Below are 144,179 nucleotides of genomic sequence, written 5' to 3'. Positions count from 1 at the left end.
TTCCCGCTTGAGCTACTTGGACACCTTTAGCATTATTCGCATGTTTTGTACTTTCCCTAGACCCAGAGTTACAACGTGCACCTATCCCGGACTCCCCAGACCCAGAACTACAGTGTGTTCCTATCCCAGACTCAGAAATGTGTGTACCCTGCTTTTCCTGTGCTAAGGTTTCGTGCTTCTCTGGCAGTTTTCAACTTGGTTTGTCAATTTATTCATGTTATTTGCAAAAGGTTGTGTATTGTCACATCCCACGAGCTCCTGATCACTGCAGCGAGCTGTGTTCCAAGTGACCTTGACTGCTCCCAGCGTGTACCCTTTAACCGGGGAATCCTTCAGGCCTTCTTAGGCAACCACCTAAGGTAAAACAGTAGGTTCAATGTTCTCAGGTAAATCAGGAAAAGGGAAAAATAAAACCACACACTTCAAAAGAACGTCAGAAAAATAAAGTTGTATTTTATTTTTATACTTCTGTTTACTTTGTCCAGGTATTGATAGCCAATAGCAGTAGTTTCAATACATGTTGTAGAAAACATAGAGCACCCGGCCAACCTGGCCACTCTGGCTTTACACACACCAGCCTGGCTCTAATTCCAAAATAATAAATCAAATAAACATTTTTTGACTGAACTCTAGTCTTTATATCACAGTCCTCTTCACCAGCCTTCTATGGTTTTAGGGTAGCCACAGCAAACTTCCCTCATCAAGAAAGGACAGAAGAGAGAAGCAAAGGGAAGGGGTTAAACGCGGACCTCATGGACCTCGCGGATCTAAACCCGTACGGCCTTAAAAATCTGAGGTCCGTGTCGGTCCGTGTCTCTGCCGCTTCTAGTTTCTGTCGCTGACAGACCTTGATTGAGATTTGAGCGCTGACGGATCCGTCTCAGCATAGGGAGGGAAAAGTGTTAGGATCCGTCAGCGCTAAAAATCTCTTCGAGGTCTGTCAGAGCCAGAGACTTGTGCTGGAGTTTGGAGACTTCTTTTCCATAACGCACGTCCAAAACCTATGTCCTCGCACTCTTGGCTTCTGCTCTGCAGCTCCAGCTCACATAGTTCAGCATATAAGCCACTTTAGACTCAAAACTATTAAGCAAGGAAAAATAAGGTAAGCAACAAAAATATCCATACACTTCCCACCTTTGCTCAGTTTGTGTCCATTGCCTCAAAACCCTCGCTAGGCAGAGTAGATACACCAATGTCCATTGGTTCACAGCTTTGTAGCTGTCTCTCAACTTCAGTCTCCAGCCCCTCTGACATGTCCACCATGTCCCAATCGTGGCTTAATTCTTCAGGCTTTAGTTGAGGAGGAGGGTGCTGCCTCTCGAGCTCACCCTGAAGCCTCCTCGGCTCCTCCCCTTTGTGACTCAGCTGCCCTGCTTTTACAGTCTTCAACTTGCCCCTCCCTGCTCTGAAGAGGGGGAAGGGAGAAAACTCTTCCTGCAGCTGTGTCTGCTTCTGTGACCACTTCCTGTTCTGACCCGGGCCTTCTGGGAGTTGAAATTTCTTAACTCCCGGGTTCCTTTGAGCCCTAACTGCAGGCTTTGGAGAGTAGCCTGACACCGGCCTGACCTCCCCTTGGAAGTCACTGTCTGGCTCCTCAAGGTTAGTCCCAGGGAAATCAGCGATTACATAATCCTACGGGCCAACCTGGTCAGCTCTCCTACATAGGGGTTTATTGATCTTCTTCACTAGCCCTTTGCCAAAGCTAGGAAGAGAGCTAGCTTTGCCACAGTATTCAATATCTTGGATTCCTGAGGAAGGCGTGTTTTCCCGAATCACGGCCCGTGTCTGATCCTCTTATGACAAATGTGGACATTGTAAAGTATTAAACCGAATAAAAGTGTCAATAACATTGGATTTACACATTTTCGTTTGTTTGGGCTTGATAAGCCAGGAACCCTGAAGAATACAGACTTGATCCATTTAGAAATGTTATTACCAGGGACTAATATATATCATATTGTGAACTAGGTTAACTTTTTTAAAATTAGCTAAAGACCTCAGAGCATAGACCAGAAAACAGAAGTCACTCTAATCTTTTAATATTTTTTTCCATGAAATTTCAGTTTGTACTTTGTATATCATACCTGTGGAGGGGCATAATCGAAATAAATGTCTAAGTCAGTTTTGGTCCTAAGTTGCTAGTCGCCCAAAGTTGGCAGTGTCTAAAGTCCATTCTTGAAAAATAGTCCAAAATATTTTGTTTTTTTCAAGAGTTGTCTAACTGTGCATCCAGCTGTTTGAACACCCAGACCGCTAAGTCATCTATCTTTATACCCCATTTTCATCTAAAAATTTGTCCAAGTCAAAAACGCCTAGAAAAGGATCTTTTGGACGTGGGAGAGGCCAGCAAAGTAATGGACTGGGCACCTAGACATGGCAACCAGAGTAGTGGGGCACCTTACAGGGTACTGATGCAAACTTCACAAAAAGGGTGCCACATAAATATCATCAATATCAGCATAACAAAGTATAACCCTATGGACACAACAGTTGCCAATACGTCCAATGTACAAAGCAATCTATAATTGGCTAGACTGGATAAATTCTCAGGGGGACTGTTTAGCCTTGAAAAAATAGAAATGTAAGCCTATGAAAAAATATATTAATGGACATCAGCATGAGTTCTTGAACTGTAAACGAAGGGTTTTCTGAGCTCAGGCAGCAACTCAAGGGTGACCAGCACCAAACCAAAGTCTAAATGAGCACTGCCTCATACATCATCTTGTCGAAGTGTGCAAACCACACAATAAATAAAGTGCTAGAAGAATCAAAGTTAAACAGTCACACCTGAGAAATTTTAAGTTTAAGACTATATAAACTATATAAACTCCCAAAAATCTACCTTGTGAATATAATAAAGTGCAAAATGTGATAAAGTGCAAGATACTATAAATAATCCGAATTGGAAAAATTGATAATAAATACACTCTAAAATAAAAGAACCCCTCGAAATCTTTTAATCTCTTAATGTGTTAATAGCAAGTTAATAATATCATATAAACAGTCTGTAAATCTTAATAAATAAGTTAATGATATCATGCAAACAAATAATACATGAACATTCATATATATTATACAAATTCATGAATTGCTCAAATTCATAACAATTCATCTATCTACAAGCAGTTCATGATGTCACTTCATTCGTGAAACATTCTAATCAAAAGTCACAAATCCCTATCTTGTTTGAGACTGCTGTATTGTTTCAAAACTACTGCCACTCGACGAGTACTTAGCTAGTCCGTTTTGAAAGATACTACCACTCGACAGAACTCCGTTTCGTCTTCTTCGTCAGGAGCAGGAAGTACTTAAATTCCATTTGACAGAATGCTATTCAAAATTGTCGACTCTTAATTCCAGAGCGGGAAAAAATTAGAGCAATCGCAGCGGAAGAGTTAAAGATGTTTGTAATGGCATCTCAGGAGTTTAAGAACGCCATTACAAACATCTTTAACTCTTCCGCTGCGATTGCTCTAATATTTTCACGCTCCGGAATTTAGAGTCGACAGTTTTGAATAGCATTCTTTCAAATGGAATTTAAGAATCTGCATCATAAAGGATATAAAGTTTTTGACTAAGATCTGCCATTATTTAGAGAAAGTTTGCTAACTGACATCATGATGGATTTGGAACCAAGGAAGCAAACATAACATTTTGAACAGCTGTTCACCGAAAAAGAAATATAGTTCAGACTAGATTATTATGCTCATAGAAAGTATGTGTGCAAAAGCCAGGAAATGTCATGATTATAAAACCATTGGTTGCTAGACTTTAACTATGGCAGGAAACAGATTCCTATAAAGATTTGAAAAACTATGGTTTGTATAAATCAGTGGTCTCAAACTCAAACCCTTTGCAGGGCCACATTTTAGATTTGTAGGTACTTGGAGGGCCTCAGAAAAAGAGTTAGGCCCTGATTCTCCAAAAGTGCGTCCCGATTTTAGGCAGCTGTAGGCGTCCTACAGCTGTCTAATCAGCCAATCGGGATGCACGTTTTTTTTTTTTTTAAATGCTCCCCAGGCAGGCCTGAAGATGCCTCCGGGAGCCTAGGGAGACCCGCAAGATGCCTAAGCTCGTCTAAGGGCCTTAGGCGGGCCTTAGGCTGAACCTAGGCGGCCCTACGCGTCTCCCTAGTAGAGGAGAAGCTTAAAATGTAGGCCAGCAAAATGCTGGTCTACATTGTAAGTAGACGCAGTCGCTATACTTATCGCGGCAAGGGATCTCTCTGCCGCTATAAGTATGGCGGGCCACGGCCTGTCCGATCGCTGGCAGGAGGGTGCCCAATCCCTCCTGCCCGAAGATGCACCCCCCCGCGCTAACAACCCCCAAACCTCCACTCCACCAAACCTATTCTTCCGGCGAGATGGGTCTTGCACGTCCAGCCAGCAGGCAAGCCTCGTCGAAATGAGGCGGGTCCGCCCCTTCCCGGCCCATCCCTCCGAAGCCTAAGGCCTGATTGGCCCAGGCTCTAGAAGCCTGGACCAATCAGGCCTTAGGCATAGCGGATCCGCCCATCCCCACTAAGTCTAAGGTCTGATTGGCCAATCAGGCCTTAGACTTAGTGGGGATGGGCGGATCCGCTATGCCTAAGGCCTGATTGGTCCAGGCTTCTAGAGCCTGGGCCAATCAGGCCTTAGGCTTCGGAGGGATGGGCCGGGAAGGGGCGGACCCGCCTCATTTCGACGAGGCTTGCCTGCTGGCTGGACGTGCAAGACCCATCTCGCCGAAAGAATAGGTTTGGTGGAGTGGAGGTTTGGGGGTTGTTAGCGCCAGGGAGGGTGCGTCTTCAGGCAGGAGGGATTGGGCACCCTCCTGCCAGCGATCGATATTGTCCGGGGGGGGGGAGATCGGTAATGTCAGGGGGGGGGCGATCGGTAGTGTCGGGGGGGCGGTCGGTAGTGTCGGGGGGGGGGTGCGTCTTTGGGCAGGAGGATTTGGGCACCCTCCAGCGATCGGTCATGGGGCCACGGCCCGCTATACTTATAGCGGCAGAGAGATCCCTTGCCACGATAAGTGTAGCGGGCCGTGTCTAATCTAACACGATTCTCTAACCCGCGTCTGTAACATGGACACCGGTTTACAGAATCGGGGTTTAGTTTAGGCCGATTCTGAATAAGACGCCTCTCCTTGGCATCCTATACAGAATCAGGGCCTAGGTGTCTTGCGGGCCTCGCCTTCAATATAGGCGGCCTGCCTGGGGAGCATTTTTTTAAAAAAACGTACATCCCGATTGGCTGATTAGACAGCTGTAGGACGCCTACAGCTGCCTAAAATCGGGACGCACTTTTGGAGAATCAGGGCCTTAATGTCTTATTAAAGAAATGACAATTTTGCATGAGGTAAAACCCTTTATAGTTTATAAATTTTTCCTTTTGGCTAAATCTTAATAATAATTTTGTAATTTCTAGCTAAAGAGACATATGATCAAGAAACTGTTTTGTTTTACTTTTGTGATTATGATAAACATACCGAGGGCCTCAAAAAAGTACTTGGCGGGCCGAATGTGGCCCCCGGGCCGCGAGTTTGAGACCACTGGTATAAATGCTTCTTTTTGAAATCATAGTATCTCATTAAAGGGATCATTTTCAAAAAAAGACTTCCAACAAGTAGCATAAAGGGGCAGGTGAGAGGACATTCAGCTCACCAAACCCTTTGGATGTGCTTTTTTCAAAACCCATGTATTATATGTATTTCTATGCTGTTTGTCTGAAGTGTGCCTAAATCTCAAGGGAGCATGTTAGAGACATGATCTGAGTGAGATTTGGGTGGGCTTATGATTTGGATATTTTTATGCAATAATTGAACATTGTAGAATACGTCCAGGGCACAGTTTGGATGTTTGTGGCTAGACCTCTTTTCACAATTAATAAGTACCAAAAATGAATCCAAACTGGACAAATGACCACAGGAGGAATATAATCATGATCCTAATGCCTTTAAACATGATATATGGAATCAAAACGGAAAAATCCACAGGAAAAACAGAGTCCCGTAAATTGAAGTATAGAATGTTAAGAAAGAGTGGTTAAGAATCTCAGAAACCAGCTTGGACAAATAGAATAAAGGTTCTCAGCCAAGACTTATACTGTAATTTTCGTTCCATAAGACACACTTTTTCCACCCCCCCCCCCCGTTTTCTGCTGCTGCTCATGCCTTTCCCCCCCCCCCCGCTCCCTTCCCGCTGCTGGTGCTGCTCGCCGCCCTCTTACCCGCTGGCCACCGCAGGAAAGGAAGAGAAGGGCCGGAGGCGTGCAATCTGGCCCACAAGTCTTTCCCCAATGTCAATTCTGACATCGGAGAGAAGGTCCGCCCAGCCATTCGCTGGCTCGAACCTTATCTCTGACATCAGAATTGACGTCAGGGGAAGGCTTGTGGGCCTGATTGAATGCAATTTATCAAATATTAATAAAAACTTGAAACTTGAAACTTATAGATATAAGACCTTCTTAGAAAGGACCCTAGCATTTCAGGCTGGTAGGTAACAATCTTGGTTACGTAAATGTATTCAGCAAGCTATGTTATCCTATCGCAGTTTTCGGAAATTAATTAAGGCCCCTTTGTTTGATAAGTTTATTACTTAGTGAGTTTTATTACTGAAATTCTATTTTACAAATATTTGTATTTTTTACTGTATTATTGTATTCCACTGATTGTCCAGCTCTTTTTAGTATAACCACCTAGAACTTTTGGTTATGGCGGTATAAAAGAATAAAGTTATTATTATTAGACAGTTATTTTAGCTTATGAGTTGTTCATTTTACTTGTATGAATTTTCTGAGCTTTTATCTTTCTATTTTGGCATTCCTTTCTTTTAGTTTTTGTTTTATTTGTAAGCCACTATCCCCCTCTTTTACTAAGGTGTGTTAACCGATTAGCACGCTAATCGAATTAGCACATGCTAAATGCTAACGCATCCATAGACTAACATGCACGCATTAGCGTTTAGCATGCACTAAATCGATTAGGGTGCACTAATCGGTTAGCACACCTTAGTAAAAGAGGGCTTATGACTTTTAACAATCAATGGGGTATCAAGTGTATAATAAACATAAACATAATCATAGGGTGCAGCCTCTATCCATTTACAATTCTTTATTTACCCCTCCCACACTCAATTCCACATTAGAAATTAGGGGCACATTTACTAAGGTCCTCTTTTACTAAGTACGCTAATCGATTAGTGCGCGCTAATCGATTTAGCACGCGCTAAACGCTAATATATGCATGTTAGTCTATGGATGCATTAGCGTTTAGCGCGCGCTAATTGGTTAGCACACCTTAGTAAAAGAGAGGGTAAGTTGCATCAGTAAAGGGGTTCAGCACATTCTTATGTGGGCTTTTCCCATTTGCTAATTCCATTTCTAGAGCGGCTGTTTCTATTTATTGCACTTCTAGCTATGCTCTAATATTAGCATTAGCAAATGCCATTAAAAAAAAAAAAAAACCCAAACATTAATACAGGAGCACATAGCGTCTCAGAAACTGCCCCCCAAACTGACTGCAGCCAAAACTTATCAACTGGTAGCACACACAAAAGATTACACTGGTGTTGGACAAAACCAAAAACGAAAACTAATATTGGGTTATGTGAATTCAAAGCAATGAGACCTACTAAGGACTGTCAGAGCTTGCAGTAGAGAATGATATTGAGAAAAAATGTGTCCCCGTCCCCACCAGTTCAGTCCCCATCCCCCCATTCCCACAAGTTCGGGCCCCATCCCTGTAAACCATCTGATCCCATCCGCACAAGCCTTGAATAGTTATGATTTTATACTGAAATTATTTTATTAAAGAAACACTATTCTGTACAAATTGTAATTTTATAAATCACAAATAATACAGAGCAAGGATCAACAAAATCCCTGTTTTCCCACTCCCTCATAAATATCCGCTCCACTTCCCTCCCCTCTGCTCCCCCACCAAATATCCCCACTGAGAAAACTGAAGTCAAATTACTACAGAATGCTACTTAGAAAAATCAAGCCAACAGAATACTTCAGTCACACAAAGCAGGAATAGTGTTTGGGGAGTGCAACTAGGGCAACCACCCCCTGGTCAGAGAGAGCACTAAGCCAGCTGGAAGCTAAAGAAGCACAGCCTTTGCTTTGCAGTCCCCAGTTATGTCTAACACCAGCTCTAGAAGGATACATATTTCAAATCTGATATATTTTAATCACAAGATAGAAAATACAATTATTTTTCTCTACTTTTTATTGTCTCATCATTTTATTCTTCAAATCATGTTGGTCTCTGGTGCTGGTCTCTGTTCTCTTTTATCTAAACACCAGAAAATAAATTTACTACTTAAAATTCAGAAGAAAACTGAAAACACTTCTATAGAATAAACTTTCAAGTCTGATCCTGTAACATTAGCCTTGGAGGATAGTTGTGGTTTAGTGGTTAGAGCTACAGCCTCAGGTCCCTGAGGTTATGGGTTCAAACTCCATGATGCTCCCTGTGACTCTAGGCAAGACACTTAGGCCCAGATTCACTAAAGATAGCGATTCAATTGTTGTTGGCCGATTCCTGGCCAATTTTAAAACAGCGATTGATTCACTATCTTTTTTGCATACAAACTCCTGACTCAGTCGTTCCCAACTTTAGAGGTACATGGAGTGGGGGTCCGCGTCCGGTGACAGGAAGGAGTGGGCATCCCTCCTGCCATTTGTTTTTTGGGGGAAAGCGCTGATGGCAGGAGGGAGTTGGCATCCTTCCTGCCATTTGTGGGTCATGGGGGGAGGCGGCATTTCTTTGATAGGTCAGCCTGACTTTTATTCATTTTTTTTATGGGGCAGATATTTTGCATGTGTAACACATGCAGAATATCTGTGCCATGGAAAAAAAATGAATAAAAAAAAGACAGGGAGGTCTGAAGAAGTCGGGTTTTAGGATAGTAAAACCTGATTCAAAATAGCCAAGCAATTGTTAGTGAATCAATCGCTTGGCTATTTTGCATGGGGTTTCACTCATTTGCATGGGTGGATTGGATTGAATGGAAGATTGATCGGGCAACAGTTTAGTGAATCAGGTCAGGGAACAGAAACAATTGCAAAACCAGTAAAACTGGTTTTGCGATCGTTGTTTCAGGATCAGTAAGTTTAGTGGATCTAGGCCTTTATCCTCCACTGCCCAAAGTACATTAGATAGATTATGAGCCCACCAGGCTTTGAGTGTGGTTGTATAACTACAAAAGGGCAGTATGGAAGACCCAATCCATTTCCCTTAAAACATCTGACTACACATAGAAACATGACAGCAGATCAAAGCCAAATGGCCCATCCAGTCTGCCCATCCAAAGCATCCACTATCTCCTCCTCTCCCTAAGAGATCCCACATGCCTGTCCCACACTTTCTTGAATTCAGACACAGTCTTTGTCTCTACTGGGAAACTATTCCACACATCTACCACCTATTCTGAAAACCCATTTGTTCGATACTTAATCTCCTTTACCCTCTCCTCTCTCCCTTGCCCTTTCCTCCTCTCTCCCCTCTTTTTCTCTCCCCTCCCTATCCCTCTTATCTATCCACCTCCCCTCTTACCTCTTTTTACAGTCGCCTTGAGCCTGTATAAGTATGAACAAAGCACAAATGGATTAGATTCTGTAAAAAAGTGTTCCCTTAGATTACTCCACTCTCTAAGCTTTTGCATACCAAATAATTGACTATACTATATATTAGATAATGGTTTTACATTACATTGTAACTACCACCACTTATAGAATCTGCTATGCACCATGTTCCTAACTGTAAATTAGCTCTTGTTCTATTGTTCTAGAACCTATTATGCTTCTTGTTAAAAATTGTAAGTCAGCTCCTGTTCCAATATTCTTGTAAGCTCCCCATGACCTCCATAAGCTCTTAACATTGTAAATTGTCTTGATTCTTCTCAGGCACAGAGTGATCCACAAATTTTAGATTAGATTAACACTATAAACTTGATCATTACTTGTGCTTGAAAAAAAAAAATCACTGCATGTTCCTTCCTTAAAGAATCTAGCTTCTGCAGCTGCATCGTAATGTTATCCAACAGAGTCTGGAAATTCTTTAGAATCGCCCAAATAGCATTTAAGCCAGAATATATAAAATAATTTAAATAATGAAAGACCATATTTTATCTCCAAGCAAAATAGTGTCTGCATCCATGGACCTCAGCTAAGAAGTGGCTAAAGTATTCAATAGTGTCATAATGATGTATTTCTCTTTTATTTGTACCTTGGCAGAACAAAAGTTGTTTTTTTATTTTTTCTGATGATTCTAATGATTAAGGCATGTCAATTTTAGGGATAGATTTTGATTTTTTTTTTTGAAATTTTGCAAACTTCTAGTGACCAAATTATGTAGTTTTGCATTCTAAATCTAAGGCTATCTTCAGAAACTGCTTAAAGAACATACAAATAGTCTGAACTACATCTGTAGCCACATACATTGTCTTTAAAATATCATTTATGCAGTTAATTTAATGTTATTTAACAAAATCCAGCAAAGAGGCCATAGATTGTTTGCTTCTGTTTTAACTCATGAGCAAACAAGATATGACCAGAAATGAACACAATATTTATGGTGAGGTCATACCATGGAACAATAAACAAGCTTTATAATATTATTAGTCTTATTTACCATTCCTTTCCTAATAATTCCTAGCATTCTCTTTGGCCACCACCACATAGTGGGCAGAAAATGTCAGCGTGGAGGGGCATAATAAAAAAAAAAAAACGTCTAAGTCCCCTTTTGGCCTAAGGCCTTAAACGTTGAAAGTAGAAGCAGGGAAAATGTCCATTATAAAAAAACACATCCCAAAGGAGGTTTTTTTGATAATGGCCTGCCTCTATGTTCAGCTGTTTAAACGCTCAGACCACCACTACGTCTACACTTACACCATATCATCAAACTAAAAAAAGCCTAAGTTCAAAACACCTAAAACAAGGGCTTTTAGGTGAAGGAGGAGCCAGTCCTTCGCCTAAAAGCTGGATTCGGTAACCTGTGTCTGTAAAAACAACACCGGTTACAGAATCCACCTCCCCCCCTACAACGATCCAGGCAGGAGGGAGCCCAAGCCCTCTTGCCCCGACAACTCAACAACCCCCCCGCCAATTATGATGGGGCCAAGAAGGAGGCCATGCGACACCCCCCTACAAGATCAGGCAAGAGGGAGCCCAACCCCTACTGCCCAGGTGAACCCCCTACCCCCACTAAAATAATGGGCAGGCGGGATCCCAGGCCCTCCTGCCCTCGATATACCCCCTCCCATAATCGCCCCCATGAACCCCTGATCGGTCCCCCCCACCGACCCGCGAGACCCCCGACGCCTCGATCCTCCCCACGCCCACGCCCAATCCCCCCGTACCTTAAAATCATTGGCCGGACGGATGGGTGCCAAGCCCCTCCCACAGCTGAGGCCTGATGTGCCTGGGGCAACCAGAATAGACCCAGTAGCCTTAGACCCAATGATTATAAGGTACGGGGGGATTGGAGGGGATCGAGGGATCGGCGGGGGGTCTCGTGAGTCAGTGGGGGGCGATCGGGGGTTCGGGTGGGGTGATCGCGGGAGGGGGGTGCGTCGAGGACAGGAAGGCCTGGGATCCCTCCTGCCCATATTTTAGTGGGGGTGGGAGATGCCCTGCCGCGATGCTCACCCCGAAGTGCCGCAATTCGGAGGGGTGGTGGGCGATCACCATCACGGAAGGAGAGATGAGCCATATTACATTTTTACAAAATTTACACTGATGTTCCCAGTTCAGCTCCCACTGAAACTAATATATTATAAATATCCTTTTAAACATGGTATACTAAGTTTTTATTATCCTTTTAATGATGGTATACTTTGGGTTTATTATGTTAAAGCTTATAATTCTGAAATAATGATAACAAATTAGTAAAAAAACACCTTTTTATATATAACTAACATCGTAGGGACGGCTATCTGGTGTCTACATCAGTAAAAGTGTGATTTATGGGAACGGGTATCAGATGCCTACCCGATGCCTAGGTAACGCACATTGCACTTTGCACCAGATGAACGTCTAAAGCATGCCTAAAACTAGATGCAGTTTACAGAATCGGGGCCAGAGTGCCAGTGGTACATGCAAGCTAATGGAAGATAAAATATATTTACTAGGGATGTAGGTTACACTTGTATGTTGCACATGTAAGCTGCAGATGTAGGTTACACATGTAGGTTACATGTATAGGGTACACATGTAGGTTACATGTGAAGGTTACATGTGTAGGGTACACATGTAGGTTGCACATGTAAGTTACATGTGTAGAGTACACGTGTAGGTTACACATGTATGGTACATGTGTAAGTTGCATGTTTAGGTGACATATGTAGGTTACACATGTAGCCTACACATCTACAATACACATGTAACCTATACATGTACCATACACATGTAACCTACATGTGTACCCTACACCTGTAACCTACATGTGCAATTACACATGCAACTTACACGTGTAAACTACATCTTTAGTAAACATATTTTATCTTCCATTAGCTTGCATGTACCACTTGCACTCTGGCCCCAATTCTGTAAACTGCATCTAGTTTTAGGCGTGCTTTAGACATTTGTGTGGTGCAAAGTGCAATGAGCATTACCTAGGCATCGGGTAGGCATCCGATACCCGTTCCCAGAAATCTCACTTTTTCTGATATAGAATCGGGGCCTAAGTGCTATTCTATAAACAGCACATAACTTTTAGTTATTTCTTGTCTCTTTATTTTGGATTTCCTGAAGCAGCAGGGTTGTCCGTGAAACAGGTGGCCCTAGTTGAGACTATGGGGGTCTTTTACTAAGGCACGCTAGCTGATTTAATGCAAGCTAAATGCTAACAGGTCCATAGAATATAATAGGTGCTCAGCAGCTAGCCTTTCTCTTAAGTGTAAAGTGTACAGAAATAATGGCAAATGATGCAAAATGTTTCCAAAAAAGATTATTGATTTTATTAATTTCCATAACAACTATCAAAAGATTATTTGCATCTTTGGGGGTCTTTACAGAAACCAAACTCTGGCATTTCTAGCAAATAATCCCACTCTATACTTCATTGTTCACCAATATATATCTTCTATTCATAAGAACATAAGAACATAAGAACATAAGAACTGCCTTCTCCGGATCAGACCTTCGGTCCATCAAGTCCGGCGATCCGCACACGCGGAGGCCCTGCCAGGTGTACACCTGGCGTAATTTATATTCCACCATATCCTTATATGCCTCTCTTAAGGAGATATGCATCTAGTTTGCTCTTGAAGCCTAGGACGGTAGATTCCGCAATAATCTCCTCTGGGAGAGCATTCCAGGTGTCAACCACTCTCTGAGTGAAGCAGAACTTCCTGACATTAGTCCTGAACCTGTCCCCCCTTAGCTTCATTACATGTCCTCTAGTCCGTGTCAAATTGGACAATGTAAATAATCTTCTCTGCTCTATTTTGTCGATTCCTTTCAGTATTTTGAAGGTCTCGATCATATCCCCACGCAGTCTCCTTTTCTCAAGGGAGAACAATCCTAGTGTTATAAGTCTGTCCTCGTATTCCAGTTTCTCCATACCCTTCACCAGTTTTGTTGCTCGTCTCTGCACCCTCTCCAGCAGTTTTATATCCTTCTTTAGGTAGGGAGACCAATGTTGGACGCAGTATTCCAAGTGTGGACCAATTAGCTAACAGAGGCTGTCCTTAGGTTTGAACAAAGAAAATTCCTTTTGACATAGAAAAAAGTTTCACAAATCATATTTTTGTTTATATTAATTTTTAAATATGCATAAAATATTATTACATACCCAATACACTTTGTCATTCTCAAAACTTAAATCAAACAGCTTGTCTGTTAAAGCCAGCCTGTATTTCTGTTTTTAGCATCTGCTGATAAGTTTGTGTCCCTGTCAGCACAGAAGAAGGAGGAAAAACCTACTCCCCCTCCTTCCCCTGCTGGAGGTCAAACTAGTTGACATAAGAACATAAGAACATAAGCAGTGCCTCCGCCGGATCAGACCATAGGTCCATCCTGCCCAGCAGTCCGCTCCCGCGGTGGCCCAACAGGTCACGACCTGTCTGAATCACCAGAAGGGGCCCCCTTGCCACCTTGGTTTCTCATTTGAAGTCCTATTATCCCATCGAAGTCCTAACCCCCCGGTCTTGCACATGCACGAACTGGTTGGCTTTTTATACTTATTACCTGGTTAGCCTTCTATACTTGTATTACATCCCAGCACCTCTCTCAGTATCCCACGATCCCTTTATCCCTCAGGAATCCGTCCAAACTCTGTTTGAATCCCTGTACCGTACTCTGCCTGATCACTTCCTCCGGTAGTGCATTCCAAGTGTCAACGACCTTTTGGATGAAGAAAAACTTCCTTGCATTTGTTTTGAACCTATCTACCTTCAGTTTCTCCGAATGCCCCCTCGTACTTGTTGTCCCCTTCAGTCTGAAGAATCTGTCCCTATCCACCCTCTCTATGCCCCTCATGATCTTGAAGGTCTCTATCATATCTCCCCTGAGCCTCCTTTTTTCCAGAGAGAAGAGCCCCAGCCTATCCAACCTCTCGGCGTATGGGCAGTGTTCCAGCCCTCTTACCAGTTTCGTTGCTCTCCTTTGGATTCTCTCAAGTACCGCCATGTCCTTCTTGAGGTGCGGCGACCAATACTGAACGCAGTATTCCAGATGTGGACGCACCATCGCTCGATATAATGGCATGATGACTTCCCGCGTCCTGGTTGTTATGCCCCTCTTTATGATGCCCAGCATCCTGTTGGCTTTTTTCGAGGCTGCTGCGCACTGTGCAGATGGCTTCAGTGATGCATCCACCAGTACACCCAAGTCTCTCTCAAGTCTGCTGTCTCCCAACAATGCCCCCCCCCCCCAATTTGTAGTTGAACAACGGGTTCTTTTTCCCTATATGCATGACCTTGCATTTTTCCACGTTAAAGCGCATTTGCCATTTGTTTGCCCAGTCTTCCAGCTTGTCCAGGTCCCTTTGCAGGTCCTCACACTCCTCCCTGGACCTAACTCTGCCGCACATTTTGGTATCGTCTGCAAATTTTATAATCTCGCACTTTGCCTCCTTTTCCAGGTCATTGATAAATATGTTGAAGAGTAACGGCCCCAGCACCGATCCCTGTGGCACACCGCTCGTGACTCCCCGCCAGTCAGAATATTGGTCCTTTACTCCGACCCTCTGCAGTCTATCCGACAACCAGTGCTTGATCCATCTGTGCACATCCCCACCCACCCCGTGGTTCCACAGCTTCCTAAGCAGCCTTTCATGTGGTACCTTGTCGAAAGCCTTTTGAAAATTGAGGTAAATGATGTCTATGGGTTCACCATTGTCCACCCGACTGCTTATTCCCTCAAAGAAATACAGAAACATAGAAACATAGAAATAGACGGCAGATAAGGGCCACGGCCCATCTAGTCTGCCCACCCTAATGACCCTCCCCTACTTTTCTCTGTGAATAGATTCCACGTGTCTATCCCATTTGGCCTTAAAATCAGGCACACTGCTGGCTTCAATCACCTGTAGTGGAAGACTGTTCCAGCGATCAACCACTCTTTCAGTGAAAAAGAATTTCCTGGTGTCACCTCGCAGTTTCCCGCCCCTGATTTTCCACGGATGCCCTCTTGTTGTCGTGAGATCCTTGAAAAAGAAGATATCTTCCTCCGCCTCGATGCGGCCCGTAAGATACTTGAACGTCTCGATCATGTCTCCCCTCACCCTGCGCTCCTCGAGCGAGTATAGCTGTAATTTGTCAAGCCGTTCTTCATATGGAAGATCCTTGAGTCCCGAGACCATCCAGGTGGCCATTCTCTGCACCGACTCCAGTCTCAGCACATCCTTGTGATAATGTGGCCTCCAAAATTGCACACAGTATTCCAGGTGGGGCCTCACCATGAATCTATACAATGGCATAATGACTTCCTCCTTACGGCTGACGAAACCCCTTCGTATGCAACCCATTATTTGTCTTGCCTTAGATGAAGCCTGCTCCACTTGATTGGAAGACTTCATGTCCTCACTGACGATTACCCCCAAGTCTCGTTCTGCATGACCTTCCCTTACAGAATCCGTGCTGGCTTGTTCTCAGTAGGCCATTTCTCTCGATGTGCTCGCAAATGCCGTCCTTGATCATAGCTTCCACCATCTTCCCTATAATTGAAGTCAGGCTCACTGGCCTGTAGTTCTTGGGGTCACCCCTCAATCCCTTCTTGAAGATAGGCGTGACATTCGCCAATTTCCAGTCCTCTGGTACCTCTCCAGTTTTCAAGGATAGGTTGCAAACATGCTGGATTGCGCCCGCTATTTCTTGTCTTAGTTCCTTCAGAACCCTTGGGTGGACTTTTCCTGCTCTGGACCTCTCAAAGACTGGTACAGTGTCTCTGGCTCTAACTATTTCCAGATGTTGCCTCTCAGGATTTCTCCTTAAAGTGTCTTGAATCTTATCTTATATATATATAAAACTTTTGAAATTAAGTACAATCATTCTCTCACACATCATTCAAAGGGATCCCTCACTCATACATCCACAGCAATACTCATATTTCATTCCTAATCAATACTGTATTCAAATCTACTCAAGATTATTCTATACCCAACATTGGGATGTGTAATTAAATATCCTCCAAACTAATCAGCTCAAGCACATCTGTTATCAATTAGGCCATGAGGCTCAAGGCGGGAAACTGCAGTATGTTTTACCCCAAGAAGAAAGGGACTCACAGAAAGACAGAAAACCAAGATGGAGTCATTAATACAAGATGGAGTTCTTAATACCTCTATGTATTATGTATATCTATTAAGTAATTCAGAGAGAAACCAGGGGTCTCAAGTGCTCACAGCCAGAAGCCCGATGTTTATTTCAAAGCTGGTGGCTTATTCGATGAGCTATCATCGGTCCCGTATGCTCTCTATAACATTAATTTATAGTTATTTTTATATTTTTATTTTTTTATATATTTTTTTTAATGCTTTTTTTTCTTTATTTAGCAAAGCTAAAATACTAATGCATTACTCTTCCATTTTAATTGAAATTACTTAGCTTTCATATTCTTTGGCTGAAAATACTTTATTTCAATTTTCTTCTCAACGACGGAAGATCTCCGTTTCGCTCCTATTCATTAAACAGGAGCTTCATCAGGACAAGCGCCAAAGGCAGCACTACGAATAAAGCATAAAAACTTTTATTTTAAAAAGATACTAGCGTACTCAGTCAAACTAGAAAGCACTAAATACTTGTGCTAAACAGGGCTCCAAGATACTACTAATGGATAAACTTTTCAGTATTCTAGAATCTTATAACTCTAAATATTTCCAAAACCTTCCTGTTAAGGATTTTTTGTAACCTACATACCATAACTAGTTACACGGCTCTAAACCTGAACTGGATATGGACCTTGCCAATATGGGCAGCAAGAAAAGAAAGGAACTAATTCACTCGGCGTACCTGTTAACACCACCGGCGCTGCAAAGATATATTAGCTGATGTAATGAAAAGTCTGCTCCTTAAAAGGACCCAAACAGCTTAAAGAGTCAAGGAACAACTCAAAGCCATATTGCGTGGCTTTAAACTATTGAAGAGCGCCTGACGTCACTTCCGGATAGCAACTAACCGGCATCAATCATACCGACACTCACACACGCACACGTATCCTCGTATTACATTAATTAGCAATCCTGAATGTAGACACTACCGAAAGAACATGCATTAAGCACAGCCTCATGGTGAGAAATTTACTAAATAAATTACATATTTCCTAAACTGAACCAAGCCCTATAAAATTGTAACCAGATCAAAAAAAGACCTGCCAATTAATAGCCACATTCAGACCCTGAGGTTGTAAGCTATGCAAGCGGTCAATCCACCTCTGTTCAGTTTGTAACAACTTTTTCCCTCTATCCCCTCCCCTTACAGATGCCATAACTTTGTCAATAACCATACATTTAAGTTGGTCAAATGAGTGTTTATATTCCATACAATGCGCTACTAGCGGGTCTTTGTAAGGAGCAGACTCTTCATTACATCAGCTAATATATCTTTGCAGCGCTGGTGGTGTTAACAGGTACGCCGGGTGAATTAGTTCCTTTCTTTTCTTGCTGCCCGTATTGGCAAGGTCCATATCCAGTTCAGGTTTAGAGCCGTGTAACTAGTTATGGTATGTAGGTTACAAAAAATCCTTAACAGGAAGGTTTTGGAAATATTTAGAGTTATAAGATTCTAGAATACTGAAAAGTTTATCCATTAGTAGTGTCTTGGAGCCCTGTTTAGCACAAGTATTTAGTGCTTTCTAGTTTGACTGAGTACGCTAGTATCTTTTTAAAATAAAAGTTTTTATGCTTTATTCGTAGTGCTGCCTTTGGCGCTTGTCCTGATGAAGCTCCTGTTAATGAATAGGAGCGAAACGGAGATCTTCCGTCGTTGAGAAGAAAATTGAAATAAAGTATTTTCAGCAAAAGAATATGAAAGCTAAGTAATTTCAGTTAAAATGGAAGAGTAATGCATTAGTATTTTAGCTTTGCTAAATATAGAAAAAAAAGCATTAAAAAAATATATAAAAAAATAAAAATAACTATAAATTAATGTTATAGAGAGCATACGGGACCGATGATAGCTCACCGAATAAGCCACCAGCTTTGAAATAAACATCGGGCTTCTGGCTGTGAGCACTTGAGACCCCTGGTTTCTCTCTGAATTACTTATTTAAGTGATTATAGACTTGTGTGATAGCCTAGTCTTAAAGATTTTAGTGAGATTCACAAAAATTTTGGAAAGTGGGTTTATGTATATCTATACCTGATTTCCTCTATGGTCTGGCTTAATAGCAAAATATATAAAAGGTAATATTATTATACTTTTCCTTAATATTAATCTGTAGTGTGTTTTTCTGGCCTTGGCTACATCCATATTCAGATTTTTATTCACCAACTTTTTGTACACTTCTATTGGGCGTGGCCTTAACTAACACCTATGTTTATATCTAACTAGAGTTACCCAGAACCATACGAAAAGCAGTCATTATATGTAGAAAAACTCCACAAAATACTGCACCATGTCCTGCACACTGTCCATTCCATTAACACATTAGCGACCCTTACAGCCCACGAGCGAGTGCCACTCCTCAGCGCATTAGCATTTAGTGTGCACTAAATTGGCTAACGCGCCTTAGTAAAAGACCTCCTATATAATTTGAAATAACAAAAGGACTTTATGAGAAACTGTATGATTGGAGATGGTATGGTTATAGCAAACAGAAGGATTTTTTTTTTTTAAAGTAGATTGAAAGCAAGTTCAACTGAGAGCCGAGAGACAAGAGTGAAATGCTGAAGTCTGGAATCGGTTGCCTAAGTGCTGGACATGGAGAGTCAGGAACAAAAGACTCCCTACATGAACTAAAGATAAGTCTCCTGTTTTGTCTGTTTTCTTTCTTATTTAGTTTTTTGAAAAACTTCATGGGAAACTGTATAATTGGAGACTATAAATGAAAGTAAGTCTAGCTGGGAGTGAAATGTTGAAGTATGGAAGGATTTTAGTGTGGTGCATCTTGCTTCAATGCTCGGTGGAAGAGACTTTCTGAAGCAGGAAGGATTTCAGCATGGAACATTTTGTTTCAGTGCTCAGCATGAAGAGACTCTGTGGAGCAGGAACAGAGAGACTCCCTATGTATATTTAAGATAAGCTCTACTCTTTTGTTTAGTTTTGGTTTTTCTATAAAAACAGGTCTCTATTTTTTTTTTTTTTTAATATCCCTGCATTTTCTAGTTTAGAGAACCCTTTCTTGCATATAATTTTTCTTTCCTGGCTGGGGGGGCGGGGTTGAATTTTTGATAAACTACTTAAATAGTGCTGTTAATTTTTTTTAGACAAAACACACTCCAAAGAAACTGCCACAACCTAAACTAGATACTACAAAAAAGGCAGAATAGTCAAAGTTCCAGAAAGGGGTCGCTTAGAGGAAATGAAACACCCAATAACACTAAGCAACAAAGTATTTTGTGTATATATGGGGAGCCCTCAGTGTGTCCGAGCAGCAACGGGAGACAAGCTCCAACGCTTCACAAACCAGGCAAAGGTAGACAACCCCCACCCGCACACCATCACTGGGCCCCCCAATGAATACAGTAATCAAATAAAGTGAAATCACTCTCAACTTAAAGCAACTATAAATATAAATTGAGAGCAAAACAAACCTCTAAGTGGCCCCTCACAGAACCAATGCAGGATAAAATACATAATCTTGGAGTCATTCTAGGTTCCAGCCTCTCCATGAAGCACCATATTTCGAGAGTGGTCTCTGTGATTTTCTATACATTAAGAATTATGAGACATTTACTTGAGGTCCTATCCTTTTCTAACTTTTGCTCAATATATCAGGCCTAAATTATTCCCTGCTTTGACTACTTTAATAGTCTTTTAGTGGGAACCTCAAAGAAACATCTGAGAGCCCTTCAAGTTGCTCAAAATGCCACAGCTAGATTCATTACTAGTAATGGGAAATTTGACCATATAGCTCTGATTTTAATCTCATTTCACTGACTTCCAATTGAACAATCATCTTTAAGTGCCCCTTCCCTTCCCTCATACTTGCTGCCCGCATCAGTGTTGGCTCTCTCTCTGATGTCACTTCCGGGTCCCACACCTAGGAAGTGACATCATAGGGATAGCCAACACCGATGTGGGCAGCAGGTTCATGGGAAAATTAAAGAGGTATGGGGGAAGGGAAGGGGTATGCACAGTGGGTGGGGGGTTCTTGAAGGAGTGGGGAGATGGAAAAGAGAGCAGGGGAGAGGCGCCACCACCCTTGATACCACTCATCCTCACTATGCCAGTAAGTACCAGGTCTAAATAATGATGTCCATCTTTATAGAAACAGACATCCCTCCCCCCTCTGTGATTGTACCATGCTTCTCCAAAAATAAGACACTGTCATATTAATTTTGGGCCCAAAAAAACCACTAGGTCTTATTTTCGGTGAAACAATGCCCAATCACAAACCCACAGCATCTTTCTATCCACCTCCCCCTCCACTGCACAGCTATACCCCCGCCATCCCTTCAATCTCTCCCTCCCCTTCCATCTCTCCCTCCCCACACAAACTGTGAGGCCGACATACCATTACCTTCTTCCAAATGGTTGCATTGCAGCAGCAATCTAAACATACTGCTTTGAGCCTTCTACTGCTGGGGTGTTGCATGTGCTGTATTGCTGATGACTTCATCAGTGATGCGGCAGAAAAATGCCCCAGCGGGAGAAGGCACGAAGCAACGCGTTTAGATTTCTGTCGCAACGCTACTGTTTAGAAGGTAAAGGTATGTCGGTCTCGTGGTTGGCATGGAGAGGGAGAGATGGAAGAGTCGGCGGGAGGAGGGTGTGCAGGGGGTGGGGCTGGGGAGCGCTGCTGCCTGTGAATCCAGCAAGCGCTTCAACTAGGGCTTATTTTGGGGCTAGGGCTTATATTAAGACCTACCCTGAAAATCATGCTAGGGCTTATTTTTGGAGTAGGTCTTATTTTCGGGGAAACACAGTAGTTTGATGCCAATATTTTTGCCCCTCGTGGTATCATCCAAAACATGCCTAAACCATGTCCCTTGCCATATAGATGCACTGCATAGTTAGACTTCCATATCTTGCATTATATGTTATGTGTGAATTATTCTTGCTGTATACTGCCTTGAGTGAATTTCTTCAAAAAGATGGTAAATAAATCCTAATACTGTACGGTAAATAAATAAAATTATGTGTTTTTAGCTTCTGTTTTACATAACGCTATTCAACAGCTCTGCTAGAAAACTGGTATTTTCTCAACTTAGGGCTCCTTTTACAAAGCTGTGGTAGTGATTCTTCTGCGGCAACTGAACTAAAGCCCTTTCAATTCCTATGGACTTTGGTGCATTCGCTGCATAAGAATAACTATTGCAGCTTTATAAAAAGGGCCCTCAGTTATAAAATATATTTTCTGTGGGTTTTATGCAGATTTAACTCGCAAAACTGCATTCTAATTTTCTTATTTCATCATAATCACATTTTTAAGTTAAATGCTACTGTAGTAATTTTATTATCCCTCCAGAAATTATATTGAAATGGATGGTTTTATAATCAATATTATAATGACTAATGTCATGCAATTTTGCAAACTATTACCCATTGCAGCTGATCCTGTGAAAATAAATATATAAATAAATGTGTGCAGTCTGATTATCAAAAGCATTTGTACTGAAATTGAGAGATTCTTAGGATCTGATTCCATAAATAGTGCTAACCTCTAGGCGCCACTGAATTCATAAGAACATAAGAATAGCCTTACTGAGTCAGACCAATGGTCCCTCTAGCCCAAAAGCCCGTCATCATGGTGGCCAATCTAGGTCACTGGCAAAACACCAAATAATAGCAACATTCCATGCTACCGATTCAGGGCAAGCAGTGGCTTCCCCCATGTCTGTCTCAATAATAGTCTAGACTTTTCCTCCAATAATTTGTCCATACCTTTCCTAAAACCAGCTTCATTAACTGCCCATACCACAACCTCTGGCAACATGTTCCAGAGCTTAACTATTCTCTGAGTGGAAAAATATTTCCTCCTATTGGTTTTAAAAATATTTCCCTGTAACTTCATCAAGTGCCCCCTAGTCTTTATAAATTTTTTACAGAGTAAAAAAAATTGATCCACTTGTACCCACCCTATACCACTCAGGATTTTGTAGACTTTAATCGTATCTCCCCCTCAGCCATCAATTTTCCTCAAATGAGAGGAGTTCCATACCATTTATCATCTTGGTTGCTCTTCCTTGAACCTTTTTTAGTTCTGCTATAAATTTATTGAGATAAGGTGACCTGAATTGAATGAAATACGCCAAGTGAGGTTGCACCATGGAGCAACACAGAGGCATTATAACATTCTTAGTCTTGTTAACCATCCCTTTTTTAATAATTCCTAGCATCTTGTTTACTTTTTTGGCTGCCGCTGCACATTGGGTGGAAAGTTTCATTGTATTGTCTACAATGACACCCAGATCTCTTTCTTGGGCACTAACCCCCAAGGTGGACCCTAGCATCTGGTAACTATGATTTGGGGTATTCTTCCCAATGTGCATCACTTTGCAGTTTTCCACATTAAGGTCCAAATTCTGTAACCAGCGCCTAATGGTTAGGCACTTATTTATAAATCAATTGGGCGTGGCTTCATGTTAGGCACCTTGTTACAGAATCGCTGCTCTTAAGCGTGTTTAAGCACTCACATGGCCGCCTAAGTTTTAGTTGTGTTTAGAGCTGGCCTATTTATTGGGTGCCTCCAAAATAGGTGCCGCTCAGCATGATTCACTAAATAGCACCCAATTTTACTTGAATTGTGCTGAACGGTGCCTATTTTGGTACCTAACTTTTGGCACTTCTTATAGAATTTGCCCCTAAATTTCATTTCAATTGTCAATCATCCACTATGTCCCATTTATGTTTATGTTTATTGAAATCTTCTTTACCACTATTAATGACTGGGGAGTACATTTACTCATTTAGTAGGTGGTAAGGTCTCATATGATTTTTGTGCACTAAGCAATTACCCTTGAATTCTATAAAAAGTTCTAAAAACTGTGCATGCAAATTTGGGCTTGTGCCCAAATTGCACACCCAATTTAATTGAATTACATGTCACTGGATGCAGGCAGGCATACATACATTAGACCAGGGGTGTCAAAGTCCCTCCTCGAGGGCCGTAATCCAGTAGGGTTTTCAGGATTTCCCCAATGAATATGCATTGAAAGCAGTGCATGCACATAGATCTCATGCATATTCATTGGGGAAATCCTGAAAACCCGACTGGATTCTGGCCCTCGAGGACCGACTTTGACACCTGTGCATTAGACGATCCCACCAGCCCTGTCTTAGAACCAAGAGAAGTGCAATTTAGCCCCATTAAGAACACCAGAGTTAAAACTGTCAAACTTCCTGAGGCTAGGAAACATCCTGCAAGCAGCCCTAGCCAAGCTACTTTGCTTTTAAGAAGCACAAAAGCTCAGCCATACATACTATAGTGGTGCTGAGCCCTTTAAGAGGAGAGGAGAGAGGAGTTTCACTCCTAGCACTCCTTCTCAAGAGCCTTCTTCATCAGGACAGCAGGGTGCATGGCTGGAACCCAAAGCCATGCCATGGCAAAGGAAGAAGCTAGCCTCTCCTTTGGAACAAAGTCCAGAGAGAAGCAAGCCACACACAGAGGTGCCTGACTGGGAAATGGAGGAGAGAGAAGCCACTGAGCCTGGCCCTGGACCAGAGCAGACAGATGAAGAGAGTCTCATGGAATGAACACTGTCTACAAAGCCGTGAAATTTTATTTTTGGTTTTTGTTTCTGTGTCACAGTTTGTGCCTGAAGATTACAGAGTGGGGAGGACAGCCTCAGCATTTTGAACTGTGTTTGGGAACAGTGTTTTACCTTCTTTTTACCTCTGGAAGTTTGTACTGTTTTCTTTTCTTTGGACCTGTTGAAGCTGGGGTTTCTTTTTACCCAAAGCTGACCCTGTGCTGGGGAAGTGTGGTCAGACTGTTATTTTTGGATGGGTGGCCAACCTTCCTGCCTGCTTGGGAGTTCTGGTCTGTCCAAGACAAGGCACTAGCCAGGACCAGAGATTTTGGCCCAGAAGTTGGGAAAAGAAGGGACTTATGTTTGGGAATCTTGCCATTGGAAGAGAGTGTTTATTTACAGGCAGGGTGCAGCACAAAGAGGAACATTTGTTGGTTCCTGAAAGTTTCCTTTTGAAAGCTTCTTCTTTTTTGTAAGACTATTTTGAGCTAAAAAAAAAAAGGGCCTATAAATTATGTGAATCCTTGGACTCTCTTCTCTCTTATGCTGTGCTGAAAGAGGGACTGTGCTATTTAAGTTTCCTGAGGACTATATTATAAAAGTGAGGAGGGATTTGTACCCTGAACCAGGCTCTGGAATGAGGAATCTGACCTTTTGGGGTTTTGTTTTGAATCAGAGCATTTTTGTACCTTGATTATTGCACCGTTCATGCCATTACCAATATCCTGACAGTGAGAGGTGTGTTCACCAATAAAACTTTATTTGTTTTTTTTTTGGACCAAAAGTCTCTTGGCGTGTTTGGGAGGCACTGAGAGATTTACCTACTGTGTGCCACTTGGTCAGCCTGGCAAGTATTTCACCCAGGTAGCTTCGGCCTGGGCAAGATATTGTCACTGTACATACATTTTTTTTTTTTTTTTAATCCATGATATTTTATTAGAGAATATAATTTGAAAAACAGTAGATGCTCAACAATCTTAACAACATAGTTGAACTAAATATATAAAGAGAATAAGAAAGCAAATTGTTACATTACATATTACAAAATACAAAAGTTGGAAGCACAGTGCATTAAAAAAAAAAGGGGGGGAGGGGAAAAACTAATTATACCATAATTTTAGCGGTTAGAACGGCTTATGGGCCTGGGTCCTCCTCTCTGTGGCTCACTACTAAACCACTCCCAGGCTACTTAGGACACCTCAGTAATACTCTATTAGGATTTTCCATAATAGGTGCTGCTGTTCTAGAGACAGGTATGCACTGTTTTATTCTGATTTTGGAGTGAGGTAGGGGGGTGTCAATGATAGGGGGGTCATAACTTAAACCCCCCAGTGGTCATCTGGTCAGTTTGGGTACATTTTAGGTACTTAGATGCTTAGGGGGAGAGTGTGGCACAGTGGTTAAAGCTACAACCTCAGCACCCTAGGGGTGTGGGTTCAAACCCACACTGCTCCTTGTGACCCTGGGCAAGTCATTTAATCCCCCCATTGCCCCAGGTACATTAGATAGATTGTGAGCCCACCAAGACAGACAGGGAAAAATGCTTGAGTACCTGAATAAACTTATGTAAACCATTCTGAGCTATCCTGGGAGAACAGTCTAAACTAAACTAAGCCTTAGGTTTATATACCGCATCTTCTCCACTGAAGTGGAGCTCGACACGGTTTACAGAGTTTAAAAAATATGGGAAGAGAGAAGAGAAAGAGTTTACAAAGCATAAAAAGAGGGGATGTAATCAGGAGAAGAGATTATTATATGCTAGAGAAAAGCCAGGTTTTCAGTTGTTTTCGGAATAGTTGGAGGGAGTCCAGGTTCCGCAGCGGGACAGTGAGGTCGTTCCAGAGGCCGGTGATTTTGGAGAGGAGGGATCTACCCAGTTTACCTGCGTGGAGAATGCCATGTAGAGAGGGGAAGGATAGTTTATGTCTGTGGGCAGATCTGGTGGTAGTTGGTGTCGGGGCGAGGAAGGATAGAGGGATTAGGGGCGGAAGGATGCCTAGATACATTGAATAAATAAATAAAACAGGTTTAGCTCCAAACATCTAACTTCTGTCCAGGACATCTTAGGGAAGATTTGTTTATTACCGCAAGATGTCCAAGTCTAAGCCCACCCAAAACCAGACTAGAACATGCCTCCAACATGCCCCCTTTAGTTTTGGATGCACAGTGGCTAGGGCACCTCACAAGACATCCATAAAGACAGTTTTGAAAATCAGCACTTGGATGTTTTGGTGAGAAAAAAATGTTCAAGTGCCATTTGGGGGATGTATTATTGTTTTGTAAAAGGCCCCTAAAATATTTTATTTGGAACACACTGAAGCAAATCAGAAACTAAAAATAGAAGAGAGAATAATGATCTTTAAGCAGTAACTTTAAATGAAAAGAAGTAATCAAACAAAATCCCTCCTCCATCGTAAAAAACAAAAGTATTGATATACATTTTAATATGACCCACCTAATTCCAATATAACTAGCATATTTATAAATAAATGACTTTTCTAGGACAAGGATATATCCCTGGACTGTCCACATATGGAGAGCTAAGAGAGAATTTTAATGAAAGTATGAGATCTCAGCAGGGAGAGAAGGAAGAAAGAGGATTTACTTGCTGTAACTGAGAAACAAGTTTATACAGTATGTAATATCTTATCTAAAAATTATATTGGTATCTACAGCAATCAAGAATTTGAAGCCTACTGTCTGTCAAGTTTTAGTCATTTAGTTAAATCAAAATTTGCATTGATTGTTCTTCCAATGTGGAAATTGCTAAGTAGACAATCAAGGGTCTTAAAATGGTATTTGGAAGGAGGTCAGAGGTGCTTCTCCGCTCATGAGCAGAATAAATGTGAAGCAAAAAGATTTGCTGGGTACATCAAGAAACCTTTGGCTTTTTAATTGAATGACAAACGTGTTTCTATCTTACTAATCAAATTAAATAAGTTAAAACAAAAATTAAAGAGCAGGTTATAATGAATTGAGGTTAACATTTAAAGTATCTTGTTAAGTCTTCACACCTTTTTTCTTCTTTTACTTTCTGCTGTCTAAAAAATATAGCTCATAGCACATTAACCCCATCTTTTACTAAGGCACGCTAGCCGATTTAACGCACGCTAATGATTAGCATGCGCTACATGCTAACACGCCCATTATATTTTATGGACGCATTAGCATTTAGCGTGCACTAATCATTCGCACACGCAAAATCGGTTAGCGCGCCTTGGTAAAAGGACCCCTAAATTAGGGACTTGTTTCACTGATCTATAGGATTCATCCAAACAGGAGATTCTACCTCACCACGGTAGAGACAGGAAGAAAACAGAGAAGGCGATCTGTGGTGCTCAATTTCTTTATTGTGGTCAAGACTCGACATGCACGTGTTTCAGCCAAACGCCCTGCCTCTGGAGTTTGAGCCTCAATCCACAGTGGTGTGTCGCAATATATTCACTCTTATAAAAACATAGAAACATAGAAAGATGATGGCAGAAAAGGGCTATAGCCCATCAAGTCTGCCCACTCTACTGACCCACCCCATTAAGTCTGAGTGCTAATGTCCTAGTTCCTTATCTCGACCCTCGTAAGGATCCCACGTGGATGTCCCATTTATTCTTAAAGTCAAGCATGCTGGTGGCCTTGATCACCTGCACTGGAAGCTTGTTCCAGTGATCTACTACTCTTTCTGTGAAGAAATACTTCCTGGTGTCACCATTAAATTTCCCTCCTCTGAGTTTGAGCGGGTGTCCCCTTGTGACCGAGGGTCCTTTGAGAAAGAAGATGTTGTCTTCCCCTTCGACACATCCTGTGATGTATTTAAATGTCTCAATCATGTCCCCCCTTTCCCTGCGTTCCTCTAGAGTGTAGAGCTGCAATTTGTTTAGTCTTTCTTCATACGAGAGACCCTTGAGCCCAGAGATCATCCTAGTGGCCATCCGCTGAACCGACTCAACTCTAAGCACGTCTTTACGGTAATGTGGCCTCCAGAATTGCACACAGTATTCCAGATGAGGTCTCACCATGGTTCTGTACAGTGGCATTATGACTTCAGGTTTGCGGCTGACGAAGCTTCTATTGATACATCCCATCATTTGCCTTGCCTTGGATGAGGCCTTCTCTACTTGTTTGGCAGCCTTCATGTCTGCACTGATGATTACTCCCAAGTCTCGTTCTTCTGAAGTCGTAGCTAGTGTTTCTCCATTTAGGGTATAAGTTTTGCATGGATTACTGCTGCCGAGATGCATGACCTTACATTTCTTAGCGTTGAAGCCCAGCTGCCATGTCGAGGACCAGGCTTCCAACGTAAGCAGATCCTGCATCATACTATCCTGCAGATTGCTTTCACTTACTATATTACATAGTTTGGCGTTATCGGCGAATAGTGTTACTTTACCCTGAAGCCCTCGGGTCAAGTCCCTTATGAATATGTTAAAAAGGAACGGGCCCAGGACTGAGCCCTGTGGCACTCCGCTAGTCATCTCCAATGTCTCAGAGAGGGTGCCGTTGACCACCACCCTCTGAAGTCTTCCACTCAGCCAATCATTGACCCATGCAGTTAGTGTCTCACCTAACCCCATCGATTTCATCTTGCTTAATAGTCTACAGTGTGGGACGCTGTCAAAAGCCTTACTGAAATCCAAGTACACTATGTCCAGAGACTCTCCTGAGTCTAGCTTTCCTGTTACCCAATCAAAGAAGCTGATAAGGTTGGATTGGCATGACCTACCCTTAGTGAATCCATGTTGACTGGGATCCCTTAGATTCCCCTCATCCAAAATCGTGTCTAATTTACCTTTAAGTAGTGTTTCCATGAGTTTACACACTATTGATGTGAGACTCACTGGTCTGTAATTCGCAGCCTCTGCTCTGCAACCCTGAGTCGAATAATCAAATTGGAACAAATAAACAATGAAAGGCATATCCGCTGGACTGAACAATGTATCCATCTTTACAATATTCAGAACTAAGTTTTCCTCCAGACCACTACATGGAGTGGGAAGGTTCTTTTAATCCCGAGCGGCTGGTTGAGGACACTATGGATATCAGCTGACTGCCCTAATACAAGGTTAGAATATTCTGAACTATAAAACGTTGTTTGAATGCTTTTTCTTTTTCTCTGAGGCTGCACGCTGTGAGGTGTGGCTGCTAGTAGTGCTGGCTGGGCGTGGCATCAGCACAGCCATCTGAAATGTTGAAATCTTGTTACCTAAAGGAACTGTTTGAGAAAGTTGGTTGTGTTTTTTTTTTCTTTTTTGACTGTGATTTTATTTGGTTGCTGGACTTTATAGAGCATTAAGGTACTCGGCTGCATCTTAGATGACACTCTGACAATGGAAACACAAATCTCTAACCTTCGGAAAAGACCATCTACACTAAGCGTCAACTACGTCTCACCCACATCACTTTGCTCTGATTGTTCAGAGGATGGTCTCATCTCAACTGGACTATTGCAACTCCGCCTACCTTGGCATCAACACCACTCTTATCCACAAACTGCAGCTCATCCAGAACACAGCTGTTAGACTAATCTACAAATTAAAGAAATATGATTCAATCACACCCTTCATCAGGAAACTACACAGGCTCCCAATATCATCCCGAATAATTTTCAAAACTTCATGTATCCTACACCAGATTCTGTACGGAAACTCAGCAGCCCCTCTCATCCAACTATTCTCTACTGTTTGGTCGACATCAAGAAGAATCCTTAACAGAATTCAACTAAACCTGCCATCCATAAAATACCTCCACTACAAGTGAATTTTCCACTCTATGCTAACTTATCTGGGTGTATAAACCTGGAATGACCTCCCAGAAGCAATCAGGAAAGAGACAAACTACACCGCATTCAGGAAAACCTAAAGACCCACCTCTTTGACATTTAACTGTTTCAGCTTCTGTTTTGCACCCTCTACTTCTAGGCCTTTCCCCTTGCTTCTCCATGTCCCCCATCTAATTTCCCACGTCCCCTTTGATCTGTCGCCTTGAGCTTGTATAGGTTTGTGCGACTTACAAATGGAAGATTAGATTAGATTAGATTAAAGCTAATACTAATACTGGGGATTTGTGGGCAGTTGCTGCAATCATCTCACAGAGAGTACAGTGCTGTGTTTGAGTATTTGGACAGGGAGGTTACAGCTGAGGGCACAGCTCTCCCTAAATCCCATCTGACTGGTTAGGTGGGCTCGATACCAGATCAGTGACAGTATTAGTGTATAGGCAATTTAAGTCCTGGTTGTTTGCCTTTTCCGCTGGTTTTCCTCATGGTTTGGCGCCCCTGCCAACCTCCTCATGGGTTGCCAGCCCCCGAGCTTTGTTGTGTTCATCCCCATCCAGCGGTGTGTCTATGTTGTCCTCAGCCTGTTCCCCCATGTTTGGATGACCCTCTGGCTCCTGTTCCTCTCTCTTAGTTCTGCTTGCTAGGTTCATTTGTGCATTGGCTCCCTGCATTGCGTCCTTGTGTCCTTTTCCCAAAAGTTCCCTCTCAGTCCCGAGCCCTCTTTTACAAATTTCTGGTTCAGTATCCATGTTTGATACTTTGGTCCGATGTGTCGAGGTCAGGTCGACTGTCGGCTTTCCCCTTCTCCTCAGTTTAAAGCCAAGTCTATGCTGCTCTGGACGTTGCGTGCCAGCAACCTCGTCCCAGCCGTGCTCAGGTGCAGTCCGTCCCTCCTGTAGAGCTTGTTCTTCCCCAAAAAAGTTGTCCAGTTCCGTACAAAGTGGAAACCCTCCTCTTCGCACCATCTCCTCAGCCAACCGTTTACTGCTTGCAGCTCGGTCTAAACGGTTGGCTGAGGAGATGGTGCGAAGAGGAGGGTTTCCATTTTGTACAGAACTGGACAACTTTTTTGGGGAAGAACAAGCTCTACAGGAGGGACGGACTGCACCTGAGCACGGCTGGGACGAGGTTGCTGGCACGCAACGTCCAGAGCAGCATAGACTTGGCTTTAAACTGAGGAGAAGGGGAAAGCCGACAGTCGACCTGACCTCGACACATCGGACCAAAGTATCAAACATGGATACTGAACCAGAAATTTGTAAAAGAGGGCTCGGGACTGAGAGGGAACTTTTGGGAAAAGGACACAAGGACGCAATGCAGGGAGCCAATGCACAAACGAACCTAGCAAGCAGAACTAAGAGAGAGCAACAGGAGCCAGAGGGTCATCCAAACATGGGGGAGCAGGCTGAGGACAACATAGACACACCGCAGGATGGGGATGAACACAACAAAGCTCGGGGGCTGGCAACCCATGAGGAGGTTGGCAGGGGCGCCAAACCACGAGGAAAACCAGCGGAAAAGGCAAACAACCAGGACTTAAATTGCCTATACACTAATGCTAGGAGCCTAAGAGCCAAAATGGGAGAATTAGAAGTCATAGCCAGTACAAAGGACCTGGACATAATAGGAGTCACAGAAACGTGGTGGACTGACGACAACAAATGGGATGTGGCCATACCAGGGTACAAACTCTACAGGAGGGACAGGACACACAAGAAGGGTGGAGGAATAGCGCTTTATATAAAGGACTCCATACCTTCAACCAGGATAGAAACAACAGTAAGGGCGGACGATTTGGAATCACTATGGATTAAGCTACCTGGAGGAGCTGGAGCAGACATAAAATTGGGCCTGTACTATCGCCCACCTGGACAACCGGAAGCACTCGACCAGGACCTGGAGGCTGAGCTGAGACAGATATGCAAAAGCGGAAGCGTGATGGTGATGGGAGACTTCAACTACCCTGGGATAGACTGGAGTATTGGACACTCAAACTGCACAAAGGAGACCAAATTCCTGGAAACCACGAGGGACTGTTTCATGGAACAGCTGGTCATGGAACCAACACGGGGGGATGCAACTCTCGACCTAATCCTCAATGGGCTAGGGGGACCTGCAAAGGAGGTGGCGGTGCTAGAACCCCTAGGAAACAGCGATCACAACATGATCCAGTGCAAGCTGGAAATTGGACCATCAAAGGTGAAAAGATCCACAGCGACAGCACTCAACTTCAAAAAAGGGAATTATGATGGCATGAGGAAATTGGTGGGAAAGAAACTCAACGGTAACGCAAGGAAGATGGAGTCTGTAGAAAAAGCCTGGTCCCTACTCAAGGGCACGGTGCAAGAGGCACAGAACCTGTACATCCCCAGATTCAGGAAGGGGTGCAAAAAAAAACAAACAAAAAACCCAGCGTGGATAACAACTGCAGTGAAAAAGGTGATAAGTGACAAGAAAGCATCGTTCAAAAAATGGAAAAAGGACCAAACAAAGGACAACCAAAAGGAGCACAAAGAACACCAAAGGGAGTGTCACCGTGTGGTTAGAAAAGCTAAAAGAGAATATGAGGAGAGACTGGCGGGGGAAGCAAGAAACTTCAAATCGTTCTTCAGATATGTGAAGGGGAAGCAATCGGCAAGGGAAGAAGTGGGGCCATTGGATGATGGAGACAAAAAAGGAGTGGTAAAGGAGGAAAAAGAGATAGCAGACAGGTTAAATAAGTTCTTCACGTCAGTCTTCACGAGGGAGGACACATCCAATATTCCGGAACCGGAGGACATCGTAAATGGGGATCGGGATGAAAAGCTGGTCAAACTAGAGGTAAGCCAAGAGGATGTCCTCAGGCAGATAGACAGACTAAAGAGCGACAAATCGCCAGGTCCGGACGGCATTCACCCAAGGGTACTCAAGGAACTAAGGAACGTAATAGCAGAGCCACTTCGCCAAATATGTAACCTATCCTTAAAAACTGGAGAGATCCCGGAGGATTGGAAAATTACAAATGTCACACCCATCTTCAAGAAGGGTTCTAGGGGGGACCCGGGGAACTACAGGCCGGTGAGCTTGACCTCGGTCCCGGGAAAAATGATGGAAGCATTGATTAAGGACAGTATCTGTGAACACATAGAAAACAATGGACAGCTAAAGTCGAGCCAGCACGGCTTCTGCAAGGGTAGGTCATGCCTCACAAACTTATTGTACTTCTTTGAGGGGGTAAACAGACAGGTGGATAAAGGGGAATCCATTGACATCATTTACCTTGACTTTCAAAAAGCCTTTGACAAGGTACCGCATGAAAGACTGCTTAAAAAGCTATGGAGACATGGGGTGCAAGGGGAGGTCCACCGATGGATCAAAAACTGGCTGGCAGACAGAAAACAGAGGGTTGGAGTGAAGGGCCATTACTCAGACTGGCATGGGGTCACGAGCGGAGTTCCGCAGGGGTCGGTGCTGGGACCGCTCCTGTTTAATATATTTATTAATGACCTGGAGGCGGGAACAAATTGCGAAGTTATTAAATTTGCGGATGACACCAAACTCTACCGCAGGGTTGAAACCATGGAAGACTGCGAAGATCTGCAAAGGGACCTAACGACGCTAGAAGAATGGGTCAAAAAATGGCAAATGAACTTTAACGTAGGGAAATGCAAGGTCATGCATGTAGGGAAAAAGAACCCGATGTTCAGCTACAAAATGGGAGGATCACTGCTAGGGGTAAGTAACCTTGAAAGAGACCTGGGAGTGATGGTGGACACGTCTTTGAAGGCGTCGGCACAATGCGCCACAGCCTCAAGAAAAGCAAACAAGATGTTGGGTATCATTAAGAAGGGTATCACGACCAGGACAAAGGAGGTCATCCTGCCACTGTATCGTGCAATGGTGTGACCGCATCTGGAGTACTGTGTCCAGTATTGGTCGCCGTACCTCAAAAAGGACATGGCGGTACTTGAGGGAGTCCAGAGAAGAGCAACTAAACTGATAAGAGGTATGGAAAACCTCTCATATACTGACAGACTGAAAAAGCTGGGGCTGTTCTCCCTGGAAAAGCGGAGACTTAGAGGAGACATGATAGAAACCTTCAAGATCCTGAAGGGTATAGAAAAAGTAGACAGGGACAGATTTTTCTGATTATGGGGAACCACAAGTACAAGGGGGCACTCGGAAAAATTAAAAGGAGACAGGTTTAAAACAAATGCCAGAAAGTTCTTTTTCACCCAGAGGGTGGTGGACACATGGAACGCGCTTCCGGAGGCTGTGATAGGCCGGAGCACGTTACAAGGCTTCAAAGAAGGTTTGGATAGGTTCCTAGAGGATAAAGGAATTGAGGGGTACAGATAAGAGTAGCGGTAGGTTATAGGGATAGTCTGGGACCATTGCTCAGGAAATGGGCCTGATGGGCCACCGCGGGAGCGGACCGCTGGGCGAGATGGACCTCTGGTCTGCCTCAGCGGAGGCAACTTCTTATGTTCTTATGAGCTTGGTTAATACTACACAGCATAAAAGGAAGAAAAAGGTGTTTTGTTTTGGGATTGTTGTTTTTTTCCCTCTTTTGGGGTTTCAGAAGACAACCCTGTGTGACTGACATGCTAATAAGGACATGTGAATAAAAAATTTTGTTGGCCTGTTTGAAAAGTCAAACTTGAAAAACTGAAATACACCTGCTGTTAAGTGGATTACAAATTGGGCTAGTGCATGAGGTATCATGATGTGAATAAAAGAATGCACTGTGAAGCCTGAACAAAGAAAAGTGTTTTTTTCCAATGGACATTGTTTTGCTGTTTCCTTTTACTGAGGATTAAAGTAATACTTGGACTGTTACAAAGCAGAACTTAGAACCCCCAGAGATTGCACAGTCATGGGCCTGGGAGCCACGGTATCTTAATATGCAGGTCACAACCAACCTTCTCTTTGTGGCAGGGTTCCCGGGGCGGGATTACCAAGCGATATGCTAGGCACCCTTGTCACTCTCTTACATAGATAGATAAACTTTTTCCACAGAAATTCATGGAAAACCTCATAAAAACAATACACAAGTCCAAATCAGATACAGATTAAACTCTTTGTGGTCCTTTCGCTGAATTGCATTAAGCACTAACATGTGCTTTCTGCAAACAAAAATAATTTACTACAGGACACGTTCGGGCATCCCTTGGTAATTTTTGCATGTTTTTAGCACTGGAGGTGGAGAGTAGGTGTGTTCTGTGCTAGTCAGTGCAGTTCCTTTCAGATTGATCACATTCATTAATTCAAGAGGTTCACAGGCAACTGACCTACTATTAAACTTTGGGCGCCTTTTACTAAGCTGAAATAGCGGTTTTAGCGTGCGCTAGATGCTAACATCAGCATTGATCTGGCGTTAGTTCTAGCCGCATAGCGCGCTAAAAACGCTTTCGCAGCTTAGTAAAAGGAGCCCTTTATTTTATTGTGTAGATGGACTTGAATATATATATCTTAGAAATGAATGATGAGAAAAGGTCTTTTCTTTATATTATGGAGTTATTTTCAAGTTTTTTAAAAATGTAATCCTCTGAGAACTTTTGCAAGAGTTGGCTGTATATCAAATTTTAATAAACATAAGCATACATTGTTGCATGCTACTCTTCTAGCATGTGGTTAGCCCAAGCCTTTACCATCTATAAAATAAGTGGTGGTACGGGCTCACGTGCTAATGGGAAAGTTAGCATGTGGCCATCAATACTGAAAATAGAAAAAGCTGCCATTTTGCCCATGCAGAAAATATAGCCTAGCGTGCAGGAATGACTTACTAAGGCCCTCATATAAAGGCGCGCTAAGCGTTTTAGTGTGGATAACATGCATGCGCTAGCGTTTAGTGGGTGTTTAGCGCGTGCTAAAAAGCTTAACGCACCTTTGTAAAAGAGGGGCTAAGGCCCCTTTTTACCACAGTTTGTAAAAAGGCATCATAGTAATTTTCCACATGTTTTAATGTTAACACATTTTTCTCATCAAAATAATATTTTTGCTTCAAACCCCTTATCATCATCCTCAGAAATTATAAGTCTAATTTTTAGCATTACCAACCAACAGAACACGGTATCATGCATTTTTAAACATAGGGAGTGTGTGGTGCAGTGGTTAGAGCCACAGCCTCAGCACCCTGAGGTTGTGAGTTCAAATCCCACACTGCTCCTTGTGACTCTGGGCAAGTCACTTTATCCCCCATTGCCCCAGGTATATTAGAAAGAGTGTGAGTGTGCCGGAACAGATAGGAAAAAATGCTTGAGTACCTGAATGTAAATCACTTAGACCAGGGATCTCAAAGTCCCTCTTTGAGGGCCGCAATCCAGTTGGGTTTTCAGGATTTCCCCAATGAATATGCATTGAAAGCAGTGCATGCACATAGATGTCATGCATATTCATTGGGGAAATCATAAAAACCCGACTGGATTGCGGCCCTCAAGGAGGGACTTTGAGACCCCTGACTTAGACTGTAAGTGATATATAAATGCTTAAATAAATCAATCCAGTTTTCAGTCTGCAGCAAAAATTACAAGGATCCTTTTACTAAGCTATGCTAAAAAAAACTAGCACTGGTCCGTCTCGCATGCTGAGGCCCCTTTTAGTGTGGCAGTAAAATTGCCCCATTTTCCTGTATTCCTATTAATGCAATGTGATAATTTCCCCATTAGCATGTGGTCATTAGCGCTTCAACACTTATTGATACCTATTTTCTAGGCAGTAAGGACTCACATGCTAACCACATGCTAATATGATAGTGTCTAGCAATGTAGCAATGCTGTTAGCAGAGAACACACCTACTCTCTATCCCCAGCATATCCCCTAGTGCTAAAAATCAAATTCTATTTTTTAGAATGTGGGAAGCATGCATTAGTGCTTGCCCCACAATTTTGACTTGTGAATATTTGTTTTCCAAAATCCAAAACACCTCAGCCCTTCTTTATAGGATTTCCTTGTCCCCTGAGAATCAAAAAGAAAATGTTTAAAACACTGCCTGAAACCTGAGCCTCAAAGGCTCATAAATAAATAGCAAACCCAAAGGACTTCTTACCTTCATCCTAAGAGGCTCCTTAGGTGACCCCCCTCTTCCAAGTCAGTCTGGATGGACTACAGATACCACCATTGGAGGCCTGCCATACCCAATAATAAATTTAGGCTCCAGCTTTGGTTTTGGTCTACTGGAGCTCCAGATACATTTCCTCACATGCACAAATGTCAACGCATGTGCTGCAACTCCAGCAACTAGGCCCAAACTGGCTATTTTTTTGAAATTCAACGGCAATGCAACAATACAGTTAGTCATGCCTGCCAAGATTCTTTGCCCAGCAATTCCTGGATCTGCTCTGGACCGAGAATGGGACCAAACAAAGGGTCAGAATGCCCATGCCAGCCCTGAAGCAATCTGGAAATGTCCCAAACAGACTGGGGTCCAATCCAACACCATCCAACTTCCTCAAAGACCTTCAGATCCCAGCCAGGCATATTTTTCTTTTTCGAATATATAACCATTGGTTACACTTTTCTACTCAGAGATTATCATCCCAAGGTCCCTTTCCTGGCCCATGCAGATCAGTCTCTTATCCTCTAATTAATTTATCTCTTTTGGATTTCTTTAGATGATTTGCTTATATTTTGTAGTTCTTATGTTGATTTTGATCATTCCCTTTCCTTACTGAATCCTTGTTTCTTCCTTTATGTGCTAGTCTAATATTTATGCTGGGTGTAGCTTCCTGAAATTATTTACAATCCCTTTTACAAAACCATAGTGCAGTTTTTAGCGCTGGACGCGGCAGTAATAGCTCTGATGCTTATAGAATTCCTATGAGCGTCGGAGCTGATACCACTGTGGCCGGCGCTATAAACCATGCTACGTTTTTATAAAAAGAGGGGTGGGAGTTATTTCTTCTGCCACCCCTTTTTCATGTATAAATAGCTGCCAACATATCAATTGCTTCAGTATTAAGGATTTATTTATCTCACTTAAAATTTGGAAGTCTCTTTATTCTGCAGAAATGCTATTTCTTGCCAGGTCATTTGGAAGCAACCTTTATTGTATGAGCTGCTTTATTGCTTAAGAGGCAGAAAGTGGAGTGTATGGATGTTGTGTCAGCCAGCCTTCGAGCGTCATTAGTCCCGGCTTTGCCCTCAAATCATTCCAATATAAATATATTTTTACAGCTCACTGATTCTTTATCCATAAAAAGGGTTATACTTCCATTGCTAACTCTTGTCTCTGATCTTTCAAATTTGCTCCTCTGTTTACCTGGAACAGACTTCCTGAACATATCATGTTCCCTCTCTAGCCATTTTCAAATCCAGATGAAAAATAAATAAACAAATAAGCCTCATCTTTTGAGGTTGCTTTTACTTTTTGGCCACTTTTCTATACAGACGCCTATATTTTCTTGTTTGAATTTGAATGTAATTATACACCCAGGTCAGTTACATATATTCCACAATAGAAAATAACAAACATTTTCGTATCTAGGTATAATTAAGAGACATGTATTGGGATATACTAAACTGTGGTATGTAGGTGCAGTATTTTCGTAAATCCCATTTTTATTAGCACTGAAATGTGCTATTTTATTGCATCTTAATAAATTGGACCATTACATTATAGCTCCCTGGATGTATTACAGCTTGTGACCACATTCCTACCATAAGGAGTAATACAGCAATGCGAGGGGCCATTAAAAAGTTCTCACAAATTATTCCACACTTTTCTTGACATTTTTTGACACTTCATTTCATATCATTGAATCGAAAAGTGTGGAATAACTTACAACTTTCATGGCTGTACATCATTCTCTTCTTTGTTGGGCTGAGAACTTTTCAGCAGCCCCCTCGTATCATGTTGTCATAATTCCTCATTCCAGGAATGCATATGAGTCATCTTCATCGGTGATGTCAGAATGGCTTGGTTTCCCTATACTTGTGCCCATTTGATAGATGCATTTGCCTCACTGAAATGAAAAGTGTCAAGGAAAGTGTGTAACTTGTAAGTTTCATGGCTCCACTTCATTCTCTTCTCGGCTGGGCTGAGAACTTTTCAGCAGCCCCTCAAATGGTTTCAAAAACAGAGGGGAGGCAATTGCTCTACAGATCTTACCATTGAAACATGATATTGCTGCACCATTTTTCATGGTATGAAAGTGACATGGGTGGAAAACTCCCCCCCCACCCCTGTTTCTTAAAAGAAGCATTATAACTCACCTTGAGCAGTTATTGAAAAGTGCAACTTATATTCAAATGTATAACTATTTGGGTTGCAGGAAGAGGAGCTAACCCAAGATGGCGGCCTGAGGATTCTGTGGAGACGCCACCGTGCTCTTGATGAGAAGTTTTCCTCTCACCGGATGGTAAAAAGAAAGTCCAAAGTTTGGGTTTTCCCGGACGAATCTGTCCTGCAAACAGGCCCGATGGATGCCTTCGTGGATCGCGGCACAAGAACGCAACAAATGGAGGTTTCTTTGGCCAGAGAGAACGCGCAAACTGAGGCATGTGATCTCTCCTTCGAGGGTGTTACTCTGTGCTCTGAAAAGCGAAGTCCGCCTAGCTGTCCCAGTGCGTCGGAGGAGTCATTTCTGGACGCCTTGGCCCGAGGAACCCTCTTGTTGGCCCCACGGAGCAGGAGGACCGACTCTGCAAGGGGGCAGGAGGAGCAATCGACATCTGAGCAGTTGGCGGTGAGATTACAGCAAGATTCTCAAGTTTCCCTTACAATTTAAGCAGGTTCAGATAGATTGGATGTTGCAGGGAACTCTGGAGCAGGGATTATTCCCTTGCAGAGGCCTAGAGTCTTTACAATGGAATCGATTTGGGATGCTATATTGAATATGCAAGCTTCTCTTAGTAACCAAATTCAGCAAGTTTCTACCCGACGTACCACTGTGCTTTCAGAGAATTTGGAACTTAAAACCAAGATAACGAGTTTGGCGAGTAAATCTAGTGACTTTGATTCTAAGATAAAAACTATGGAAGTACAAGCTCTTACTTGGGCCAAGGACAGTGCTAGGTTGCACTTTAAACAAGAAATGATGGAAAACTCTATTATGAGATGTAACCTCCCGATTATTAATTTTCCTAAAGTTCAACCTATATCTGCCTTGGCAATGTTTAAAAGATATTTGACTGAAATTCTGAAAGTCCCAGAAACCTTATACCCACCTCTCTAAAGTTTATTACCTTCCAACGAGAATTAAATTGCAAAATTCCAACCAGCAGAACGTTTCTGCTGATAGTTTGGATTTGCCCAATTTCTTGGAGAGTTTGGATAATGAGCAACATTAATTGTTCAGTTTGCTATTGATTCTGACAGGGAATGGATGCTTAAGATATTTTTCAAATATAAAGATGTTCCCTTTTTGACTACTGTAATATTATAAGAACTAGTCTTTAAGCATGTTACATTAACGGGTGCTAGAATATATATGTCTTTTTTTTTTTCTTTCTGTCTCTCTCCCCCTCCATTTCCCTGTGTAGCACTGTCTCTGCTTTCTTCCTCACTTTGCACTCTCCAGCTGTAACATTACTGCCTCGCTTTTTCTCCTGCAAGCATGTCTGCTCTCTTTCTCATCCCCAGTCTCTTTGCTCTTTTTCTCTTCTTGCAGGGGGCTCTGCTCTACTTTCTCTATGTGTTCCTTATTCCTGCAAACCTCTATGCTGAATTTTTTTCTCTGTATGCTCCTGATCTTGTGTTTCCCTATAGATATTTATTCCTATTTTTTTTCCTTCTTCAGTCTCAGCTCTTCTTTATCTGAACATTTCCTTCCTCAGTCTGTCCAATTGCAGTTCTCTTGCCCTTTGGGAGAGGGGGGGGGGGGGTTAAAGAGTGATCCATAGTTGTTCCTACTTCATAGACTGCCACCTTCAAAGTAGCATTTCTTGACCCCTAGCAGTAGCCTTTTGGTACTGCTACTTGGGATCAAGCTGAGCTGATGGGAAATGGGGCAAAGGGAAATCTGATTTAGGGTATAGGGTCTCCTGCTCCCCTTTGCCGACAAACCTGTGACTCCAGCAACGTATGCAGCACTCTACACACGCTGCTTCGGGGCCTTCTACTGCCCTGATTTACTCTGGCACGTCGCCGATGACATCATCAGAGAAGCGGCAGAGCAAATCAGGGCAGTAGAAGGCCCCGAAGCAGCATGTGTAGAGTGCTGCACACGCTGCTTGAATTGGCGTTTGGAGCCAGGACCGCGAAGAAAGTAACGGCTGGAGTCTTTTTTTGGCGCTTCCTTTCCCGCCCCTTGAGGTGTCACCGCGGCTCCTCTCGATCCCCGCCAGCATCGGAAGCCTTCTCTGACGCTGGTGCGGCTCGTGAGAGGAGCTGACAGGAGAGCAGGATGTCCAGCGCTGGGGTCCAGTCCTTCCGGCAAGTGTAGGTAGGTGCTGGGGATTCATGCATGCGCACTCCTGCGGCCACAGACCTACTGATCATGGAAGCAAGCCGGTAGGAGTGCGCATGCGCGGCTAGCATTTTATTATATAGGATGTATCCAGATGTCTCTCGTTCTACTCAGAAGAGGAGGAAACAATTTCTCATTTTGAGATCCCAGGCAGTTCAGTTAGGGGCATTTTTTGTACTCAAATATTCCTGTAAGTGCGTTTTGACATATAAAGATAATACACTTCTCCCTCCGTATTCGCGGGGGATGGGGGCAGAACATAGCCGTGAATATTGAAAAACCATGAATAACTTTTGCATGTTATTCACGGTTTTTTTGGTAAAATAGACCTGAAAAAGATAATAAACCGGGAATAACCCGACCTGCAATTTGCTCCGTACAACGCCGGGAGCAGCGATTTCCTTTAGGAACTACCGGAAGCAGGGATTTCCAATGTGAAATGCTGGGTTCAGTGATGAAAATTAGGGGGTGGAGTCAGTAGCCAAAAAACCACGAATAAGCGAATCCGCAGATACGGAAACCGCGGATACGGAGGGAGAAGTATAGATCTGTTTTCTTTGAACTGCAGCAGTTGTCTAAGTTTATTTCAGATAGAGAGCAATCTGTACCTTCTATATGAGTTTTGCTGTTTTCAGATAGCTTAGGAAAGATTTCTTCATGTGCACTCAGACCCCCACTTTACTTCTTGTAATATTTCCTAGGTTTATTTCAGTTTATTCTTAGCTACCTCCCCGAGATATATTTTGGACTAATTATACTTTATAATAAGGTGATACTTTTTAAATAATTTGGAGTTCTATTTTCTCTTTACATTGTATTTTTTCCTTTTTTGACTTGTAAATATTATTTATTTATTTCTTCCATTTATTTCTTCCATTCTTCCACACATACCTATACAAGCTCTAGGCGACATTACAGAGGAAGGGGTTAGAAGAGGGTAGGGAGGACTATGGAAAGGCAGCAAGGAGTGGAGAGGAGAGAAGTATGTAGAATATTTAATAGAACTTCCAAATTTTACATTAGGAGCACCATCTATGTAAATGATATCTAAATGGATTAAAGTAATATGTAAAAAGGAATAGAAGGGAGGAACCCTTAAACAATATTCAGTTAATAAAATAAAAAGAATAGGGGTAAAAACAATGGAATAAAATATAAAATAATTCATAAACTGGAAGAAAAAATTGAAAACCAAAATCAAATAAGTCTGGCAGAAGTCCAATTTCCTGAAGCAGCTCTGTTGCCTCAGCATATTAATAAATAATCCCAATGGCAAAAGTCCAGACGGGACAGATATTAGCTCGGGCTTTCCTGCTGTTGCAGCCCCTACTCACTTCCAGGCAGAAGATGCACAGAGATAGAACAATCCAGCACCAGGCCGCACTGTTTTCGGTGGGCGGCGGATGCTCATGGGCAGCTCCCGAAGAATACAGCACTCTGCCTCCATCGGACAACCGGGAGGAGGAGTCCACAGCATGGTCCCACTCCACGGATCCGGAAACACCATCAGCCTCTCCCAAGTGAGAGAGCAGACGCCGCCCCATCCTAGGCAACCACCAGCAGCGATCAACCATGCCTCCGCTGGTCCCGCCTCCAGCAGTGATCTCCCCACAGCGATCTCCAGTCACCACACGTAGGTAGGAAGGGCCTCTGCTGAAAATGAACCATTCCAGGCCTTTAGGTTAGTAGACAATTATGCTGTGATTCTATAACTGTCAAACTCCTCCTATCCAAGATGTTTTCTGACTCGCCTGAGTGAAAATTAAAAGAAAAAAGTACAGAACCCGGTCAAACTATGAATAAGATAGATGAAAGGAACAAAATAAAGTAGAAACCAACAAAATAAAACTAAATAGAACTAAAAACTTAAAAATATAAGAGAGACACTGAAGCCCAGGTCTTACTCAGGCAACATTCTAGAACAGAAATCAATAAAAATTGAAACTTATAAATAAATAATTTTTTTTTTTTTTTTAAAAAGAATAACTATTTGTATTCACATGTAAGACATCAAGGCCTTTGAAATTATACCCTTAAAATTACAGATATATTTTAGGAACCATTGTAAGACTGGTTGTTGCTAATAAACTTATTTCCAAAAGTAACCATGATCTCTCAGCCTACTTTTTTTACAGACTTCTAAAGACCAGACAACTAATCATGATGCAGATAAAAGCTAAAGGGAAAACAGTCTTAATTTTTCTCATCTCTAGATCTACACTGAACTTAATTGATCCTGCTGTTCTGCTTTAAAGTTGTCAAGATGTAGGAAAGTTCCTACAGTGACCACATTTTTCTGGATTGTTCTATGAAATATATAAAATGACATTTCATTTAACAGATCATAGGTATATGCCCACACACTTGGCAGTTTTCTCAACAAGATTCACAGGAGGTCATTGTCGCTGTGAAACCTCCTTGCAGAAATCATCTGGTTTCATTTCATCTGATCAATTATATTAGGAAAGACTAATTCTCTCTCTCTCTCTCTCTGAAACATTGGGACAAAATATAATTAGAAAATGCACACTTGTTATGAATTTGTTAAAATGTCTGTGGTTATTTTTCACATTCAAGCTATGCAATAGCCTGCCATTTGTAACCTGATTTATTAGCCTTTAATCCTCTGATTTGGTCACAACCAGTCAATAAAACCCAAATCAGACTAAGGTTTGACAGTCACTGGCATGTAATGTCAAATTTTGACCTTTTATCCCAAAGCTACATCTATATATAAGTGTGGTTTGAAAAGTTTGGTTAAAAAACAAGTTAAACAGTGTAGTCTCCATCCAGGGCTATATACTTACTCCAGCAAGTTTCCAATTTTTTCATAAGCTATTTTTCCTAAGGTATAACTCCCCCCCCCAAAAAAAAAAGTGGAAATTCACTGGACTAAGTATATAGCCTTCAATGGAGACTAACCCCCTGTTTTACTAAGGTGCGCTATGCATTTTAGTGCGCACTAAATAAACATGTACGCTAACCGCTAATGCTTCCATATACTAACATGCACGCATTAGTGTTTAGCATGTGGTTAGCACACGCTAAAGTGCTTAGCGCACCTTTGTAAAAGGAACCCTATGTTTTTTAATTTGCTTTTTTTAGTTAGAAGTAATGCTATAATGAGACCAGAATTCCACAGGGTTTACTAAATCTCTAGTGGCTATCATTTTCTTATTCCTTTTTGCCACCTTGGGGTTGGATGGGGAATGTCTTGATTGCCAGCTGAATTGGAAATTACATAATCAATGACTATAAAGAATCAATCCAAGTGGCTTGTTCCCAGAGAATCTTGGGATGGATTAGTTCTTTAGAGGAAAAAGTTACTAGGTCTAGTTGATGTCCTTTTGATGGGTCTTTTCTGGGGTCAGCATGAAGAAGTCTAGAGAAGCGATAAAGGATAGTAAATCTTTGGCATCATCCTGCTCTTACTGCTCTAGGTGAATGTTCAGATCGCCGGTCAGTAGGTTATATGGACCCGCTGTTGAGTTAGTAAGGAGGAATTCGAAGAAGTTGTCCTTAGCAGTGGACCATTTCTTGGGAAGAATATAAAATAGCGTAATGATTAAGCCATTTCTAACTGGTGGAAGACAGTCGCGTATTATGATATCGTTGTCAGAAACCAAGCATGTTTCGGTTAAAAGAACAAAGTCACGATTGTTCTCCTCTAACCAGTCTTTTACCAGCCGGGACTTGTTCCTAATAGATCGAATGTTTAAGTAGAATCCTTGGACCTTTTGATGGAGTGGGGGTCTGTTGTTGCTGAGAAGGTGATTTTCCTTAACATCCGCTGTTTTTTAAAGTGAGGTCTGTTTGGTTTACGTGAAGGGGAACAACTGAGATTTGAAAAGGGCCCCGTTCAGAACAATCATGTAAAAATCGATGGACAGTCGTGTGGTAAAACAAGGCCTTGTGAGGAATGGAATAGGAGTAGAATATAGAGCATCAGCTGACCGGATTTTGTAGCAGGACCAATAGAACATAAGAAACAATGTAAAAAAATTATTTAAAGAAGCCATCATGTAGTGAGTATGTAACAAAAAACAAGTTAGCTTTATCCGGTTTAATGGTAATAGACTAACCATGCAAATATCATGCAAATACTTATCAGTTTATCCAGATGGTGTGCCTTATGGGGAGATCTTGCAAGACAGGCGGTGAGATCGTTAGGAGCAAGATAGGTGGTGAGACCGTTAGGAGCAGGCGTCGGCTATTGAGGAGTGAGAGAGGATAGGTCAGGGCGTTCTTCCTGCTGGATATTGAGCAAACCCGGCACTGGTGAGATGGTAGTGGGGGACAGTAGTGTTTGGCTGCTGAGGAGAGGTGCTCAGTGATCTCGCTTTCAGCTTCTTCTACTCAATTGCTTAGTCAGTCCACTCAGTCGCTTCACAAAGGTGCATGCTAAGGTATGCGCCTTTGCTGTGCACCTTAGCCGGCGCGCCGAATGGCTAAGCGCCGTTTCCACGGCTGCAATTTAAAGTTTTAAAGTTCCCGGCTGGCCTGGGAGAGGCAGAGCAGGCTCGCACACCCGGCGGGAACAGGGCTGGAACGAGGCTCTGAGGCTGGGCCGGGCTGGTGGATAGTGGCAGTTGGCGCTAGCGCAGGTGAGCTCCCTCCGCTGCAGGTTCAGACTGAACCCGACTGGTCCCTGTAGCTGGAGAGCGCCGTTCCCTCGGCTGCAGTTTAAAGTTTTAAAGTTCTCGGCTGGCCTGGGAGGGGCTGGGCAGGGCGGCCACGCCCGGCGGGGACAGGGCTGGAACGAGGCTCTGTGGCTGGGCCGGGCTGGTGGAAAGTGGCCACTGGCGTGGGTAAGCTCCCTCCGCTGCAGGTTAAAGAAGCAGTTAATAACTATCTCCTGAAGAAGCTCCAAGGGGAGTGAAATAGAGTCTCTCCGTTGAGCATTGAGCATTGAGTAATATCTTCAACAGCCATACTTTGAATTATCAACTTTAACAGCTGAGAGTGAACATCATCGGCAACCTGATTTGGCAGAAAGGTTAGTATATGGCGATAAACAAATGTATTTACCGCTATTAATTTTCATACCAAAGATTTTATATATAATAAAAGAAATATTCAAATAAGGTCATCTTTGAAAACGAAGGCTATATAATCAAGAAAAATAAAATAATAATAAAAATGAAAAAAAATAAGGGGGTTACATGAGACCTGTGATAGCTCATAAAATGGTTGCACTGACAAGACTTGTTCTAAAGTCAAACAACTGTGAACACTTGAGGTTATTGTTCCCCAAAGAAAAAAAGAAAAGAAAAAACATTAGCAAATAAAGTATTTATAAAAGGAAAGAGTGTACTTCCCATTTGTAAAACTTTAATTCCATTATTAAGTTTTTCACAGAAGTAAGACATACCCAGATTTCAAATTCAGGCATTGTAAAAACATTCCAAAATATACTGCAGCGTGTGAAGACAAAATGCCCTCAGGGGATCAGGAAATCTAAATGAGATTTTAATGCTAATAAGTACTGACTGACCTTTTCCATTAACTTGCAAATACATCTCCCGTAGACAATGTACCTATAGTACACTGCTAATAGGTCAAGTGGACAAGCAGCTAGTATCTTAGAATTAATTAAGAGTCATCAATTACATGATGCATTTTCAGACAGAAAATCCTGAACAATTTTTAAGGTCAGTTGGACAATGTAAACAATGCAGTCAACAATGGGGCACTGGAAGAAAATGTTAAAATATAATTAAAACTCCTGCACTCTTTCATCTAGAAGCATTTTGGTTAGAATATGAATTAGGGTTTTTTTTAAAAAAATGAGTTAAGTTTTAGAAAGCTTACTATACCAAAGGACTCAGTCTAACTATATTTCTCATTACTAATATCCCTAGAAACCACTGTATTAGGGATGCATAGTCATTAGTGTGCATATGGTAGGACCTTAAAAACACTTAGGGCTTGTAGCATGGCCATAACTTAGGGCATAGGCAGGGACTGGCACACCACCACAATATAGCCCCGGCGTGCTTTCCCAAAAAGGAGGAAGTCCCTGTGTGAAGAGCTTACCCAGTATGTACTTGTCAGGATGATACAACACAGGTAAGTACTCAAAAGAATCAAGCCAAATTTATTTATCATTCAGTCTCATTAGGCAATAAAAAGGAAAAATAGTCCAAAGGTATAAATAACAATTGTAACAAAAAAAAACCTAAAAATAATATTTTACTCACCAGCCTGATCTGGTCAATGCCCGAGTGTCCAGTTCATGTCCCAGATAAGTCCTGTTACTTTGTCAATGGTAATAACAGTATAGAGCACAAGTTCAGTACTATGCAGCCCTTTTAGCACAACAACAAAAACCATATCATCTCAATACTGAGGATCTTCATTCCTTCCCATGTGCTAAGGAGCACAAGGTTGGTGGATTCACTAAGTCAGCACCTTGCCAATGCAAAGTGCAAAAGTAACCCGTAAAACCCTCCACATAGATGATGGGCAAATCCTGCCCCCAACCTTCAGATCTTTTAAAGCTCCAGAAAGGACAAAACTAGCTCTGCTTATCTGCAGCAAAGCCTCGGTTTGCAATGGCAGCCATCTTATAACCCCCCCAAAAAAAAACTTTCAAAAGAAAACACAATTTACTAGCAGTTTTTCTTTTCAGCAATCACAGTCAATTCACCACCCCAAATAGTGACACTTTCAGCCACAAAAACATTCCTGGAGGCCAGTAGTTCTCCCAGCAGTAAAGCAGCAAACAGATAAAAAGAAAACTTTTGCAAAACAAACAGCCACTTTAGCTTACTTCCATTGCCTCAGGAAGTGCAAGTTCAGGCAGGGCATTCCATTACATGGTCTCAGGTTCCTGGTTCTTCTGGTAATCCTTCTCTGCCTCTGGGTTTTGCATCTCTACGTCCTCCGGTGATTGGGATGGTGGAGGTTCCTCCAACATGGGAGCTTCCCTGGGCTGCCTCCTTCTCTGTGACAACCAGCTCTCTAAATGCTTGTGGTGCCACACCCAGCCCTGCACGGGGGGATGGGCTTTGATAAACTCAGGCTGCCTTTCAGCCTGTTTGGTCAGCAATTTCAATATGGGTGCTCTTAAAGGGGCCAAACCTGATTTCCCTAGACTATGATTAAAGTTCTGTCGGGACTCAGCCTGAACTTCATACTCCTGTTCCTGGACTGCAGGGACATAGTAATCAGCCATAATCAGCTTAACCGGGTGGTTTCTGTGGTTTCTAACTGGCATAAGGCTGGTACCAGAGTTGGGCTTGTGACATGCTAGATTCACAAAGGGCATGGGAGGAGGGATGGAATACTTTAGTATTATATAAGATAAAGTTTTTGAAAGTATAGATATGTATTCATTATTGATTTATTGATTGCTTAATGGAAGGGTGGGTGGGATAAAGATACTGTATGTGTATATTTATAAGATGAAATGTGTTTTGTGCTCTATTCTCTGATTGTTAATATGTATATTGCATTGTTAATTTTTTTGGGAAAATTAATAAAATATTTACAAAAAAAACTGTGGATACCCGTTCTTATGTTATTTTCTAAACTGATGAGATTCATCTGACAAGACCTATCTCTGCCTCAAATTCTGTAATCCACTGGATTGAAGAAACTACACTGTCCTTTCTTTTAACAATAATTCTGTCACGTTACTAACTGCCAAGTCAAACTAACAGGTCTATAATTTCTAGTCATTTCTTACTTTAGTTTTTGTTAAGAGCCACATGCATCCATCTCTAGTCCTCTAGGACAACTCTCAATTCTGAAAATAAATATTGAAAAGTTCAGACAAAATGATGCTGCCAGAACTTCCCTAAGATCTTTCAATATCTTTGGATGTATTCTACTTCTAATTTAGTTATTTCATCATGAACACAGGCATCTGAGCTGACTGTAAGGAGGGAGTAAAGGAGTATAGATAGACAGAGGAAGTTAAGCAGGTTTTCAGGTGCAATTGCTTCTCCTGAAAAGTTGTTTCCTTCCAGCCTGAAGGTCTCAGATTCAAGTTTGACTTGTTCATACTAGCTACCAACACTTGGGAAAAAATGCTAAAATTTAATGGCAATTGAAGAAACCTGTTATTTGTGGGGTTTACTATGTAGTACATTTAGAACTAATCAGCATGTAATTAATTAAGTTATGGAATCCATTGTGACATAGAACAAATAGTTTTTTTCACTCAGCATGTAATTAAGCTGAGAGACTGGGGTAAAAGTGTTTTAATATAGTAAAGTTTTTAAAAAGTATTTAGCGTAGAAGGGTTAAAAAAAATGATCTAGAAAAGTTTTTAAAAGAAAAAGTCCATGGGCGATTATTAAGGTGGACTTGGGAAAATGCACTGCTTATTCCTAGAATAAGCAGTGTGAGATCTATTTTAATGAGAATGATTAATGGGCAGACTGGACGGAACGTTCACCTAAAACACCTGGAATAAATACCAAAATGATAGGTTTCTTTCTAGTCTCATTACATTTCAACCTTTTTCCTTCAGTGTTTATAACTATTAAAAACTAGCTCAGCCTGAATTGGTGACCTTTGGGTTGAAAAGCAGTTGCCTTATTGGAAGAGATTCTATCTCTTGAGTTATCAATAAGTAGCCTATGTCTTATATCTCTGGTAAACTTAGACCCTCCTTTTATCAAGCCATGTTAGGGTTTTGTTTGTTTTTTTAAAAATCACTGGCCGCTATGGTAAAAGCTCTGATGCTCATAGGATTCCTATGAGCATCGGAGCTTTTACCATAGTGGTCGGTGATAAAAAATAAAAAATAAAAACCCTAACGTGGCTTGATAAAACAGGGCCTTAGTTTTTGTTTCCTGATTGACCCAGCAAAAACCAGCTCAGGACAGGCTTGAGCATTTATGCCCTATCTCTGGTCTTGTTTCTCTTTTCTTTAGTATTGTTCTTGTGAGAATTGAATACTAAGAACATAAGAATAACCTTATTGGGTCAGACCAATGGTCCATCAAGCCCAGTAGCCCATCCTCATAGTGGCCAATCCAAGTCATCAGTACCTGGCAAAAGCCAAAGAGTAGCAACATTCCATGCTACCGTTCCAGGGCAATCAGTAACTTCCCCATGTCTTTATCAATAACAGACTATGGACTTTTCCTCCAGGAAATCATCCAAACAATCTTCATTCTTGTCTTATTTAAGTCTAATATTCAAGCCTCAGGAATCCCTGCTTGAGATTCTGTGACATACTGAAGCAGATTCTTAAATACTGACTCAGTCACCTAAATGAAAAGTTTGATTAAGGAACTCAACTAAATTTGACTCTAACCCTCAGATTACAGGTTCCTTTCAAGTGGCATTAATTTTAACATTTTTCAAGTGTTAATAGTTATTCTGCACAAGCCAGTCTTGACCTGGTGACTTTTAGGTTAAAAAGCAGCCACCTTCCAAGAGAAGCAATTCCACTTCTTGAGAGTCTACTATAACCAGTCCATTCCTATCTATGTCTTATATTTTTGATAATCTTAAATTTTTCCTGATTTTCCCAGCAGGAATCAGCTCAGGGCCAGCTTGAACATTTCTTCCCCACATCTAAGCTTATTGTTCTCCATTTTTGTCCTAAAAAATATATAATAAAATGGTGCTAAAAAGATTTTTTTTAAAGGTTGCGTATGTGGGCTCCTGGTGGTTTATTCTAGGGCTTCTGTGAAAGAGCAGGGTTTATGAGGTGGAAGGGAGGAGTAAGAGCACCTGTGAACCTGGAAGTGGATCAGGATGTTGCCTGCATTCTGGGTCCAGCAAGGCTGAGCTAGAGCTGGAAACAGCATAATCAGTGCTGTGGAGGATGGAGAAAGCTATGAGTACAAAAGGTGTATTGTGGGGAAAAATGTCTGGACAGTTTTGCAAAATGAACCAACTGTCAATCGTGACTATGCATTTCCAACACCACAAACATCATCAGTACACATGGACCTTTCCAAATGACATGTATCAAAATCAAATTGACTACATCTTGTCGTCCGCACCCTTAGGCAAGAGGCCCAGGAACGCAGGGACGATAATTATGCTCTTGTGACCTAAGGTAGGATACACAAGAAATGTCAGGATATACGTTTTCAGGACTTTCCCCAACACAAAAAGAAAACCAGAGGAGTCAAAATGAAAATCCGGACTGGATTTATTAAGTTCCACTATAGGAAGGGGCCAACACACTTGGTTCCGAATCCTTCCAATAAATCAAGGAGCTTTTCAAACAAGAAAGTAAAACAGCTTAATGTTCTAGTCCCATATTGAAAAATCATAAATCCAAGCAGCTCCCAAAAGGAAGGAAAAGGGAAGACTCTGTATTCAGGAGTCTTAACTTTAAAGTCTTTGGCTGCACTACGCAGAAAAATATAAACAGTCTTTTGGCTTTTCTCAGAACACAAAATATGTCCCAAAAGGAACAGTGTCTCAACACTGCACTATGTCAGCCGGTAGTAAGGCTGGCCAGGTGGTGTGCTCCACGTGCTGATATATGCCACATTAAAGAGCCCGCAATCCCACCTCAAACGTGGGGCAAAAATTCCCCCACCACACTGGCAAAACAAACACAAAGCCAGTAAGTTTCAAAACAATTCAGTATCCCAAAGTTCACTGAAAGAGCTGTACCTCTTAGTCAGGTCGACCGGTAACTGCTTTGGCGACGGTTATGTCCATAGGCTGTCCTTCCAGGATTGGTTCCACTCCCAATTCCATAGCCTGTGGATCCTCAGAGCAACTGGGAGACAGCACTGCATCGGCTTCTCCAAGCTCCATGCCTTCCGGCCATTCCGGGTTCTGCAGAGCTCCTAGTCCTGAGCTAGCCAGAGGGAACTGTTCCTGGGACTGGTTTCCTCTCCTACTACCCTCCTTCCCCCTTACTAACTGCTCAGACTTTAGGTTCAGGAGTTTACAGCCCCGCCCAATCTCCCCAGCTGGAACACATTTCCGGTTGGAAGCCTTGGGCAGGAAAGGGGGAGGGGAAGCCTGTAATTCTACTCCCCGGCTCCCTCTGCTGGGATTGGAAAAAATGTCAGGAAAAGAACCCTCTTGAGGTTTAAACTGCTGAGACAGAGGGTTATATGTTCTAGCCACTGGCTTAGGGCTAGGATCAACCCTAGCTGGCATAGCCTGCATATCACAATCTGCATAGGACAGAAATGGAAATCTGCAGTTTTGACTGCAAGGACTAATCCAGGAGCTGATTGTGAAAGCGAGCATGAGCTTTTGACATGCAAGATCAAAGCAAAGCTTCACAAGAAGATCATTAGAGACCTCCCAAAATATGACATTGAAAATATTCTAACAGACTATTGGATAAAACTAAACAACAAATTTGCCTGTTTTATACAGGAGATAGCCTGAAGAGTCATGGAATGGTATCAAAACCATAATTAGTGATAGATCTCAGAAGAAACTATAAAAGTAGCAGATCAAAGAAGACAAGCAAAACTTTCCGGTGATAGAGAAAAAGTATCACAAATGAACCGAGTGTTTTAGCGTCAAGTTCAGCAATACAAAGAACAATGTCTAAAGGATATTTGTCAGAAAATTGAATCAGAACATGTTGAAAAGGGGGGGGGGGAACCCCAGATTAGCGCATCAGGACATTAAGAGATTGTGCCAGAAATTCCAGCCTCGAACGGGGATGCTTAAAGATGCCAATAGAATGATAGTGAATGATTCAGAAAGGATTATAAAGAGATCAAAAGAATATACAGAAAATGTATGCAAAGTAGGCAATGAGAATAACATTGGGGAAATTGAACTGGAAACTGACGCTGAAGAAGAACCAGAAGTTTTTAAAGAAGTTAGGGGCATGGTTAGGGGCAGATCATAGACTGTTTTGGACTTAGGCACCAGTAGCAAATGGTGAAGTGGTGTGAGAGCTTGAGGAGCACGGTGGGTTTGGAACACTCGGATGTGAAGTAGTGGAATCATTACCCCTGACGCAGTGAGACGACGCAAAATGTAGGGTTCCCTGTTGGGTGCAATGGCTGCCCGGCCTTGGTGAAAGAGCCAGTAGCAGCTAAGTTCTTTACTAGTTTTTGCGTCTGATGTTATGAGCTGGATTATAGAGCTTTTGCTCGATTTTACCCACTGATATCATCATCTTCTTTTTGGAGGCATGCTAACTAATACTGCTTTGCAGGCTACTCTAGTTTACTTAGAGACATTTTTTGTTTCCATGCAGGAGAAGTTATTGAAGGAGTGGAGTTTTTTGGCCAAATGAAGCTGAACTGAGGCCTTTTTCTCCACTTCTTTTTCTTTTTCCTGGTTGTGTCCCCTTTGTGTGGTTGATTACATGGATGAATGTGTATATGATTAAGGCCTTGTAGTGTTGCAGAGCTTAGATCATTTTTCATATAGGGTTCTGATATTGAGTGTAAAGAGTGAATGTGTGCACCACATACAGATATGAAAAAAATTAATGCAGAGTGCAGGGGATTTAGTGGTGTATTTAACAAAGTTTGGAGCCCACTGACTAAATTTGTAAAATTATAATAATTTATATTTATTTTATCTTTCCCTTTGTTCATTTACCTTTACACATCCATGGGGTTGGGGGGTTGGAAGGGAGGGGAATAAATATTGATGGGGACATTTGGGTAACTTTATTCTTCATTCATACTATATATTATGTTATTTTATGTTAATATTATATGTAGGATAACTGAAAATCTTGAATGATATATATGCTTCCTGTACAGATCTTAGTGTAATGCATGTAATACCTACTGTTTGTTCATTTGTATGACACTGTTTTAGATTAAAAATCAATAAAGACTTTAAAAAAAAAAAGAAAGGTACATAATTTCCTGGATTCAGAAATTCAGATTTCTAAAGGTACATTTTTCTAACCAAATTAAACCAGAAAATTTGACCAATTTCAGAAGAGGTGAATGATGCGGCAGATGTGGAAGATAGATTACATTACAGCAGCATAATAAAGTTCTGAAAGCAACTCTAACATGGTTTAAAAAGTAGCAATATGAATACAAATTTTGGTCCCCTTTTATCAAGCTGCGTTAGAGGTTTCTAGCGTGAGCCAGCGCGGTAAATGCTCCAAAGCTCACAGAATTCCTATGAGCATCAGAGCACATACCTCGCCAGCCTGCGCTAAAATCCTCTAGCACAGCTTGATAAAATGGGGAAGGGAGGTAAACTCAGAATTTTAGATAAAATGAAGAAACGGAAGTGAAAATGTTATAAATTCCATTTCAGAAATATATTCTATACAAAAAAGAGAACTAAAGCATTGGTTATTTAGTGAACTAAGATGTCTCCCAGACTGTATCTGAAGGAAGGTCAAATTCAACTGCTATTATGCTGATTCTTCTGAAATTCAAGGATAAGGAATGCATCTTTCAAAGAGTTAGAATTATTTGCTAGGTTTATTACATAGGGTCTAAGATTTTCATTTGTAATGATCTCAGTGAGGTGATAAAGAGAAGAGAAATGCACAGAGAAGAGGGAAGGATCTGTCTATATATCAAGCTTGAATTACCTTCTATCTACAGTAAGGATATTGGAGAAAAATTAATGAGATAGGCTTTATGGACAGATATTAGAGGGAAGAAGAATAAGAACAAACAGATGATATATGCTTGAAACTACCACCATAGCAAGGGAATATAAAAAATAACTAAACATATTTTATAAGATTGGAGCTGTGGTGCTTAAGGAACAAGTATTAATAGCAGAGGACATTATCTAGACTTTAACTTAGCTATTTATTAAATAATTTTATCTAAAAATTGAGGTAATAACACCCCCCCCCCCCCTCTTTTATGAAAGCATGATAGTGGCTACTGTGCGGTAAACGCTCCAATGCCCGTTCAATCCCTATAGGTGTCGGATCGATTATCGCAACCCAAAGATGATAATCATCTTTGTAAAAGGGGGCAAAAAATAGTTTTTAAAGGGAGGCAAATTTCAGGACATCCTTAAAGATAGTTATTGCTCTCAGCATGGAAGGCTCTTGATGAGTTTGTTTATTATTATTAATTTTTTTATATATTAACTTACTTATAGGAATTTATAACTCATCTCTCTCTAGCTTTTCTAGGTGACATACAATAAAGCATATGAAATAATAATTCAGCTATATACCAATAAGACAAATATATTAAAACCTTGCAAACCAGGCAGCCACTAGTCTACTGTGTCACAAACTTTGTGACGCGTGGCACACTAAGGGCTCCTTTTACTAAGGTGCTCTAGCGTTTTTAGCGTGCGCTAAAGATTAGCATGCGCTAACCATGTGCTAAACGAAAAAAAAGCTCTATGGAGGCATTAGCGTTTAGCGTATGTGGCATTGTAGCATGTGCTAAGTGCGCGCTAAAACCGCTAGCGCTTCTTAGTAAAAGGAGCCCTAAAAGTGGTAGCTGCACTCGAGGGCATCCAGAAATGCATTGACATCGACATGATGACATCATGTGCATGTGTATCATCATCACGACGTACACATATGCACTAAGGCCCTCCAGATGGGGCACTGAGCAACCAGTGGGGGGTTGCTGGAAGGGAAGAGGTGAGGAGAGAAGGAGAGGCACTGGCGCCTACAGGATGTGCCTACAGGATGTGCCTCTGACCGTGAGAGCACATCCTGTAGCAATCAGCTGGCACCTGGGCATCTTCTCTTCCACAGCATCTCGCTGTACACCTAGAATCTCGGGCGACACACTCCCCCTCTTTTACTAAGGTGCGCTAACCGATTAGCGCATGCTAATCGAATTAGCACGCGCTAAATGCTAACGTGTCCATAGACTAACATGCACGTGTTAGCATTTAGCGTGCGCTAATCGGTTAACACACCTTAGTAAAAGAGGGCCACAGTTTGTGATACACTGCGCTAGTCACTATTGCAGTTCTGATTAGAAATCAGGTTTAAAATGCGGGTGGTAATAAGGCTAGATGTATTTTAACTTCATATCTAAAGACTCGAAGAGCAACTCAAAGAATAGTTGGTATTAGGACACCATCTGGGAATATTGTAACAGAGCCAGATGATATTGTTCCCTTTTTGTTGACTTTTATTCTACACTATAAACTACTGAATATAAATTAGGTGCTGGCAAGATATATGACTTTCTTTCTGGAATTTCCCATTCTTCTTTATCAGCCGCTGATACTGCTATGTTTGTTGAACGTATTACATTGGAGGAATTGGAGTTTGCATTAAAATCCATGAAAACTTGTAAGTCACCGGGTGGAGATAGATTGCCAGCCGAATTTTTTAGTACTTTCCTTCCTAGACTTTTGAAATTGTATAATCATATCTCTCATAATCCTACTACTCCATCTACTTTTTCTGAGGCACTCATTGTAGTGTTTCCAAAGCCAGATCAATACCCTATGGAGCTGAAAAATTATCATCCCATTTCTTTAATGAATTTTGAAGCCAAATTGTATGCCAAAGTTTTGGCTAGTAGATTATCACCAATTTTGTCCAAAATTATTCATCCAGATCAGACTGGTTTTCTTTCCTCTAGATATTCGAGTACCGATATTCGTCTTTTATCGCATATGCTCTTATTTGCTAAGAAATCTACTGATCCTATGGCTGCCCTATTTCTTGACACCGAAAAGGCATTCAATGAGGTCGAGTGGCACTATCTGTTTGCTGTTATGCATTGGTTTGGATTCCCGTCCCCTTTAATTCATATGGTACGTATTTTGTATTTCCAACCTTCAGCTAGACTTTGGCTTAATTCTGCCATGTCTCGTTCCTTTGGTTTGTCTAGAGGTACTCAGCAAGGGTGACCCTGTTCCCGCTCCTTTTCGATCTGGATTTGGAACCACTTGCTCTTGCCATTCGACAGTCTTCTTTGATCCATGGCATTAAAATTCAGTCTCAGGAAGTCATAACATCCCTATATGCTGATGATATGGTATTGTATATCTCTGATGTACCCAGTTCTATTCCTCCTTTCATGGATCGCATTGTGTACAACATGATGTGTCCTATTTTCCTTTCAAGTGGGTATCGTCACATGTTAAGTACATGGGGATCTTAATTTCAACGGATTTTGAATCTAGTATGTCGCTTAATAGAGTTAGAGTATTGACTACTGTTGAGGATCTATTACAAAAATGGTCTCCATAGTTCCTCACTTGGTGTGGGAGAATGGAGACTGTTAAAATGATGGTAGCTCCTGTCATTAATTATACTTCTCTGATGTAGCCTTGCTTCTTTGACCTTGCCTATTATAAAGTGTTGGAATCTAAAATTAGTCAGTTTTTGTGGTAGGGTAAATCTCCTAGAGTCTCGAGACGCTGACTTCAATGAACAAAGTCGCATGGAGGGGTCAATTTCCCTAATTTTTATAGATACCATTGGGCGTTCCTGCTACGTCACAGTTGGGGCTCCTTTTACTAAGCTGCGCTAGCGGATTTAGTGCGCACTTAGCATGCACTACAATGTCACGCGTACTAGACACTAATGCCTCCATAGAGCTGGCGTTAGTATTTCTGCATAGCGTGGGAGTTAGCGTACGCTAATCTTCAGCGCGCGCTAAAAACACTACCGCAGCTTATTAAAAGGAGCTCTTGGTATTGGTTTCAATCTTCAGCTGATTTGATACTTCCTCGCTGGGTGGAGATGAGAGACTTCTGATATTACCGTTCTCATTTAAATCCCTGCTTAGTTGTATCTTGCTGACGAAGTTAAGAACCCATCCCATTTTGTTTACCACTATTCAGGTCCTTTTCAAGTTGGATTCATTATTTCAAATCCGTATTAAAGATACCTTACATCAATCATTATGGCTCAACACCAATTTTCATATTGCTTTTACCTCAATTTTTTGGCCGTCTTGAATGGCTAAGGGGATATTCTTCCTGGCTCAACTGTGGAATCAAACTTTGATTACTTTTCAAGATGCACAAAGTCAATTTCATTTATTTGATTTAGCCTCTTATCAATGGTTACAATTGCAACAGCGTTTGACTATGGGCTCCTTTTGCAAAGCTGCATTAGCATTTTTAGTGCACACAGAATTTTAGCGCTCGCTAAACCCACGCTACGTGGCTAGAACTGCCAGCTCAATGCTGGCGTTAGCATCTAGCGCATGTGGCAATTTAGCGCGTGCTAAGCGTGCGCTAAAACTGCTAGCACAGCTTTGTAAAAGGAGCCCTAAGAGTAAATTGTTATTTTCAACTGAGCTCCCAGATCTATATAAATATAATGATACTTTAATTACAGAGCAGCATTTATCTTCACGTTTATATAAGGATCTTAATAAGTTTGATGATGTTTCTCCTAATTCTTTATGTGATGTCCGGGAACAAGATGTTGCTGGTCATTTAACCCCATCACAATGGGATGACTTTTGGATTAGTACTTTTAAAATCTCAATGTCTGTCAATTTATTACAGTCCTTATTTTTTATTCGTCATCGTGCTCTTTGGACTCCGAGGAAACTGTTCAAGATTGGTCATTTATCATCTGATTTTTGTTGGCACTGTAATTCTGAAAAAGGCACGTTAGTCCATATGATATGAAAGTTCTAGTCTGAAATCTTATTGGGTTTCAGTATGGAATATCATTTCTTTTTTTTTTTTGTGTTCAATATTTTTATTGAAATTTTTCAGAACAATAAATAAAGAGAACAAGGAAACAAAATACACCATGATACAGAACTAAGACAGTATCCAGGAATAATCAACAGATATCACAGGAATATAAATGTACAAGAAGGAGCAGAAATACGTAGTCAAGGCATAACATATACCAAGAATGAGGACTAATACATGTCTACAATAGGAGCCCAGATTTTGTTAAAGGTGGTTAAGGAGTTAGTTTTTTCAGCAGCTACTTTCTCAAATTTAGCGTAGAGACATACCAGGTTCCACCAGAAAGCTACATTAAGAGAAGCAGTGTTTTTCCAATTAGACAGTATAGACTTGTGTGCTAGTTGCAATAAGCAGCATAATAATCTAGCTTGGTACTTATCTAAATCATCAGGTAAGGCATAGACACCAAAAAACACAGCAGCATAAGAGTGAGGAGATGAAATAGGTAAATATTCACAAATAAGTGCCCACACCTTGGACCAGAACTCATATACATTCGGGCAGTAGTAAAACATATGAGCAAAGGTTCCACCCTCCACAATACAGGACCAACATTTATTTGATACTTTATTACCCGTTAATGAGAGCTTATGTGGGGTCCAATAGGCCCTGTGGAGAAGAAAAAACATTTGTTGTGCCATGGCAGAAGACTTGAGAGATTTTCTTGCAGAGACCCATATCAGATTCCATACAGTAGAAGTGAATGAGACATGAGCAGCCTCCTCCCAGGTAGTATGAAGAGGAATTTATAATCACGGAGAATTCGGTACCAGGAGGACGCTTCTTTCTTGGCGCCGCTATATTTCACACACCAAAGTGAGATGGAAGGTTCCACAGGAGACAATAGATGGGACTTCAAGTATGACAATAAACAGTGTCGAAGCTGGAGCCAGCGGAAATGATGAGTGTTCGGCAGCTGGTAAGTAGAGGCGAGGCATGGAAATGACATCAGTTCAGAGTCCATCATCACATGTTGAAAGGACCAAATGTCCTTCTTTATCCATGATTTCCACTCCATGTATCGACCTTGGATCTTGATCTGTGGGTTGTTCCATAATGAAGAGTGGGAGGTCGAGTTCCAACGTATATCAGCACAGTTGTCGACTGCACGTAGCGCAGCACTGGTAGATGAAAAAATTGCGTTATTATCCGTGACATGGTTTGAAGCCATAAACGAGACATATTTCAAATGATTTGCTGAGTAGAGGCTTAGTTCAAGTGAAAGCCAAGAAGGCGGAATATCGGGAGGAGATTCAAGTAGCCATTTGGAACCTTGACGAGCAAGGAAAGCCAAATGATAGTCAAGATAGCTTGGAAAGTTCACCCCTCCTTGTTCCTTAGCAGACTTGAGTTTTTTCAGTGCAATGCGAGGAGGTTTCTTTTGCCACAAAAACGAAACCAATATGGATTCCAACTTAACATATACCTTAGCGTCTAGCAGGAATGGAATCATAGAGAGAATATAGTTAAGTTTGGGCGTCAAAATCATTTTGATGGTATCAAGTCTCCCCCACCAGGATAGTTTGAGGGGGGACCAGCGTTCCGTCAAGGAAGTAGCAATCTGGAACAACAATTCTGAATTGTATTTCTGGATATCTTCCAACGATGAGCCGAAGAAAACACCTAGGTATCTCAATTTATGTGAAACTGGTTGCAAATTAAGATTCCGAAGAAGTTCAGGATCCACCAAGCCATTCAAGGGCAAGATCTCGGTTTTGGAGATGTTGAGCTTATATCCAGATATTCGAGAGTATTTATCCAGTAAGAGGAAAATGTGTGGTAAGGAAATGGGGTCCGCATACAACAAAACATCATCCGCGTAGGCGGACAGCTTCGCTTGAAAATCACCATAGCGGAATCCATGGATGGAGGGGTCAGATCTGATGGCAATGAGTAGGGGTTCCAATGCAAGGTTGAACAATAGTGGGGATAAAGGACACCCCTGCCTTGTTCCACGAGTAGGCTGAAAAGTAGTTGAATTGTGGTCGTTGATACGAATAAAGGTGTGAGGGTTAGTATACAAAACTTTCACCATAGAGATGAACCTGTCCGTACATCCAATCCATTTCAATACTGCAAAAACAAAAGGCCATTCTATACGGTCAAATGCCTTTTCCGCATCCAAGGCTACTGCAACAAGAGGAGAAGAAGATTGTTGAGCTTGAAGAATAATATGCGTAAACAGTCTAGTGTTATCCGACGAGAGACGGCCACGCATGAAGCCACTTTGATCCGGGTGAATGATTGCGGGGAGAACTGATTGTAATCTAATGGCTAGTATTTTTGCAAAGATCTTCGCATCAGTATTGATCAGAGAAAGAGGGCGGTAACTTTTGACACTGAGAGGGTTTTTATCTTGTTTCAATAGAACAATAATCGTTGCTTCAGTGAATGTACCTTGGACCGAACCAGTGTCAATCAGGTGAGTGTATAATTGTAGTAAAATAGGAGCAAGCAATTCCTGAAAGGCCAGGTAGAACTCCACTGTGAGGCCATCAGGTCCCGGCGCTTTCCTTTTGGCCATGGAGAGAAGAGCCTCAAGAATATGATCATTGGTTAGCGGAGATGAGAGGCCCGTATTTTGTTCTTCGAAGAGGGTATTGTGAGGTAACGCATCCAAGAATGGTTTCATGGAGGATAAATCCGGATCTTCAGATGTATAGAGCGTGGTGTAAAATTGGTGAAACTGAGAGCAGATATCGGCATTGTTGAGCCACATTGATCCAGCATCATCCTGTATAGCCGGTATCATGGTACGTTCTGATTTTATTTTAACATATTCCGCTAATTGATGCCCACATTTATTAATGTTGGCATAATAGTAAGCTGACTTCATAAATACATCTTTGGCGGCAGAGGAACTGAGCATTAAGTTGTACTCAAATCTCGTGGCCCTCAGAGATTTCAATAAAGTTTGGTCATTCGGATGAGATTTGTGAAGTTCTACCTCATCTTGTAGTTTCTTCTGAAGGACGAGTTCGTGTTCTAGGAGTTTCTTCTTCTTGGCCGCTGCATATGAAATAATCAGACCTCTAATGTAGGCCTTAAAACAGTCCCAGGTAGTAGTCCAGTTTGTGTCTTCCACAGAATTAAACTCAAAGAATTCTTTGATGTGGCTCTTCATAGTAGGGACGAATTGATCGTCGGACAGTAAGCAGGAGTTGAAACGCCAAACACCTTTGTTAGGTCTGACACCTATATCGTTAAAAGACAAGGTGATAGGAGCATGGTCCGACACTGCTATTTCTCCTATGTTGGCAGAGTCTACCTTGGCCATCAGATTATAACTGAGTAGAAAGAAATCAATGCGCGAGTAGGAGGCATGTGGGGCAGAGTAAAATGTGTAGTCCAAGACATTGGAATGTAGAGTTCTCCACGGATCGCCGAGTTTTAGATGCGCCATCATTTCTTGCAGTTTAAACCAAGATCTAGATTTACGATAAGGAACATTCGATTTCCTATCAGTGAGAGGGTCCAAGATCATATTAAAATCACCCCCCAGAATGTAGTGGGAGCCGCAGGTAGAAGTAATCATGTCAGCAATGTCATCAAAAAATGGCGGATGATCTACATTCGGTGCATAGATATTAACAACACTTATCGGAAAATTATTGATGTTCATGTGAATAGCCAACCATCTACCCCCAGTATCACTAGTGTGAGAAGTAAGAACAAAATCAGAACGGCTCCTCACAAAGGTGACCACCCCACCTTTTTTATGTACTGCGGCAGAGAATAGCACTGGAAGAAATCCTTTCAACGCCAGTTTGGTGGATTCAGTGGCAGAGAGATGAGTCTCTTGCAGTAGGATAATATCTGGAGAAAATTTTTTTATGTACTTCAAGATCTTGGTTTTTTTCACCGGGTTGTTAAGACCTTTAACATTGAGGGATAAGCAAGTTATAGACATGAGGGGACAGGAGAAGATACAACAAGCATAGTAAATACAGTGAATATATCAATATAAGTACTGGCACACATATGTAAAACCTCAAAAGGAAATCCCTGTGAAAATAAAATGAAAAGCTGTACACATTCTGTATCAATGTGGAAAGTTAGCAAACGAGCTAACATAACCTATGGGTAAGTGAGTGGCACTGGCAACCAGCGAGCCCGCTACCAGAGATATGAACTATACATGAGAAAATAAACATCACTGTTCAGAACCATGTGAAAACTTGGCTAGAAATATCAGGTACTGAACTATCTTAAAGATACCATATGCAGCACAACAGGAACACAGTTCAGGTCTTATCAATAGAGGAGGGTTGCACGGTCTCGAGGAACTCGGCCAGGACAGCAGGATCAGTGTAGTCCGTGGTTTTGTTGTTATAGGTGACCCTCATGCGAGCTGGAAAAAGAACACCAAATTTTGCACCAATGTCTTTCAGTTTTGGCCTGTATGCCAGAAATTGCTTGCGTCTTTTAGCAGTCTCCTTTGCCAAATCTGGAACAAAAAGCAGTTTAGTGCCTTCAAACAGGATTGGGCCATGTATTTTTGCATGTTGCATGATCAGCATAGTCTGGCTGTGGCGCAGCATGGTGACCACTATCGGTCTAGGAAACCGGGATGTCTGCTGACGCTGATGAGGCACACGGTAAGCACTGTCGAATTCTAGCTTGGGAGCATCGTGAAGCTTAAGGAGCTGCGGTAGTAGAGCGCTCAGAAATTCCACTGTGTCGCAAGCCTCCCTCCCTTCTGCCAGGCCAAGCAAGCGGAAGCCATTCCGCCGGGCCTTGTTTTCTGCGTCCTCCATCGCACGCTCTAACAGAACAACACGTGCAGACTGCCGACGAAGTAATTTTAAGGATTCATCAGCCGCCGCAGTTTTTGTTTCCAGGATGTCGATACGGGATAGAACTTTGGTGAATTCCCCCTTTAAGTTATTCAGGTCCTCTTTTATCTCGGAAACGTCGTGTTTCGTGTCAGTGAGGAGCTCTCTAATACTGCGGAGCTCTGACAATATGGCCGACATATCGTCGTCGGATTTCCCTGCAGCCTGCTTCTGCGGCGAGGCCGGTTCAGCGTTCTTGCGCTTACCCGGTTTGGAGGCGGACATGTTATCAGCACGCAGAGCCAAGTATTTATATTTACCGACGGGTATAAGTGATGATTTTTCGAGGCACTAACACGCGGGTCTCCGGAGCTGTTTCGCTAGGCTGCCAACCGTGCTCGCGCTCACTAGCGCCCCCCTGGAATATCATTTCTAGTATTTTATCGCTTACTGAGGTGCTCTCTTTGGCTATTGTCTTTTGGAGAAGCACTGTTCTGCACTTTCCCTTCTCTAAGGGTCAATCTCATTTGTTTGATATTCTGTTGGCTCTTGCCATAAAAGTGATCCTTAGAAATTGGAAAATATATCATGATTTACATGTGGCCACTTGGTGGAATTTAATTTGATCGACTCATAAGTTTGAGATGGAAAATGCTTATTCTACTCCTCGCTTTCATTCAGTACGTACTATGTGGGCCACGTTCCAATCTTATCTTTGGACTGAATGGCCCTGATTCTCCAAAGTGCGTCCCAATTTTAGGTAGCTGTAGGCGTCCTACAGCTGTCTAATCAGCCAATCGGGATGCACGTTTTTTAAAAAAATGCTCCCCAGGCAGGCCGCCTATATTTAAAGGTGACTCCGGGAGCCTAGGGAGGCCTGCAAGATGCCTAAGCTCGCCTAAGGGCCTTAGGCGAACCTAGGCGGCCCTACGCGTCTCCCTAGTAGAGGAAGAGACGCTTAAAATGTAGGCCAACAAAATGCTGGTCTACATTGTAAGTAGACGCAGCCGCTATACTTATGGCAGCAAGGGATCTCCCTGCTGCAATAAGTATAGCGGCCGCGGTCGCGGCCGCTTGTCCCATCGCCGACAGGAAGATGCCCAATCCTCCTGCCGGAACCCCCCTGGAACCTCCCTCCCCCCCAAACTGGTAATCACCGACAGGAGGATGCCCAATCCTCCTGCCGGAAAGCCCGACGACCCCCCCAAAAAACTAACCTTCCTCCCCCAACTAACCTTTACATGTTGGTCAGCTGGACGGGTCTTGCTGCCGTCCAGCCGATGGGCCCGCCTCGTGGAAATGAGACGAGCCCGCCCCTTCCCGGCCCATCCCCGCTAAATCTAAGGCGTGATTGGCCCAGGCTCTAGAAGCCTGGACCAATCAGGCCTTAGGCATAGCGGGTCCACCCATCCCCACTAATCCTAAGACCTGATTGGCCCAGGCTAGGCACCAGGCTAGGCACCTGGGCCAATCAGGCCTTAGGATTAGTGGGGATGGGCGGACCCGCTATGCCTAAGGCCTGATTGGTCCAGGCTTCTAGAGCCTGGGCCAATCAGGCCTTAGATTTAGCGGGGATGGGCCGGGAAGGGGCGGGCCCGTCTCATTTCCACGAGGCAGGTCCGTCGGCTGGACGGCAGCAAGATCCGTTATATTTTCTTAGGTTATCTTTAGTGGAACACTTCAGTTCCTCCATTCTCTTTGTGGGCGGTCTCTACCCCTGATCACAGTTTTCGCCTTGGGGCTTGGGAGTTTTTTGTTCTTTGAGTGTTGCAGCTCCCATCTTTTCGGGTTTTTCCAGCTTCAGCTATACATATTGCAGCAGGGAGATTCCTTGCTGCCATAAGTATAGCGGTCGCGTCTAATTTAACCCGATTCTCTAACTGGCGTCTGTACCATGGACACCGGTTACAGAATCAGGGTTTAGTGTAGGACCGATTCTGTATAAGACACCTCTCCTGGGTGTCCTATACAGAATCAGGGCCAATATGTTTAATTATCCTGTTTTTTGTATGGATTGTGCTCTGTAGCTGTTGCTGTACTAGTTTTTCTCTTATTTTGTAGTTTGACACGATGTTCTTGTTTAAAAATTCAATAAAGAATGTTTGATTAACAAAAGAAATCAGGTTTAAAGTCTAAAATACAAAAAGCCCACACGGCATTTATGGCCCTTTTACTAAAGCTCAGTAAAATTTGCAGTTACTGCAGCGTAAGAACATAAAAACATACCGGGACAGACTGAAGGCCCATCAAGCCCAGTATCCTGTTTCCAACAGTGACCAACCCAGGTCCAAAGTATCTAGCTAGATCCCAAGTAGTAAAAGAGATTTTATGTTGCTTATCCTAGGAATAAGCAGAGGATTTCCCCAAGTCATCTCTACAATGGCCTATGGACTTTTCTTTTAGGAAATATTCCAAGCCTTTTTAAAACCCCATTAAGCTAACTGATTTCACCCCATTCTAGAACCATTCTCTGGCAACAAATTCTGTGGGATAGCTGCAAATTTAGGGCCCCCTTTTATAAAGCCACAGTAGCAAGTCATAGTGCAGCCCATCAGAACTGAATAGGCTGTGTCATATTTACTGTGCAGAAATTGCTTCTACGGCTTTGTAAAACAGCCCTTAGTGTGACACCTATTAGGGATGTTCCCACCACTTCTTATTGCAGGCTGTACGTTAAAATTCAGATGAATGTGTGGTAGCTGTTCCAAGAAACACGTGGGGCCAGATTCTGTAACCATAAAAGCAGCCGCTGATCTTGTGTCAATCACTCGACAGAGCCTGTTACAGAATTGTGCCTAAATTCAGCCAAGATAGGTGGCTGAAATGTAGGCCTGGAAAACCCTGGCCTACATATCAGCGCCTATCTATGCCACCGCAGGATCCTAAAATCAGGTTGCAACAGGGGAAGTTATCCCTGATCAACTAAGCCAGCAATGCTTCCCAATTCTGAGGCTTCAGGGAGTCCTGCCAGCTTTAAAGCTGGAGCTTCGGGGAGTACTGTAGGCTCAACTGATTGGGGATAACTTCCCCTGTTGTGGTCAGCTTATGGCTGCTGTGACCTAACTTTAAGATCCTGTGGTGGCATAGGATATGTAGCTGAAATATAGGCCAGGATTTCCTGGCTTACATTTCAGCCGCCTATCTTGCCATGAATTGTGGGAGGGGCCTTAGGCGCCTGGGCCAATACAGCCCAAAGATCCTGTGGGTTGGGCAGGGGAGGGGCGAGCCCGCCTCATTTGGATGGAGGCGGGCCTGCTGGCTGGACTGTGGAAGAACCCATCCAGCCAACTTGCGGGTGAGCCCTAGAGGGGGTTCTGGGGGGGTTCATTGGGGGAGCGTTAGGAGGTGTCTGGCAGGAGGGGTTGGGTACCCTCCTGCCTCAATCGTTGGGGGTGGGATGGAGGGGTCTACCGGCAAGAAGGGCTGAACACCTTCTTGTCGGTGATCGTGGATTCTGTGGGTAGGAGGGCTAGGGCACCCTCCTGCCACGATCATCAGGGGGGAGAGGGGAGACTGGCGGCCATAGCCGCGGCCGCTATACTAATTGCGGTATAGCAGCTGCGTCTACTTACCATGTAGGCCAGCATTTTGCTGCCCTACATTTTAAGCATCTCCCGCTCTACTAGGGAGACGCTTAGGACCACCTAGATTCACCTAAGGTTACCGCCTAGCCTTGGGCGAGCTTAGGTGGGCTTGCAGGCCTCCATAGGCTCCCGGAGGCACCTTCAATATAGGCGACCTGCCTGGGGAGCATTTTTTTAGAAAACGTGCCTCTCGATTGGCTGATTAGACAGCTGTAGGACGCCCACAGCTGCTTACAATCGGGACACATTTTGTAGAATTTTCCCCATCTTTAACAAAGGTGCACTATGCTTTTTAGCGCAAGATAAATATTGCACGCTAAACGCTAACATGTGCATGTTATCCTATGGACGTATTAGCGGTTAGCACATGTGTTGATTTAGCCCGTGCTAAACACGCTCTAAAACGCTTAGCACACCTTTGTAAAAGGAGCCCTTTGTTTCAATTCATGATAAGATCAACACAGTTCATTTTTAGATTCAGAAAACTTACTAGTCCTTATACTAAGGTGCGGTAGCAATTTTAGCATGCTCTAAATGTTAAGGCGCGCTAATGCATCCATTATATCCTATGCCTTAGCACGCCTTAACATTTAGAGCATGCTAAAATAGCTACCGCACCTTAGTATAAGGACTAGTAAGTTTTCTGAATCTAAAAATGAACTGTGTTGATCTTATCATGAATTGAAACAAAGGGCTCCTTTTACAAAGGTGCGCTAAGTGTTTTAGAGCATGCTTAGCGCGGGCTAAATCAACACATGTGCTAACCGCTAATGTGTCCATAGGATAACATGCACATGTTAGCATTTAGTGCGCGATATTTATCCCGCACTAAAAAGCATAGTGCACCTTCGTTAAAGAGGGGGAAAATATTTCCATAGGCACATTCTTAAGAGTTAGTTAAAAAATAATAATTACATTTTGTTTATTGATCTTTAATTCTACTTTAATAGAATGAAAATGACTGAATAGGATGGGACATAAATAGATCATAATCAATACTGAACTACGTCAAGTGTAGTCACAAAGAGGCCTATGCTTAGATTATCATATTTAAATATATTTTATTAGTTTTATACATTTATATATATATATACTGTACACACACAGATATATATTTATATATATTTAAAATTAACTCATGTCTTTTCATTGGAAGCTCAAAGAGAATCATATTCAGATACAGTTGGTGTTTCATTGTCCCCAGAGAACATACATAAGAAAGAATATAAAATATTGGAGTGTCTCGTAAAAAGCAGGAGCATCTTTTGCTGTGGTGGATTTTCCTTTGAAATGATAAAGAAGTCAGGACATATAAACAAAGAAAAGCTTAACAAATTCCAATCAAAAAAAATTCTATCACCGTATCTTGAAAGAATAAAAAGTTCTGCAATAAAACTGAAAAACAGCATATGTCCCTATATATGGTGCTTCTGTATCAGACCATTTAATAAAATAATAATAATAATGTAAAAACAATTGGAGGATGAATGTGTGTGAATTTTTTACTCCTAATGTTAAAAAAATCAAGCTTCAATTTTAATACTGACAATTGAATTTCATCCTTGATGAGTCAGTGTCTGACTCAAAGGGATGATAGATTAGAGTGACTAAGATTATTATTGTATTTTAGATCACTTCAGTCAAAATGCATGTCCTAACTTCTAAATCATGAAGTTGTTTTTTTTTTCTCTCTCTCTAATATAGCTTTGTCAATTTGTAACATACTCTCTTAAATGAGTATTTTTTAACATTTCATTCATTCATTCTTGAAAAATATTTTTCCTATTTATATTTACAATTATCTATCATTGGGTTTTACTAAACTGCATTAGAAGTTTCTACTGTGGGTCGGTGCATTAAATGCACCGATGCTCTTAGAATTCCTATAAGCATCGGAGCATTTACCTCAGCAGCCTGCGGTAGAAACCTCTGCCACCATTTAATAAAAGGAGCCGGATATTAATACTCCTGACTGGGAAGTTTTTGAAGGGAATATTTTTCGGAATTATGGCTATGAAATTTAGCAGATATTAAGTCCCTCTTTTACAAAGGAGCGCTAAGCATTTTAGCTCAGATTTAGCGCATGTTCAAGTCAACACGTGTGCTAATCGCTGTGTCCATAGGATAACATGTACGCGCTAAGAAGCTTAGTGCACCTTTGTAAAAGAGGGGGTAAGTCATACGAGTGGATTTTTCATATTAATTGTGTGTAGTTTGGCTTTTCTAGGTGGGCCCAAGGGCCTATCAAGTTTATATAAAGTTTAAGCTGACTGATTAAAAACCTGTTGGTTGTAGCTTTCACATTTTACTCTCCAACTATCATAAATTACCCCCAAAGAGTTATTTCAATGTAAGGTAGACTTTGCAATAACAGATTATAGAGCCCAATCCATAACTGCTGAACATAAGCACCATCAATATATGTTCTTCCTTTTTCACTTCTTTTATGTGGAAAAGCAGGCATTAAGGCCCTGAAACAGGGCCTTAATGCCTGCTTTTCCACATAAAAGATCCCTTGCTGCAATAAAAGATCCCTTGCCGCAATAATTATAGTGGCCGCATCTACTTATAATGTTGGGCAGCATTTTGCGTGGCCTACATTGTTAGCATCTCTTCCTCTACTAGGCGTCTTTTAGGTGAGCTTAGGCGTCTTGCGGGCCTCCCTAGGCTCCCGGAGGCGCCTTCAATATAGGTGGCCTGCCTGGGGAGCATTTTTGAAAAAAAACGTGCATCCCAATTGGCTGATTAGATACCTACAGCTGCCTAAAATCGGGACACACTTTGCAGAATCAGGACCTTAATGAGTCCAAGTTGAATAATTTCTCAGAATCTTCTAAGTTGTATAGGTTCTTTCCTGCTTTTTAATAATAAGCATGTCTCACTCTTCCAAATATAAGATTTCTTCTAAAATATCATTCAACAAGTTATATCATAATCTGTGGCATCTTCAGATTACCATTGAAATATTTTCTAATTACTCACTTTTCTATGGATCTGTGATCTGCAGCAATAATGGTAGATTGCTCTGCAAGTGGGAAAGAGGAACCCAGACTATCACTACATACTACAGGTTCTACATTAAGGCCCTCTTTTACTAAGGTGCGCTAACCGATTAGCATGCGCTAACCGATTTACCACGCACTAAATGCTAATGCATGCATGTTAGTCTATGGATGCGTTAGCATTTAGCATGCACTAATTTGATTAGCGTGCGTTAATTGGTTAGAGCACCTTAGGAAAAGGGGGTAAGATACAGTAGCAGTTTTAGCACATGCAAAACAGCTACCGCACCTTGGTAAAAGGAGCCCGTAAAGTGTATCCTTTCTAGCCGACCCCTCTACTCAAGTTTTGCTAGAGACTGCTTCATCGGGAGAGGAAGTAATTAAAACAAACACCAGAATGTGCATTAATATATCTACTACCCACTATAAGCACAGTGGCTAACAGAAATATATATATTTTTTTTATTGTAGATAGGAATAGTTTTGTTATTTTCTTATCTACTATTTAAATCATTTAAATTAAATAGTAGATAAGAATATTTTTGTGGATATAGTATGAGGTTTTTACTAACCATGCCAACACTTTTTTAAATTGTTTTTTGTTGTTTTTATTGTAAAATGTTTAGTATGCTAAGGCTGTAATTTGTTATTTTTTTATTAGTTGGATGTTTTATTGTACTCCGCATAGAACTGCAGGTTATGCTAATATAAATTATTAAAATAAATAAATATATAGCATAGCAACTGCTGGAGTCAAAGTTGCTCTCATTGCTACCCTATGGACCTGTTGAATAAACTCTCCTTCAAACCAGAAAAAAAAATTCAATGATAACTAATGTAGCCAGTTTCATCAGAAAGTCTGAGGGTAGGAGTTTTTCACTCCAAGATCTCTTTAATAATTGCTAATGCTTTATGCTGTGGAATGTTTGTATATAGGGCTGAAACATCCATGGTAGCTAAAATAATCCCCTGATTATGTGCATCTGCCTTAGACAGCAAATGTGACATACAGTATGTGTAGTATCCTGCATATATGATTTAATCTCAAAAATAAATGGCCGCAACATTTTATCTAAAATAATAGAATGACTTTCTAGGACTAAAAACTGGATGCCCTGGAGGCTTCTGTATATTCTTATGGACCTTTGGTAGAAAGTATAGGGGGGTCTGAGGATGTTCCTGCTTTAGAAATATTAGCACCTGGCCATTATAGCTGTGATAAAAATGACCATAGTACATGGAAAAGGCCCACTTAAGAGTATACTAAAACCTAGCTTTATAACAGCTGAGTGACTGGGAGTGGGTCTGGCTGGAGTAAACAGAGGTCCCCGTAGATCTTAGAGTGACCGGAGCGTATTCAAGCTTTACGACCAGTGGAGGTACTGGTGAAGAGTGTCTAGGACTTGTGAGGATCTAAAAGGATGGGGATCAGAGGACCAGCGGTGGCCCACCAAGCAGCTAGAAGATTTTGAGTTCCTAGGCTGATGGGGAATGGTGAGGGACTGGCAAGGCTGGTGGCGACCAGCAGAGAGACTGGTAATGGTACTGGAAGCTGCCAGAAGACCCATAAGGAAGCAGCCTGAAGAAGCAGAGATCATTGGCTGAAGGTGACTGGTGAGTGAATGGAAGAGGGACTGGTGGGGCTGGTGGCAACAAACAGAGAGACTGGCAATGGTACCAGAAGCTGCACAAAAACCTAGAAGTCCAAAGAGGATCAGGGAGGACCTAGTGGCAACCAGAAAATGTTTGGAAGGGCCTGGTTAGGTTTTCGAAGTATGTGAGTTGTGAGAGTGAGGAAAGAAGACCAGAAGTGCCTGGAGGTGGAGAAGTGACAGATGATGACCGCTTAGTCTGACCACATTTTCCCAGTCCCTGTCAGAGGTGTTCATCTGTATGTCCATATCCCAATGGTTATGTAAGTCAGTCATGTGGAGAGAATTAGATTAATGAAGAGTTTATAGAAATTGGATGTACAGTGACCTAGTTTATGGAATTTCATTGCTTAAGAAACATTTGTTTATATTATTAACAACAAAGCTATACTTTCAAAAAGTAGTCTTAAGTTGAAGCCATCTGAAGAACTGAGAGTTGTTTAAATGATAGATTAGCTGCATTTCAGCAAAATTTCTCTGTGTGTTGAAGGATGGGTCATTGAAAGCTGATATGTCCCATATACCATTCTGGATCCATGAAAGCCAAATCTATATATATAAAATCGGAGGTATGTATGTGTGTATGTATGTGTGTGTGTGTGTGTGAGACATAGTAACATAGTAACATAGTAACATAGTAGATGACGGCAGATAAAGACCCGAATGGTCCATCCAGTCTGCCCAAACTGATTCAATTTAAATTTTTTTGTTTTTTTTTTCTTCTTAGCTATTTCTGGGCGAGAATCCAAAGCTTTACCCGGTACTGTGCTTGGGTTCCAACTGCCGAAATCACTGTTAAGACTTACTCCAGCCCATCTACACCCTCCCAGCCATTGAAGCCCTCCCCTGCCCATCCTCCTCCAAACGGCCATACACAGACGCAGACCGTACAAGTCTGCCCAGTAACTGGCCTAGTTCAATCTTTAATATTATTTTCTGATTCTAAATCTTCTGTGTTCATCCCACGCTTCTTTGAACTCAGTCACAGTTTTACTCTCCACCACCTCTCTCGGGAGCGCATTCCAGGCATCCACCACCCTCTCCGTAAAGTAGAATTTCCTAACATTGCCCCTGAATCTACCACCCCTCAACCTCAAATTATGTCCTCTGGTTTTACCATTTTCCTTTCTCTGGAAAAGATTTTGTTCTACGTTAATACCCTTTAAGTATTTGAACGTCTGAATCATATCTCCCCTGTCCCTCCTTTCCTCTAGGGTATACATATTCAGGGCTTCCAGTCTCTCCTCATACGTCTTCTGGTGCAAGCCTCCTATCATTTTCGTCGCCCTCCTCTGGACCGCCTCAAGTCTTCTTACGTCTTTCGCCAGATACGGTCTCCAAAACTGAACACAATACTCCAAGTGGGGCCTCACCAATGACCTGTACAGGGGCATCAACACCTTCTTCCTTCTACTGACTACGCCTCTCTTTATACAGCCCAGAATCCTTCTGGCAGCAGCCACTGCCCTGTCACACTGTTTTTTAGCCTTTAGATCTTCGGTGATCTTTAGATCACCCCAAGGTCCCTCTCCCCATCCGTGCATATCAGTTTCTCTCCTCCCAGCATATACGGTTCCTTCCTATTATTAATCCCCAAATGCATTACTCTGCATTTCTTTGCATTGAATTTTAGTTGCCAGGCATTAGACCATTCCTCTAACTTTTGCAGATCCTTTTTCATATTTTCCACTCCCTCTTCGGTGTCTACTCTGTTACAAATCTTGGTATCATCTGCAAAAAGGCACACTTTTCCTTCTAACCCTTCAGCAATGTCACTTACATACATATTGAACAGGATTGGCCCCAGCACCGAACCCTGAGGGACTCCACTAGTCACCTTTCCTTCCTTCGAGCGACTTCCATTAACCACCACCCTCTGGCGTCTGTCCGACAGCCAGTTTCTGACCCAGTTCACCACTTTGGGTCCTAACTTCAGCCCTTCAAGTTTGTTCAACAGCCTCCTATGAGGAACTGTGTGTGTGTGTGTGCCGCGATCACGCAAAAACGGCTTGACCAATTTGAACGAAACTTGGTATGCAGATCCCTCACTACCTGGGATGATATATTCTGGGGGTCTCGCAGCCCACCTGCACACGTGGGCGGAGCTACAAACAGAAAATCAGATTTCACCCATTCATGTCAATGGAAAAAATGTAAAAAGCTGCCATTCTCACAGTACTTGACCGATTTGAACAAAACTTGGTATGCAGATCCCTCACTACCTGGGGTGATATGTTCTGGGGGTCTCGCGGCCCACCTGCACACATGGGCGGAGCTACAAACAGAAAATCAGATTTCACCCATTCATGTCAATGGAAAAAATGTAAAAAGCTGCCATTCTCACAGTAATTCAAAAATGGCTTGACCGATTTGAACGAAACTTGGTATGCAGATCCCTCACTTCTGGGGTGATATGTTCTGGGGGTCTCGCATCCCACCTGCACACGTGGGCGGAGCTACAAACAGAAAATCAGATTTCACCCATTCATGTCAATGGAAAAAATGTAAAAAGCTGCCATTCTCACAGTAATTCAAAAACGGCTTGACCGATTTGAACGAAACTTGGTATGCAGATCCCTCACTACCTGGGGTGATATGTTCTGGGGGTCTCGCGGCCCACAACTCTATGTTGCTTGCTCAAGGGTGGGTTCACCCAAGAATTTATATGTTCTTGCTCCAGGAGGTGAAACTAAAAATGTTGTTTATAATCACGTTTTGCGTTAGTTGTATTGTATTCATTTTGTCAAATATTTCACATTATAATTTGAATATTGTACTTTTTATTAAGCTGTAAAAAAATAATTTCATTCACCACTATAAAGTATCTTTATTTGAATCCATTTACAGTATTATTGCTATAATTAAATACCTGTGCAACGCCGGGGCATCAGTTAGTGACTTATATAGCTTTAAATGTTTTCAGACCTTATAAAACAAGTTTAAGGGTTTAAAAACAAAATAAACAAAATGAAAGAAAGGCATAGTTGAAAGGAAATAACAAAATTATATATTCTTGTCTGTCCTTATCTGTACAAAATAGCAGAAAATGTGTTTAGCCATCTAAAGAAGACATGATACCATAGTATTAGGACATTTCTTTAACAATTACATTCATGGTACAAATGAGATTGGCATGTCCATTTCGTGTGAATTCTGCAGCATGAGATAGCTTCAGCTTCTAAAACATTTGCAGATAGCATTTAAAGCCCAATAGCTTCACCACAGATTAAAAGCTGGAATTATCCAGTGCTAAATGTTGTCCATTGGAGAGCATGCAATGGACTGATGTATTAGTTTGTCACCCACATTGTGATTTCTTTCCCTAAATCAATATAGGTATCACCATGATGTACTAGATAATTATTATCATTGAGAAAGCAAAGAAGAGGCAGTAACTTTCCGGGCTCTTTGAAGGGAAAGAGGAGATTATCTGTTCTTTTCTCTGGAATAGAATGTCTTACCTCTCTCTACTCAAAAAAGGTTATATGAGAGAGACTTTTAGCTTCAATACTCTGCAAGGCATGTCTTTTGTACCAGTGATAATGATAATGTGTGCAAGACTAAAAACATCAAAGATTGGTTTATACCGTATTTTTTGCTCCATAAGATGCACCTGACCATTAGACGCACCCTAGATTTAGAAGAGGAAAATAAGAAAAAAAAATTATACCCTGTCCCCCCTCTGGTGGTCTAGTGGTAGGCTGGGACAGGGTACAGAGCCTGGTAGGGAGTGGGGTACAGGGTGCAAAATGATTTTTTTTCCATCTCCCCCATTTCTGATCCTTCTGATTAGACTTTTAACTGCTGTATTATTTCACAGGAGGGTTTTTTTGTGTAGATTTTTGGAAACACTGAACTTCAGCACATGCAAAAGACATCTGAACTAAGGGAAATTTTCTCAGGGCTGGAATTGCTGAAAAGCAGTTCCAAGCACCAGAAGACCGGCAGCTGAAGCAAACACAAAACAGACTGAGCTCATTCTATGCCCCGGGAATAAGCGCTGGCCTGACAGATTCAGCAAGAACCCCTTGAAGTGCCCCAGACTCTAGGCTGTAAAACCAACACAAGGCGCCACACAGGGAAAATGTCACTTCCAGTGATCGCAACTCATTCGGCACCAGAAGCAAGTTAAGCGGCAGAGCCATCAGGAAGTTGAGCAAATTTGGGCAACAAGCTGAGGTCTCGGCATCCAGACTTCTCTCTTACCATCGGAGCCTCCAGAACAAGCAAGCAGCTCCCAAACTTCCTGCCGGTACTCCCTGATCATTGAGCGCCACCATCCCCCAAAGGCTCTGGGATGCTGCTCTTCCACCATTGTCCTCTGAAGGCTCTGGACCGCCGCTCTTCCACCACTGATCCCCGAAGGCTCTGGGCCTCTGCTCTTCTGCCACCTTCCCACGAAGGCTCTAGCCACCGGCCACTGGGTACATAGGCGCTCACAGAGAGGCTCTTACATGAGAGCTGTAGGAACTGCTCCCATTTCTGGTTTCCCACTAGAGATCGCCCGCAACAAATCCCACCATCTTTTGACACAGGTACATAGGAGGATCGCTCTTGTCCTGGCTAACCAGCAGGGCTTACGGTAGGCCCTAGGAGAGACTTGTGATGGGTCCATGTCTGTTTTATCATTACCTATTTGAGAAATTCCACAACCCTTATCTGTCCTGTCTGTTTTTAATTAAATTATAAGCTCTATTGAACAGGAATTGTCTCTTACATGCTTAATGTATAGCACTGTGTAAGTCTAGCAGCGCTATAGAAATGATTAATAGTAGTAGTTTCCGACAAATGTGGAATGCTTGTAAGGGAGAGAAGTTGTCAGATGTAGTCGGGGGACCGAAGAATAAAGGCTGTGGGATTTGGTGGTAGGCGAGCTCAGGTATTGGTTTGACAGTAGGAGCAGGAGGGGTAAGGTATTTTAATAAGGTACGGGGGTTTAAAAATTTCTATCTTCGCTGCATAAGACGCAAAAGCATTTCCACCCACTTTTGGGTGGAAAAAAAGGGTGTCTTATGGAACAAAAAAAATGGTACTTTAAAGTGGGAGATGAGGATTGGTCAAATCCTAGGTAGGAATTTCCCCATGTCCCCTCCTCTCCCCTCAATTGTGGTTTTCCTTTTGTTTCCTTCCCCTCCCACTCCCATCTTCCTTCTGTGGGTTTTTCCTCCCTCACTCCCCCACCCCCATCTCCCTGCTAAGCTGCTCCTGACCCTACAATCCTCTCCTTCCCCCATGTGGATTTGGCCTCCAATAAACCCCTTCCCCATATGAATCCAGTATTTGCTACTCGTGGGCCCTCCAGAAATTCAACAGAAAGTTCACACATCATCAAGGGGTAGCCAAGGATGGCATTAAAGGCAGCAAGAAGCTAAAGCTCACTTCTTATGTGAAGAGGGCATGAGGGGTAAGTACATGACATTTTCTATTAATATATTGAAAATCGTGATTTGGGGGTTCAGCTACTCTTTTTGGTTTTGAAAAACACTTTTATTGAAGTAGTGTGAGTGTGATTACTTGAAGCCGTACATATTTTGCTGCACTATAGAGAAGAGCACAAGCCAAACATTTTAAATTTGCCTTGATTCTCAGGTTTTGGGCATATTTTTGGTTTGTTTCACACATTCCTTTTAATAGTTTTTAAAAATTCACATTAGAACTTTTTAACTAATTCAAGCTGGTTGCATTTGCATTAATTCATAGGCTAACATGTTAAATCAATTATGTATTAAGGGAACATTATTTGCTTCTTAACACATATTAAATTGCAAAATCATGCATTATTTTACAATAAGTCAACATATGTTGTAAAATAATGAGCTGCAAAACATGCCAAAGCAGCCCATTTTTATGCAAGTCAAATAAGCAGCTTGTACTGAACTTCTTAACCTGCGTAGTTCTTGTAAAAATAGCACTAACTTTGAGTTGATGCTATTTTTCATCCCAAAAGAATTAGACTGCTAACACAAAGCCTCATACTCTGTGAGCCTTCTTAACAGGACCAGTGTGGTACTAATAGAAGTGTCCTATCCCTTCTCCTCTTTTACAAAGGTGCGCTAAGCTTTTTAGCGTACGGTAAATATTAGCACTCGCTAAATCCACGCATGCATGTTATCCTATTGACGCATTAGCGGTTAGCACACACATTGATTTAGTGCACGCTAAATCCACGCTAAAACTCTTAGCATGCCTTGGTAACAAAGGGCCCCTGTTTTTTTCTCCCCATGGCATGAAAATATTTTTTGTGTAAATATGTATTCCCCACACTAAATTGATTAGCGCGCTTTCAAGGTTTTGTAAAACGGGGAGGGGGAGGTATTTAGGTCTCCTTTTATCAAGCAGCAGTAGAGAGTTTTGCCAAGGAAAGGCAAGGTAAATGCTCTGATGCTCATAGGAACTGAATGAACATTGGAGCATTTACCTTGCCAGCCTGTGGTAAAACTCTACTGTTGCTTGATAAAACACAATGGGGTCCTTTTACTAAGGCATGCTAACTGATTTAGCACATATTAAATACTAAGGCACCCATTATATTCTATGAGCGCTTTAGCATTTAGCATGTGCTAATCTTTAGCACACGTTAAATTGGTTTATGCGCCTTAGGGCTCCTTTTATCAAGGTGCACTACGGGGGTTAGCGCGTCGGACATTTCATCACGCGCTAACCTCTGCGGCACGCCAAAAAACTAACGCCTCATCAATGGAGGCATTAGCGACTAGCGCAGCAGGAGGTTGAACGCGCGTTAACCGCCTACCACACCTTGATAAAAGGAGCCCCTAGTAAAAGGACCCAATGTTAAAAATGTCTTTATGTATTTTGTAACCATTATTTTTATTGCATGTGTTATTGTATATGTTTATTGTACTACTAGTGTTTAAGCCCATTACATTAACGGGTGCTAGAATATATGGCTGTCTGTCTTTATTTATGTCTCTCTCCCTGCTCCTGTCTCTTTCTTCCTTTCTTTCTGTCTCTCTCCCTCCTGCAATTTTTTTCTCTCTCTCTCCCTGGCACCCTTTGTCTGTCTTTCTTTCTGTCTCTCCCACCCCCCATTTCCTTCTCTCCCCTCCCCCCCACTTTCCTTTGCAGAAGCAGCAGTGATATTTCCCTTCCCCTCCAGATCCCTGTGAAGTAGTAGTAGCAGCATTTCCCCCCACCCACCCCCCATTCCCTTCTCTTCCCCCCCACCACTTTCCTTTGCAGAAGCAGCAGCGGTATTTCCCTTCCCCTCCAGGTCCCTGCTGAAGCAGTAGCAGTATTTTCTCCCACCCCCCATTCCCTTCTCTCCCCCCCACTTTCATTTGCAGAAGCAGCAGTGATATTTCCCTTCCCCGCCAGGTCCCTGCTGAAGCAATAGAAGCATTTTCCCCCACCCCCATTCCCTTCTCTTACCGTGAGCTGCCCTGCTCCGTTCGGCCCCTCCCCTTCCCTTCTTGCGTGCTGAAGGTTCTCTGCTGCGGCTGAAGGATTTTTTTTCGGCGGCTCTTCTCACGATCCCCGTGGTGGCTGATCCTCCTGTTCAAAGCGGCCTGCTGAGGTTCGCGGCCGGCTGTAACGAACCTCGCAGGCCGCTCTCCAACTCGGTAGCATGTTCCCTCTGACGCGATCGCGTCAGAGGGAACGTGCTACCATGTGGAGAGCGGCCTGCGAGGTTCGTTACAGTCGGTCGCGAACCTCAGCAGGCCGCTTTGAACAGGAGCAGTAGCGGTTGTTGCGGGAAGGGGGGGGAGTCGGCGACGTGCAGGCCGCTGTGAACAGGAGCGGCAGTGGCGGCAGGACCATGAGCCCAACTCCCGCCATCCGCCGCCAGCGCCGCTCCTGTCGCCCGATGCACCTAACTGGCACATACGCCTCAAGCCGCGGCCACGGACGGACACAGCACACATGAGGTTCCCACAGGAGATGAGGCGCCGCTGCTAACAGCCAAGGTAGGTGCTGGGAAGAAGGCTGGGGACTCACGCATGCGCACTCCTGCGACCACAGACCTACAGCGCACGGAACACGCAAATAGGAGTGCGCATGCGCGAGTTAGCCTTTTATTATATAGGATGTATGTGATTTTGTAATTTGTTCAAGGTGTTTTCAGAAAGATGGGCTAAATAATGGAATGAATAAATAAATACTTTTTAAAAATGTTATTGACTTATTACCCACTTACAATTAAACGGCTCACAAAATTAAAAATACACAATAATAAACAATACGATTAAAAAAAATAAACATTGCATATTGAAATAATAAAGAGTGTTGCATAAATAATTTTGAACGCCTATTGCCTCAATATACCGTTAAGAAAGTTTTACAAACAAATTGTAAACAAACAAATAAATGCCCTTATTTGTCAGCTTGAGATAACATCAAGGGGTCAAGGATGCCATATTGATCACAGTGTTGAAATGATCAGGAGTGACTCTTCATCATGCTTTTGCTCCCACTAAACTATGACTGACTCCAGTAACAGCCAAGGCTGGGATCAGAAGGTGGGGTAGGAGGGTGGCCTCCCAGGGGAATGTCATTAGAAGTTGAGGTCATGTCTTGCGATAAAATGATGGCATGTGTGTGTTGGAGGTAAGATGAGGAACAATGCATTTTGGGATGGGTTAAGCCTTTGCACCTGCTCCAAGCTGGCAGGTATCAAAGCTGACATGAAAATAGTCCCTGTGTAAAATGTGAAATGTATGCCTAGATTTTCATCCTACCCAAACCATGCCCCATCTATGCCCAAGCCTGAACATAGTGCAGTTTTTCACAGTCAAATAGCAGCTTGCTAAATATCTCTATTTGCACATGTAGGCAATCTACATTTATTTATTTATTTGAAAAGTTTTTATACTGCCAGAAATCTCAGCAGTTTCCAGGATAATATACATAAAAACATAAAAGAACACACACTAGAGCATAACACTTCAAAATCGTCACATACAGTATAGAGCATAAAAAACGCCATTTACAGTATTTTCAACAATTACTCATCTTCCTTAAGTAAGGAAAAGCAAGACAGCTTCAGAGAAAAAAAATTATCATGTCATATACGTGTCAACAAATAGCTTAGGGCTCCTTTTACAAAGCGTGCACTAAAATGCCATAAGCGCTAGTCGCTACCGCCTCCTTTTAAGCAGGCGGTAATTTTTTGGCTAGTGCATGCTAATCTTTTGCGTGCACTAAAAACACTAGCGTACCTTAGTAAAAGGAGCCCTTAGTCTTAAGCAATTTTTTAAAAGTGAGATATTCCAAACATAATCGTATTTGACCGGATAACTTATTCCATAAAAACACCCCAGCGATCATAAACATTTTCATTCCTGTAGACACATAATTTATGTCTATATATCTCCCAGAGAAACTGGAACCAACATGGCATCATGCGGTGTAAAATTTGATGCACCTCTGTTCGATCAGTAACCAGTGTAAATTTTTTAATGCAGGGGTAATATGAGATGTTCTCATTACCCCACCAATCAGTCTGGCTGCAGAGTTCATAATAACCTGTAAAGTTCTCAGCTTTACTTTGTCAGAATGCAGTTGAAATATTGTTCTACATGGGGGATATTGCCTTGTTCAGTTCTTGGACCCGTGCTCTTCAATATCTTTATAAACAATCTGGTCATTGGTACGACAAGTGAGGTGATTAAATTTGCAGACGATACGAAGTTATTTAGAGTAGTGAAGACGCAGGAGGATTGTGAAGATCTGCAACGTGACATAATCAGGAATGGCATCAACATGGCAAATGAGGATCAATGTGGATAAGTGTAAAGTGATGTATGTAGGTAACAAAAATCTCATGCACAAATACATGTCCGGGACGGTACTTGGAGAGACCTCCCAGAAAAGAGACTTGGGAAGTTCTGATAGCCAAGTCGATGAAGCCGTCCGCGCAATGTGCGGTGGCGGCGAAAAGGGTGAACAGAATGCTAGGAATGATAAAGAAGGGGATCATGAACAGATCGGAGAGGGTTTTCATGCCGCTGTACCAGACCTTGGTGCGCCATCACCTGGAGTACTGTGTCCAGCACTGGTTGCAGTATATGAAGAAGGATATGGTACTACTCAAAAGGGTCCAGAGAAGAGCAATTAAGATGGTTAAGGGGTTGGAGGAGTTGCCTTACAGCGAAAGATTAGAGAAACTGGACCTCTTTTCCCTCGAACAAAGGAGATTGAGAGGGGACATGATCAAAACTTTCAAGGTACTGAAATGAATAGACTTAGTAGATAAAGGCAGGTTGTTCACCCTCTCCAAGGTAGGGAGAACGAGAGGGCACCCTTTAAAATTGAAAGGGGATAGATTCCGTACGAACATAAGGAAGTTCTTCTTCACCCAGAGAATGGTGGAAAACTGGAATGCTCTCCCAGAGGCTCATAGGGGAAAACACCCTCCAGGGATTCAAGACTAAGTTAGACAAGTTCCTACTGAACCAGAACATACGCAGGTAGGGCTAGCCTCAGTTAGGGCGTGGTCTTTGACCAGAGGGCCGCCGCATAAGCGGATTGCTGGGCACGATGGACCCCGGGTCTGACCCAGCAGCGGCAATTCTTATGTTCTTATGTTGAGATGGCCCGTATGGACGAAACATGAACTCATGTCGGCTGACAACAACAAACCCCCCTCGACGTGATTTCAGACAAGTGCTGAATTATTTTCATTCTAAAATGTGCTGAAATAATACTCTGTGATTGCAACTGAGCTAGTATCTGGAAGAATTGAATTTATGAAAATACTCGTGGACAAATGATATAATCACATTTAATAAATCAGACTGCTGAATATATGTGGTGAAAATTAAATTGGACTGATGAAGATAGGCGGTGAAAAACTATCCTCATTGACACTGCATTGAGAATATCACCTCTGACGGTCCTCAAGACAACAATTGATCTAAGCTGTTGTGGGATATGATGATGTATCATTGGTATTGTAAACTTATATCCCTAAGAATCTTTAAATTTGTGCATTTCCTACCTATTGTAGCATGCGGCAATTTACATATATAAATGCTTCCAAAATAAGGGCTATACGGCACAAAGAAATCATGTATGTCAGTTTGTTTTCATTATGAAATAATTCATCTCCTGCCAGCAAATCATAATTTTCTGCAGCTTGGCAACACATGAAAATAAAAGGCATAGTCTAATGATTAGAAATGTGGACTGAAGCCAGAGAAATGAAGATTCTAATTCCACTTTCCTTTTTTGATTCTGTGCAACTCACTTCACTCTCTGTTGCTTCATGCATTATTAAGCCTCTATAGCAGGGAAATGCCTGCTATACCTGAACATAACCTACGTTCCCTTGAGATTGCATTTCAAAAGGCACATTTTTAAGTCCAAAGAGTCAGGAAGTATATTCAAGTGAAACTACAGAACATTTTGATTGTACTATTTTGTTCAGAACATTTTGTTTGTACATTTTTTTTTTTTTTAACCAAATGTTTTTTCCCTTCCTTAAGCTGCAAGACATTAAACCCCAAAATAGTAGCGCTTGAATTCCATCCCCGCCCCCACTTTGATTTTACATAATTATATAATGGGAATATAAACAAAGGTCTTCAACTAAGATGTACTGTACTATTTGAATAGTGAAATTCCATAATTAGAAAAGAAAATAGAACGTACTTTGAATCTAAAAAAGCTTCAGTATGATATACAAATATTTCTCTTCAAAATGGCTCTTTATATTATTTAAATAGTTTTTGCTACTGAAAACAAAAAAAAAACTCTTTTAAACTAGCCGGAATGTCACTACAGAGAGAACAGTTACCTTGAAAATTGATGAATGAGATTATTAAGAGGGATAGGGATAGTTTTCTGATTATAAAGATTTTTGTTGTTGGCCTGAGGATCTGTCGTCTTCCCTTTTATGGAGATGTTCTAGACTTAATCATGTAAAATACTGTACAATGCTTATTATGTTCTAGTCTTCGTTAATCAGAAACAGGCAAAAATGCTGCAGAGCCATAGAGAATACTTGATTTTTTTTACCATGTTACTGAAAATAGATCCAGCTACAGAAGTTTGTTAAATTGCTGTGTGCAAGTATACAAGGGGCAGCTGAAAAGTTCTCAGCCTAACCAAGAAAAGAATGATGTGGAGCCATGAAACTTACAAGTTATTCTACACATTTGACACTTTTTGTTTCATTTCATATCATGTCAAGAAAACTATGAAATACTGTATGTACTCAAATATAAACCTAGATTTTTGGGCCAAAAAAATTTGAGTCTTACTACCACTCCTACTACTAATCATTTCTATAGTGCTGTAAGAGACAATCCCTGCTCAATAGAGCTTATAATTTAATTAAAAACAGACAAACAGGACAGATAAGGGTTAAGGAATTTCTCAAATAGGTAATGATAAAACAGACATGGACCCATCACAGGCCTCTCCTAGGGCCTACCGTGAGCCCTGCTGGTCCAGTGGTGAGCCAGAACAAGAGCGATCCTCCTATGTACCTGCCCCATGCAAGCTCACTATATATAATGGCTAATGTGGGTTCCCACACTAAACTTGCGAGGCTGTCACAAGTTTGGTTTATATTCAAGTCAACCTTTTCATGTTTTTTTGGGGGGAAAAGGGTTACCTCAGTCTTTATATTCGAGTATATATGGTAACTTGTAAGTTTCATGACTCCACATCATTCTCTTCTTGATTGGGCTGAGAACTTTTCAGCGGCCCCTTATAGTAACAGATAGAAAGACTAAAGCTATGTAAGGCAAGGTGGAAATCTTCTTGCCCCTGATTTTGGAGAAATGTCGCCATATCGGGCCATTGACTTTGAATCCTGGGAGCCTTTTTTTGTATTGACATTATTTGAGATGCTGTTGCTAGGTGATTTCAACCTGCTGGATGTGGATTGGAAAGTTTCAAGTAGGTGCCCTTCAAGGGGCTCTGCTCAGACAAATGGTGATGAAACCAATGAAGGAAAAAGCTATACTGGATCTGGTGCTCACAAATGAGAAAAGTATCTCTAATGTCCAATTGGGTGCCCACCTGGACAGTACCGATCATCAAATGGTTTGATTTGATATAACAGCTGAAGTGACACCACAAAACTTAAAGTCATGGATTTCAAACATGCAGACCTTAGTAAAATGGGGGTGTACCTGAAGAAAGAGCTGATAGAATGGGAGGACATGAGAAGTGGAAAAACAGGGGTCCAAGCTGAGAGCAGCAATTAAAATGGCTACCGACCTTTATGTGAGGAAAATATAAACAAGAGAAAAAGAAAACCAATAAGGTTCTCCAAACTAGTGGTGGAGAAATTAAAGGCAAAAGAGTTGGCATTCATGAAATATTTTTTTAAAAAAGCCTCAAGAGGAGCACAGAAAGAAATACTGGATGAAACTGAAAGAAGACAAGAGAGAGATACATCTGGTGAAAGAGCAAGCAGAAGAACAAAAAGCTAGAAATGTAAAAAATGGAGCCAAAAATGTTTTCAGGTATATTAGTGAAAGAAGGAAAACAAAGAAATGGAATTGTGAGACTGCTATGTGTAGAGTAAACATGCTAAACAAATATTTCTGTTCTATATTCATGTAAGAAAATCCTGGAGAAGGACCATAATTGGCTGACAAAGTTACATGTGAGAATGAAGTGGATAACGTGCCGTTCATGGAAGAAAGTGTTTATGAACAACTTGAAAAATTGAAGGTAGCTAGCTGGTGTGTCTTCTATTTTAGGTGTCATTAATTTTATTACAACAATTATTAATATAAACCCACCGGCTATATCACAATACCAAACAGCATTATTTGTTTGATCAGGATTAGTTACCGCTGTTTTATTACCATTATCCCTCCCTATCACTATGCTCTTAACAGACCGCAATTTAAATGCAACATTTTTTTTGATCCAATTTTGTACCCACACTTGTTTTGATTCTTTGGTCACCCAGAAATATATATTTTAATTTTACCTGGCTTCGGAATAATTTTGCATATCGTCACATATTATGCAAGGAAAAAAGAGCCATTTGTCTATATAGGCATAGTATGACCAATAATATCTATTAGATCGGTTAGATTACAGAAATTAGATAGTTCCAAGTCTAATAGGTGTTAGCACTGTCATCTTGAACCTGGGACATTAGATCATTTATTATTTTATTGTCCCTTGATTCTTCAATTTTGGAGATCCATTTGGGATCAGGTGAACAAAGTAATGGAAAACCCAGTGGCACTAACATACGACACTGTGCTATTTGGCACTTTGATGAGAGCTAAAAGCCAAATATCATCTCACAATAACTAACTTCTTTTTATTATTACAGGGGTTGCCATACACCTTATTTTAAGGAATTGGAAAAACTGGGATTGATTGAATTATACCTTTTGGTGGGAGTCTTTGTTTCGCGACTTTAAAATGGAACATATTATGGCTATACAACAGGGACATTATAAAATGTTTCTGAAGATTTGGGAGCCATTGACAAAATTTTGCAAAGAGTGATTGTTGATTTTGCCCTTTGATCATGCACGTCCAGGGTGGGTGGGTGTTAGTGGACCTGAGACTACAGAGCAAATCACTGAAATAGTATAATGGCCGAGGAAGAGCAGTAGCTATCAGGGACCATAGCCATGCAGCCAGCATGTGTGTGGCCTTGGAAAATGTGCCAAGGAAGGACATGCGACAGAAAGAATATTTTAAGAATATTTATTAAACCAAACATGACAAGGTCATATTAAAGACAGGTTATCAACAGTGGCAAAATGGTACAGGAAATATGGAATACATGGAACGCGCTACCGGAGGATGTGATAAGCAGGAGCACGCTGCAGGGCTTCAAAGAAGGTTTGGATAGGTACCTGGAGATCAAAGGGATTGAGGGGTACAGGTCATAGGGATAGGATTAGAGGACTAGAGGCAGTTACAAAATTATTCAGGGACACTGTTCAGGCAATTAGGTCTGATGGGCCACCGCGGGTGCGGACCGCTGGGCAAGATGGACCTCTGGTCTGCCTCAGCGGAGGCAACTTCTTATGTTCTTCTTATGTTCTTAAATATACATGTCAGGAAATATACAACTGTTTCCAATAATACAGAGCTGTAACTATTGTGACAGCACATGACCATCACATGAGAAAGATAATGCAAGCAGATACCACTTTAAATTAGACAATAGAACTATGAACTGCTAGATGTCCAAAGTTTTTGATAATCTCCTGCTTAGACATTTTGGCTGGACTGCCAAACTATAGGATGCCTAACTTTTCAAGGTATTTTCTACCACAAAAGTATTCAAATTCAAAATGCCCAAATTCAAGCCATTTAGATGTGGGAGGGGCCAGTATTAGAATGGAATGGTCACAAAGACATACCAACAAAGCATTAGGGAACCTTAGAATGTACTGCTGTAAACTTTACTTTTAAGAGTGCCAGATGTTTATCTCAATACAACCCCCTTATAGTGTATGGTGAGCCCTCCAAAACTCCCACAAAACTCATTATACCCACCTCTCTATTACCCCAATAACCCTTATTCCTCAAGGTGCTATTTATATGGCAGAATAGTAGGGTTTTGGTGGGCTCACACTTTCCACCATAAATGTAGTGGATAGAGGGGGACATAGACATGACTTCTCCACTCTATGATTCCCCTCACTACCCTCTATGTAATTCTACACACCTGCTTGCTGCTCTACTAGGATTCCCTATACTATAAAAGACAGGTATATACTGTTTTATTCAGATCTTTGGGGAGTGGGAGGTGTCAGTGACCTCTGGGGGAGTATAGGGGGGATCATACCTTCATGTATCCAATGGTCAGCTGGTCAGTTTGGATACCTTTGTATACTTAGATGCTTCAAAACAGGTCTACCTCTGGTCATCTAAGTTCTGTCCAGGATGTCCTGGAAAATGTTCAATTATCACTTCAAGATGTCCAAGTTCAAACACGCCCACAACCAACCCACAACATGTCCTGCCACACACACCCTTTAACTCTAGATGCACAGCAGGTGAAATGTCTCACTAGATGACCAGCAAACCGGTTTTGAAAATTGGCACTTTGGTGATTAGGATATTGAAATGCCAACAGGCATTTTTTGGATGTCTTTATTTTTTTATTGTGAGCCCCATAGTTAACTTTGCAAGACAGATATAAACTTTTCTAAATCTACCCCATTATATTATTGAAGTTGAACAAATGTTAGACCCTTACATAATACATAATTGTCTTCTAGTGTAGAGAGATTAACTATAGGTATCCCCAGTTTTGTTAGGAGTGAATCACTGGGTGTTGCTCTTGAAATTATGTTTTTGTTTTTTCAATATGGTTTATGTTTGATTATGCATTGTATGTATGTTAATTTTGGAAACCGCCTAGAATCTAAGAAAGTATGGTCTATAAAATTTTTAAATATATAATATGTAATCATTAGTAGAACTCACACATACAAACAGGATTTAAGGTCTCTAAAATTATCTCCATAATTGTTATACATAATTCTTGTTACAAACCTTCAAGATATGTAATCATACAAACACAGTATAGGCCCCATCCTGTCATAGTGCTATATTCCAAGGTCATTCTTAACAGACTCATCTGGAAACAGATACTTAGGTCAGTGCTATAAAAACTGAAAAACATTACTGAGTTCTAACTCATGGAAATCTGTCAGAATGAATCATTGGCCTATCCTTGATGAATGACATTGATGGATAACTGGCATTAATGAGTATTCTGTAATAAGTGCATGTGTGTATGTTAGAACAAATCCAAAATAGACACTGGTGCTAAACCAATTTTCTATCATACTTTCTAAATGCTTCTTTGTAGATGACTAGCTTTAAAATTAAGAAATAAACAATGCAAATATAAATTTTCATCCTAATATTTATGGATTCAGTTGTAGTTATAAATGCATAACTTTTATGCAAATGTTTTTAAAGGCATAAAAGCTAGGCATATATGAGGTGTGTTACTTAGAAAGCAGTCAACTTCAACCTCTCTAGAAATTCTATGTACATAATTAAACCTGCAAAAAAGCTGGCCTAACTTATACAGTATATTGAAGATGTCACAAGATCACTGTATAAAATAAATATTTAGCAGTATTTGAATGTCGATGAATATACAAATTAAGTAAAACCCCAGCACTGGCAGTTTACTTCATCTTGTGATAATGATCACTGAAATTAAAAACAGTGCATCATAGCTGTTTAATATTTATATCCTTCATACTAGCAGGTATGTGAAAGACAAATAGATGTTCAGCCAGGGATACAGGAAGTATCCGAAAGAGAAAGTTGAAAAATTGAATCAAGAGACACCTGGGAAGATAGAATTTTGGGGGATAGAGAGAAAGAATGAGCAGAAATTGTAGACCTACTCTTAAAGCGGGCAATGTATAATGTAAGGCTTGAAAGAAAGAGATTAAACCCATTCTGAATCCCTAAAGTTTGTCAGGAATCTAAAACAAAGTCAACCAGGATCAGTTGGAAAGTATTAAAAATGAAGATGGGTAAAAGAGAGATGGAAATGGGCTGAGACCTGTTGACTTACAGGATCTTGAATAAACTACAGTACTACCATACACAAATTTATTTAATTGGAGTTTTGATCTATAAGTCATCTTTAGTTCCTCAGATATTCCCATCTCCTGTCCTTTTATACTACTACAGCAAAACATTTTCATTTCTGAGATGGCCTATTCTCAATCCTCATCACAAATATATAAGAAATTCCATGTCAGTCCTTAGTATAACTTTGCTGTTTCCTGTTCCCAGCATAGTCTGGACTGCTGGATACTGCCATTGGTCGTCATGGATAAAAATGAGTGACACTCATAATCAATATAAGTTCAAAGTGGCAACTTCCTCTGAACAGGAGTCCTGGCACTTCCCACATTTATGAGAGATTAGGTGGGCAATCCTTCCAACTAGATTGTATGTGATCATTTTCAATCTTCTGAGCCTGATGCATCCCAAATTACAAGTATAGGATGTTCCCTGATTACTTCCTTATCTTCTCTATGGTTAATAACTTTCTTACCCACATTTAAAGCATACTGGAGCTTCCAAAAGTTAAGGTTGATAAGTAGACATAAGCATCATGTCTTCCCCAGTCTAAGGAGACAGTTTTGAGTTCTGCTTGTGACTATTCATATCTGATACCTTTTATGGATTATAGTGATCTGATATCCACTGGACTTGATGGAAGTTTTTGCCATTTCTAAAGCTCACTATAATGTAAGATTTGGGTTTTGATGTACCCACTGCTAATTGGAAGGATTCAAGCTAATTAGGAACTATTTCGACAATATCAATATGGCTAGCCTAAGACTAATTTTTCTCTTGGGCTGCAGCCACTTTTAAGCTGTGTCCTTCAACTGATAGGACAGATTCCTAGTATTTCCATAGCACTATAGGATTTTTTTTTGTTCAATCATTGCCAATAAACTTCCAAGTTACACCCTGTTTGCTCCAGAAAAACTATTTAAAACTCCACATTAGAAGCTGTTCCACCAGAGTTTGTAGCTTGAAAAACAGATTGCCTGTTCCCAGGTAGTAAGCTGCCTAAACAGGTGGTCTTCTTTTCATCGTACAGGCAGGTATATTGCTTAGAGTTTACTAAAATATGCCTGGATCATGTTCTGGGATCATCTTGGACATAACTTGGGCTAATGGGTTGGTGAGCGATTGCCCCCCTGAATTGCTTGAGACACCTCCAGCAAATTTTGAAAGTTCTGCTATTGCTATTATTCTATGTCTTTTACAGAAATTTTTATTTTATTTATTTTTAAATCTTCTTAATTTATGTGACAATGGTGTAAACAGTGTACAGTATACTCTTCAGAAAGAGTGCCAACTCTTTGCAACACAGATAAGGGAGTTGGAGTCCCTGTTTCGGTCTAAAATTGGTATGAACCAACAAGGGAAAAGTCCGGCATTTCTCATGTCATTTCAAACAAATGTGTCTTCCTAGTTAATAAATGAGTGTCAATGCATGTTGACATCTGGTAACATTGTAATAAGGTCATTAGCTTTACAAGAGAGTCTAAACTGAATAGTTTGGATGGCTGCTAATAATACGATGGGGTGCAGAAAAGAAGAAAGAAGAGAATTTCTTGGATATGGTTCAATCAATGATCGGAAACAATGTAAAAAAAATAGAATTTTGTTTCTACAAATTGGCACTTAATGAAATAAGAAAACACTCTCAGCTCAGAATGCTCAGAATTTAGGAAATTGGTTGGGCTGAAAACTTTTCAGCACCGCCTCATAATTCATAATTCATGAGACAGCAACTCTTATCCAATATGATTTCTGTAAATATTACAATTAAATACTTACTGAGTCATCTTTCAGTAGATTTCCTTAAAGCACACTTTTAGTATTTGAATTTTTGTAGAAGATGAGGAAAGGCCTACTCAAGCATTATTAATTCAAAAAGGCATATGCTCAAAATAAGTATTAGGCCCTTTTTTATTAAGGTGCACTAAGCATTTTAGCATGCTTTTATCACACGCTAAATCAACGAACGTGCTAAACGCTAACACGTCCATAGGATAACATACACGCATTAGCGTTTAGCATGTGTTTAGTGCACACTAATATTTAGTGTGAGGTAAAAAGCATAGCACACCTTAGTAAAAGAAGGGGTTAGGAAATGGTGGAGGTGGAGATTGGATATGTCGACTAAAGCAGAGGGAATCTAGATGGATCTATAGACTGAACAGTACATATCCCAATGGACTATACACCAAGGTTGAGTGGTCTATGTTCATTTAGCTGTTGTAGTCCAGAGGGTTCATGGATTTTCCCAATAAATATTGTGGTAAGCAGACTATGCCTGCTAGGAATGTCCCAAGAGCAGTGCACAAGTCAGGTTTAGGCTCCACACAATTACCTACTTTTAAAACCCAATTTCAGTCAGTGAATGAGTTTCCTTCTGTGTCCTGTAGAGGGAGTAGGAGGGAAGAACTGCAGGATTCCCATCCCCCACACAAGCCTAGGCTGATCAACAGGAAATCACTTCCTCCTGGCTTGGGGCGGGGCTGCAGACTCCTTAAACTGAAATCCCAGTTACTGGAGAATCAGAAGCAGCAGGGACTTGTAGAGGACAGGTTCCAGCGCTCAGGGCTGAGAGCTCTGAATGTCAGCCAAACTCCAGAAGCTATGGACCTAACAGAGGCTGGTGAAGGCATGTCTCTTAATCTGCTGGAGGAGACACAGGATATGGAACTGGAAGCCAATGCTGAGTCCATTATTGAATTGCCTAGTGAAGATATGGAGATATGCTGTGTGAGAGGCAAGTGACTGACTATTGAATGTTTTTGAAAGTTTGTTTTGTTAATTGCTTGCCTGTGCTGACTATTTTAAGTCAGCTGAAGAACAAAATAAATTATCTTTTGAACTTGGTAAAGGACTGAATTGTTGGAACTTGTTTTCCTTTTTTTTTCTTTGGGAGAAGTGAACTGTTCCCAGTCCCAGTCAGAGGGGTTAGCCCCGTGTTCATAGTGGTGGGATAGAGGGCCAATTTTCATGGCAGATTAACACCACACGGAGCACTCTGTCTGGTCAGCACTCTGATGCTGAGGAAGCCAGTGTAATTACACTGACTTATTTGGAATTGATACAACTCTGAAGATTGTGTATTTTGAGCTTTTCTTTTCTTTTGGATACATGCTGATGGACTATGAGTTTGTGAACTTTGACAATTTAGTTAGTTTTGCCTTATGGAAATTGCTTATGAGTTATGAACAGAATCATCCTGACAAAAGCTTGATATTTATTTTTACTTTAAGAATTAAAGCTCAAGTTTATTTTGAAAAGAACTTACCTGATGTGGTGGTATCCTTATCTAAACGCTATATTATTTTCCTTGTGCTGCCCGCAGCGGCTCACAAGAGATTTTTCTTGTACCGGTGGCCCAAGGCACCTTGCCCTGAGGCTGCCAGTTACAAAGATTGGTATCAGTTTTGGGATTTTTTATTTTACTGCCAAACATTGGAGACTGTTGATAAGGACATCAAACCAGAAAGGGATTAAGTGCAGTGCTTGACACTGAGTGTTGTTTTTCATTTTTGTTGCTCTTCTTCTGTGGACTGTTGCTGACCCATGGAGCACTCTGCATGAGATTGTGGCTGCCATAAATCATGGAAGCGGAATCCAGAACCAGAACCGGAGGGATCCCAGCAGTGTTCCAGAAGTGCCAAGCCTATTATCAATCCCAAACGCTAAGACTCATCTGTCAGTCCGGTAAGAGTACCCTGGGGACAGCTGATAGAGGATTCTGGGGTTGATAGTGTGGCAAGGAGGCAGGAGCTGGGGGCTAGCTCTCTGGGGTGTGCTTAAAAAAAAAAAAACCGCACTTGGGTTCCGTTATTTTTGTTTGCTTTCCAGGTGGCAGCATGGATTTGCAGCAGTTGTTCACCCTGTTGGCGTCAGAATGGCAGAAGCAGACAGAAGACTTAAAGGTCGTGCTCCAGGCGAACCAGGACCTCTGGCGGGCAAGTCAGGTGGAGTCCGGAAAGAGACACGAGGAGCTGGTACAAGCCATGGGGGACCAGACCAGGACATTCACCCAGTTTCTTCAAGGGACAGTGTCTGGAGGTTCCAGCGCAGGAATACCAGCAACTTCAGGAGCTCCGGTAGGGCTGAACCATTTCACTAACATGCAGCTTTGTAAAATGGGACCTACAGATGCTCCAGATGACTTTTTAATGGCATTCGAAAGAATGGCGGTAGCGGCTGGCTGGCCGGAGCAACAATGGGCAATGAGGCTGATTCCGTGTCTCGCTGGAGGTGCGTTGGCGGCACATCAGACTCTCAGCCCTGAGTTAGCTAATAACTACCGAGCCATTAAGAATCATGTCCTCGATTACTTAGGGTACACAAGGGAACACTACCGTCAGGAGTTCAGGGGTGCCCAGTTGAGGGACAAAGAGAGGCCCAAAGTACTTCTTCATAGGATTAGGAAGCTAGTGGAAAGGTGGCTACAGCCCTGTCTCTTGGACCCACAGGCCATGCTCGCTGAAATTCTATTGGAGCAGTTTTTGGAGGCTCTTCCGAAGAACCTCAGAGCCTGGATTCAGAGACAGGGAAGTCTTCCGCTAGGACAAATGATAGAGCTTGCAGAAGCTTATATTGATTCCTCTACTTCCGTAGGACCTGAAGGGAGCACCCATGGGGGTAACTTTGCCTATAAGGGACCCATAACTCAGACGGGAGGTGGTCGCAAGTCTCAGGGGAGCATTCCCGAGCCCACGAGGAAAGCTCACGACCCAGAAACAGCCTATAACAAGTTTATATCTTGTTGGAGGTGTGGCAAGCAGGGTCATGTACAGAGCAAGTGTGGGAAAAGAACGAATTTGTTAGGGATACAATCCCCCGCTGATATTGCTAAGGGGGGGGGGGTATCAGGTGCCTGTGCAGATTAATGGACACTCTATTGTGGCTTTCTTAGATAGCGGCGCCTCTCAATCCATGATAAAAGAGCAGGTTTGGGATGCTATCCAGGGTGAAAGAGAGGAGGCCAGTCTAGAGGGCCCTAAGGTCTCTATTAGGTGCATCCATGGGGACGTCCATGACTATGTGACCCACTGGATGAGAGTCCAGTATGGGGACAGTGAGGAGAAGCTGTTAATTGCTGTGGTTCCTAGGGCACCCTATGAGATGATCTTGGGTCGAGATTGGAAAAGTTGGCCAATAGAGTGGAACCCAGAGCAGGCTCTGGTTAGTACGCGGGCCCAATGTGAGAGAAAGGAAATCGCTGGGGAGACCCTGGGGGATACCTTTCCATTTCAGGGGGAACTTTTCCAGAAAGGGAAGGAGAAAGAGCCGCGTCCCTCCAAAGCACAGGTGAAACGCCAGAAATGGCAGAGGAGACAAGCCCTTGACCGTGCTGCTCAGCAACAGGAAGTCCCCTCTATTCCTGAAAGGGTACTAGAGACCTTTCCCACCTTTCAGGCGGAGCAGAAAGCCGACCCATCCCTGCGGTCTGCATGGCAACAGGTGGGGACCACTTATAAAGGGCCATTTAATATGAAAGTTAAACGGGGGCTATTATACCGGGTTAGTACTGTGGGAGGACAAGACGACAGGGTCGAACAGTTGGTAGTGCCACAAGGTTTTAGGTCCTTGGTTCTACAAATGGCCCATGACCATCCCTTGGCGGGGCATAAGGGAGTGGATGCCACGGAAACACAGATCTTGCAGATATTTTTTTGGCCTGGGTTACGCCAGGAGTTAACACAGTTCTGTGTCTCTTGCCCTACCTGCCAGAAGTTAGCTACACAAAAAACCCGTAGAGTTCCATTGATTTCCATTCCTTGGTTGGAGGAACCCTTAGGTAGATGGGCTATGGATATTGTTGGGCCATTGCAGAAAACACCCCGGGGTTACCAGTATATACTGGTGGTGATGGATATTGCCACCAGTTTTCCGTGGGCCTTCCCTTTGAGAAAAACCTCAACCCAGAACATTACTAAGGAGCTGGTCAGTTTATTCTGTTCAGTGGGGTTCCCGAGGGAGGTTCTCCCGGACCAGGGGAGTAATTTTATTTCCCGGGAGATGGAGGCCTTCTGGCAGAGGTTTGGAATAAGGCATATAAAAACCGCAGCCTACCACCCTCAAGAAATGGATTAGTGGAGAGATTTAATCAGTCCCTTAAGCTGATGGTCAAGAAGGTAGCACGGCAGGAGCTGACTGATTGGGACTTGATGATACCGTGGGTGTTATACGCTAGTCGGGAAAAAGTCCAAGTTTCGTTGGGTATTAGCCCCTATGAAATGCTATTTGGGCGGAAGCCTAGGGGCTTACTTGATATTTTGAAAGATAAGTGGGACCCCCCTTCTGAGTGTCGGACTAATATAATATCCTACCTGGGCGATCTCAAGCAAAGATTCAAGAAGTTGGTGGAGAAGGGTAAACCTCAGATTGAGAAAAGCCAAGTAAAGCAAAAAACTTATTATGATCAAAAAGCCCAGGACAGACAGTTGCAGATGGGAGAACAGATCCTTGTCTTAATTCCTACGGACCCTCATAAGTTTCTTGCTCAGTGGAAGGGTCCGGTCACCATCATACAGCAAGTGAATGAGGTAGATTATAAGGTCAAGGATGCTAAGGGGAGGGAACAAATTTACCATGTAAACCTCCTCAAGCCTTGGAGAGAGCGTCAGACCTTAGCCCTCATTGCTCAATGTTGTGAGGAGGACGAATTCGGACCTCAGGTCAGAGAGTTTAATCTGATGGAGCAGGTTAACATGGGGGAAGAACTTACTCCTTTGCAGAGGAAGGGAGTAGAAGGTTTACTGGAGGAGTTTGGGGATGTTTTCTCTCCCATCCCGGGTAATACTACTCTGGTAAGCCATGATATTCAGACTCTTCCAGGGCAGGTAGTAAGGGTTAAACCCTATCGGCTGTCCGAGGAGAAGAGGGTTCTAGTTCAGGAATTGGTGGAAGAGATGTTAGCCCTGGGGGGTCATTGAACCTTTCCAGAGTCCGTGGGCAAGCCCTATCGTGATTGTGCCCAAAGCAGATGGGTCACCCAGGTTCTGCATCGACTTCCACCAATTGAATGCTATCTCACAGTTCAATGCTTTTCCAATGCCTAGGGTGGAGGAATTGCTAGATAAGTTGGGGCAGGTGCAGTATCTTACCACCCTGGATCTCACCAAGGGGTATTGGCAGATCCCTTTAACACCCACTGCTAGACCTAAGACTGCTTTTGGTTCCCCTTTAGGCTTGTTCCAATTTACCAAAATGCCCTTCGGCTTGCATGGTGCTGCCGCTTAATGCCAACACTTGATGGATCAAGTCCTAAGGGGGCACCAGGAGTATGTGTCCGCCTATTTGGATGATATTGTCATTCATTCCCAAACTTGGGCTCAGCATATGGAGCAAGTACGGGCGGTCTTACAGGCATTAAGGGAGGCAGGTCTAACAATCAACCCCAAGAAATGCTGCATGGGGGAAAAAGAAGTCAAGTATCTAGGATACTTGGTAGGAGGGGGGTGGTAAAGCCCTTAGTAGATAAAATCAAGTGTATTCGAGAGTACCCGGAACCAGAATCCAAGAAGCAATTACGGGGATTCCTGGGGTTGGTGGGGTACTATCGGCGATTTATTCCTCATTTTGCCACCCGTGCTGCCTCACTGACGGAAATGCTTAAGAAGAATAGGCCTGACAAATTACGTTGGGACCCAGAGGGTAGGAAGGCATTGGGAGATCTCAAGACCTGTTTGTGCTCTGAACCAGTGTTGGCATCAGTGAATTTCCAACGTCCATTTGTCTTACAGACAGATGCCTCACAAACTGGTTTAGGCGCGGTCCTGAGTCAAGAGGTAGAGGGGCTAGAACACCCAGTTCTTTATCTCAGTAGAAAGTTGCATGATAATGAAAAGCATTATGCAACGGTAGAACTGGAATGTCTAGCTGCCAAGTGGGCCATGCAGAGCCTAGAACACTATCTGGAAGGACGAGAGTTTACATTGGTCACTGATCACGCTGCGTTGAGCTGGCTAAATTCTATGAGGAATAATAATGCCCAGCTCACCAGATGGTATCTGGCCCTGCAAACTTTCCGATATAAAACTATACATAGGCCTGGCCGTCTTCATACTAATGCTGACGCTTTATCCCGTGTTGGGGAAAAGGATCCAGAGAGGCCTAGGTCCATCCCTAGCAGTCAGTTAAGGGGAGGGGTATGTGGTAAGCAGACTATGCCTGCTAGGAATGTCCCAAGAGCAGTGCACAAGTCAGGTTTAGGCTCCACACAATTACCTGCTTTTGAAACCCAATTTCAGTCAGTGAATGAGTTTCCTTCTGTGTCCTGTAGAGGGAGTAGGAGGGAAGAACTGCAGGATTCCCATCCCCCACACAAGCCTAGGCTGATCAACAGGAAATCACTTCCTCCTGAGGGCTTGGGGCGGGGCTGCAGACTCCTTAAACTGAAATCCCAGTTACTGGAGAATCAGAAGCAGCAGGGACTTGTAGAGGACAGGTTCCAGCGCTCAGGGCTGAGAGCTCTGAATGTCAGCCAAACTCCAGAAGCTATGGACCTAACAGAGGCTGGTGAAGGCATGTCTCTTAATCTGCTGGAGGAGATACAGGATATGGAACTGGAAGTCAATGCTGAGTCCATTACTGAATTGCCTAGTGAAGATATGGAGATATGCTGTGTGAGAGGCAAGTGACTGACTATTGAATGTTTTTGAAAGTTTGTTTTGTTAATTGCTTGCCTGTGCTGACTATTTTAAGTCAGCTGAAGAACAAAAGAAATTATCTTTTGAACTTGGTAAAGGACTGAATTGTTGGAACTTGTTTTCCTTTTTTTTTCTTTGGAAGAAGTGAACTGTTCCCAGTCCCAGTCAGAGGGGTTAGCCCCGTGTTCATAGTGGTGGGATAGAGGGCCAATTTTCATGGCAGATTAACACCACACGGAGCACTCTGTCTGGTCAGCACTCTGATGCTGAGGAAGCCAGTGTAATTACACTGACTTATTTGGAATTGATACAACTCTGAAGATTGTGTATTTTGAGTTTTTCTTTTCTTTTGGATACATGCTGATGGACTATGAGTTTGTGAACTTTGGCAACTTAGTTAGTTTTGCCTTATGGACATTGCTTATGAGTTATGAACAGAATCATCCTGACAAAAGCTTGATATTTATTTTTACTTTAAGAATTAAAGCTCAAGTTTATTTTGAAAAGAACTTACCTGGTGTGGTGGTGTCCTTATCTAAACGCTATATTATTTTCCTTGTGCTGCTCGCAGCGGCTCACAAGAGATTTTTCTTGTACCGGTGGCCCAAGGCACCTTGCCCTGAGGCTGCCGGTTACAATATCCAACATTGTTTATATTTTCTTATGAATCACTATTATCACTTGCCTGCACGATACGCATGCGCTAACTTTAAAATAGCCTTGAGGGTTCCTTCGTGTTCCCTTTGACGTCATCAATTAATTTAAATATCCATTGCGCATGTGTTGGCGTCTTTAGCAGTTATAAGCGCCATTTTGTAATGAATTAAATGTGAATAGCAAAGGTCTATCCCGCAGAAGCAGTAAGTAATTTTTTAGTTCTGTGATTCATTTGTTAATAAATAATGGTCAATAGTAGCATGAATGATTTTTGAATGATTTCTTAATGTTTTATCAGTCTAGCTTGTTTCCTGATGAAGCCCTCTTTAGGGTGAAACGGGACCCGTTGAGAGCGAGTTTAATGAACTGAGACGGGGCTGTGCAGTACTTTGAATCTAAAGGTGCATGTGAAATGCAATATAAATGACTAAGCATTTGCACTTTACACTAAAGCACTTTATTCTACTTCTCCAGTCAGCAGATAAGTAGCTTTTCTGCAAACTATCTTTGATGATTGTACAATTTGGTGAGCACTAAGCACTTTAACCTTTTGTGTGCAATATCTTTTTCAGCTTTGGCCTTTTGCACTTTTTTGATTGGAGCATCTGAGCACTTTAACCTGTCTTCAGTAGCAGATAAGTAATGTTTTCTTTTCTGCATATTAATTATATTTATTGAAACACATACTTTACAAATTTTATTCAAAAAATATAAACAAAAATAAAAAATTATGGGGGTTTATTGATCGATGAAAGAAACCTACCACCACATGATTAAAGGGAGAAAACTTACATGTTCCCTTAGTGGTGTATCTGAGATCATTTCCTCCATTTAGGTTTACTTATCTATTATTATCAACCTGTTGCTGTATCTGATTACAATTAATAGTTGATATATATCTTTTACTATCCTGTTTGATAGACCAACCAGAATAGGCCCAGTAGGCTTAGGCCCTTTCTACTGGGCCTACTAGGCCTATTCCAGTTGGCCCAGGCATCTCAGGCCCCACCTGTGGGCGGGGTTTGAGCCACCTGGGCCAATCAGGTCCTAAGGCCAGCCATTCAATGGATGGCTGGCCTGCTGGATGGACGGGCTTGGAACCCATCCGTCTAGCTACCGATTTAAAGGTAGGGGGGATTAGGGGTGGGGGGATCGAGGGGTCAGGGTGGGGATGAATCGAGGGCAGAAGGGCCTGGCATCCCTCCTGTCTGTATTTTAGGGGGGTAGGGGGTGTCGCCGGGCCAGGAGAGCTTGGGCTTCCTCCTGGCCCCATCGTAATCGATGGGGGGGAGAGGAGTTGGGGATCACTGGGGCAAGAGGGCTTGGGCTCCCTCTTGTCCCGATCCAGTCGGGGGTTCGAGGAGTCCCCAGGGCAGGAGAGCTTGGGCTCTCTCCTGCCCGTATTGTTGTAGGGGGGTGATTCTGTAACCGGTGTTCTTTTTGACAGACACCGGTTACAGAATCCAGCTTTTAGATGAAGGACTGGCTCCTCCTTCGCCTAAAAGCCCTAGTTTTGGGCGTTTGGGACTTAGGCTTTTTTGGGGTTCATTATATGTAGTAATTGTAGACATAATGGTGGTCTGGGCATTTAAACAGCTGAATGTAGAGGCAGGCCATTATCAAAAAAAAACTCCTTTTGGACATGTTTTTTGATAATGGACATTTTCGCTGCTTCTACTTTCAACGTTTAAGGCCTTAGGCCCAAAGGAGACTTAGACTTTTTTTTTGATTATGCTCCTCTGAGGTCTTTTCTCCAATTTTGAGCATAATTGGGGATTGAAGGTATTGCTATATGTAGTGCTGGATTAAGTTTTTGGGTGTACACTTCCCCCTCTGAATCCGTGGTTTCAGCATCCGCGGATTCGGTTATTCGCGGTTTTAAATCCAAAAACCCATTTTAATTTTTCAGGCCATTTTAAGCCCTGTAAGCCCCCCCTCCCCTTAAGCCTTACCTGGTGGTCTAGCGGGTTTTTGGGGCAGGAGCGATCTTCCCACGTTCCTGCCCTGTGTAGATTGCTCACAGAAAATGGCTCGAGAAACTACGGGAGCTCAAGGCAGCCATTTCCTGTGAGCGATCTGCATGGGGCAGGAGCGTGGGAAGATCACTCCTGCCCTGAAAACCCGCTAGACCACCAGGTAAGGCTTAAGGGGGGTAGGCTTACAGGGCTTAAAATAGTTGGGGGGAAGTGGGGGTTTTAGGGGCAGAACCGGCCCAAATATTATTTGCATTTTTTTTATATTCACGGGCCTGCTCTGCCCCTAACCCCCGTGGATATGGATGAAGAAGTATATATCTTTGAAGTGATTATACAGAGTATAACCCATATTTGAGCAGATTAATATATTTATTTATTCAATTCTCTATATTGTTCTCCTAAAGGAGCTCAGAATGGTTTACATAAATTTATTCAGGTACTCAAACATTTTTACCTGTCTGTTACATTGGGCTCATAATCTATCTAATGTACTGGGGACAATCTCAGGGTGCTGAGGTTTTAGCTATGACCACTGTGCTACACTCTCCCCTATGATATAGTTCAGTTTCTCCCCCTAGTCTTTTCTGGACAGATTAAACAAAGGTATATACTGTAGTAATATTTCTATTTAGGTAACTTGGCATATAATTTTACACAATTATGATATCTACTAGTTTATTTTGTACATGGTATGCCATTTGAGACAGCAGCTAATTAACTGATTTCTTTCTTATTTATTTTCTTTTAAATTACATTAGTTTCAGGCTAGCTTTCAATTCTAAATCAAGAGGAGGATAATTTTAAAAGTCATTTACTGAAATAAATACCAATTTATTCATGTAAAACAGCAGTCTGAAAATTGCCTGTTCTTAACTGGATTGAAACATCCATGGGTTACATAGCATGCACATTGTTAGGAGAGTTGAAGGGAAGCATTCCTGTGGGCATATTTTTGGTGGGAAAAGAATACCACACACATACAGGGATCAAGGCCTGAAAGGTTGCCCAAAGTTAGGAGCTAAAGTTAGCAAAAATACTGTAAGAACAATTAAGCATATAATTACTGTTACAGAATACTAGAATTAAATCGGCATTTTCATGCCAACATTTAGCTGCACCCACTTAAGCCATGTCTATGACTGGTATAATTGTGGACACCTAAATGCAGGACCTTGAGCGCATAATAGATAGAATTCCAAAACTGTGTGCCACAATAGTTGGAAAACCCATGAACCACCCATGTGAATTCCCTAGTGTAGTTATTTGCTAGACAAGTTATTTATTTAGTTTTATATCCCGTCCTCTCCAGAGAGCTCAGAACGGGTAACAAATTAACATTCAAAGCGTTATAATATTATTTACATTACATAAGGTTACCATTAACACTCATAGGGTTTACTATTTCTGCCATCCATTTATAATAATAATAATAATAATAAACTTTATTTTTCTATACCGCCATAGTCAGACGACTTCTAGGTGGTTCACAATGTAAGAAGGCTGGACAATCAGTGAATTACAGAAAGCATGAAGAATAAATGTTACATGAGAAATAGGAGTTACCTGAGAGATTAAATTAGGGTTATATTCGACCCTTAGATGCTCTGTAGGCCAGTCTTCGCCATGCTTCCCTGTTTTCCACAGCTGCTTTCAATTGCTTCTTTCAATTGTATATATATATATATACAGTGGTACCTTGGATTACGAGCATAATCCGTTCCAGGAGCATGCTCGTAATCCAAAATGCTCGTTTATCAAAGCGAGTTTCCCCATAGGAAATAATGGAAACTCGCTTTGATGTAGCCTCCGCACCGGCACCAGCATGTCCTGTGCTGTGTCGGTGCCCGAAAATCTGCCTCCGGTGCTGGGCCTTGAGCATGTGCGCGTGCTCAAGGCCTGAGAGTTCACGTTGGACGTTCGACGTGAACTTTCAGGCCTTGAGCATGCGCACATGCTCAAGGCCCAGCACTGGAGGCAGATCTTCGGGCACCGGCACAGCACAGCACAGGACATGCTTGTGCCGGTGCGGAGGCTACATCAAAGTAAGAAGAGGGTTCGGGTGGGTTGGGGCGACCTCAGGTCACGGCGGGGGGGGTGCCCGATGGCGGCGGGGGGGTGCCGGATCGCGGGGGAGAGGGTGCCGGTTCGCAGGGGGGGGCGCTCGCAAATCGAGACGCGCTCGCTTTACGAGGCACCAAGTTTGCAAATGTTTTGCTCGTCTTGCAAAACACTCGCAAACCAGTGCACTCGTAAACCGAGGTACCACTGTATATATAAACAATATATAGGTTGCAGTTAACACTCATAGGGTTACAAAAACAGTACATATGGTTACCGTTCAGCTGCAGGTAGTGTCACGGCTTTGCAATCAAGGTGTGGAGTTTGAGGGATCTGAGGAGAAACTTCATTAAGATAAGTTCAAGACTAAATGGATGTGAAGCATTTGATATGATATGAAATATACGTTTTTAAGATGAATTAATTTATTATGAAAATTGAATAACTGAGCACTGAGCACTTTAAAGAAAATTATTTATGAATCTGAATATACTATTTAACATCACTATAAGAAGTATTTAGAAAAAGAAAATAAGTTACTATGAGCCAGTGATGATTTGACCACGTAAAGCTCGCCACTATGAAAGGTTATTATTGTGGTGGAGTGGTGGGTCTGAGGCTCTAAAATAATAAAGAAAAAGTAGTGTGGAATCTTTCTGGAGGGGAGCTTGCATTAATTGTTAGCATACGTTAACTGCTGCATTAACAACTCGCGCAGATTAATAAATATGTTCTGTGTGTACTGGTTTGCTCAATAAAGAAATATTATATATATATTAAAAAAAAAAAAAAAAATAGTCCCTAAATACTTTCTATTGAAAAATCCCTCAAAACTTTCAGGTGAATGCTGTTTTGATGTATTATTTCTTTCTGCACTTGATTACTCCCTTGGATTCTATCTCAGGAGGTATGTGTGCAAAGACTACAAAATGTAGTCTTCATTGGATTTGTCATCCTAGAAGAAGGGCTTTAATTTATTAGGCTTTCAGTCAGAGATCTGCCTCTGTTAATTGAGCCTTGCTCCAGAAAAACCATGACAGAAGGTTTTTGAGAGAGAAAACCGATTATATCACCAGTCCAATGATAAATCTGGCTTGCAAAGTATAAGGAAACATGCTTAAAAAGGAAAACTTACTATGAAGAAGAGCTACCCTGGGGAAATCCTGGAAAATTCAATGAGATTTTAGAGTCTGTATGTTCCAACTGACTATTTTCATTAACTTGTTAATATATCTCATTTAGAGAACGCAGCAGTAAAGCCTGCAGTCAAAAGCATCAGATCAAGGGTTCACTAAGAGTAATTCTGAAACAGGTGTCAAATATAACAAACGTTAAATAGATCTTGAAAAGGTCAGCTCCTGTGTTACCAAATTACCCTTTGGGATAGGTCAAGTCTTTGCATTTGATAGTGAGAGAATTGAATTAGAGCTATGGGAAATATTTCCACAGAAGTGTGTAAATTACATATTTTTATTACAGATGGGGCAGCCAGAAAGTTTTCATTTCATGTCATCAACTGTATCATATTCAGGAATATATATATATATACTAGCTGATAACCTGGCGTTGCCCGGATATTTATTTATCCCAAAATGTCCAACACCCTACATGTCCCACCCCACTATGTCCCACATGTCCCACCCCCCACGTTACCCCCCCCCCACACATGTCCCATATGCCCCACCCCCATGTCCCAACCCCCTACCCTCCACATGTCCCAAAGGAATGTCCCTCTCTATGGGGCTGAACTTAGACTTAAACGGCATCGGGAGTGTCGGTATTCATCTCGGTACTTGGGCTCGGTACTTGGGCCGATCCTTTTTAATATTTATATCAATGACCTGGAAAACGGAACATCCAGTGAGATCATCAAGTTTGCAGACGACACAAAACTCTGCCGGGCAATCAGATCGCAGGAGGACAGTGAGGAACTCCAGAGCGACTTGTGTCGGTTAGAAAAATGGGCGGAGAAATGGCAGATGAAGTTCAACGTGGAGAAATGCAAGGTAATGCATTTAGGCAGTAAAAATAAGGAATACGAGTACAGAATGTCAGGTGCAACTCTGGGAAAAAGTGAACAAGAAAGGGATCTGGGTGTACTGATAGATAGGACCCTGAAGCCATCGGCACAATGCGCGGCAGCGGCAAATAAGGCAAATAGAATGTTGGGCATGATAAAGAAAGGAATCTCGAGTAGATCGGAGAAAGTTATAATGCCGCTTTATAGGGCAATGGTCAGACCCCACTTGGAATACTGCGTCCAACATTGGTCTCCCTACTTAAAGAAGGATATAAAACTGCTGGAGAGGGTGCAGAGACGAGCAACTAAACTAGTGAAGGGTATGGAGAAACTGGAATATGAGGATCGACTTAAAACACTGGGATTGTTCTCCCTTGAGAAAAGGAGACTGCGTGGGGATATGATCGAAACCTTCAAAATACTGAAAGGAATCGACAAAATAGAGCAGAAAAAACTATTTACATTGTCCAATTTGACACGGACAAGAGGACATGAAATGAAGCTAAGGGGGGGCAAGTTCAGGACTAATATCAGGAAGTTCTGCTTCACACAGAGAGTGGTTGACATCTGGAATACTCTCCCAGGGGAGATTATTGCGGAATCGACAGTCCTAGGCTTCAAAAGCAAACTAGATGCATATCTCCTTGAGAGACCATAAAATGAAACACCAGGCTCTTTAATATAGATTCTAGAATGGAGAATATTCAACAATGATTACCATAAAATGAAACACCAGGCTCTTTAATATAGATTCTAGAATGGAGAATATTCAACAATGATTACCATAAAATGAAACACCAGGCTCTTTAATATAGATTCTAGAATGGAGAATATTCAACAATGATTACCATAAAATGAAACACCAGGCTCTTTAATATAGATTCTAGAATGGAGAATATTCAACAATGATTACCATAAAATGAAACACCAGGCTCTTTAATATAGATTCTAGAATGGAGAATATTCAACAATGATTACCATAAAATGAAACACCAGGCTCTTTAATATAGATTCTAGAATGGAGAATATTCAACAATGATTACCATAAAATGAAACACCAGGCTCTTTAATATAGATTCTAGAATGGAGAATATTCAACAATGATTACCATAAAATGAAACACCAGGCTCTTTAATATAGATTCTAGAATGGAGAATATTCAACAATGATTACCATAAAATGAAACACCAGGCTCTTTAATATAGATTCTAGAATGGAGAATATTCAACAATGATTACCATAAAATGAAACACCAGGCTCTTTAATATAGATTCTAGAATGGAGAATATTCAACAATGATTACCATAAAATGAAACACCAGGCTCTTTAATATAGATTCTAGAATGGAGAATATTCAACAATGATTACCATAAAATGAAACACCAGGCTCTTTAATATAGATTCTAGAATGGAGAATATTCAACAATGATTACCATAAAATGAAACACCAGGCTCTTTAATATAGATTCTAGAATGGAGAATATTCAACAATGATTACCATAAAATGAAACACCAGGCTCTTTAATATAGATTCTAGAATGGAGAATATTCAACAATGATTACCATAAAATGAAACACCAGGCTCTTTAATATAGATTCTAGAATGGAGAATATTCAACAATGATTACCATAAAATGAAACACCAGGCTCTTTAATATAGATTCTAGAATGGAGAATATTCAACAATGATTACCATAAAATGAAACACCAGGCTCTTTAATATAGATTCTAGAATGGAGAATATTCAACAATGATTACCATAAAATGAAACACCAGGCTCTTTAATATAGATTCTAGAATGGAGAATATTCAACAATGATTACCATAAAATGAAACACCAGGCTCTTTAATATAGATTCTAGAATGGAGAATATTCAACAATGATTACCATAAAATGAAACACCAGGCTCTTTAATATAGATTCTAGAATGGAGAATATTCAACAATGATTACCATAAAATGAAACACCAGGCTCTTTAATATAGATTCTAGAATGGAGAATATTCAACAATGATTACCATAAAATGAAACACCAGGCTCTTTAATATAGATTCTAGAATGGAGAATATTCAACAATGATTACCATAAAATGAAACACCAGGCTCTTTAATATAGATTCTAGAATGGAGAATATTCAACAATGATTACCATAAAATGAAACACCAGGCTCTTTAATATAGATTCTAGAATGGAGAATATTCAACAATGATTACCATAAAATGAAACACCAGGCTCTTTAATATAGATTCTAGAATGGAGAATATTCAACAATGATTACCATAAAATGAAACACCAGGCTCTTTAATATAGATTCTAGAATGGAGAATATTCAACAATGATTACCATAAAATGAAACACCAGGCTCTTTAATATAGATTCTAGAATGGAGAATATTCAACAATGATTACCATAAAATGAAACACCAGGCTCTTTAATATAGATTCTAGAATGGAGAATATTCAACAATGATTACCATAAAATGAAACACCAGGCTCTTTAATATAGATTCTAGAATGGAGAATATTCAACAATGATTACCATAAAATGAAACACCAGGCTCTTTAATATAGATTCTAGAATGGAGAATATTCAACAATGATTACCATAAAATGAAACACCAGGCTCTTTAATATAGATTCTAGAATGGAGAATATTCAACAATGATTACCATAAAATGAAACACCAGGCTCTTTAATATAGATTCTAGAATGGAGAATATTCAACAATGATTACCATAAAATGAAACACCAGGCTCTTTAATATAGATTCTAGAATGGAGAATATTCAACAATGATTACCATAAAATGAAACACCAGGCTCTTTAATATAGATTCTAGAATGGAGAATATTCAACAATGATTACCATAAAATGAAACACCAGGCTCTTTAATATAGATTCTAGAATGGAGAATATTCAACAATGATTACCATAAAATGAAACACCAGGCTCTTTAATATAGATTCTAGAATGGAGAATATTCAACAATGATTACCATAAAATGAAACACCAGGCTCTTTAATATAGATTCTAGAATGGAGAATATTCAACAATGATTACCATAAAATGAAACACCAGGCTCTTTAATATAGATTCTAGAATGGAGAATATTCAACAATGATTACCATAAAATGAAACACCAGGCTCTTTAATATAGATCCTTGAGAGAGGCATATAAAGATATGGTTGGCTATAAAATAAGCCAGGTGTATACCTAGCAGGGCCTCCGCGTGTGCGGATCGCCGGACTTGATGGACCGAAGGTCTGATCCGGAGATGGCGCTTCTTATGTTCTTATGTTCTTATCTCTGCGAGCCCGAAAACTATGGGTTGGACATTAATATCTGTCGCTTTTGATAATTTTAACATATCACCCCCCTTCCCACCCCCACAGTATTTTACCCCATCCCACCTGCACAATATTTTTCCCCAGATAGTAAGTCATATGTGTACCAAGTTTGGTTGAAATCTCTCCATGCGTTTCAGAGTTATGCTGAGTATTCATGTGTGAGCCCGAAAACACTATGGGGTAGATACTAAAATCTGTCATTTTCAATCATTTTTACATATCCCCCCCTTCCCACCCCCACAGTGTTTGTCCTCAGATAGTAAGTAATGTGTATGTCAAGTTTGGTTGAAATCTGTCCATGCATTGAAGAGTTATGCTGGAACATACATACAACACACACACACATATATTCAAATTATAATGTGAAATATTTGACAAAATGAATACAATACAACTAATACAAAACTTGATTATAAACAACAATTTTAGTTTCACCTCCAGGAGCAAGAACATATAAATTTTTGGGTGAACCCACCCTTGAGCAAGCAACATAGAGTTGTGGGCCGCGAGACCCCCAGAACATATCACCCCAGGTACTGAGGGATCTGCATACCAAGTTTCGTTCAAATCGGTCAAGCCGTTTCTGAATTACTGTGAGAATGGCAGCTTTTTACATTTTTTCCATTGACATGAATGGGTGAAATCTGATTTTCAGTTTGTAGCTCCGCCCACGTGTGCAGGTGGGCCGTGAGACCCCCAGAACATATCATCCCAGGTAGTGAGGGATCTGCATACTAAGTTTCGTCCAAATTGGTCACAGTGAGAATGGCAGCTTTTTACATTTTTTCCATTGACATGAATGGGTGAAATCTGATTTTCTGTTTGTAGCTCCTCCCATGTGTTCAGGAGGGCCGCGAGACCCCCAGAACATATCACCCCAGGTAGTGAGGGATCTGCATACCAAGTTTCGTTCAAATCGGTCAAGCCGTTTGTGAATTACTGTGAGAATGGCAGCTTTTTACATTTTTTCCATTGACATGAATGGGTGAAATCTGATGTTCTGTTTGTAGCTCCGCCCACGTGTGCAGGTGGGCCGCGAGACCCCCAGAACATATCACCCCAGGTAGTTGGAATTACTGTGAGAATGGCAGTTTTTTACATTTTTTCCATTGACATGAATGGGTGAAATCTGATTTTCTGTTTGTAGCTCCGCCCATGTGTGCAGGTGGGCCGCGAGACCCCCAGAACATATCACCCCAGGTAGTGAGGGATCAGCATACCAAGTTTAGTTCAAATCGGTCCCACAGCTTTTTACATTTTTCCCATTGACTTGAATGGGTGAAATCTGAAGTTCTGTTTGTAGCTCCGCCCACGTGTGCAGTTGGGCTGTGAGACCCCCAGAACATATCATCCCGGGTAGTGAGGGATCCGCATACCAAGTTTCGTTCAAATCGGGCAAGCCGGTTTTGCGGAGGCAGTTTTTACATTTTTTCCGTTGACATGAATGGGTAAAATCTGATTTTCTGTTTGTAGCTCCGCCCACGTGTGCAGGTTGGCCACGATACCCCCAGAACATATCACCCCAGGTAGTGAGGGATCTGCATACCAAGTTTCGTTCAAATCGGGCAAGCCGTTTTTGCGTTGGCAGCTGTTTTACATTTTTTCCTTTGACATGAATGGGTGAAATCTGATTTTATGTTTGTAGCTCCGCCCACGTGTGCAGGTGGGTCGTGAGACCCCCAGAACATATCACCCCAGGTAGTGAGGGATCCGCATACCAAGTTTCGTTCAAATTGGGCAAGCCGGTTATGCGGAGGCAGTTTTTACATTTTTTCCATTGACATGAATGGGTGAAATCTGATTTTCTGTTTGTAGCTCCGCCCAGGTGTGCAGGTTGGCCACGATACCCCCAGAACATATCACCCCAGGTAGTGAGGGATCTGCATACCAAGTTTCGTTCAAATCGGGCAAGCCATTTTTGCATTGGCAGCTGTTTTACATTTTTTCCATTGACATGAATGGGTGAAATCTGATTTTATGTTTGTAGCTCCGCCCACATGTGCAGGTGGGCTGTGAGACCCCCAGAACATATCACCCCAGGTAGTGAGGGATCTGCATACCAAGTTTCGTTCAAATCGGTCAAGCCGTTTTTGCGTTGGCAGCTGTTTTACATTTTTTCCATTGACATGAATGGGTGAAATCTGATTTTATGTTTGTAGCTCCGCCCACATGTGCAGGTGGGCCGTGAGACCCCCAGAACATATCACCCCAGGTAGTGAGGGATCTGCATACCAAGTTTCGTTCAAATCGGTCAAGCCGTTTTTGCGTGATCGCGGCACATACATACATACATCCAATTTTATATATATAGATATATTTTTTTTCCTCCATTTTATTAAATATAGGAGCAAAGTCATTGACTACGCACTCCTTTGTAAAGAGAGCATACTCTTTACACGATAGTTTATGCACCATTCACACATGTGAAGTAGATTCACATGCACAATGGTTTGAATGTGTCCCCTATTAGGAAAAGAATGTGCCTTCTTTACATGAGTGTGCACTCATAGACTAGTTAAGCTCTGGAAAACATTACCAGAGGTTGTGGTAAGAGCGGATAGTGTAGCTGGTTTTAAGAAAGGTTTGGACAAGTTCTTGGAGGAAAAGTCCATAGTCTGTTATTGAGAAAGACATGGAGGAAGCCACTGCTTGCCCTGGATCAGTAGCATGGAATATTGCTACTCCTTGATTTTTGGCCAGGTACTAGTGACCTAGATTGGCCACCATGAGAATGGGCTACTAGGCTTGATGGACCATTGGTCTGACCCAGTAAGGCTGTTCTTATATTCTTATTTTGTTATGTTTCAATAGGCAGCATGTTACTAATAAATATTGTACCTTACCATTCATATATCTATAATATACATCAGTTATAAAAGCTATTGATTAGAATCCTATGGAAAAGTATCCACCTAATTTTCCCCCTTCTTTACAAAGCCATGCTAGTGTATTTAGCGCCAGCCATGGTGATAACAGCTTGGATGACCATAGGAATTATATGAGTATTGGAGCTGTTACCACGGGGGCCAGTGCTAAAAACTAGCACGGCTTTGTAAAGGAGGGGGATTATAAATAAAATATAAATAAACCCCCAAATTCTATAAAAAGTTCTAAAAATTGCATGCACAGTTTACATAGATTACATAGAGTATGACAGCAGAAAAGGGCCGACGGCCCAACAAGTCTGCCCACTCAAAGAACCCTCCCATTAAAAGAATCCTCCCCTTAAGCATTTCCCCGGAGAGAACCCACATGTTTATCCCATCGTTTCTTGAAGTTTTGGTTGCACATCTAAATTGCTTGCACAATTTAATTGAATAACAAGCTAATTAGTTCTGATAATTGGCATTTTAACAAGAAATTACTGTACTGTATTAGTGATAATTAAAATGAGTTATGGGTTACAAAAGATCGTAGAAAGATGAAGACAGGCAAAAATATCTAGAAAAGTTAGGAGAGGCTGGTCGTGTAGTCAGGAAAGAAAAGATGCAAATGGAAGAAAAAATAGCTGACAGTAAAACGGGGAGACAAGACATTTTATAGATATATTAGTGATAGGAAGAAGTGTAAAAGTGGCATTGTGAGACTCAAGGGTGAAGAGGAAGAATATGTAGAAGATGATAAAGAAAAGGCCAAATTGCTTAACAAATATTTCTCTTCTGTGTTCACAGTTGAAGTGCTGGGAGCGGGACTGCAGAAGACAAACATGAATAGGGATGGAGGAGTAATAGACCCTGATCAATTTTCAGAGTGCTGTGTTCGTGAGGTGCTAGCTAAAATAAAGGTAGACAAAGCGATGAGGCCGGATGGTGTACATCCGAGGATGCTAAAGGAACTTAGGGAAGTTCTGGTAGCTCCGCTGACTGACCTTTTCAATGAGTCTCTAGAGTTGGGAGTGATACTGGAGGACTAGAGAATGGCGGATGTGGTTCCTCTCCACAAAAAAGGAAATAAGGAAGAAGTAGGGAATTATAGGCCGATAAGTCTGACTTCTGTGGTAAAGCAAATTAATGGAAACACTTTTAAAACAGAAAATGGTGCGGTTTCTGGAATCCTGTGGATTACAGGACTGGAGACAACATGAATTCACTAGAGGTAGGTCTTGTCAGACAAATTTGATCAATTTCTTTGACTGGGTGACCAGAGAATTGAATAGAGGATATGTGCTAGATGTGGTACATTTAGATTTTAGCAAAGCCTAACAAATAAACTGAGTGTCCTTGGGATGGGTCCCAAAGTGACAGGCTGGGTCAGGAACTGGTTGAGTTGAAGGCGACAGAGGGTAGTGGTCAATGGAGATCACTCTGAGGAAAGCGATGTTACCAGTGGTGTGTCTCAAGGTTCTGTTGTTGAGCCTGTTCCTTTTAACATTTTTATAAATGATATTGCTGAAGGGTTGTCGGGTAAGATTTGCCTCTTTGTGAATGATACCAAAATTTGCAATAGAGTAGACATGCCAGATGGTGTGAATAACATGAAGAAAGACCTGGTGAAGCTTGAAGAATGGTCTGAAATTTGGCAGCTAAAATTGAATGCTACGAATTACAAGGTCATGCATTTGGCTACAAAACCTGAGGGAATAATATAGTTTAGGGGGTAAAGAACTTATGTGCATGATGGAAGAGCGGGACTTGGGTGTGATTGTATGTGATAAGGTGGCCAAACAGGTTGAAAAGGTAACGGCAAAAGCTAGAAGGATGCTAGGTTGCATAGGGAGAGGTATGGCCAGTAGGAAAAAGGAGGTATTGATGCCTCTGTATAAGACCTCATTTAGAATATTATGCACAATTCTGGAGACCGCACCTTCATAAAGATATAAAAAGGACGGAGTCAGTCCAGAGGAAGGCTACTAAAATGGTATGTGGTCTATGTGATAAGGTTTATGGGGACAGACTTAAAGATCTCAATCTGTTTACTTTGGAGGAAAGGCGGGAGAAGGGAGATATGATAGAGTCGTTAAAAATATCTTCATAATATAAATATGCTACCTGTACAAAGACGCATTTGAGTCATAGATAGGATAATTCATCTATCATTAATCCCAGGCTCAAATACCTAATTTTAACCAGACTTTATGTATAGGTCGCAACCTCCCCTATCCTCTTTTTAGGCTTAGCCATATTTTTAAAACATTCTTCATTACCCTCCAAATGTTGTTTTTTTCCTAAAATGTATTTTTACTTTCCTTAAAGATTGTAGTTCACCGCTCTTCCTTTTTGTATTGTTAATTACTTGTGTACATACAATGTATGTTTATTTGTACAAATTGTTTTATTTTGTCTCCCAATTTTAAATTCTTATGCATTGATATTGCGTGTACAACAAACTTTTAATAAACTTGAAACTTGAATATGTCATCTGCATAAGTAGAGACCTTATATTCCCGACCTGTATAAAGAATACCCTGCATCTCCTCTGTTTTGTTATTTTTCACATAGCACAAGTAGGTGTGAAATCAATTTCTGGAGGATATGGGCTTCAAAAGAGGTTTGACAAGTTTCTGGAGGAAAAGAAGACTTGTCAACTTGGGAGATACATTGTTCATCCTTGGAAATGAGTATGATAAATAGATTAAATTTGGGGGATTTGCTAGGTAACACTTGTAGTAAATAACAGTATAATAGTGATCTAAGACAGCATCAAGTGTGGAATGTACACTATGATGTTTAAGAAAAAATATGTAGGAATTAGTTCTGTTAAGATAAACTTCAACCCCTGCCCCAAAGGTATAAAATCTCCTAAAATGTGAAATATGGTTGTATAATGTCTGCATCATATATAAATAATCAATATGCACTGGGAAGGGGGGTGGGGGGGTGCAATCCAAGCCTTTGTTGGTCTCCATAAATGTGTGTCTGCTGCTGTCCTAATCTCTGCATCATGCAGTAGGCAGAATTCCCATGCAGCCCACATTCTGAATAAGCTTTTTCACTGCTTGTTTCACCTCCTATATCTGCTGCCCACTTTTTTACTCTATAGCAGCTGCATTAATTCCATAAGGGGGATCAAGTTATGAAGGAGACCCAGGGGACCTTCCACTGTGGAAGATAGCAGAGTATGACAGCACTGTAGCTCTGCCTCTCAACATCTGTAATTAAATTATTGGATCGTGCCCAACACAATCTGTTGCTGCTGGGCCCAAGTCTTGTGCTAAGAGCCATGTGATTCTGCAGCTGTTATCATAAGTCTTGGGCCTGGCAGTGGAATTTTCTGCCAGATGGGATTGAGTAAATTAATCAAAGAAAAATTCAAAAAGCTGTGCAGGAACACTGTTAAAGATATGTATAGTGTTACCATGCTGTTCCTTCCTAAGCATTGGAGTGTAGGACAGTGGCAAGTAATTCCTCTTCCCATCCTGCTATGGGATCCTACCAATCAAAATTATGGCACTGCCCCCTTACCGCCCTGCTCCAAACTTGTCACCATTGTCTAACAAACAACAACATATATACAGGAATATTCTTAGATTTCCAACCTAGACAGCCCCACAATCATTCCCCTAATTAATTGCCTCTTCAATGTGGCCAAGGAATCTCCTCAATGAGCAACACAGCCCATATACGTCCTGCTGTAATGATACCACTAGAGCTGTTGCCTGCCCCTGACTCATCCAAGTCCCATCACCGTGCAGTCAGAAAGAATTAAGCATGCATGGTATTTTGGCTGCTGGAGACATCACTTGTAAAATGAATTTTATTGCCGTTTATCTTGGCCCTCTCTGCCAATAGCCAATCAAGGACTTCCGTAGGCTACTCCCTAAGGAAGTCCCTGATTGGCTCAGGCACCTCAAGCCCCTCCCAAGGGAGAAGCCCGAGGCACCTGAGCCAATCAGGGCCTTAGGCCCTTCCCCATGCATCACATGATATACCAGGGCGGAGCCTAAGGCCTCAGAATTATCATGGGAGCAGGAAGGACTGAGTACCTCTACTGTTCCGTTACAGGTATGAGGAGGGCGGTGGGGAGGGGACATCCCTTGGGTGACAGGAGGGAGTCGGCATCCCTCCTACTGTTTGTTTGTTTTTTTGGAGGGGGAGTCGGGAATGTTACAGATGGAAGGAGGGAGTGGGAATCCCTCCTGCCATAAAGGCAACAATGACAGCGGGCATCAGGTGGTAACAGTGGCGGCCATTGGTACACAGGGGGCATCAGCAAGGGTTAAAACCATGGGCTGGCAATGTGCTTTTTGCAGAATATATAAAAATGTAAGTATTGCCAGCCTGTGGTTTTAAAGGGCAGAAGAGGGCAGGAGAGTCAGTAAGGAAATGAAGCGACTGGTCCTTCACTTCGGATCGGATCGCTGTTTCTTCTGTTTAGTGAATCGAGGGCTTCCTACTTTGCATGCCATCATTTGCATGTGCAGATTGGAGATTGATCGCACAGCTGTTTAGTGAATCGGGTTGGGAAACGATCGCAAAACCATTGGTACACGATTGATAAGTTTTGTGAATCTAGCCCTTTGTTAAGTGGTACTTACATCTGTAGCAGCCACTTAAATCCAATATTTTTCATCATCTGAAGGGGTTGATCAGTCAGCATGATCATTCCCCTGATTCACTTTGTCATCACTATAAATGCTGCCTGTATCTTGCCTCAGGAAAGGATGCAGAATACCACCCTGTTTTTTGGTTGTTTGACACTGATGACATGAGGCTGTAAGCAGCCTGCCTGAAGCACTGGGAGAAGGTCTCAGTGAGTCAGCTTGAGAAACAAGCTATCCCATTCCTGTATATTTGCTGGTGGTTGCTGCTGTTCTGAGTAGAGAATGAAGACTCCAGACTAGGATCAGTCCCTCTCCAAACCAACACTGACAGATGTTGCTTTTCCAATTGATAATGCATGGCAGTATATGGAAAATGGCTTACTTTATAAATGGCTTTCCAGCAGTGAATCTATATAAATAACTAAAGGGAGAACTCCTACCACAATAAATGTAGACAACTCTCTAAAAATCAAGCAGTAGTTGAAATTGCACACATTTCAATTAAATCACAACTATTGATGAGGAGGAAAAAGCCTCAGGAGTCCCAGCACATAAAGTTGCAATAACTGAATTGCACACTATTGCAGGGCTAGTTTCATTCATTGGCAAAAAATACTCCTTCTGTCTCTTCTCAGTCATTTAAATATTGGACATTCACATGGCTGGCTAAATGTTTACTTGTTAATACATCAGCAGACACCATTTCATCGGTAGGCTTGGTCAGGGGATTAATAGTGCTGCATCTAAAAAAAAAAAAAAAACAAAGATAAGTGTCTGCTGTTGTATTATCATGTAAACATTTAGCCAGCCATGTGAATGTCTGAGTTTTTTTGCAATGAATGAAATTAGTCCCGCAATAGTGTGTAATTCAGTTATTGCAACTTTACGTACATAGCATTTTATACATTTCATTGGTTTAAATTTTTACTGCAGAATTGCATATGTTCTAATATCGTATGTGAGTTGATTCATTAATTTGATGCACGATGTTTAGCAGAAATATGGCCTGTGTCGAGTCATGACATTGTGTTGTCCTTGAAATTAAAATTCCCTTGTGTTTGATACCTGGACTGCTCTGCTTCCTTTTTTTTTAATATACATTTCTGATTGTGCAGGAGTTGACATTCCCTATTCTTTAGCGAGTTGTCTTCTTAAGATAGGAAAAAGCCCGCGATGCTCTTCCAACTCTTTGCAGCAAGCCCAACTATTAAATGAATACTTCTGCTCAGTCTTCACCCGAGAAGCGCCAGGGCTCGGCCCTCAGCTACAGACAAGGGTTGGCTCAGTTGACCCGTTTAGTAACTTTGAGTTTACGCCCAGCAGTGTCTACGGTGAGCTGTCAAAGCTCAAGGTTAACAAAGCAATGGGGCCGGACAACCTGCACCCCAGGGTGCTTAGGGAGCTGAGTGATGTCTTGGCGGAGCCACTGTCCGCGCTCTTCAACCTCTCCCTTAGTACAGGCAGCGTCCCGTTGGACTGGAGGACGGCTAACGTCATTCCACTCCACAAGAAAGGCTCAAAGATGGAGACAGCAAACTACAGACCAGTGAGTCTAACATCGATAGTGAGCAAACTAATGGAAACTCTAATCAAACACCAATTAGATAAGATCCTGGATGAGGAGAATCTACGGGATCCCCGACAACATGGATTTACTAAGGGGAGATCCTGCCAATCCAACCTGATCAGCTTCTTTGACTGGGTAACAGGGAAGCTGGATATTGGGGAGTCCCTGGACATCGTGTACCTGGACTTTAGCAAAGCATTCGATAGCGTACCACACCGCAGGTTACTGAGCAAGATGAGTTCTATAGGATTAGGTAACACATTGACGAAATGGGTTGGGAGCTGGCTTGGAGGTAGGCTCCAAAGGGTGGTGGTGAACGGCACCCCCTCCGAAATGACGGAGGTGATTAGTGGAGTACCACAGGGCTCAGTCTTGGGCCCAATCCTATTCAACATCTTTATAAGAAACTTGGCAGAAGGGCTTCGAGGTAAAATAACATTATTCGCCGATGACGCCAAACTGAGTAATGTAGTGGGCAAATGCACAACAGACGAAGATTCAGTGCCCGACAACATGATGCACGACCTACTCCTACTGGAGCGATGGTCTAGGACATGGCAACTAAACTTCAATGCCAAAAAATGCAAAGTTATGCACCTGGGCAGCCAGAATCCATGCAAGTCTTATACCCTTAATGGCGAGATCCTAGCAAAAACGGTAGCAGAACAAGACTTGGGGGTAATCATCAGTGAGGACATGAAGTCTGCCAATCAAGTGGAGCAGGCTTCGTCCAAGGCAAGACAAATCATGGGCTGCATACGAAGGGGTTTCGTCAGTCGTAAGGCGGAAGTCATTATGCCATTGTATAGATCCATGGTGAGGCCCCACCTGGAGTACTGTGTGCAATTCTGGAGGCCGCATTATCGCAAGGATGTGCTGAGACTGGAGTCGGTGCAAAGAATGGCCACCCGGATGGTCTCGGGACTCAAGGATCTACCATACGAAAAACGGCTTGACAAATTGCAGCTATACTCGCTCGAGGAGCGCAGAGAGAGGGGGGACATGATCGAGACGTTCAAGTATCTTACGGGCCGCATCGAGGCGGAGGAAGATATCTTCTTTTTCAAGGGTCCCACGACAACAAGAGGGCATCCGTTGAAAATCAGAGGCGGGAAACTACGAGGTGACACCAGGAAATTCTTTTTCACTGAAAGAGTGGTTGATCGCTGGAATAGTCTTCCACTACAGGTGATTGAGGCCAGCAGCGTGCCTGATTTTAAGGCCAAATGGGATCGGCACATGGGATCTATTCACAGGGCAAAGGTAGGGGAGGGACATTAAGGTGGGCAGACTAGATGGGCCGTGGGCCCTTATCTGCCATCTATTTCTATGTTTCTATGTTTCAAAGATTTTTTCAGAGCCAATTTTTTAGGATCAATATACTGTATAGAATTCAGTCCTCTATCACCAAATCTTTCAGCAAAGTAATGTTTATTTATTAAAGTCTAAACACCACCAGAAGTCCAACAGGACAAACCCATGGAAGCAAAGCAGACAAGGAAACAAGTGGGAACGGACAATGAGCAATTCATGGGAGCCAGCAGGATAAAACAAGTTGTTTAATTCAGTCTAGGATATACAATAAAGTAGACCTGACACAGTACTGTGTTTCGGTGAGCCAAACCACCTGCATCAGGGTTCACTATGGGGGGTCTTTTACTAAGGCGCGCTAGCTGTGTGTGCGCTAAAAACGTGACCTCTTGTTTGTTTTATGGATTTTTATTTCATCATTCATGTGCAATGTTATATTCATTGACGTCCCAAATACAGGGGTCCTTTTACTAAGGTATGCTAACTGATTTAGGCCCTCTTTTACTAAGCTGCGCTAACCGATTAGTGCGTGCTAAACGCTAACGCGTGCATGTTAGTCTATGGACATGTTAGCATTAGCGTGCGATAATTCGATTAGCGCATGCTAATCAGTTAGCACACCTTAGTAAAAGAGGGGGTTAGTGGGCACTAAAAATTAGCACACGCTAAATGCTAAGGCGCCCATTATGGACGCCTTAGCATTTAGCTTGCGCTAATCTTTAGTGCACACTAAATTGGTTAGCGTGCGCTAAATCGGTTAGCACGCCTTAGTAAAAGGACCGCACAGTGACCCCTGATGCTGGCGGTTTGGCTCGTCGAAACACAGTACTGTGTTGGGTCCACTTTACTGTATATCCTGGACTGAAATAAACAAGTTTTGCTTTATCCTGCTGGCTCCCTTGGATTGCTCATTGTCCGTTCCCACTTGTTTCCTTGTCTATTTATTAAAGTTTCTCAGAAAATAAGGTAGCTGAGATTATTCCTTTCTATATCTCTTTGCATTTGGGGGAAAATGTTTTTCAACAGCCCATTTCATGATTATTACAGTAATTAATCTGCTAGAGTGACTTTTGAAGCTATTCTTCCTTTCTAACAGTACCTCAGTAACACCTAATTCCGTTCAATAGTGCTAAGGCTGCTCTAAGTAAATTGTTACTTTTGGCTTTAATATTGACACAGTTGGCATGCAGATGGATGACAGGATAGAAAAAGAAAGAAAATCAAACAAAACCTAGGAACATAAAATCATTTTTAGTTTTGATTATCTAGAGCAATAGAGTATAACTAGTTGGGAGGCACAGTACTTTGAAGGTCAAGATAAAAATGAGATTTAAAAACAGATCCATTTTTTGTACAGTCTTGCTATTGCAAAGCGTAAATTAAATAATCATTTGTGAGGAGAAAATTGTTTCCGTATTAATTGTAAATATAAGGGTTTTTTTTTTTAAATCCACCATATTTTAAAAAGCAAGGGAAATTATTTAGGAACCTCAAACAGGTCCTGTCATATGTTAACAACAATAAAACTATAGTTACCGGTTAATATTCAGCAATATTTGGCTGACCAGCAATGTCTCCTGGATGGCCAAATAGCACAATGTCAGCTATCTGCAGATATTCAACAGGAAATCTGTAACCTGTCGCTAAAATCATCTGTAGTGCCTGAAGATTGGAGGGTGGCCAATGTTAGGCCAACTTTTAAAAAGGGTTCCAGGGGAGATCTGGGAAATTACAGACTGGTAAGCCTGACTTCAGTGCCAAGCAAAATTGTGTAACATTTAGACAAACATAAGAACATAAGTATTGCCTCTGCTGGTTCAGACCAGGGGTCCATTGTGCCCAGCAGCCCGCTCCCGCGGCGGCCCTCCAGGTCCTTGACTTGTAAGTTCCCACCACCCAGTGGCGTACCTAGGGTATGTGGCACCCGTGGCCCATCATTTTTTGACAACCCCCCCTCATGTAAAAAAATAATTTTTATAATGACCATGAAACGGAATAAATGGTCAGAATAGAAACAGGCAGTCATGACATCAGAAGTACATATGGAGTAGTTGCAGGTGATGCTTGGGACAGTTCTGATTGCATTAGTTCGGTTTTATGTGTTTTTTGAATAGAAGAGTTTTTATTTCTTTTTTGAAGGTTTTGTAGTCTGTGGTCGAGGTCAATAGGTTGTAGAGTTGGGGGTCGAATGTTGCAGCTCGAATGGCTAGGAGGTTGTCGAACAGTTTTTTCTTTTGATGTTTTTGGTTGGAGGGTGTGTGAATGGTGCGTGAGTTCTCCTATATCTGGTGAGGTGGATTGGATTATTTAGCTGAAGAAATTAGTTACCCCCCCATTCCACACACATTAAATTTCTTCCATTTTTGTTCCCATTATAAAAAACACTGATAAGTTCCAAGAAAAAAAATACATTAAAATAAGAAGTGAAAACAAAGGCCCCTATAGATGAGAACATAACATAAGAATAGCCTAACTGGGTCAGACCAATGGTCCATCATGCCCAGTAGCCCATTCTCATGGTAGCCAATCCAGGTCACTAATACCTGGTCAAAACCCAAAGAGTAGCAACATTCCATACTACCAATCCAGGGCAAGCAGACACATCCCCCATGTCTTAATAACAGACTATGGACTTATCCTCCAGGAATTTGTCCAAATCTTTCTTAAAACCAGCTACACTATCTGCTTTTACCATAACTTCTGGCCACTTCATTTTTAAGTTTAGATCTTTCCTTCCAAACAGAGACCTTTCTAGATGTCAAATACAGCACAAGGTAACTTCACACGGACTTAGCTGTGCAGGAAATGTGAATCTCCTCATACACCCACCATATAGTGCAAAAATGTGCAAAGGTCTGGTTTTTTTCTTTTGATCACTACATAGCCTAATGCCACACAAGCAGCGCTGTTACAAACATATTCTGTAGGTCAATGCTAAGGTTAACAAAGTTTCCTTCCTTGGACCAGAAGGAGATACTGACAAACCACTGGAAGAGATCTCAAAACAACTACCCAGGAATAACACCCAAAGACCCACTCAGTTTGTGAACCAGTTGAGTGGAGTGGACTAACTGAGAGGTGGAAATGGGCCCGGAGTTTGCTCAGCAGAATTTCCCAGACCACCTCTTCCTCTCAACACATTGACACGCTGCCACCACCACCACTAGGAACACCTCACCGGGTAGGCCAGCAATGCTATAAACTTTATAAAACACATTATTATATTTTCTTATAAAGTGCATATTTTAACTGAACTCTCTGACATCCTCAGCCTTTCCATTCACAAAAATAGAAGGAAGAAAAGTTCCCATTTCCTGTTGTCTCATGTCCCCGGCCTATACAATATTTTTCTTCTGCAGATCCTTCAAAAGTCTGACCAAATCCTCGTTTCACTTGCATTATAGAGTACTGAGGATGCCATCTCTCCCCAATCCCAGATCCTAAAGTCTAAGACAAACTAGTGCTGCCAGATTCAGGAAAAAAAATTTCAATTCGATTCAGCCTATTGAATTGGTTTATCGATTCGATTTTCCTGCCCAATTGGGTGTTTTTTTTCAAGCATCCTTTTGAGTTTATTTTATTGCTTTTTCACCCCCCTTTGGCTTCTCCTAACCACACTGGCACTGTGGTGTAAATAAAATAAAGAAACAAAAATGACTTTTCCTCTCTCTGTTAAATCCTAGCTCACGTTTGTGGTCTAACGCCAGCTCTGGCAGGATACACATTTCAAATCTGACATATTGTAATCACAAAACAGAAAATATAATTAGTTTTTCTACCTTTTGTTGTCTGGTTATTTTTCAAATCTTGTTGGTCCAAGGCTCTGGTTGTCTTCTGATAACTTGCTTGCCAGGGTCTCCTTCTTTCTTCTTTCTCCGTGCTAACCATCCATCTGCTATCTCTGTCCTCCCCTTCCGTTTCCCTTCCCTCCCCCGGATGTCTGGCATCTTTCCTTTTTTTCATCTCCCTCCACAGATCCACCTTTTCTTAACTACCCTTTCATCCAGCATCTTTCTCTCCTTCCCCACCACGCCAGGGTCCACCATCTCTCCCTTTCTTTTCCCAACTACCCTCCTAACCAATATCTCTATCCCCCCTCCACACCATCCATTGTGTCCAACTTCTCTCCCTTTCTGTTCCTTCCCTCCCTAAAACCCATGGTCCATCATCTCTCTCCCTCTCCTCTATTTTCAGACCCATTATTTCTTCCCACCCAAAGTAAAACATATGCACGTCTCTTTGAACCCCTTCCCCTTCCCTCCATGTACTTCTACACCAGGGCTCCCTCCCCTGAAGGCCTGTCCCCCCCTTAAAGGTCTGCATCCCACCCCTGAAGGCCTATCCCCCCTTGAAGGCCTGTCCCCCCCCCTTGAAGGCCTGTCCCACCCTTGAAGGCCTGCCTGCCTGTCCTCCTTGAAGGCCTGCACCCCCCCCCAAAGGCCTGCACCCCCCCGAAGGCCTGTCTCCCCCTTGAAGGCTTGTCTGCCTGTTCCCCTTGAAGGCTTGTTGCCCCTGAAGGCCTGCACCCCCCTGAAGGCCTGTCTCCCCCCCACAAGGCCTGCCTGCCCGCCCCACCCTGAAGGCCTGCTGCCCCCCCGAAGGACCACTTGCCCCCCTACCACCTGAGCAGTAGTGGCTCATGGCCAGTAGGGGTGATATGTATGGGACGGTAATGGAATGGACATCGGACATGATAGTGCAGTATTTTGTAGAGTTTTCCTACAAAAAAGGGCCTGGTTTTTTGTATGATTCTGGGTAACTCTAGTTAGATACAAGCATATGTGTTAGTTAAGGCCACGCCCAATAGAAGCGTACGACAAACTGGTGAATAAAAAATCTGAATATGGATGCAATCAAAGACAGAAAAAACACAGTACAGATTAATATAAGGGAAAGTATAATAATATTTTTATGTACTTTGCTATTGGGCAAGATCATGGAGGAAATTGGGATGTGCATGGACTCCATTTTGTTTGCTGTCTTTTCTGTATCTTCTCTGTCTTTGGACTCCATTTTGGGTTCTTTTGTCTTTCTGTGTCTTGTACTCCATTTTGTGATCAGCCTATGTCCCAAGTCTTTGTTCAGGTTTCTTAGCATTGTGGTGTTAATTGATACCATATGAGCCTTAGGCTGGCTAGGAAGAAGTATTCCAAACTAAGATATAACATGCATTAAATATGAATTAAATATGAGTGAACCAAGTTATGAATGTATGGAATGCTTGGGCCCAAGCAAGTGCTGAATGTATGGTATGAATGGATTTGTAGTACTTAAAATGAAATGGTTAAGTTAGAATCAGAGATCTGATTCTGATTCTGTAGCAGTCTCTAGCAGGGAAAGGGGAAAGACAGCCCGTTTAATGACAAGCAGGCTGACCAATTTTCAGCACTGTTTGTAGGTAACATGAAACTTAGCTGTTCAAAGCAGGCTTAGAACATTTCAGCATCTTGCCTGACACATAGACAAATTGTCTGAAATAAGTTTTAAGAATGACAAAAGGAATATTGGATATGTTATAAAATGTTTATGTATATTCAGAAATGAATATAAACAAAACGAATATGATTTCTGAAACTTTTAAACGTAGAGGAATTTCTTTGTCTAACTTTTAAACACCTCCTTTGTTAATTTTGATTGGCTGACAAACCGATGATGTCACACTGAGCCAAAGGTATATAATGGGGTGTTTCAAAATATTGAACTGAGCTCGTTATCAGAAGGCCAGCATTTTGGCAACTATAACGACCTCCCACTAATGCAATGGCTAACGCAATTATGCTTTATTCTTTTGGTGTCATGATTGAAAAAATAAAAACAATAATTATATTTTGGTAACAAAACCTTTGCATATAGCGTCATTTAGCATGTTTTATTATTTTTCACACCTTGAGTGAAAGCTAGCAGTTTAATTGACAGCTGCAGCCTATGAGTGCGCAGGCGTCCAATTCCCATGCTCACACCTCAAAAGACTGCTCACCACCACCACCACCACCACCACACCACTACGAAGAACTGCTCATCCCCCCGGCCTCCCCACACCATTTACCTTGGGAAACAGCCTGCAGCAAGATCGTGATGCCAGCGATCTTTGTGCTACTTTGGCTCTATTTCCTCCGCCACGGTCCCGCCATGTCAGAGGAGGAGCGGGACCACGGCGGAGGAAACAGCCGAAGCAGGCAAAGATCGCTGGCATCGCGATGTTGTGCAGGCTGTTTCCCCAGATAAATAGTGCCGGGGGGGAATCCAGACGCGACACCCGGACGTCGGGGGCTGAACTGGGGGAACTGGACCGGGAGCACCCCCTCAGGGCTTGCAACCTGGGCAGACCGCTTCCCCCCGTTGGTACGCCACTGCCACAACCTGAATTGTTTATACCCTAATCTTGAAGTACCCTATATAGTACCCCTCTATCTATACCCTGTAATCTCTTTCTCCTTCAAGAAGTCATCTAAGCCCTTTTTGAAACCCATTATTGTACTCTGTCCTATCACCTCTCCTGGAAGCGCATTCCAAGTGTCCACCACCTCTGAGTGAAGAAGTACTTCCTAGCATTCATCTTGAATCTGTCTCCTTTCAGTTTTTCCGAATGCCCTCTTGTTTTTGATGTACCCGCTAGCCTGAAGAATCTGTCCCTCTCCACCTTCTCTATACCTTTCATGATTTTATAGGTCTCTATCATGTCCCCTCTAAGTCTTCACTTTTCCAGGGTAAAGAGCCCAGCTTCTCCAGCATGGGTTCAGCTAAGGGAGGTATTACCTCGCCAATTTGCTTGACTTCTTTGAAGGTGTGAATAAACATGTGGATAAAGGTGAGCCGGTTGATATAGAATACCTAGATTTCAGAAAGCTTGTAAACCGTGTCGAGCTCCATTCTCATGGAGATGATGCGGTATATAAACTTAAGGTTTAGATTAGATTAGATTAGATTAGACAAATATGATGTGGCATTCATCCTCAACAATAAGCTTTCAAAGACAGTACTGAAGCACAATGTTATCAGTAATAGAGTCATGTTAATCCATCTACAGGGAAAGCTGATCAATGTCACCCTGATCCAAGTATATGCTCCAATGAAAGATGCAGAAGATGAGGATATACTGTAGAGCTGTTCTACGAACAACTTCAAAATGAAATAGATCAAATGCTAATACGAGATCTACTGATCATTAAGGGGGATTTCAATGCAAAAGTAGGAAGTACACCATGGAAAGCATGGCATAAGAGAAAGAAATGAAGCTGGTGAAAACTTAGTACAGTTTTGCAAAATGGATGAACTGTCAATAATGAATACGCATTTCCAATATCACAAACATCACCAGTACATGTGGACCTCTTCAAATGTCATGTATCAAAATCAAATTGACCACATTTGCATAGGACAGAGATGGAAATCTGCAATTTTGACTGCAAGGACTAAACCAGGAGCTGACTGTGGAAGTGACATGAGCTTCTGACATGCAAGATTAAAGTAAAGCTTCATAAGAAGATCATTAGAGACCTCCCTTAATATGACATTGAAAATATTCTATCAGACTATTGGATAAAACTAGACAACAGATTTGGCTGTCTTAATACAGGAGATAGCCTGAAGAGTTATGGAATGACAACAAAACCATAATTAGTGGACATCCCTCTTGCTGGATGTTTAATTTGAGCAAGTACAAAGTGATGCATGTGGGAAAGAGGAACCCAAACTATAGCTATGTGATACAGGGTTCCACATTAGGTGTCACTGCCCAGGTAAAGGGTCTAGGTGTCATCATTAAGGATATGTTGAAACCTTCAGTTCAATATGTGGCGGTGGCTAAGAAAGCAAATAGAATGTTAGGAATTATCAGAAAAGGAATGGAAAACAAAGATGAAAGTGTTATAATGCCCTTGTATTGCTCTCTGTTATGGTTACACCTCAAATATTGTGTGAAATTCTGGTTGCTATATCTCAAAAAAGATATAGCAGATTTAGAAAAGGTACAGAGAAGGGCCACACAATTATAAAAGGGATGGGACGACTTACCTATAAAGAAAGGCTAAAGTGGTTCAGAGGTGACATGATATAGGTCTATAAATTATTGACTGGAGTGGGAAGGGATAGATGTGAATCACTTGCTTACTTTTCCCAAAAAGAGGACTAGGGGCATGCCATGAAGCTAGTTTGTAGATTTAAAACAAAACAGATACAATATTTCTTCACACAATGTGTAATTGAACTCAGGAATTCATTGCTGGAGAATGTGGTAAAATCAATTTGCTTAGCAGGGTTTAAAAAGGTTTGGATAATTTCCTAAAAGAGAAGTCCATAGGCCATTATTGAAATGGCCTGGGGAAATCATTGCTTATTCCTAGGATAAGCAGCATAAAATTTGTTGGGATCTAGCTAGGTCCTTGGGATCTGGTTGGCCACTGTTTGAAACAGGAGACTGGATTGATAGACCTTTGTCCCAGTATGGCAATTCTTATGTTCTTATGTACTAACATTTATAAGGTGTGTATGCTTTAGTGAGTGTGCATTTGAATTTGTTCAGGCAAAAGTCTGAAGTGCACATAAATTACTTGCATGCATATACCACTTCAAATTAATATACATATAATCAATTTATGCACTTAGAAAACTTCTTCAAGGAGGTGCTGAAAAGATCTCAGCCCAAACAAGAAGAGAATGACATGTATATGGTTCAATGAATGATCTGAAACAATGTTAAAACATTGACTTTTGTTCCTGCAAATTGGCACTTAACTATAGTGGCAAAATAATGCTCAGAATTTAGGAATTTGGTTGGTTGGGCTGAGAACCTTTCAGCACCCCCTCATAGTATGCATTCAAACATATGTACAAAGAGCAAATAAATGAAATAAATATTTAAAATAACTGAAAATTGTGAAAATTAATTTAAAATGATCACTAATATCTTTTTATGTCCATGTACACCCCTGGGATGTTGTCAAAAGCCACTGTGAGGACCAACTAGGTTATCAGGTCTTTCCATCGAAAAGCTTAGTTTTCTCAGCAAAAGGCTTCCTGGCCAAAAACCTTAATCCTTCCCCCTCCCCCTTATTAAGATGTGCTGCTGAGCACCCATTCTATTCTTATAGGCAGCTCTGCATTTAGCTCACACTGCTTGGCAGCGCGACTTGTTAAAAGGGGAAGGGGAGTAGTTGTTCCAGAAGTTCTACCACCATTGAATGCTGGATTGCATATCTAATAGTTCAAAGTGATCCAAAAATTATTATAGCTGTGTTGCTTCTATTGTTTTAAACAGCTTTGACAAAAATGCCAACATTTTCTATTGAATAGTAGTTTTAGAATAGAGACAAATTTTTTCCCATTCCCATGGGAACTCATTTTCCTGTCCCATCCTGGTGAGTTATTTTCCTGTCTCTGCCCCATCCCTGCAAGCTCTGTTCTCATCTGCACAAGCCTCAAACACTTTAAAATCATAAGTATTTGAGGCTTGTATGGTTAAGGCAGAGCTTACAGGAATGGGGCAACGACAGAGACAGCAACAAAACTCATGGGGATGGGACTGAGAAATTGAGCTCCTGCAGGGACAGGAAAAAATTTGTACCTGTGTCGTTCTCTATTTTGGAATCATCTTGGATCCCAAAAATTTTCACTCATGCAATGAACAGAAAAAACCTCGCAGTTATAGTGTGAGCAGAAATTATCAGGAGTCAACTAATTTCTGTCCCCTAGGGGTGTCGGGTAAACTTGCAAGTAGCATGACATCAAGGTTAGCTCTGGAACAGCACTGATAGGTTTTGTAAAAAAGGGCTTGGGTATTGGAGGCTGTTTTCTTTTTTTTTTTATTAATATTCTTTACTTTCTTCACTGGATAAAGGTATAGGGAGGGGAACTAGTTAGAAATGTATTGTTTGTTCAGGATGATGGTATCACCTATAACTTGTTTGTTGCATTTTGCATATATTTTTACCACGTTTTAGCAAATGTATTCTTGATCAGATAATTGTTTCAGAACACTTCACTGCATTTTTGGTTTGATACAGCCTACCCTGAGCAACTCTGCATTCCATTAACAGATTTTTAAGTAGTCGATTTAGAAAATACATCCTAGCTACAAGGAATAGTAATGAGAAAATACAAGCCTATATCATTTTTCTCTCTTTTTGTTTTGAAATTTATTGTTGGCTTCTTAAGGATTTAGTTTATTTCTTTGCCTACCAGCATGCCATACTTTCTATTCAGATTCTGCATGCGACATGCTTACAAGACTCTGTGTCCTTGAGGAGAGGAGCTCTTTGTGTCTATGAAGGGGACCACAGTACTGGTTACAAATCTGTATCTCCCCGCCAACCCCAGAATGGCATTAGCATAGTAAAGAAAATTATGGGATGCTGATAAAATGCCACCTTTGCAGTTGCTTGGCAAAAGAAACAGGGCCTACTATAATCCTGAAGGGAGAGAATGAAAGGATATAAAACATAAAATGCATTAATTAGAAAAATATAATTAACCTACCTTGCTGCTGCTATCAATTTCCTCCCAGAACACAAAGCTTCAGAACACTTTCCTTTCTGCTAGTCTGAATTACATTTTTAGTGTGTGGATTATATAAGAAAACCCTTCTGCTTTATTGAACACAGGTAAAAGTGTTATTTCTCCAGAGCATACACCTCAACTGCCTGCAACATACATACAAAAAATAAAAATAAAGCTCATACACAACATTCAAACTGTTAATATAGAATACAATGAAAATCTTTCTTAAAGGAGGCTTATTTTAGTTTGCTTTTTCATTATTTCCGCATTTGGTACACCGGGAAGGGGCTAAAGGACCCTGATTGGCTGAGGCATCTGAGGCCCCTCCCATAGGAGAGGTCTTAGGTGCCTGGACCAATCAGAGCCTTCAGCCCCTCCCCAGTGCATCCAAGGATGCACTGGGAAGGGGAAGGCCCACCATATTGAAAAGGCGGGCCTGCCAGCGGGAGGGAGGAAGCCACTCTTTGAAAAAAAAGGTATGTGGGAGGGTTGGAGGGGGAAAATGGCACACTAGACCATCAGGCTTGTATAGTGATGGTTCGGGGGGCTTGAGGGGTCAGGAGTCCCCAACCCTGGCAGGAGGAAGTGGGCATCCTTTCTACCGGTTTTCAATAAAAAGGTATGGGGGGTCAGAGGGAAGATATGGCCATCTAGACCACCAGGCTTATGTGGTGGGGAGCTGTTGGGGGTGTCCCAGACCCTATGGTAGGAGGTTGTGGGCCGGTCTGCCCTGCCGATCTTGTCATGAGGTTGGGGGGGCAATGGTGGGGGTCCAACAGTGGGAGGCAGCAATGGTGGGCAGCCATTAGACCACCAGGCTTGTTTTTGGACGCTGCAGAGAGGGAATTGGAGCCATTTGTGGTAGCGGGTCTGAGTTTTATTTTCCTGTCAGTGCCTGAGCCAATCAGCGCTCAGGCACTGACAGGAAAGTAAGGCTACGACAGCTAAGACTCTGCCACTAAATATCAGCCCCAATTCCATATAAATAGAGGGGTGTTCCCTTTGGGGAATCGCCCAGAGAGCTCATTTTAATCATCTTGACCTCATTATACTACACTAGTATTTCAGCCCGTTACATTACATATATATTTCTGTCTGTCTTTATTTCTGTCTCTCTCTCCCTCTGTCTTTCTTTCTGTCTGTCTCTCTCCCTTGCCCCCTTTTCTGTCTGTCTTTATGTGTCTCTCCCTGCCCCTGTGTCTTTCTTCTTTTCTTTCTGTCTCCCTTCCTCCCGCTGTCTGTCTTAATTTCTCTCCCCCCACTTCCCTGTACAGCAGCCACAGCAGCATTCCCTCCCCCTCCATTTTCCTGTGCAGCAGCATTTCTCCCACCCTACTTCCCTGTGCAGCAGCAGAATTTCGATCCCCCCTACTTCCCTGTGCAGCATTCCCTCCCCCTCCATTTCCCTCCCCCCACACCACTTCCCTGTGCAGCAGCAGCGTTTCCCTAACCCCCTCTTTCTCTTCCCACGGTCTGGCTGGCACTCTTAGTCCCTTACCGCCCCCCCTTCCCTTCCCTTCCCTTCCCGCAGTCCCGACAAACCTGCCGATTCCAGCAGCGTCTGCAGCACTCTACACACACTGGTTCGGGGCCTTCTATTGCCCCACCCCATCATGCAGCCAAACCCCCACTGACCTTCCCATCCTTCCATCTCTCCCTCCCATCCGAACCCCGCCGACTGTGAGACCTACATACATTCCTGCAACGAGTAGCGTCGGCACTCGGCAGCACTCTAAACAGGCTGCTTCACAGCCTTCTCCCACCGGGGCCTTCTATGTGCCACGTTGCTGATGACATCATCAGTGATGCGGTATAGGGCATGACCCAGCAGGAGAAGGCTGCAAAACAGCCTATTTAGAGTGCTGCCAATGCTGCTCTTTGTAGGTCTCACAGTCGGAGGGTCAATGGGGTCGGACAGGAGGGAAAGATGGGAGGATCAATGGGGTTTGGCTGCACAGCGGAGTCAAGGGGAGGGAGCGGGGATGCACTGCTGCTGGAAAATCCAGGGACTAGGGCTTATTTTGGGGATAGGGCTTCTATTAAGACCTACCCCGAAAAGCATGCTAGGGCTAATTTTCGGGGTAAGTCTTATTTTTGGGGAAACACGGTACTACTGCTTTTAATTATTTCTGTAGTGTTAACCAGATATATGCAGCGCTGTAATATATTACACCCAACTCTGCCCTTAATCTCCCAGTGCTTGATGCCCCCTATATACAACAACAAAAAAAGACTGCAGAATGGAATGTACAAGGTTCAGGAATGTTTATTAAAAATATATATAAAATTGTAATGCAAAGTAGTGACTCTCATATACATGGAGTATGGACCCAACACTGTGCGTTTAAACAACCATGTTGTCTGCCATATGACTCTCTACTTGTGATACATTGGACATTTCGGACCCCTAAGAAAGGAGTGTTTCTCCGAAACACAGACCATGTTGGTCCATACTCCATGTATATGAGAGTCACTACTTTAGATTACAATTTTATATATATTTTTAATAAACATTCCTGAACCTTGTACATTCCATTCTGTAGTCTTTTTTTTTGTTTGTTTGTTTATTGTGTTCGCCTTCACTGTATACCTGTTGGATTTATCTTTGTTTTACCTTGTGGGCCCCCTATATACGCACATATTTCCAAAATCCAAACTGGCAAGCAATGGCGTAGCGAGGGAGGTTGGTGCCCAGGACGGTGGCACCCGGCATCACCACATCGTGTGCCCTCCACTCTCCCTGCTGCTTAACCATCCCTTACACTCTTCCCTGCCACTTGAGTGCCCCTGCCCCCCGTGTACTTCTTGAAATGTTTGCCAGCATAAGCAGCATCTTCCACCTGCTGCTCTCGGCACCCTTCTGACATCACTTCCTGGTCCTGTAAGCAGGAAGTGACATCAGAAGAGAGCCAAGTTCAACACGAGCAGCAAGTGGAAGAAACTGCTCACGCCAGCGAATTTAAAGAGGTACATGGGAGCAGAGAGGAAGAGAGGTGCTGGTGCCTCCACAAAGGCAGCACCCAGAATGGTCTACCCCATTGTCCCCCCCTTACTATACTACTACTAGTGTCAAGGGATACCAGGATGGCTTTAGGAAAAATAAAAGTTTATGTTTCTAAAATGGATAAGATAAACTTCTCTATCGCTTTCCGCAACATAAACATTTGTTTGCCTATTTTAGTCATTGATACTTTAGATGTTTTATATTTCTAAAATGATTGTTTCTGCTGCATGCAGCCAGAGCATACATACCCTGTTCTCCATATATCTACAGAAAAGGCTTAGGGTGAGGGGGATGGGCTGTTCAAAGGTGCTAAACGCATTATTATGTGCAATAGTGTTTGTGCATAACAATGTGTTATTGTTCACTAACCGCTAATTATATTCTTATGATGAGATAATAGATTTTACCCCAAGTAATTTCACTCTCCTTCAGAACCTCAGTGATACCACTCAGAGCTCAACATTTTATGTGTCAGATTGTCATTGGTTCTTTCTTTTATTTTTTTTATCTCTTTAAAATTTTACCTCTCCAAAATTTCACACATATATATATGTATATTGTCACAACCCTAGCCCTAAAGCCCGCCTTGTGCTAGGGAAGGCTGCGCCTAACCCTAAACTTACCTTAATAAGGGCTAACCAGAGTGACAGGTTGAACTCAGACAAGCAGATAAGACCTGAGTTCCCATTGAATCACAAGGTTACAGGACCCTGGGGAGGGGAAGATCAGAGTGGGAATAGCCTGGTGCAGCAGGAGGTGCCTTTAAAGAAAGAACAGCCTAAGAGGCAGGCACACAGCACAGCTAAGGCACAACTGCTGGACCCAATTAGGTCTAATCAGAAATCCCAGCAGAAGCAACAGATTGTCCCTCCCCCTTTCAGGTTAGGGCATAGCCAGCTCAGGAATTTAGAGGCTGAACTAAGGAGAAACAAGTCAGTCTGTCCTGGGGCAGCCCAGGAAGGAGGTTCAAGGGACTGGGCTCCTGAACCCTCTCAGATTCAGGATGTGGAGATGGCCGATGTTACCTCTGTCCCTGAGACCAACCAGCCAGCCAGCCAGGATACCATGGAACTAATGGATACTTCCCTGGAACCAGAAGAGAGCTGCATGGATCAAAGCTAAGTTTGATTTCTTGGTGGTTTTTGGTGGCTGTTGAATCTGGTTTTCTTTTAAGGCTGTCTGGAAGCACAAGGCAGGGGCAAGCAGTGTGAGCAGTGCTAGGTTCACAGCTGCAGGTGTGCCTTGTGGCTGGTGACAGTGAAGAAAGTGTTTTTCTTGTTTAAACATTTGGACTTTTGTTTTCTCACTCTGTTTGGATGGGACTTTGTGGCTGCCCGGGAGAAAGGGGTGGTAGTGGGGAAGAATCCACACAAGATCCTCAGGGTGGGATTGCGGGGCCAATTTTTGGCAATCTTTGAATTAGTGGATTCAGCTACACCCCTCCCCCACCAGCTATTTGCTAAGTTGGCTGGGGAAGGCCGGCTAAAACCCAGGCCTAGGCAGCACTTGCCAACTGTGTTTAACAAACCCATTGTAAAGAACCAGTGTAAAGACTGGGTAATTTTGGTAGCTTTAGGTTGCCCTTTATGGACTGTGAAACTATCAGGGCAAGGCTACAATAGAGCCATTTTTCTGTTTTGAACTTACCTGCAAGAAAGGTGTGGGCTGTAAGTTTTGTAAGGAGGCCTAACACCCAAAGGCGCAGACTCACCAGTACCGTTGGAAAGAGTACCCAAGCTAAGGGGCTGGTGAGGGAGGATACTACAAATTGGCTAGACTGTCTGGTGGTACCGCACTTGGGTTTGTTCTGTGTTTACTTCTGTTCCAGAGCCAAGAAGAATGGATCAACAGTTGATGGCATTCCTTGCTGCGGAGAGGCAGAAGCAGAGCGAAGACCTGCAGGCAGTTCTGAAAGCCAATCAAGATCTGTGGTATCGGTCTCAAGAGCATTCAAGGAGACAACATGATGAGATGGTCATAGCAATGGGCGAGCAGACAAAGGCGCTGACCCAGCTTTTGCAGCAACCCGTGCCAACTACAGGCGGTGATCCTGGACTGAGCTATGTTCCACAGCCAGTGGTAGGAGCTAATTCTCTTTCTGTTATGAACTTATGCAAGATAACACCTGCAGATGCACCAGATGAGTTTCTAAGTGCATTTGAAAGAGTAGCTACCGCAGCTGGTTGGCCACAGGGACAGTGGGCTGTTCGACTTTTGCCATGCCTTGCCGGGGAAACTCTGGCAGCGTTTCAAACATTGAACCCAGAGCTGGCCAATGACTATCAGGCATTTAAAACCCATATCTTAGAATATCTAGGTTTTACCCCGGAGCATTACAGACAGAAGTTCAGGTCCACCATCATGCAGGACAGAGAAAGGCCCAAAGCTTTAATACAAAAGCTATCTAAATTAGCAGAGCGGTGGTTACACTCCTGTTTAGGTGACCCCAGAGCGCTGTTTTAGAGATAGTAAGGGAACAGTTTCTGGAGTCAGTCCCAAAAAACTTACGGGGCTGGGTCGGAGACAAGGCTGCAAGACCCTTGCTCAGACTCTGGAGGTTGCGGAGGCGTATTTGGATGCCCAGGGCGCTTACGATGAGGAGCGGGCAGCCTCTGCACAGAGTCTAGAGAGGGGGAAGGCAGTCGGAGGACAAGTCCAACTTCACAAAACCCCTGGGTATACCAAGCCCAAGGAGCCTTCGCAGAAAGAGGCCCTCCGATGCTATCGGTGTGGGAAGTCAGGGCATACCCAGCGGTTTTGTAGAGACTGTGGGGACTTAATAGTCACTCAGGGGACAGGCAACATGACCCCTGAGGAGTATCGGGTGGTCGTCTCGGTGGCAAGTAGGGAGGTCTCAGCCCTCATCGATACCGGGGCCGAACAATCGGTGGCCTCAGGCCAGCTTTGGTCCGAGCTAGGAAAGGATCAGAGCTTGGGGGCTGAGAAGGTCCCCATTACCTGCATCCATGGGGAATCCAGGGAATATCCTCTAGGGCCCATGACCATAGATTATGGGGGAGAGACAACCCGCATCCAAGTAGAAGTCTTGGAAGCTACCCCGTTCCCGTTAATCCTGGGCAGAGACTGGCTCACCCAGGCTCGAACAGGGGCTCCTGAAGGAAAGGGGGGCCCAGAGAAATGGATGTTAGGAAGTCAGGTAGCAGGGAGAATAACGGCCTCACCGAGGAGAGGGCGTTGGCCTAGGGCGCCGAGACAAAGGAGCGGGGGTCCGACTATTTGCTGGGCCCCGCTTTCTGATAAGGCCGTGGCACCAACCCGGGCCTACGCTAAGGCAGCGGGATATGACATCTACGCGGCCCAAGAGCAGACTATCCCCACTAAGAGTAGGGCTCTGGTGATGACTGATATCCAGGTGTCGCCCCCTCCAGGTTCTTATCTCCGGATAGCCCCACGCTCAGGGTTGGCTCTTAAACATTCGGTGGATGTAGCTGCCGGGGTTGTTGACCCCGATTTCAGGGGAAACGTGGCAGTACTCCTTGTCAATCAAGGAGATACTGATTATATGGTACGGGTTGGGGAACGGATTGCCCAATTAGTTTGCGAAAGGATTTGGCACCCAGGATTAGAACAGTGGACACGGCTATCTGAGACAAACAGGGGTCAACAAGGGTTTGGATCTACTGGGGTAGGAACACCAGGATCTAGTACACCTCCGGAATTGTTACCCATCCCTGGGGAAAATACGGAGGCTGCTACCCTTGCCGCACTCAGGGCAGAGATATTAATGTTAAAGGGGGAGTTAGCAGCAGCGCAACAGGAATGGGAAACTAACTTTAAGTCACAAGCAGAGGCTAGTTTCCAATCCTGGAAAGATCCTCTGGACCGTGACAATGAACGGTCTCGGGAAGAGATTACCGCTCAGTGCCAGTGGGAGTCTGATAAGTTAAACAACCTGGTAGAACAGATGAACGCTCAGTTAAAGTTAGTGCAGAGGCAGATAGAGGAAAGCCGGACACAACAGCAAGCTTGCCAACACAGTGTGAGTGAAATTAAAAATTGTGCGGAGAATTAGCTAACAAAACAGGGCGTACGGAGAGTTGGGCTGAACAACAGCAAGCTCAGGGGAAGCAACTAGAGCATCATGCCCAACATTTTGAACGGGTTGTGGGGACATTTAAAGAAATGGAACAGGGGATGAATGACATACAACAACAAGTCACTCAGATGAAAAAGGAAGAACTGGGGGGAATAACTAATGTTATATCAGCTCTGGCGAAACGAGTGGATGGGTTGGAAAGGGTGGAAAATAGTGATAGGGTGGCCTCAGAAACAGGATATGAGTCCCCTATGTTGCAGTGGCCTGATGATTTCATGGACCCTGACCCACCATCCATCGGTCAGGGAAAAAAGGTTAATAAACCCCGTAGGCGCTATTGATCGCCCGAGAAAACTCAGCACTAATGTAGACACCCTATCGAGAATTCAGGAGGATGAGGTGAGTCCTCCACAGACTGGGGACGGGCAGCCATTAAGGGTGTGGGTATGTCACAACCCTAGCCCTAAAGCCCGGCTTGTGCTAGGGAAGGCTGCACCTAACCCTAAACTTACCTTAATAAGGGCTAACCAGAGTGACAGGTTGAACTCAGACAAGCAGATAAGACCTGAGTTCCCATTGAACCACAAGGTTACAGGACCCTGGGGAGGGGAAGATCAGAGTGGGAATAGCCTGGTGCAGCAGGAGGTGCCTTTAAAGAAAGAACAGCCTAAGAGGCAGGCACACAGCACAGCTAAGGCACAACTGCTGGACCCAATTAGGTCTAATCTGAAATCCCAGCAGAAGCAACAGATTGTCCCTCCCCCTTTCAGGTTAGGGCGTAGCCAGCTCAGGAATTTAGAGGCTGAACTAAGGAGAAACAAGTCAGTCTGTCCTGGGGCAGCCCAGGAAGGAGGTTCAAGGGACTGGGCTCCTGAACCCTCTCAGATTCAGGATTGGAGATGGCCGATGTTACCTCTGTCCCTGAGACCAACCAGCCAGCCAGCCAGGATACTATGGAACTAATGGATACTTCCCTGGAACCAGAAGAGAGCTGCCTGGATCAAAGCTAAGTTTGATTTCTTGGTGATTTTTGGTGGCTGTTGAATCTGGTTTTCTTTTAAGGCTGTCTGGAAGCACAAGGCAGGGGCAAGCAGTGTGAGCAGTGCTAGGTTCACAGCTGCAGGTGTGCCTTGTGGCTGGTGACAGTGAAGAAAGTGTTTTTCTTGTTTGAACATTTGGACTTTTGTTTTCTCACTCTGTTTGGATGGGACTTTGTGGCTGTCCGGGAGAAAGGGGTGGTAGTGGGGAAGAATCCAAACAAGATCCTCAGGGTGGGATTGCGGGGCCAATTTTTGGCAATCTTTGAATTAGTGGATTCAGCTACTCCCCTCCCCCACCAGCTATTTCCTAAGTTGGCTGGGGAAGGCCGGCTAAAACCCAGGCCTAGGCAGCACTTGCCAACTGTGTTTAACAAACCCATTGTAAAGAACCAGTGTAAAGACTGGGTAATTTTGGTAGCTTTAGGTTGCCCTTTATGGACTGTGAAACTATCAGGGCAAGGCTACAATAGAGCCATTTTTCTGTTTTGAACTTACCTGCAAGAAAGGTGTGGGCTGTAAGTTTTGTAAGCCCATACTTTTGTTTAAGTTTGAAGGCAAAATCTGCATTATAGCTGGTTGCTAATGCAGAAATAAAGTTGGACTCAAATACTTTTGGAAAACCTTTATTGGTCCTGACATTTGTTTTGTTTTATATTGATAAGAACCAGCAGGATCTTCAATTTCCTTTGAAGGCACGTTGGAATCGGTCATTACTGAGCCCTGGTCAGTGGCCATCTGGAAAACCCGGCACCGGCAGGTTCACAATATGTATATGATATGTATATGTATAGATAGATAGATAGATAGTTAGATACTCTCACTTAACTTAGTGGTCTTGAAGTCTGAGAACTTGCAGCCAACATGTTTCGCTTAACACTTTTTCAAGGACACTTCCCAGCATCACCAATGCCATCCAGCTTTCTAAACCAACCCAATCCTTTACAAAGCCACACTAATGTTTTTAGCACCGGCCGTGGTGGTAACAGCTTGGACGCTCATAGGGATTCTATGAGCGTTGGAGCTGTTACCGCAGCAGCTGGTGCTAAAAACGCCAGCACAGCTTTGTAAAGGAGAGGATAAGAGAGAAGAATTTCCATTATATTCTTATAGGCATCCTTAGCAGTTAGTATGCATAAACCTCTTAGTCATTAGATCCTATTCTAAAATACTAGTGGAACTTAAGATGTTCTGATCTACACATCTTAATTCCGATTTGAATGCTCCACATTTTTTCTTAATTATTGCCCATGATAAATTTGCAGAGACCAATATTTCTCATATGGCTACTTCCGTTTAGCATGGATGTGGTGGAGAAAAGAGGAGGTCATAGAAGCTTTCATGGTTGGGTCACATAATGCTCCTGGAATATGATTGAAAGATGTTCACAGGCAGAGATGGTCAGTCCCTTTATTGCTACAGTGAGCCTTTCCAATAACCACAACAGGCATTCTAAAGCTTCAATATAATTACATGTCTGGCTACATAACCCTCATTGATTATGGCATCATAAGGTCACTGTGTCCTAAAATCTACTGGCTATTAAAGATGGAGGATATTCAGATGAAATTGCCTCCTGCTTCAGGGCTGTCAGATTCTTCATGTGAACATTCATCTTTCAGTGCTATGAATTCACTAACTGCAAAAGCTAAGTGAAATTTCATTGCTTATAAAATGGATTGTGGAATGTTCTTTTAATACTTGTTTAATAAAATTGCCCAAGTTTTCCATATGTGCATGTGTTTTGATTAATTGCCTTAGATTACAAAAGGTCTCTTTACTAAGCTGTAGTAAGGCAAATTATGTGTGTTATTAGGAGAGAAAAAAAAAACATTGTTGGTCATCAATTTTGCAAGATAGTTTCTTTACTGCAAAAAAGAATTAGACATGAGTTAAAAAGTAAAGAGCTACTTTGTATATCAATGGGTGCAAAAGTAGCTCATTATTATGCACAGGGAGTAGAACACCACAAGCCATACTACTCCTGAAAGTTAACTACATCTCAGTTTCTCCAGGAGTATCAGCAGATTTATATATTTGTAATCCTTATTCAAAAATGACTGTAATGCTTTATAACCCATCTGCTCCCCCATTCCCTATCTAAGCATTTAGCTTATGTCTTATTTTCCACGATGAGTTACATTCAAGTACTGTAGATATTTTTCAAAAACTTTCTAACTTGTCCAAAAGTAAGCCTTACATAGGCCCCATTCTCATGTAGTTAAAATGTTCCCTGTACTCCAGGATTACTGTCATTGGTCTAGATATCTTAAGGGTGATTACAACAAAATACAAGACAGAAACTTGGAATGGTATATATCATAAGAGGTTCCAAAGATTGATATCTGTATAATTTATGATATGTCCACCACAAATTTACTAAAATACTCAGAAAGGAAATAAGTAACATTATACTTGAAGTAGATGAATTAGTGCACATTAAAAAAATTCATTATTCATTTTTACGCAACTCATCTGTTATCAGAACGGTTATAATTAGTTAAAGATTTAATTAAATTTGTTTCTTTGTTCATTTGAAAAATTTTCCCTCCCTCTTTTTTTGCTATCACTTGTGTGGGGCTATTTGGAGATTTCAGTGGCACTTAACCAGATACTATTTCTGAACATTTCCTTGAGTAGCTGAATGTAAACTGCTTAACCTCCATTGATAGGTGGCCTATAAATGACTAATAATAAAATATAAATAAATAAATAATTGACTATGCCAAAAACAGTTAGTTTGTGGGCAGTCCAGAGGTGGAGTTAGGATAGAATAGAAACTTAGGGCTCCTTTTACTAAGCCACGGTAATGGCTGCTGCTACTGCAGTGTTGTTAAAGTGAAGGGGTGAGCCAGTTAGTGGTCATTTTCAATTCACTAACCAGCTAAGCAACTGCTTAAAGTTAGGACAGTCAAACAGTTGTCCTAACTTTGCCTCTCTTTTACTAAGCCACGGAAGAGATTTATACCATGACCCGGAGTCTAAATGCTCTGACGCTGCTCCTATGCTCATAGGAAATCTATGAGCGTCAGAGCATTTAGCACTGTAGAAATTCCTGCCGCAGCTTAGGAAAAAGGGGAGGGGAGTGTTATGCAGCGAGTTAACCAGGCAACGGTTTTAATATCGGCTAGTGCCCAGTTAACTTCCAGGTCATCGTTCATACCTGGATATTCAGTGCCAGGAGCTGTGCACTCCCCATCATTGAAAGTCCAGGGTTAGTTCATCTGCTTACCTCTTTGGGCTTAATATTGAATCCATAGATTATTCAAATATTAATTCCTATAAACTTGAAAGGTCTTGAATTCTCTGAATAGAATTTAAAGTCATATTGATGATAAACTGCGTATCTTTAATAGCACATTAACTGCCATTTTATCATACATGTATTTTTTGACAAGTAGCATGCACTGTTTTTTTTAATTATTTTTTTGAGTCAGTTAGATTTTATAGGCCCTGAACAAGCCTTATTATTAAAACAAGGGTAGGAGAGGGAATAGACTAAGGGCTCCTTTTATGAAGCCGCGTTAGCGGCTTTATCGCGTGTGACTTTTTATCATGCGCTAACCCCCCTACGCTAGCTGAAAAACTACCGCCTGCTCAAGAGGAGGCGGTAGTGGCTAGCGTGGCCAGCAGTTTAGTGTGTGCTATTATGCGCATTAAACCGCTAATGCAGCTTTGTAAAAGGAGCCCTAAGACCCCCTTTTATCAAATATTTTAACATGGGCTGGTACGTTAAATAGGATTTGAATGCGCATTGGAGTATTTCCAACGGCAGCAATTCTACCATAGCTTGATAAATGGGGGCCTAAGTAAATACAAATGAACATTTTGGGTCAATCAAATGGTTCTTATTCACGCCAGCATCGTTTGTGTTTCTCAGTTTAACTATTTCCAAGTTACGCTAGTGAAATATCGAAAGACAGCAGCATAAAATGGAAGGCTAGATGAGGTGAAAGTCTGAAAGTTGAAGAAAATTCAAAAATATGACACAATCTGTTTATGCTTCAAATGAGCAGATACTTTGATGATAGATTTCAATGTCGTTCAGATGATATGTTGCACAGTGACAGTCAGAAAATATTTTATGATAAATTATGCCATAATAACCTGGAAGAAAATGTATCCTTTGAGACATAGGAAGTATACTGCATATTTGGTACTCTAGTTTCAAGGCCTTCAAGACCTATCATACTTTGAAGAATTTATTTAATTTGGGAATAAATTATAGCAAGAGTCATTGAATTATAACAATGTTATGTATGGGCAGAAAATGCCAACTGTAGCTGTAATAGTTTCCCCAGCAGATATGAATGCATATCATATATTGTGCAGTGCCTCATATTCTTAGATACAAGCTTTGCCTAAATAGAAATTATTAATGTTGTGATGGTTCTAGAATGTGGACTATATCAGTACTGGTGCAGTATATTTCATTTAAAACAGATTTAAACTTAAGAATTCAAAATGAAAACACAGGTCTTGGACTCCATCCTTTTGTATGTATATAATAATGATCCAATGCTAATAAATGAGTAGTCAAGGGATGCTCCTTTAGGGCAAGAGCACTGCTGTTGCTTGGGGGTGAAAAGAAATTAAAAAGTGAGCACTCCGTGGAATAGTGTTTTGGGGAAACTGGGGGAGGAAAAAAAAAGGGAGAACTGGGAGTTGAGGCAAGGAGTTGGAAAGCAGTTTTGTCAGTAATTTCACAGTATTGTTTACCTGGGTTTTGGGCAGGAACTGGGCAGTTGATTATTGCAATTTGGGAGGCATCAGAAGCTTTCACAGTGTGAAAGGAATTAAATAAAAATCTAAGCTCAGTGCAGGGTGAATGTCAGTCTATGATCCCTTCACAGATATTTGTCTAGATGGCCAGTGTTTGTGCCTGGTGGTGGGCAGGATTGTCTACCAGTAAGCAGTCTCCATGAGGTTGATCAGGTTTTGCATGTAAGGGGGGGGGGGGGAAATTAATCAATGGGCGCTAACCATATTAGTGCAGGCTAAATGCTAAAGACATCCATTATATTCCTATGGGCTTCTTTAGTGTTTAGTGTGGCTAATCGTTAGCATGTGCTAATCATTTGCACATGCTATTACAATACTGCTTGTTGACAAATTCTCCTCCTTAGTGCTCATGGTGGCTAGAGTAATGCTTGCTCTCAGGATAAAATAGAACAATGTGACTAGGTCTAATTTAAATTTAAACGGTAAGTGGATGGATCAGCTCCTCTAAAAGGAAATGCTGAATAATTTAGGGAATTTCAACTTGGAGAAGAGGCAGGTGAGGTAAGGTGGGCTAGACATCTATAAAATCATGAGTGGGGTAGAATATAAATGCTAATCAGTTGTTAAATTGTTCAAAAAGTACAAGCTCTAAGGAACACTCCATGAAGTGAAAAATATTACATTTGAAACAAATCGGAAAAATATGTTTTCATTCAGGTCCAGATTCTCTAACCGGCGCCCTTGTTGGTGGCCGCCTTAAAAGTGGTTGCTGATCGCAAATCAATCACATGATGGCACCGGTTAGAGAATCACACTTCCAACAAAGGTAGGTGCTGGGCATGTAGGCTGGGTTATCCAGACCCACATTTCCAGTGCCTACCTTTAATATGAACCGTTCCTCCATAGGTGCTTTCCGTCACCTAATACCACTTTCATCATTAGCCACACCTATAGTGGTATTAGGAGCTGGAAAGCATCTACGGAGGTGTTTTTTACTTAGCTTGAGTGCCTACCAGTACCTAAAAAATCTGCACCGTTTAGAGAATCCGGGCCTCAATGCCCAATTAAATTATATAATTCATTTAAGTTTCAAGTTTTTTAGGTGTTTATATACTGCCTATCAAGGTTATCTAAGCAGTTTTACAATCAGGTACTCAAGCATTTTCCCTATCTGTCCCAGTGGGCTCACAATAGTTATCGGGAAGGGGCCTGTCATTCCGTCATGTTTCACCCGAAGGCTGTATCAAGAAAAAGTCCCCCCTTATGTTTTTGCTTTAGCTCCATACCATCCCAATCATTGGAAATTTTGTCACAAAATTTCCAGTGATCGGGATGGTGTGGAGCTAAAGCAAAAGGGGGGACTTTTTCTTGATACAGCCTTCAGGCGAAACATGTCAGAATGACAGGTCCCTTCCCGATAACTATTGACAACGGGAAAACTCAGAAAATGCAGAAAAAAAGATAAGATGAAAGATTATTTATTTATTTATTTACTCAAACACTGAAGTATAGAAGCACTAATGCACTAAAGCACTAAAGCACTTTATATAAAACATAACGATCTGATGAGGAGGCTAGTGCCACATAGTATTTGGCCACTCATACCAATTGGCTAATACTGGCACTTCTGAAGACCAATGAATAAGTAAAAATTATAAATGAATATGTTATGAAGTACTGTTTGTGGAGAACACAAGTGATAGCATAACAGTACAAAGGACTGCTGTACACATTACTTATTTAGTAGAAAAATGAAGCATTGATACCCCTGTATAAGACTCTGGTGCGACCTCATTTGGAATACTGTGTACACTTCTGGTGACCGCATCTTCAAAAAGATATAAAAAAGATGGAGTCAGTCCAGAGGAAGGCTACTAAAATGGTACATAGTCTTTGTAATAAGGCATATGGGGACAGACATAAAGATGTATATATACATAAATATGTATATTTTAGAGGAAAGAAGGGAGATATGACAGAGATGTTTAAATACCTACATGGCATAAATGTGTATGAGTTGAGTCTCTTTCAACTGAAAAGAAACACTGGCATGAGAGGTCATAGGATGAAGTTAAGAGGTGATAGGCTCCAGAGTAATCTAAGGAAATACTTCATTACAAAAAGGTGGTAGATGCATGCAACAGTTTTCCGGTAGAGGTGGTGGAGACAGAGACTGTGTCTGAATTCATGAAGGCATGGGATAGGCATGTGGGATCTCTTAGAGAGAGAAAGACATAATGGTTACTGAGGATGGACAGACTAGATGGACCATTTGGCCCTTCTCTGCCATCATGTTTCTATGTCAAAAGATATTTG

Source organism: Geotrypetes seraphini, chromosome 4, assembly GCF_902459505.1.
Source record: "Geotrypetes seraphini chromosome 4, aGeoSer1.1, whole genome shotgun sequence".
Classification (NCBI taxonomy): domain Eukaryota; kingdom Metazoa; phylum Chordata; class Amphibia; order Gymnophiona; family Dermophiidae; genus Geotrypetes; species Geotrypetes seraphini.
This window is presented reverse-complemented; position numbering follows the sequence as displayed.